The sequence below is a fragment of the Chrysemys picta genome, chromosome 2 (genome assembly GCF_011386835.1).
Source record: "Chrysemys picta bellii isolate R12L10 chromosome 2, ASM1138683v2, whole genome shotgun sequence".
Taxonomy (NCBI): Eukaryota; Metazoa; Chordata; order Testudines; family Emydidae; genus Chrysemys; species Chrysemys picta.
Window position 1 is genome coordinate 172,638,037 of NC_088792.1, and position 144,179 is coordinate 172,782,215.

At 43.9% G+C, this 144,179-nt stretch overlaps 4 protein-coding genes and 2 long non-coding RNA genes across 11 annotated transcripts in view; 3 read left to right on the top strand and 3 right to left on the bottom strand.

The window, feature by feature from the left end:
- The first annotated feature begins 18,949 nt into the window (after positions 1–18,949).
- On the top strand, positions 18,950–89,620 carry RIPK1 (receptor interacting serine/threonine kinase 1). Of its 6 annotated transcripts, XM_005307061.5 has the most exons (14): positions 18,950–19,111; positions 34,290–34,420; positions 34,983–35,096; positions 58,127–58,329; positions 61,998–62,151; positions 63,303–63,440; positions 66,659–66,899; positions 69,684–69,833; positions 73,100–73,176; positions 75,504–75,600; positions 80,114–80,716; positions 83,429–83,509; positions 87,460–87,612; positions 88,524–89,620. In XM_005307061.5, exons 3-14 carry the CDS (start codon positions 35,004–35,006, stop codon positions 88,808–88,810), a joined length of 2,277 nt encoding a protein of 758 aa, XP_005307118.2. In that variant the 5' UTR covers positions 18,950–19,111; positions 34,290–34,420; positions 34,983–35,003; the 3' UTR covers positions 88,811–89,620. The 6 variants fall into 6 exon arrangements, with proteins under 6 accessions (XP_005307118.2, XP_065440958.1, XP_005307119.2 ...); XM_065584886.1 differs by lacking the exons at positions 87,460–87,612; positions 88,524–89,620 and adding an exon at positions 83,660–84,301 and having other exon boundaries at positions 19,013–19,111; XM_005307062.4 differs by lacking the exons at positions 18,950–19,111; positions 34,290–34,420; positions 34,983–35,096 and adding an exon at positions 49,452–49,610.
- Positions 89,621–99,385: 9,765 nt separating this feature from the next.
- Positions 99,386–122,272, top strand: BPHL (biphenyl hydrolase like). The gene is made up of 7 exons (XM_005307060.5): positions 99,386–99,581; positions 106,258–106,361; positions 108,471–108,637; positions 113,130–113,283; positions 115,667–115,798; positions 119,062–119,185; positions 121,701–122,272. The coding sequence occupies exons 1-7, from the start codon at positions 99,454–99,456 to the stop codon at positions 121,786–121,788; spliced, it is 897 nt and encodes a 298-aa protein (XP_005307117.2). The 5' UTR covers positions 99,386–99,453; the 3' UTR covers positions 121,789–122,272.
- Positions 119,023–119,930, bottom strand: LOC135981615 (uncharacterized). The gene is made up of 2 exons (XR_010598716.1): positions 119,710–119,930; positions 119,023–119,221 (listed from the first exon to the last, which is right to left on the bottom strand). It is a non-coding gene; the product is annotated as an uncharacterized LOC135981615 (long non-coding RNA).
- LOC101933828 (tubulin beta-1 chain-like) lies at positions 122,204–126,102 on the bottom strand. The gene is made up of 4 exons (XM_024102820.3): positions 125,461–126,102; positions 124,432–124,540; positions 124,030–124,140; positions 122,204–123,472 (listed from the first exon to the last, which is right to left on the bottom strand). The coding sequence occupies exons 1-4, from the start codon at positions 125,515–125,517 to the stop codon at positions 122,412–122,414; spliced, it is 1,338 nt and encodes a 445-aa protein (XP_023958588.2). The 5' UTR covers positions 125,518–126,102; the 3' UTR covers positions 122,204–122,411.
- LOC122174722 (uncharacterized) lies at positions 125,902–127,233 on the top strand. The gene is made up of 2 exons (XR_006176925.2): positions 125,902–126,040; positions 126,515–127,233. It is a non-coding gene; the product is annotated as an uncharacterized LOC122174722 (long non-coding RNA).
- A 15,815-nt stretch (positions 127,234–143,048) lies between these two features.
- The window catches only part of LOC101933555 (tubulin beta-2 chain), a 4,469-nt gene continuing 3,338 nt past the window's right edge, over positions 143,049–144,179 (bottom strand). Inside the window, exon 4 of the mRNA XM_024102871.3 lies at positions 143,049–144,179. This exon is cut by the window's right edge and continues 160 nt beyond it. Within this exon, the coding sequence (XP_023958639.2) occupies positions 143,279–144,179 (901 nt within the window). The 3' untranslated portion in view covers positions 143,049–143,278.

Genomic DNA, 144,179 nt, shown 5'->3' on the forward strand with positions numbered 1-144,179 from the left:
GGCCCAGAGGAGAGTTAATCTGGCCCTGCCTGTATGGATCAGCTGTGAGCTGCATTGAACATTCCTGTGTGTAGCCTATATACTTAGGTTGTGCTGAGGGACTGAGGTTTGGCCGTACAGGAGACCAATACAGCGTACTCTAGCAACTTGTATTTTTACTCTTTTCTTGCTCATACAGGTTCAGCTGTAACCTTTTTATAACTATTCAATATAGACATACATAACTGTGACTTATATAATGAACAATGTTATGTAAGGACAAAACTGTTCCACCTACCCCTTGAGAGTTCAGGGGGATTGGTAAGGGATTTGGGAGTTTAGGCTGACAACTAAAGTGTTGCTTCAGTGACACAACATTATAACCACCGTGATGTTGCTCACGTGTGCTGTATTTTCAGCCATAAACCATCACTTGGAGATGTTTTCAGAACAGTTAGGAAAATTACTCCAGGCCCTAATGAGACTGTGCATATATATATATTATGTAATTTGCAATTTCTTTATTAAAGATAAACTAAAAATGAAATACCCAGATTTCAGACAGAAAGAGATACCTGCACCATAGATGGTACTTTCATTATTCATAGCATGGTTTCATTATGCATGTGGTCCCCTTCGCTTTCTCTCATCACTGAGATGCTTCCTTTTTCAAGATGGGTGAACTACACATGGCTGAAACATCATGTTATGATTGCTGTGGGGGCACCCTCCACATCACTGCACGACCTTTAAGGATGTCCCCAGTTTCCTACTTCATGCACCACATTTTAGCCACACTCTGTGTCGATGAAATGAAGGAATTTTCTCTTCTGTGTTTCTCAACACCACTCTCTAACTGATTTACAGGGTCACTGTTGAGTAGTGTTGGGCAAATGTAAAGGGGATGAGGGCTTAGCTATAAGGCTGAGCAAACCCAAAACAGACAAGGTGAGAGAGATACTGAGATGCCAGCCCAGCAGAGCCAACACTTCATGGATGGAGTGCAGGGGGCAGGAAATTTAAGCAGTTTATCCTTTCTCCCAGACTTTCAGTGTGAGGGCTTTTTAGGCTGATGACATCATCAGGGTGCAGTATGATGCATAGCTTCATAGATTTTTAAGGCCAGAAGGGACCACCGTGATCATCTAGTCTGGCCTCCTGCGTAGCACAGGCCACAGAACTTCTCCAAAATAATTCCTAGAGCAGATCTCTTAGGAAAACTTCCAATCTTGATTTAAAAATTGGCAGGGATGGAGAATCCACCATGAACCTTGGTGAATTGTTGCATGATTGAAGGACTCTCACATTGTGAAGTCACCACGACTCACAATGTTCAACATCAGTTTTGGGGAACTTGAACAGAGCTGGTTTGAATGTGCTTTTATTTTGTTCTAACATTACATAGTGTACGTAGAGTAACATAGTGTACTACTCACTATGAGCGAAGTACTTCTGCAGGACTCCCAGCAGAAAGATAGACAGACAGACACACACACACACACACACAAAGTGGCTGACAGAAACAGGGAAATGCCACAGTCTTTTGTTTTGCAATCGGGCACACCTTACCAGTAGACCAAATATTATTCTTTATCATTTGCATTGTGGTAGCACCTAGAAGCCCCAGTCATAACTGAGAATTCTATTGTGATAGGTGATATACAACACAGATCAAAAAGATGGTCCCTGTTAAAGCATTCACGTTAGAGTCCCTGGAACCACAGGTTCAAATCCTGCCAAGATCAACTCAGCCCTCTATCCTTCCAAATTAGGAATATTGAGTACCATTCCAATAATTACATATGTAAGATCCTTTTGAATGAGACCTTAGCTTCCAAGAAAGGGGGTTGGAATGTAAATATACAAGTGCAACTTTAATAGAAATTACTCTGGGCTAAAATCTTTTGGCCTGGATTGTGACTAATTTAAGGAAAGTATCTATCCATGTTTTCACTTATACTTGTGAGAGACTCTCTACTGTATGTTAAGATGTCTTGAACATTAATTACCCACACGGTCACGTGGCTGCTTTAGTTAATGGCAATCCAGGATTTCTTAAACCCATCGGATGACTTTCAGAATCAAATAGCCTTTTACCTGAAGTCAGTGATTTAGCAACAAAATGAATGATTATGAGGGTATCTGTGTCACCCACATTGTCTTAATAAACATAGATCACTGTGTAATAAAGAGTGACATTCCATTAGCTCAGTCACTTGGGGCCTACTCCTTGTAAGGTATGTGTGCTTTCCCCTCCCAGTGGCATCAACAGGAACTGAAGGTACCTCCCAGAAGGCACTCAGGCCTTGCAGGATCAGGGCCCTTGGTTGGCCTCCCAGTGACTTCGCTTGTGGAACAGCTATGAACTATACCTACAACTCACTCTCTGGTTTCCTTCATATTATTTGGCTTGGTTCTGGGTCTTGCTGAAGACCCTTCCTTGGTTTTGGTGATTCCAGCTCTTTCCCTGTGGTAAAGCTTTTTTATTATTGCTGGCGGTAGAGATTGAGATTGCTCTAGTCATCAAACACATAAGGAACAAGAAACCCTGTTTCCTTCTTCTTTGTCACACACATAGGCGTGCATACAGAGTGTGCCGGGTGTGCCCAGGCACACCCTAATGTCTCCAAAAAAAGAAGTGGCTTTGCGCTTTAATTTAATCGCATAATACGCTCTTTTAGTTTTAAAGTATGGATTGTTGTATTAGTCAATAAGCGCCGAATTAAGCGCCGAATAAGCGTCAAGGTAATATAGATGTTGTAGAAATGTATGGAAAGCCCGCTTTCGCTCGCAGCATGTGTCCCCACCACTGCGGCGCCGCATTACCATTGGTCCTCCCCTCCCCCTCCGACTACTATTCTAGAAAATTCTTTGACTTATATAAGCAGCTGTGTCAGGCGTGCCCAGCATGGTGGCTACAGTGTTTGTAATCTTTATAATGAATGTGCTGATAGTAGTGCAAATACCTTGGACTCCTCGGTTAAGAACTTACATGAAGATAATGCCACCACCAGTTTCAGTGCGTGCAATAAACTGAGTAATGACCAACAGAAACAGACTTTGTCTCTTAGTTCAGGTCAGTGTAGTTCCTATTCAAAGCCATCAAACATTCCATCTGATGACGTGGTCTGTGATAGTCCAAAAAAATAGATTAGAACGCCAGTCTCGATTATCTAGAGGTCCTTATCAGCCTAGATTGAGCATGTTTACTAGAAGTAAAATAGGAAATAAACAAAAGTTTTCAGTCCAATTGGTATGAAAAGTATAGGTGGTTAGAATATAGCCCATCAAAGGACGCAGCATTTTGCTTTTACTGCCGTTTCTTCTCCTCTAATGATGCAGCAAACAAAGGTCACACTGATCCAGCATTTATTGATAAGGGATTCAGAAACTGGCATAGGGCTAATGAATGTTTTAAAACCCACCAACTGTCAAAATCTCATGTGTTGAGCTGTTCTTCATGGTCAAGTTTTAATGAAGGGAAACCTATTGATGTATTGTTGGATGAGGACAAGCAGGTTTATCTGTCTAAACAAGAAGAACGGTGCCATAACCGAAGTGTAATGGAGTGACTGATTGACATTGTTCTGTGTTTGGCGTAAGGTGGGAGACCATTCAGGGGTCACAATGAAAAAGCTGACAGTTTTGAGAAAGGTTTATTTCTAAATCTTGTCAATATGCTCCAAAAATATGATCCCGTAATGGCAAAGCATGTGCAACAATCTCCTCGAAACGCTACCTATCTGAGTAATCGCATCCAAAATGATTTAATTGTGGTTTTGCACAATGTTGTGCAACAAAAGATTGTGTCTTCACTAAATGGAAAAATGGTCTCAATAATTGCCAACGACACTACCGATGTGGACACTATGAACAGATGTCCATTGTGGTGTGGTATTTTGACAATGAAAAACGTAGTCCAGTTGAACATTTTGTGTTCAGAGACTGTTAACAGTTGTTGCTCAGTCTATTTTTGACCAGTTAAATGACGTCCTTGGCATTCTTAAAATTGACTGGTCATCAGTGATGCCTGTCTGTTTTGATGGCGCATCTACTATGTCTGGATGTATTGAGGGAGTTCAAATGAAATGTAAAGAAAGAAACAGTGAAATACTCTATGTACACTGCTATGTGCATTGTTTGAACCTCGTCCTAGTAGATGTATGCACTTCAAGTAAACAAAACAGAGCTATCTTTGATTTTTTTGGTGTTATTCAGACTCTTTATGCCTTCATAGAGGGGAGTCCTGTGTGACATGCAGTAATGGAGAAGATTTCACAAGAAGTAGGATCCCAGTTGAAGACTTTGAAGTCACTGTCAAACACAAAATGGGCATGCAGAGCAGAAACAGCGGCTGCTGTAAAACAAAACTACTCCATCATTTTACAAGCTTTACAAGAGATTATCGAAACAACTCACCTTGCTGACGCTAAAATAAAAGCCTTATCCATGAACTAAATTCATTCAAGTTCATCTTTGCCTTTCACATGATGCACCCTGTTCTCCAGATGGTGGTAAAAGTGAGTAAGGCTCTTCAAGCTCCAGATCTCAACTTACTTACTGCAATGACAAGGGTGAAAAGCTTGAGTAACTCTTTGGCTGCGATGAGAAGTGGCCCAGAATATTTTCAATCTATTTTCAATGACTGTGAAAATGTGTGTAGAGAATGATATATCGATTCCCCCAGTTAAGAAGAGAAAAACGTCCACTCGTATTGATGATGCATTTGAGTCCCAGCATCACTTTGATACAAAAGAGAAGCAGGAGAGAATAACTTCATTTTACCCACTCCTAGACTCAGTGATTACCGGTATTGACCAGTGATTTGAACAGAAGACTTGTAAAACTATGACTGCAATGGGAAAACTGCAGAGCTTAGACATTGGCAGGGACGATATGAGAATCATTGCCAACAAATTTAAAGTGTCCTTGGATGAGTTGGAAGCTGAAGTCGGATTGCTTCAGGGTTATGACGGATCTGTTCCTAAAGGTAGCACTACGAACACCACCAGAGAGTGGCTTGATTGGCTAAAGGAATCGGATTGGTCTTCCATGTTCCAGGCCTTTTACAAATCTATTCAATGCTTTGCAGTCTTACTTGTTACAATCTGTTGATGTGAAAGAGCCTTTTCGAAACTAGCACATGTAAAAAACAAACTAAAAAAAAACTAAACTAGCACATGTAAAAAACAAACTAACAAACTACAATGTCCCAACAGCGCCTCGACCCACTCATGCTTTTGTACATTGAAAAAGAATTGGCTTCGTCAGTTAAATTCCTCACTCACATCATTGTAATTAAGTCCATAACACCTGGTGAGCGACGTCTCATTCTCAAGGACAGGAAGATGAAGAAACCTTAATCTGTTTTGGTCAATTTGGGTTAGCTCATTATCTGGTTAAAGATAAAGATCATGAAAATTGACTGTATCTTTGTATACGCCTGTTATCACTACAGCAAAAAATTGGTATTTTGTGTCTCATTTTTTGTTCGTATTTTTTAAGTAAAGTTTACTTGTTAATTAAAAAAAAATTAAGTTTAGTTAAGTTTTAGTTTCTTTAGTTTGTTTGATGAATAAAAATAATGTTCTTTATGATTGAGTATTGAATAAATGTTCGCCTTTAAAAAAATAAATTCCCTGGGTGCACACCCTAAGGAAATGTGCTGCGCACGCCTATGGTCACACACATTACCTCCCTCAAACACAACCATTCTTCTTCCTCTCTCCCCTAGTCTTGATTTAAAAACTATTAAAATATTGAGTATGTTCAGTTGTGGGGGCAGCGGGAGCGGGGAGATGTGGGGGCAAACCAAGGCACAGTCCAGGCTTGTAGAGCCCACCCACAAACTCTACAGAGCCTCTTGGTGCTGCACGGGTCCCAGGAAATGAAAGCGAGGCCAGGGCCATCCTCACAAAAGCAACATCCTCATGTGCCTGCTGTCAAGATTTCTACAAGCAGCAGCTGGCCGTGGGGCACCCTATCCCTTTAAAGGGGAATCCCATTGTAGAAAGGGTCAGCGCAGTGTGTCATACAGATAGATAGTGCATGGCAAGCTAGTATGCTGTAGATTTACAGCCCGGCTTACCATGCATCATGTAGACAAGCCCTGTGTCTTTTGTGCTTTGAAAAGTTCCTAATGTACTCTACATTCCATGGAAATAAATTATAACAATACTATTGAAATCACCTAACAGAAATAAAAAGGGAACTGTGGGCTTGAATGTGTCCCCAAGACATACCAGGACCCCTTTGCACACAACTCTCCCTCTTCCATGTAGGAAAAGAGTCAGTTGCATCCATAGCAACATCCTTTCTCTGGAGGCCACAGAGAGTTCTCCTTAGGCCTGGGATATCTGTGTGATGGGAGGCGACTGGCAGTGGTCCAGCCAGATGACAAACATGCAACAGGGCAGAGAAGTAATTCAGCCTGGGGCATAATCCAGGTCATGGCTGCATTGTGCTGGGTACTGTGTAAAGACATATAAAGACATGGCCCCTGCTCTAAAGGCAGTTAGGCATATTATAACAAGCGCTAACAAAGTAAAGGTTGGGAGAACAAGAGTTAAATGAGACACGTCAACATCCTAGTTGTGTGTACATATCTTGCAGGCTAACCCAAGGTTGAGTGAGTGACCTCTGCAGTGAGCTGATCCAGGACGGCAGTCAAATAAGGGGGCTAGTGAGGGGAACTGAGGGTCAGTGGGGTCATCAAGATGGACATCGCTGTCCCTAAGAAAGAGAGAGACTGGGAGGATACATCCTTTAATAATAAATGTAATACTCTTTCCTTTAGAATACTACTTTCCAAAAGCAATGTTGTGAAAAGAAGAAGCTGGTGCTAGCAGGCCAAGTAGCATCTCAGACCAGAAACCCCAAGAAGTGACTTTAGGACTACTGCTTTCCCTGGTATTTGTGGAAGCCATGTGCATGTATTCAAAGCACTGAGTTACCATATCATGAGGTATCAAAGCATGATATTTAGTAAACACTGATGAACTGCACACGTTATTCACACAGCACTCACTAACCTTCAGAAGTCCTTCCCCAGCATGCAATGATCTCAGTGTAAAAACTGGGAAAGATTCCCTGGGTTTAGCTTCATCTTCAGTTATTTAAGTCCTGGTTGAAGAGGGTGTCCACAGGCCATTACAGACTCTGCAGAAGTGTCACTCTTATCTTATTCAGTCAGTTAGCACTGGTTTCACCAGTGGATTTTTTTCAAACGGGGTTGGAGGATTTAGTCACCCACATTTTTATATATATATATATATAAACACACACACACACACACGTCACAAAACTTAACCTAACATCTGACTTTTTTTTTAGCATGAGCTCAGCTTTCCAAAGCCAAAAACTCTACTGTGTCCCTTCCCCCCCCCCAATCCAGATTTAGCAATCAATATGTGGCTTGAGGGTGAAAATTGCCACCCACAGGTACATTCTCAAGATACCAGCAGAGAGAGGAAAGCACCTGTGAAGCAGAAAGCATTGAACACAATGGTGATGGATGAGAAAGTTTCCAGCAATAGTGGAAATAATGCTTCTCTGTGGCTTGTACTGATTATTAGAATGATTGGACCAAATTCATCTCTAGTGCAACCATTGACATCAATAGAGTTTCACCAAGGATTCGTTGTTTGGCCTGTTATTGGTTACTATTTATTATTTGTATTACAGTAGCATCTATAACTGAGATTGGAGCCCCACTGTACTAAGTGATGTATGTACACATAGTAAGACACACTCCCTGACTGCTAGGAGTTTACAATCTAAACAGACAAGACAGACAAAAGATACATTATTGTCACCCCCATTTTACAGATGGAGAACTGAGGCACAGAGAGATTCAGGATCACACAGAAAATCTGCAGCAGAGCTGGGAATTAAAGCCAGATCTTCTAAACCCCAGGCCAGTACCTGAACCCCTTCTGAAAGATGCCACACTAGTCTGCTTCGGTGCTCTTTTCCCACTTCAGGATATGAAGAACTCCTAACGACAGTTAATTATATCCTGGGAAGGAAAAATCAAGACAAGGCCTGATTGCCATTTACCATGGAAGATCAAATGGCAAATCTTGGTCCTCTTCAGAAGATTGGCCTCTTTATGTTATTTGAACACTTTCTAGTATTTGATACTGAAAACATGGAACTTAATAAGCTTTTATGAACTGTAATTTGTATGATTCAAGATGTTCTTAAAGACAAAATTCCATGTGTTTTCACAGTGAAGAACAAGGCAGTGCTGTTAAGGAAATGATGAGCAGAGTGGCAATTGAAAAAAAGATCTGTCAGAGGGGGATCCCTCCCCTAGAGCAGGTGTGACATTTTCCAGCAGTGACAAAAAAGAAAGTCATTTATTGTACCCACCTCATGTATAAGTTACTGAAAGTACCATCTGGGAGGTATTTTTAATGGAATGTATTGGTCTTGAAAGGTCCTGATTCCAAACCCGGGAAGCCACAGTTACGGCATAAGCAAGTGCCGTCTTTCCCAGACTCCCCTGCTAAAGTGCCTCAGTCTTCCGGAGCCAGGGATAAAAGGAAGTTCTCCTCATGACTAAACCCTCAGCCTAACCCTCAGGAGCGGCTGTTTTCGGGTGGTGTTTTTTGTGATGTGGATGCCCACTGGCAACTGGACAAAGGCCACTAGACTTGTGTCATGTGGACCATTGAAGAACTAGGAGAGAATAATTTCTGATCACTGCTAATCTGGGCTGGATTAGAACATGTAAATTGGTGGTGCAGCTCTTTTATCTTATTCTGCACAAGATTTCTCTAAGAATGTAAGCCATCTCAGATACGACCATTCCTAGCGGCTGGAGCTGAAAGGCTCCCGTTGTCATCTGCAGCACCCCCTGACAATGTAGGATTGTTTCCACAGTAGAAGCTACTAAAGATTGACCCAGAGAATATATGGTAAGTGTCCCAAACAATGGGGCTTTGCCACTTCCTTGTGGAGATTCCACGTTCTACTACGAGGTCCTCAAACTAGAGGAAGTTTTTTCTAATACTGAGCCAAAATTTTTCCTTTGCTAATAACATCCCTTTACTTTCATTTGTATCTACTTATATCATCCTCAATATTCCTCTCAAACCTCTGGTGTTTACAGCTGTCAAATACCTGTACAAAGTTTTTACATCCCTCTCTTACTCCAGGATTCTGTTCTTTCCTTGTTCTTCTGTGGCCTCTTTAGAGCTAAATGTGTATCGTTTGGCTAAGAAGGAGCAATTAATCTTTCCCGATAAATCCTCCCCATAAACCACCTGATACTTGTGGCTCTTTTCTTAGTTCTTTTTACTCCATCTGTAATTAAACTGTCAAAATGTAAGGTACAGAGGGCATAGCCTTTTTTTTCAAATCCCAAAATTGTGCAAATTGTGAGTTAGTTGTAAAGCTGGCATTCTTGTAGCATCTCATCCAGTGTTCCAGGAATAAATACTGCCCAGATACAGAAAGGAAGGACATAAAAATGGATTAGAGCATTAGGTGCATCCATACTCGGAACTGAAAGGGGAAACTTTGCACGAGATCATTACTACAATCATTACTAATGCGCAAATGTATGGTTTGAAGTCTTGTTAACTAATGTGCTGGAATGGTAAGAGTGAAAGACTTTTCAATTTCATTCTCAGTCACTTCAGTTTAGTCTGACTGAAAGTATAGAAAATAATGACATGTTAGCAAAAGAAGTGGTTCAGTTGTTTACTGTACGTGTGTGTGCTAGTTACAGAGATCTGAATGGCAGAAGAGAGCCTAAGCACTTTGTCAATTCATAACAGTGAACTGTGCACAGCCTTACAACTCTGCCTGTCCTGCAGGGGATTTCACCTGCTGCTGAGTGAATTCCTTTAAATAACATGGTGTTCCTGTAAACATAAATACTCTTCTCTCACAACAGGAGGCATTTAACGCTGTAGACTGTGCATTATTTCATTTCCAGATACAAGCTTGTTTGTATCACGGACATGATCCACTGTAAAGTCTCACTGTTGGAGTTCACACAGCCTTCTCCTAAGCAGGACCACTGAGAGGAAAAAAAGAAGAGCAGAGTAGAGGTACTTTGGCCAATATTTTTGATAGACAAAGCAAAAGAAAGAAACGTTGGTTACTATTATTCTCAAGCCAAAGGAGACTGCTCAGCTCCTGTTATGCTCCCAAGAAAAAAAGCCTAGCAGATGAAGTAGATGGTCAGCATGGGCTTCCATTATCCTATAATGAATTAACTTCTAAACTTTGGCTCATTCCCATCTAGCTGTGCACATTGCTGGCCTACACAAATGCCTGGTCTTATTACCATTTCTCTCATCCTTCCAGTGATGTTTGTTCCATCCGCTTGTTGCATCTTGTCTTAGATTGTAAGATCTTTGGGGCAGAGGCTTCCTTTTACGATGTGTTTGAGTCGCACCTAGCATACTGAGGCCTTGATCCTCATTGAGGTTTACAGGTGCTATTGTAATATAAGTAGTAATAAAAACAAGCAAAGCTACTCAGTCAATCACCAGCCATATACATGAAGTAATTCCTCCCGCTAATCATGGACTCATCATACTGCATTTCAAGGAGAGTGCAAACACCAATGAAAACACATTTTCATACCACAAGTGCAGTATAGTTTGCTATTGCTTAAGCAGGACAAGAGGAGGAACTTAGCAACATAACAGGCTAGGCTGACTAATTATCCATTCTCTCTTCTTTAACACTAATACAAACATTTATTGGTTGAGTAAAATTCTCGTTTCCATGACAGCAATCACCTAGAAAGACAGTAACTAAACAAACTTACACCTGACTTCCTACCTCAGTTTCCCTCCAGCTTCAAAGGAGACAATACTGGTAGTATTGAGAGATTTATATGATGTGGTGTGAAGATAGGGGTTCACAGCCTTTACTACCAAAACAGGGGACTAGGGATCATCTTTCTGTAATCAGAAGTGCACCCAGGATTCTTTTGACCTCAGATTTGCAACTTATGTAGAAGGTTGGGGGTGGGAGTGTAAGTCATTTTCTTTCACCTTTCCATCCTGGGTTTGTTCATCATCCCTGACTGCTGCACAGTAGGATGTTTCCTAGCTTGATGCCCAGCATTTCAGGTTGAGATTTATAAACCACAGCAATTAATCACAGTACAAATTACTGTAGCTTGCATGATTGAGTTTGACAAGAAGCTACGTGGGGATAGGTCAATGAAAAGGTCAAAAAAGACAAGTAGGGGGAAAAGCCCTCAGCAGGGCGAGGGCTGACAGAGGTGTGCTGGATAATGACGTAGATGAAAAGGGGCTCTGGAGATTTCTCAATGCTGCTCATATGCTCTAGGGGTTTGCAGTACTGTGGGCAGCACAAAGGAAATATGGGGAGGGAAGAAGAACCACGCAGATGTACATTAAGGAAGTAATTCTAAAATGTGCGAGTTCTGTTTAAAGCGGTGGTGGATCTGGGAGACTGGTTAGAGAGTTTCAGGGAAGTTGGTCTTCTGTGTGGGAGGGATGTGTACGGGGGAGGGATACCCCCACACTGGTGTAATAAAAAAATGAAAATGTGTGTGACAGTATGTGATAAATGCAAACAGTCTGTTCCACCTTGCCTTTTGCTGTGAGGCTGGGAGTACCTGTCCCAGATCTGAAGATGAGCTCTGTGTGGCTCAAAAGCTTGTCTCTTTCACCCACAGAAGTTGGTCCAGTAAAAGATATTGCCAAACCTACTTTGTCTCTCTAATATCCTGGGACCAACACAGCTATAACTACGCTGCACACAACTTATCACATGGGCCATGCCTCTTTGACTGCCTCACTTAAGATGTGCCAATTAATCCACACTAGGGTGACCAGAGGGCAAGTGTGAAAAATCGGGATGGGAGTGGGGGGCAGTAGGGGCCTATATCATAAAAAGCCCCCAAAATTGGGACTGTCCCTATAAAATTGGGACATCTGGTCACCCTAATCCACATAGACATATGGCAGGATACTCACTCTGAAGTAGCAGGTAACATTGACCAGACACGGTTTCAGTTCATTTTACACTGACAAGGCTTCCAGATAAGGTATACATTTCTTAAAACCAGAACTCTCAGATGCACAAAACACGATGCCCACACAATAATTCAGTCCACAATGACCTGCATCCATGCCATATCTGATTTTAAATCACCACAGTGTGGCCATAGTCAGTCGCATGCCAAAAATCTAACTATAGTCTTGGATTTAGAAGGTTGTAATACTCTAATCTAATTTCACCAGTAGTCATCCTAGGCTGTGTATTTAGACTGTAGTAATAAGTTATACCTATCAAGAAGAAAACATCCCTTTGTAGGAGGGCTTTCTGGTGGCGGGCAGTTGGAATATTTCTGGTAAATCTACTCTTGAGAAGGCTCTGACTGCTCCTTTGTAGGGGGTTGGTGGGCACATGGCAGGTCAAGCTAAAGCCCCAATCCTGCAAAAGATTTACACACATGCTTAATGTTAGGCACTGTGAATAGACTTCAAATGGGACTACTCAGGTTGTACAATTAATAATATGTGTTTAACTTTCACAGGATCGTGGCCTAAATCTCTCTATCTCACTTTCCCCACCTATAAAATGAAGATAATCATACTTCCCTACCTCACAGGGTGTTTTAAGGATAAATCCATAAATAATAGGGAAGTGATCAGATACTAGGGTAATGTTGGCTGTGTAAGTATATAAATAATAGCTTATCTATATAGGTATTTCTATGCTCAGCACCACAGTAGCTGGGTGCTTTTCATACATTAGTGGATTTACCCATAGTGCAAACTATCTATATTACAGATAATAGTAGCTCTGTCCTTCAAAAAAGGACCACTGAAGTGACTGCAGTTAGAGGAGGGTGACATTTTTTTGTCCAAAACTTGAGAGTGGGAGTGGGGGTGGGAAATGTTTTGTAAATTTGTATCAGTTTTGCCAAACTGTACACCTCGGGGGGAAAAACCTGAAAAAGTCTAAAGGAATTTTCTAAAGGAAATGTTTCCATTTTGTAGATCTAAGTGATTTTGCATTTCAGAATTACCTTCTGTTTGCTTAAAAAATGCAAAACTATGTTAAAAAGCTTGAAATTGAAACGAGACATGTTGTTCAACCCAGAACGATTTTTCTTTTTTAATTTTTTGGATGTGACAGGGAACTGAAAACTCCATTATTCACCCCAGGGGAAGCAGGGAACGAAAGCACTAAAATGAACCACATCATACATTTGAAAAGATAGCGCTCAGATTTGTAGAAAGATTTATAAGGTGTTGGGCTAACACAAGAAAAGCTTTGGATAATTGTTTATTTATCCAGTTACTGCTGTAGGAGAAAATAAGTGAGAATAGATTGGTATGTTCTATAAATACCCATTTTTTTAAATGGTGTTCTTAGCTCTCTTCCTCCCTCTAGTGGATTTTCTTCAAGTAAGCAGAGCCCTGTTTTCACTAGAACAAGAGTACTTTTATTTCAGTTGTTCAGAGCGGGGTCAAGTGCTAATGTTTGATTGTTGAAGACATAGTGGTTTGTTTGTCCCTACTAAAGTCTCTGAAATGAAATTGTCCGTGTTACCTATTATTCCTGAGGGCAATACAAAGGGTTTTGTGTCTGTCTTGAAACTATCTGAATTTCATAGCTGCATGCTGTCCCAGATGCCAAGTTTTAATCTGTATGGCATAGGAAAAAGATTGTACTCCAAGTCATTTGTAACCATGGCCAGCCTTATGGGGCGGTGACAGGGGCGACCACCCAGGGCACAGTGGTCAGGGGGGTGCCATCCGAGTGCCGCAAGCTGGTGGGCCTGGGCTGCCAGAGCAGAGGTGAGTGACGGCAAGGCCAGGGCTGGAGCCCCTGACCAGCCAAGTGGGGGTGGGAAATGCCACCCAGAGCTGCCAGCCTGACGGGGAGGTGCAGGCAGCAGGGCTCACCCCTGCAGAGCCAGCAGGCCAGCCTCTTTCCCTGGGCAGTGGCCACGCACCCGCTCTCCTCCTGCTAGGTGGTCAGGGGGTGTATGGTTAGAGGAGCCCTTGGGCTCAGAAACTCCTCCCTGTGAAGCCCGACCAGGAGCTGGGGCCAGGAGCTGGTCCTCACTCCCTAAGGCCAATGTTGCTGTTCTCAGACTCAAAGAAAGGGCACCACAATTTAAGTTTGCCCAGGGTATCATTTTCCCTAAGGCCGGCCCTGCTTGTGACTTTCTAGGCAAATTCCCGCATTCAGGTTATTAGTTGGTGTGTAAGACATTGGGCTTGATCCTGCATCATTGACATAAATGGGAGCTTCAACATTGCCTGCTTTGGGAGCACGATTACCATATACACTCGTTCATAAGCCGAATATTTTTGGTAAAAAAGTGACGCATCAAAGAGCAGGGGTCGGCTTATAAATGGGTCTACACCAAAATTTGATTATTTTAAACTCTATGGAATCATCCAGGGCCGCTCAGAGGGGGGAGCAAGTGGGGCAATTTGCCCACAGGGGCCCCCACGAGAATATAGTATTCTATAGCATTGCAACTTTTTTTATAGAAGGGGCCCCCAAAATTGCTTTGCCCCAGGCCCCCTGAATCCTCTGGGCAGTCCTGGAATCATTGAATTGAATATCTAATACATTGTTGTTTTGTTTACCTGGAGCAACTGCAGGCATGGAGCCCCTCAGCTCCCTGTGGCTGCGGTTTGCCATTCCCAGCCAATCCTTCCCGCAGCTCCGATTGGCTGGGAACGGTGAACTGTGGCCACTGGGAGCTGAGGGGCTCCATGCCTGCAGACGTTCCAGGTAAACAGAACGTCCCGACCCACCAGCGGCTTACCCTGACGGGCCAGGAGCCAAAGTTTGCCGACTCCTGAAATATAGGGTCGGCTTATGAAAGGGTCAGACAGTTTTTGCTATTTTTACCTAACCATCTTGGGGGGTCAGCTTATAAATGAACGGGCTAATGGATGAGTATATACAGTAGATCATAACTAGGTTTCCATAATGAAATGTGCAAGGGTGAAATCATGGAACACTATTCTAGTGAGGGCTCTCTTGTTTTTTGGTTCCTCCCCTGCTGGCTTGCAGCTGGATGGATGTAGTATGAGCAGGTGTTGCTCACCAACTAGTAGTAAACTGTTCAGTCCCCTAACTCCTTTCAACACAAAACCCACTAGAACACAATTAGAGAATCAGAACCCCCCCCCCCTCCTATAAACTACTGTGTAAGAGGAACCCGTGAAAAGCAATCTGGAAAGAATAACTAAAATTAGTTGTTTCTTAAGCACTTTTTGTCACACATGATTGGCTCAGCAGGGGCAGCACCTTATGCACCTGGGGAGGTTTACTTAGAGTTCATTATTTTAGATGATGAAATTATAGTCCTCCTCAGCCTAATAGTTTTCTAGAGCTCCCTCTTAAAGCTTTATTTACCCTTCATATGTGTATTTATTTTGCCGAGAAAGTTAAAAGTCCCAACTTGATCCACAATTTTTACTCCTCACCAGACAGATGAGAACCTGACATCTAGGACAGCGAGTAACTATGAAGTTCAGTAGTTTAAAAACAGACACCCTGCCCCCCCCCCAGCCCTTTATTTTGTTCAAAAGAATGTGGAAAAAATCAAAGATCCTTAATACTAAAATCTATCTAGCCGGTTTGGGACCGGCTCTGTTCAATATCTTCATTAACGACTTAGATATTGGCATAGAAAGTACGCTTATTAATTTGCGGATGATACCAAACTGGGAGGGATTGCAACTGCTTTGGAGGACAGGGTCATCATTCAAAATGATCTGGACAAATTGGAGAAATGGTCTGAGTTAAACAGGATGAAGTTTAACAAAGACAAATGCAAAGTGCTCCACTTAGGAAAAAAAAATCAGTTTCACACATACAGAATGGGAAGAGACTGTCTAGGAAGGAGTACGGCAGAAAGGGATCTAGGGGTTATAGTGGACCACAAGCTAAATATGAGTCAATAGTGTGATGCTGTTGCAAAAAAAGCAAACATGATTCTGGTATGTATTAACAGGTGTGTTGTGAGCAAGACACAAGAAGTCATTCTTCCGCTCTACTCTGCTCTGGTTAGGCCTCAGCTGGAGTATTGTGTCCAGTTCTGGGCACCGCATTTCAAGAAAGATGTGGAGAAATTGGAAAGGGTCCAGAGAAGAGCAACAAGAATGATTAAAGGTCTAGAGAACATGACCTATGAAGGAAGGCTGAAAGAATTGGGTTTGTTTAGTTTGGAAAAGAGAAGACCGAGAGGGGACATGATAGCAGTTTTCAGGTATCTAAAAGGATGTCATAAGGAGGAGGGAGAAAACTTGTTCACCTTAGCCTCTAAGGATAGAACAAGAAGCAATGGGCTTAAACTGCAGCAAGGGAGGTCTAGGTTGGACATTAGGAAAAAGTTCCTAACTGTCAGGGTGGTTAAACACTGGAATAAATTGCCTAGGGAGGTTGTGGAATCTCCATCTCTGGAGCTATTTAAGAGTAGGTTAGATAAATGTCTATCAGGGATGGTCTAGACAGTATTTGGTCCTGCCATGCGGGCAGGGGACTGGACTCGATGACCTCTCGAGGTCCCTTCCAGTCCTAGAATCTAATCTATGAATCACAGGGCTAGGGTTTAAAACCAAATTTGTAAAGCCCTGGAAGTTATACAGGTGAAAAAAATCGTTCTGAAAACAACTGCTTGGTCAGATACACATGGATTTTTTTCAAATGTCATAAGGTTAACTTTTTGCATTCTGGGATTTAAAATTCATACAAAGTGGCTGCCATTAAAGTCAGTTTTACAGCCATTACCACAATTTTTAGATGGAAGACACCCGTGGTAAGTAGGTGGTAATAGCTTCATTTGTTGACTTGTCAAGGGTTCCTGCTGTAGGAGAATTCTTCATTGGGGAGAAGGGAACCAAATTAGCTTTAGGATCTGGCTATCTTTTTTTTTTTTTTTTTTTTGCAATGAAAAGTGTGTTTTTACATTGAAATGGATATCTCAATGTAAAATCCTTATGGAGACAAGGCACTGTAGTTTTTCCCTTGATGTAGCTAGTTGAAGTAAGCCCCAAATGGGAGTATAGGGTTCACTTCAGTTTAGGGCTTGTCTACATGGGAAGTTAAACCAAATGCAATAAAGGTGTGAATTTAAGGTGCACTGAACCCTTGTGTGAGTGCTCTCATTCAGAAGAAAGGTGACCAGATAGCAAGTATGAAAAAATCGAGACACTTTTGTTTTTGGGATGAGGGCATCCTTGCTTATAGAAGACAAAGCCTCTAATATCATGATGGTCCTGATATTATCAGGACATCTGGTTACTCTATTCAGAAGCAAAGACCATGTCTACCAGATGGGAACTAGAGAGGCATAATTATGGTGCTATAGCTATGCTAACATAACTCCGTAGCGTAGTTGCAGCCCACACCAGTGTAAGGGGTTTTTTCCACGGATGTAGGAACACCTCCTCCCCAAGTGACAGTAGCTACGGCAATGGAATCATTCTTCCATTGACCTAGCTGCATCTACATCGAGGGTGGTGTTCCCACACCATGGAAAAAATGCTTCTGTCCCCTGCCTATACACTGCAGGGTTATCCACAGTCTGAGTGCTATAACTATGCAGACCTAAGTTTTAAGCGTAGACCAGGCCTTAGTATTCCTTCAAAGGGAATTAAGCTAAAGTGAACTAAGGCCACTTTACCTCTGGATGACCATCCAAATAGGAGTTCAATGCACTTTCAATTCACACCTTTAGCTGATTCGTCTTAACTTTCCTCAGTGTCCTCAAGAGATATGCCCTAACTCCACAGAGGTGAAAACTACTTGCTGTGTCTGGGTCTCCACTAAGATTTTATGTTGGGATAGCTAATCCAATGTAAAAACATACCTTTTTGTAATGAAGCCAAAGCCTGCATTGTCACAGATAAAAAGGTATGTCTTCTACAATGAGCCAGCTACGTCATTGTAAACTCTTAGTGAAGCCAAGGGAAGTAGTAATTTTACCTAAATGCAGCTGGTGGAGGCAAACCCCAGCCCCCTGCCCTCCGACTGCTCCCAATTACCTCGACTAGCTGCATCAAGATAAAACTATCAGTACATCAAGGTTGCCTTTTCTACACTAGGATTTTACAACAAGATAGCTAACTAGCTCTCTTAAAAAACAACAACACCCCTTTCTTTTAGTGAACACACTCTCAGTTGTGTCTGGTTTAACTTGACCCATGAAACTAACAACTAGGTAACGTGGAGGTTCTTGGAGATATCACATCTTTATATGGATGAAGATGCCAGCTGTCCCCAACCTTTTTGTGGCCAGTAGCACATTCATGTTTTCAGAAGAGTGTGGCAGGCGCCAACAATTTTTCAAGGCTTATTTTGTATTTGTACATTAAATAATACAAAAAACATCATATTTAATATTACATAATATATGAATCCAAGGAGAAGAGAGAAGCCGGAGAGTAGCCGCAAGGATAGAGAACACCAGCGCCCGGAGTACTCTGTCTACAGCAGGCGCGGGGCCCCGGCTTCTCTCCCCTCCTGGGCACTAGGCGGGCTCCACACCTGCCTGGGACCGAGAACACCGATGCCCACAGTCTGCAGCCCTGGAGTTGTCTGTCCCCAGCAGGCGCGGTGACACGGCTTCTCTCCGGCATAAGCCGCTGCCCCACACCTGCAAGGGACCGAGAACACCGCGCCCGCAGCCTGAGTTCTCTGTTCCCATCAGGCGCGGGACCACAGCTTCTCTCCCCTGCTGGGCACTAGGCGGGCGCACATAAATGCCCTGGTGCGCGCCATGGCGCCCGTGGGCACCGCATTGGGGACCACTGCCTTACTGCTGGGGATTTCTTACTCTTACTGAAAAACTTTGTGGCCACTCCCCTCTCTTCTTTGTAAAGTTTTAGCAGCAGAGGCTGTGAGAAGTTTCATATTATTAAGGCTTTTTAAAATGTGTAAAGAAATATACTACATCATATTTATTAGTCTGCTACAAAATATGACCGTAATTACAACTAAGCAGTTAAATAGGTGATTGTGTGTTCCAAGGTGCATTATCCTTGTATTGTGTTTTTTCACTTAGAGCTAGGGTGAAGATTTCTCAACCTTAGTTGTTGCCTTTGTTGTTCCTATTACTCGCTGCTGACCTCAGAGACAGAGGGGAAAAAAGCCACATGTAAGTAGCTCTCTCTGTTACACACTCTTCCTGCTTCCTTTTCCTGTGTTACCCAGCCCTGCCATCACCTCTGCTGCTCTAAAGATTGGTATCACTGAATGACTATGCCTCACCATTGCTACCTGAGAGGAAAATGTCAGGTACTGCCCAACATACCATGTGGTGATACCAAAAGCTTCTTCTGTAGTGTCCTGATCCTCAATTGCTCCCTCAAGCCCCAGTAGCCCCTTTTAGAGAATTCACTAGAATAGTCACAGAAAAGAAACATGGCAGGGGGGGATAGACAGAGTGAAATTGTTTTTAAAAGTAAAAGATGTTCACCCTCCCCTCAGGATTCACTCAACTCTAATTAATAGGATTTGCCTTATCCATTCTTGTGGTGATGGGAATTATGTTTGTTGAAATGTGTCCTGCCAGGGCCCATTGGCTACTTAAAATGTTTTCTTGTACATTTACTTTGGGTCAGGATGTTTGTTCTGTTAAAAATTTAAACTCCACATTCCTGTCAAGTAGGACTTTGCAGCTTACGTTCTCAGGACAATTCCTCACATTAGCCACTAGGTGGCACTACATGGACACTCTGAATAGGGTATGCAGTTTTGAAAGCCCAAAAGATCAGAAGATTTCAGCCCAGAGAGTGAACAATGGTTACAAAGACTGCTGGTCTTGTACTGCTGGTTAAAGTGACACGGGTAAGAGAAGGAGTTGCTTTTGAGGGATATGAGAGAATCAAGTTGGGTTTCTCTTTGGCAGAAGCTTGCTATCCCAATGCTGTAGACTCAAACATAACTTCAAACAAAAAGAATCTTCTGCATAATAATCCTATGCCGAATGGGACAGAGATGGTGTTTACTACTTACTGGTGACCATAGGTCTGATCCAAAGCCTGTTGAAGCCAACAGGAATTACTCCCAAAAGACTCCAGCGTGTGTAATAGGAGAATCAGGTCCACTGTATTGATGACGGTTAGGTTGTGTCTACACTAGCCTTTTTCCCCCCTGAAATCTTCCACCAATAGAAGATTTGGAGGGAGTAATAGAGCCAAGCTGCCAGGAGTCTTCAGTTTTTTTAACCATTGTGTTGTCTAAACCTTGGGCTAGACAACATGGTTGTTCAAATCCCAACTTGTCTTACTTCTGGGGTACAAACCTAGATCCAAGAGGGAGGTACTCTATTTTCATAGTTACACTTTTCATTCAGAGATCTCAAAGCACTGCACAGAGGAAACCAGATGGGGAAGCTGAGTCAGAGAGGGGAAGTAACGTATTCAGGGTCACACAGCAGGCCTGTGATATTGGACTTCAGGAAGATTTCGTTACTAGCTACTTATATTCCAAATTGGTCATTAGTTTGTATCACACATGGGGTTGGAACAATGATTAGACCACCTGGATCCCAGACAGTTTTCTGAGTCAACTTCACATACCAGCTTGGCCTTGTTTTGTATTATTCCCAGGAACAGGCATAGTGCCCTTGGGAGCAGGCATCAGCCCAAAGGTAATAGGAGCCAAACTGCCTCAGACTCACCCTGTCCAGCAAACAGGCTAGATGCACTAAATGGGGCATACCTGTGGAGTCTCTAGGCCCAGTGAAGGAGGGATAAATACAATCTGGTCCCTGGTATCATCAAACTTGCACCAGTATTACATCTTTAAAATGGATTCCTCTCTGTCTCACAGCTCCTAATGCAGCCACACAGTTCTAGCTGTTCCACGGGTGATCAAGGGCAAGTTTTATAAACTCTGGCAGTTCAATCCACTAAGAGTACATCCAGTGGAGAATTTTCTCAGGTCTCTCCAAGCAGCTCACCCCAGCTCCTGCCTGGATTAGACAGACCTTTTGGGACTGGGCTTTTATCATTAATCTCAACCCTGTCTCACTCAAGAAAAAAAAGCCAGAGCTAAAGTTCAAATTTATTAATAAAGTCAGTGGAAGAGATTCTTGGTAGGAAGAGAGAGGATCTTCAAAAGGACCTTGAACAAAACAGAGCTTGTTTAGATAGTGTGGGGAATGCTCTTGAGTGGCTTAAAATCAATAAATGCTCATGAGACCAGACTGGAAGCAGTACAGGAGGTTGTTAACACACACATTAAGGAGCACAGCCCCTTGTGAAGATGCATGGAATTCTTGGGACTAATCCAACTATGCCCTCTTGGGATACCACTTGACACCTCCAGTCAATCAGTGACTCATTTGCCAGTCTCGTCTGCGAGCTATTGGAGGAAGAGCAGGGAGAGATTCCACAGAGTCCTCTCAAACCAAGGGACCCTATGCCCAACCAGCGGATCAGAGTAATTTCCATTGAAGTCAGTGGAAGTTATTTCTAACCTGGGGAAAAGAATCAGGCCCAAGGCTTATATGAAAGACTGTCTCCCTCACGCATTACATGGGCCTTGGCATTTTGCATACAGCTTATTTTTGACAGTGGGTAGCCAAACTTTCTTCCCCACTTTACACTGCTTGTTCTAACTACTTTCCTTGTCCAGTTCAGGTTTGTTCTAGCTTTCTTCTTTCCCTATCAGACTCTGCAAGCTTCTGTCTCATGGTCACACTATATCCCAAGTCATCTTTTCAAAAGACAGAGTTGTCTAGGGACTAAAATCAGTTTGCCTTTATTTCTCTAGATCAAAGGCAACATTCTAGGCAAGACAGACAATTCTTTGCCCCCTTTTTAGAAGTGTGGGGCCAGCATAACAGCTTTAACATTTCCAGTGTTCTCCATTTGCCCATGCAGCCAACTAGAGGAATTCGGTGAGCTACAGTTGTGATAGGATCCCCCATGTGCAGCCTGGGACTGTGGGACCGCTGTGCCCCCTGAACTCTCTCCAGCCTGGACTGGCTCTCACAATGCCTTGCTAGTGACCAGCAGCAAACCCCTCCAGGCGCTGTGATCACTCAGCACAACCGCATGTGGAGCCCCACACCCAGCTAGATTGAATGAAAGCTCCCAGAGCCACTCATGGATCACACAGAGAAAGGCACCAGAGCCAAATCCCCCCGGCTCCCAGCACTGTACCTCAGGAATATACCGTCTTGCACTGCTCAAGATGAGCAGTGCAGATTTATTAATTGGTTCACCACTTCATCAATGGAAAGTGGATATACACTAGCCTTTGTAAACCTGAGCAGATTTACCGCACACTTCAGACAAACTCATTGGTAAAGATAAAGCGTTAAACAAATTTATTGACTACAAAAGATACATTGTAAGTGATTATAGTGATAGGCAAAAAGTCAGTTAGTTACCAAAAGAAAAGAAAATATAAGCACACAGTCTAAACTCTCAACCCTATTAGACTGGGCAGTATGTAGATTAAGCAGTTTTTCTCACCCCATTGGATATTGCAGTTCATAGTATGCAGATTTCACCCTTGAAACCTGTGCCGTCTCCTCTCTTGGAGTCTTAAGTCTCCTCGGTGTCCTTGGTGCTTGCAGCATAGTGGGGGCAGGAGAAAGGCCAAGCATGGGGCCCCTGTGTTCTGTTTTATACCCTCAGTCCCATGTGCTTGGAGAGCACCAGTCCAGGCATGTCTGGGGGCACTGCTGCGTCCCCAAGCAAGGTTGAGCAATTCCCTTGGTGTGGCCTCGTGCAGGTGAGTCACTGCATTGTAGCTCCCTTGCTGGACAAATGGCTAGTGATCTCTGTTCAACTGCACTCACATGTCTCTGTATAGCTAGTATCTGGGTGCCTCACAAATCCACAGCATATTTTATTGAAAACCATGCTTTATATGCAAGATCATGATTATATAAAAATGAGGAATATGGGGGTTAGAGGATGCTCCCCCAAGGTATAGAATGTCACAACTGTCCTTCAGGATGTCTTGCCTGAAATGTTTCAGTACTAACAGTGATCCCTTTCTTTTGTCCATCCATAAATGCCCCATTTTACCTATTCCTTAATCTTAATTTGAAGGTCTCCCACGTGCGTGCTCTAACCACCAGGCAGCAGAGTCATTCTCATTCTCTCTCTCTCTGCCCCAGTGACTCTCTAATTATTTATCCACAGTGGGACAGCTCCAACAGGAGGCATGAGAGAGCCCTTGTAGTAGGTTTGGGCCGAGGTTCGGCCCTCAGCGGGGCTGTGGGGTGTCCCACCGCCCCGCTGTGGTCCGACGGTAGTCCGGGATAACAGGCACACAGTTAGGGGCTCAGGCCCATAAGCAGGGGCTGAGTCCAGAGGTCCGAAACCCAGGCCCTTAAGCAAGGACTGAGGCAAAGTCTATAGTGGCCCAGGCCCTAAGTCAGGGCGGGGCAGTAATCAAATAGTCAGTCAGAGGCCCAGGCCCTTAAGCAGGGGCTGGGTCGGGGTTTGTAGCAGCCCCCAGCCTCTCTAGGCCAGGGGAAACGGGGAGTCTGCCACCCAAGGAGTGGGTGGCAGGGGGGATGCAGGCCCTCCCACTCCACTGCGTCCCAGCCCGGGGCCCTAGCAGCGACGGAAACTCGCTGCTGTCAGTGGGGATCCTGGCCGCAACACAATGACATCGACTCTGGCAGTGCAGCAGCCAGACTGGGGTCGGCTGCCCCCGGGCTACTTCCACACTCCCCCTCGCACGGTACCTGGGCCGTCTTAGTGTCGTCGGTGCTATCCACCAGCATTGGCTCCTCTGGGTAGGTGGCCAAGGGCAGGCTCGGCTCCTCCTCGGGGTACCTGGCACGGGGCAGGCTCGACCGGCCTGGTGACTCAGCAGGCCGGTCACGGCCTGCGGCTGTTTCCCAAGCGGCAGCTCGGCCACGGACGTCTGCTCTCTCCACTGGCCTGGGCTCCACTGAGCTCTGCAGGCGGGCTTTTATACTTCCGGGTCGGGGCCGTGACCTCGGGGGGGGGGGGGGGGCGGGCGCCGGACCCGGCGGCTCCACCCACGTTGGGATTAGGGGAGGTTCGGCCCTCATCAGGGCTGTGGAGTGTCCCACCGCCTCGCTACAGCCCTACCTCAAAATATCCCACCAGGATTACACATACCGCCTCCGCTCATGCTGATTTGCTGTGAGTCCTTACAGCAGCACAGTTGGGTTATCAGGGGTAATTGTGAGGAAATAGCTAACAGAGCCAGCCTGTGTCCCAAGTGGAAGAGAACAGCTGCTACTATCACCCCAAAGCAGGGGAAACCCTAGACAGATAATCCTCCCTTTACACAAGTATGTCTCCACTGAGTTCAGTCCTCCCGATTTAGGGTGGGATGAGAGGAGACTCCTCCCAGCTCTAGCTAAGCTGCATCACTCAGCAATTAACTCATTAGGGAGAGCAATAAATAATGGGAAGTTAATGCCTTTTCTGCTCTGAGGGAAGGTTGGAGAGATGAATGCTGTAGAGAGAAAAGAAGATGAAGAAGGCAGCCAGCTAATTACCTTATTGGCCCTGGATACGCAAATTCTCAGTGCAGCGAAGGGGAAATACCCGGGGAGAGGTTGGGAGGGGAAGTCCCATTCAAGAGATGCACATTCAGGGATCCTTTAACATAAAAAATAGGGAGGTGAGCAAGCAACTGTATTCTCTGCCATACAATTACATAAAAGGGGAGGGATAAATCAGTTCCTAAAACCGATTAGGCCACTCTGTCACAGAATTCTGTTGAGAGCCTTGAAGATATGTTGATAGCTCTACCCAGAATACATGGATGGTGCTGCTTTAAAAAAATATGAAATGGTTAACAATGCTGACATTTAAGTCGCCACAATTAATAGCCCAGAGAGCTGAATGGGGGCAGTTAATAATCTGTGAGGTCCCAGTCCGGCAAATATTTATGCGTGTGCTTAATTTTACGCGTGTGACTAGTTCCATGGAGTTCAATGGGAATACGCACATGTGTAAAGTTAAACACACATTTATTGACTTATATATTTGCAAGATTGGGGCCTTTCAGCTCTTGTTTTGGGCTGTCTGTTTGCAGACTTGAGAAGTAAGCACTGCAAGGGATGGAAGAAGTTAGCAAATATGTATTTAACTGTCTTACCTTGCCTCCCGCATGAGGGTTAATGATGTAATGCTTGTAATGGTTTTGTAAAGACCGTGTAGTAGAAATTCTTATTCTTAGTATTATTTACATAGTTCCAACTGTGCTGCGTGTACTAGGGGCAAATATAAAGACAAAGGCCCAGATTTTCAAAGGCACTTGGGGAGTGCTCTGCCCAGCATACCGACTTCTGATCTCTAAGGGTACATTTATACTGCAAATATATAAATTAAATAAAATCTGCAGCAGCAAGTCTCAGACTGTGGGTGTGTAGGTTCGGGCTCGTGCTACAGAGCTAAAAATAGCAGTGTAGAGGTTCCCGCTCGGGCTGGAGCTTGAGCTCTGACTGAAACCCAGCAATGGAGGCAGGAGTGTCTCTGAGAGTGAGCTCCAACCTGAGTAGGAACATCTGCACTGCTATTTTTACCACCGTAGTGCAAGCCAGAGTCTAGACCAATGCCCTTAGACTCGCTGCTGCAGGTTGGGGTTTTTTTGAGGGGGGGGAGGAGGGAATGTTGAATTGTAGACATACCGTAGCTGGCTTGACACCTAGTGGAATCATTTGCAGTAGCTTTGTTGGTTCCAGTATATTAGGCCTGGTCTACACTCTGAGTTTAATTCTAATTTAGCAGCATTAAATCGAATTAACCCTGCACCCGTCCACACAACAAAGCCCTTTCTTTCGACATAAAGGGCTCTTAATATCGATATCTGTACTCTTCCCCGACGAGGGGAGTAGCGCTGAAATCGGTATTGCCATTTCGAATTAGGGTTAGTGTGGCCACAATTCGAAGGTATTGGCATCCGGGAGCTATCCCACAGTGCACCATTGTGACCGCTCTGGACAGCAATCTGAACTCGGATGCACTGGCCAGGTAGACAGGAAAAGCCCCACGAACTTTTGAATTTCATTTCCTGTTTGCCCAGGGTGGAGAGCACAGGTAATCACGCAGAGCTCATCAGCACAGGTAACCATGCAGTCCGAGAATCGAAAAAGAGCACCAGCATGGATGGTACGGGAGGTACTGGATCTGATCGCTATATGGGGAGAGGATTCAGAACTAGCTACCAGAACTACGTTCCAAAAGACGACATGCCAAAACTTTTGAAAAAATTTCCAAGGGCATGATGGAGAGAGGCCACAACAGGGACTCATATCAGTGCCGCATGAAAGTTAAGGAGCTCAGACAAGCCTATCAAAAAACCAAGGAGGCAAACGGTCGCTCCTGGTCAGAGCCACAGACATGCCGCTTCTACGCTGAGCTGCATGCAGTTCTAGTGAGGGCCACCGCTACTACCCCACCTCTGACCGTGGATTCTGAGGCGGGGGTAATCTCAGCCATGCCTGAGGATTCTGCGGACGGGGGAAGAGGAGGAGGAGGACGACGAGCTTGCGGAGAGCACACAGCACTCCGTTCTCCCCAACAGCCAGTATCTTTTTCTCAGCCTGACTGAAGTACCCTCCCAAGGCAATATCCAAGACCATGACCCCATGGAAGGGACCTCAGGTGAGTTTACCTTTTAAAATATAAAACATGGTTTAAAAGCAAGCGTTTTTTAATGATTAATTTGCCCTGAGGACTTGGGATGCATTCGCGGCCAGTACAGCTACTGGAAAAGTCTGTTAACGTGTCTGGGGATGGAGCGGAAATCCTCCAGGGACATCTCCATGAAGCTCTCCTGGAGGTACTCCAAAAGCCTTTGCAGAAGGTTTCTGGGCAGTGCAGCCTTATTCCGTTGTCCATGGTAGGACACTTGACCACGCCATGCTAGTAGCAAGTAATCTGGTATCATTGCATGACAAAGCCTGGCATCATATGGTCCCAGTGTTTGCTGGCATTCAAGCAACATCCATTCTTTATCTCGCTGTGTAATCCTCAGGAGAGTGATATCGCTCATGGTAACCTGATTGAAATACCGGAATTTAATTAAGGGGACAGAGGTGGCCATTCCTACTGGGCTGTTTGCCTGTGGCTGAAAATAAATCCTTCCCTGTAGTTAGCCAAGCCGGGGGGAGGGGGTGGAGTGGTTATTGGCACTGAGCTTTTCGCATTTGGCTAGCAGGGATCTTCCGTGATACCAGCCATGCAGTAGGGGGAGGGGTAAAGTGATCATCCCAGAGAATTGGATGGGGGCGGTTAGTTTGTTTTCTGCTGCTGCAGGTTAACAGGAAAACCGCAGCACTCAATGGGCTTTGCTTGGTATGTGGGAAAGGAGGGCGCAGAAGCCGAAAGACAATGACTTACCATGGCCGCATGCAAGCCGAATTCTGTTGCCCGGACCTGCGTCTGTGATCTCTAACACCAAAGCCACAGGCACTCAATATTAAGATGCAAAATGTGACCTTGCACTGAAATAACATGTGCTATGTAATGTGAATAGTGTTGTTCACTGTGAAAGAGTATAAGCATTTTTCTGTAAAATGTATCTTTTTAAATACTTCTCTCTCTTTTTTTCCCTCCCTCCAGCAGCTGCGAATTTTTCAAGCCTCCCTCCTCCGTCCCGAAGGCTATCTCAGATAAGGCGCAGGGGAAAAAAAAGGACGCAAGACGTCATGTTCTCGGAAATCATGGAATCGACCCGCAATGAAAGAGCTCATCTGAATGAGTGGAAGGACACGGTATCAAAGTACAGAAAAGATGCCAGTGAACGTGAGGACATGAGGGACCAACGTGAGGAGAGGAGAGACGCTCGAGATGAGAGATGGCAGCAGGAAGATCAGAGGAGGCAGGATGCAACGCTGGGGCTGCTGCGTGAGCAAACAGACATGCTCCGGCATCTGGTGGAGCTTCAGGAACAGCAGCAGGATCACAAAGTGCCGCTACAGCCCCTATATAACCACCCTCCCCCCTCACCATGTTCCATAGCCTCCTCACCCAGACATGTAAGAACGCGGGGGGGGAGGCTCCATGCACCCTCCCATTCCACCCCAGTGGACAGCCCAAGCAAAAGGCTGTCATTACTGTAACCTTTTTTTAGTGGCCTTTTCCTTCCCTCCGATCCTCCTCCCAAACCCCACCCGGGCTACTTGTCAGTTCTTTCCCTCTTTTTATAATCAATTAATAAAGAATAAATGATTTTTAAACGATAGTGACTTTATTTCCTTTGAAAGCAAGCTGTGATCGAAGGGGGAGGGTGGGTTGCTTACAGAGAATGAGTCAATAAAGGGGGCGGGTTTTCATCAAGGAGAAACAAACAGAACTTTCACATGGTAGCCTGGCCAGTCATGAAACTGGTTTTCAAAGCTTCTCTGATGCACAGCGCTTCCTGGTGTGCTCTTCTAATCGCCCTGGTGTCTGGCTGCGCGTAATCAGCAGCCAGGCGATTTGCCTCAGCCTCCCACCCTGCCATAAAGGTCTCCCCTTTACTTTCACAGAGATTGTGGAGCACACAGCAAGCAGCAATAACAATGGGAATATTGGTTTGGCTGAGGTCTGAGTGAGTCAATAACATGCGCCAGCGACCTTTTAAATGGCCAAATGCACATTCTACCACCATTCTGCACTTGCTCAGCCTGTAGCTGAACAGCTCCTGACTCCTATCCAGGCTGCTTGTGTATGGCTTCATGAGCCATGGCATTAAGGGGTAGGCTGGGTCCCCAAGGATAACTATAGGCATCTCAACATCCCCAACAATTATTTTCTGGTCCGGGAAGTAAGTCCCTTGCTGCAGCCATTTAAACAGAGTAGTGTTCCTGAAGACGCAAGCGTCATGAACCCTTCCCGGCCAGCCCACGTTGATGTTGGTGAACCGTCCCTTGTGATCCACCAGTGCTTGCAGCACCATTGAAAAGTACCCCTTGCAGTTTATGTACTGGGTACCCTGGTGCTCCGGTGCCAAGATAGGGATATGGGTTCCATCTATCGCCCCACCACAGTTAAGGAATCCCATTGCAGCAAAGCCATCCACTATAACCTGCACATTTCCCAGAGTCACTACCTTTGGTAGCAGCAGCTCAGTGATTGCTTTGGCTACTTGCATCACAGCAGCCCCCACAGTAGATTTGCCCACTCCAAATTGATTCCCGACTGACCAGTAGCTGTCTGGCGTTGCAAGCTTCCGCAGGGCTATCGCCACTCGCTTCTCAACTGTGAGGGCTGTTCTCATCTTGGTATTCTGGCGCGTCAGGGTAGAGGAAAGCAAGTCACAAAGTTCAATGGAAGTGCCTTTATGCATGCGAAAGTTTCGCAGCCACTGGGAATCATCCCAGACCTGCAACGCTATGCGGTCCCACCAGTCTGCTTGTTTCCCAGGTTCAGAATCGGCGTTCCATGGCTAGAACCCGCCCCATTAAAAACATGATCTCCAAAGCGACGGGGCCTGCGGTTTGAGAGAATTCTGTATCCATGTCCATGTCCTCATCACTCTCGTTGCCGCGCTGCCGTCGCCGCCTCCTCCTCGCCTTGTTTTTCTGGTCCTGGTTCAGCATAAACTGCACGAGAATGCGTGAGGTGTTTACAATGTTCATGACTGCTGTCTTGAGTTGAGCGGGCTTCATGCCTGCCGTGGTATGGAGTCTGCAGTGTTCACCCAGGAAAAAAGACGCAAAACGGTTGTCTACCGGTGCTTTCATGGAGGGAGGGGTGAGGCTATATCCAGAATCACCTGCAACAAGGTTTTTTGCCCCATCAGGCACTGGGATCGCAACTCAGAATTCCAATGGGCGGGGGAGACTGCGGGAACTATGGGATAGCTATGGGATAACTACCCACAGTTCAACGCTCCGGAAATCGACGCTAGCCCCGGTACATGGACACACACCGCCGAATTAATGTGCTTACTGTGGCCGCATACATTCGACTTCATACAATCTGTTTCCAAAATTCAAATTCTGTAAATTCAGATTAATCCCGTAGTGTAGACCTAGCCTTTGAGAGACAAGGTGGGTTAGGTTACACTGTAGCTTTTACTGGAGCAACTTCTGTTGGTGCAGAAGAGTTCTGTGTGGCTCAAAAGCTTGTCTCTGGCCTTGGCTACACTTACCCGCTAGTTCAGCGGCTGGCAATCGAACTTCTGGGTTCGACTTATCGCGTCTAGTCTGGACGCGATAAGTCGAACCCGGAAGTGCTCGCCGTCGACTGCGGTACTCCAGCTCGGCGAGAGGAGTACCACGGAGTCGACGGGGGAGCCTGCCTGCCGAGTGTGGACCAAGGTAAGTTCGAACTAAGGTACTTCGACTTCAGCTACGTTATTCACGTAGCTGAAGTTGCGTACCTTAGTTCGAATTAGGGGGGTAGTGTAGACCAAGCCTCTCTCTCACCAACAGAAGCTGGTCCAATAAAAGACATCACCTCCCCCACTTTGTCTCTCTAATCCTAGTGGAATCCTCAGCCCCAAGTTAGCTGCCCAGACCTCCCAAAGATCATAGATTCCAAGAGAGACCATTGTGACCATCCAGTCTGACCTCCTGTGTAACACAGGCCAGAGAACTTCCCCAAAATAAATCCTAGAGCAGATCTTAGTTTAAAAATTGTCAGTGATGGAGAATTTGTAATGAGCTTGGTAAATTGGTCCAACCATTATTTACTTTCACTGGTAAATATTTATGCCTTATTTCCAGTCAGAATTTGTCTAGCTTCAGCTTCCAGTCATTGGCTCATGTTATAGCCTTCGCTGCTAGATTGAAGAGCCCATTATGATGATGATGATGCTAGAATGCATGGGGAGAGTTAGATGCCTAAGAAAGGGATCATCAGAAACCAGCAAGCTGCATGGGGAGCTGCCAAAGCTAGCCAGGAGTGAAATGCCAAGCAGAAGGGAAGGGAGAGAAGAGGGTCTTAGGCACCTAACCAGCTGACCTAATGCACCTGGCTGGTGGAAGAGAGATAGGCACCTCTCACCACTCAGGATCTTCAGCCATGAACTCTCTCCTGGAGTTGGGCACTTAAGCCAAGTCAGCCGCTGAAGTAGCCCTGCCAGTGTCTGCAGGAAGCAGTTCACTATGGAGCCTGAGTAGTAAATAGCACACATGCAGTTCAGCCTCTCCCTAAGGCCCCCTTTGTCTGTGGAATTGGGAGGATGGTGTGACCTAGCCCTAATGAAAAGTTGTGTGTTAGGGACCTCCCTGTATCCCAGAGATCCTTTGAGGGGATGTGAGATCAGAGAGCAATGTGGAAATTCACATCCTTGCCTTAAAAGTTGTGTCACGGCTGTTGAAGATCGTGCATCAGTGCAGAAGGCTGTCTGCAGAGTGAATCAACCGCACTCCCAAGGTCTTGAGTGTGGGAACTGTAACACAAGAGGGTTGGGAGGGCCTCTTCTGGCTAGCTGCCAGGGGGCAGAGAGAAACAAGCTAGCAATCAGCAGAATCATTAGGGAACCAATCATGTGGGTCCCCGGCACTCTTGAAGGTGGGGAGGGTGCTTCCAACGCTCTCCTATTGGTCTGATTCTGCAGCTGTAACAATGAAAGGAGGGAGGAGGTGGAGGGTGTCCAGTAGGTGCAAGTTTCATTTGCAGGCAGGGCTAGCTGCACTCACCTCTCTCTCTCCTCACACTGTCCTTTCCAACCCTGTAAAGAGCAGCAGCTTCACTTTCAGCCAGGAGCAAACAACAGGTAAAAAGAGCCCAGTCTGCAAAACACTGGGGGCATATCTACACTGCAGTGCTAAGTTGCCGTAAGTTAGGCCGACTTACAACCACTGCAGTAGTTACTGTGGTGTGTCTGATGTCCATACTACCCTCCTACTGTCAGTGGTGTTCGTCCTCACCGGGAGCGCTTCCACCAACTGAAGCCAGGGCTCTCAGCTCTGCGCAGCTCCCTGCTGGGAGCCCAGCTGACCCCCAGGGCTTTTTGCCTCCCTGAGAGGGCAGTTGGCTGTGGGGAGCCAGGGCAGCAGCCCAGCTGAGAGTGGGGAGCTGCAATGGGGGGCAGCTAGGCTCTGGCTGGAGCCTACCACTGGCCCAGGCATGGAGCCACGGGCAGCACATGACACTGCATTTGGGGAAGCTGGTCCTGAGTGCCGGAACCTCCTCAGAAGGGTTGGCCACCCGTGCCCGGACCATGACCCTGCCCTCTGCCCCACCCCAAGACCCACCCCCGCTCAGCCTCCTCCTCCCCAGTCCCACCCACATTCCATCCCCACTCTGCCCCAACCCCTGAGGCCCTCGCCCCGCCTGCTGCTCTCTACCTCTTCCAAGAGGCCGCCCCACCTGTGCCCGCTCTTCTCTGCCTCTCAGGGGGTGAAGAGGTGTGAGCACTGGGGCCGTGGGGGAAGAGGCAGAGCGAGGGTGGGGCTGGGGGGGAAGGCTAGACCAGGGACGGGAAGAGGAGCAGTGTGAGTTGAGCCATGGGGGAAGAGCAGGGAGTGGGGCCTCAGGGCAGAGTGTGGGCCTAACTAGACTGACATAAGCCCCACGCCTCTTGTGGAAGTGGCACTATTATGTCAGGGTAGTAGGGCACTTATATCAGCAGGAGCAAGGCTGTAGTATAGACACTGACATAACATTAACATAAACTGCCTTATCTCTGCCTAATTCTGTAGTGTAGACCAAGTCTGGGATGCATGCAGCTTTCCTTGTGATGTGGGCATTTACTAGAGCAGTGGTTTTCAACCTTTTTTTCATTTGCGGACCCTTAAAAAAATTCCAAATGGAGGTGCAGACCCCTTTGGAAATTCATCCTGTGGTCTGTGGACCCCTACCATAAAAGTCTTAGACTGAAAACTCACTGAACAGCATTCAGCTATAAATGTTGCACATGCTCAGCCTGACATTTGATGCAGCTGGAGAAAGGGTGCTAAAGTGGGCTTCTATGATAACACCACCATTTCCAGGTTTTGACCTGTAGATGGGGGTATTCACATGCTTTTGATTGATCAGAAAAACAAAATGCCTTGTCTCAGCGCTGAAACTTTATTTTACCTTTTCCAGATCCCTTAGACATAGGGCAAGTCTACACTACAGCGCTACATCAGAGCGGATGCACTGATGCAGCTATGCCGCTGTAGCGTATCTGGTGAAAACGCGCTATGCCAATGGGAGACAGCTCTTCAGTCAGCATAATTACTCCACCTTGACAAGAAGCAGAAACTATATTGGTGAGAAACGTCTCCCACTGACATAGTGCTGGTGTGGACAGCGTGAAACTTGCGTCACTTGCGAGGGGTAGGGCTTTTTCATACCCCTGAGCAAGATAAGTTAGATCAACTTAATCCGTAGTATAGACCTGCCCATAGTTTGCAGACCCTCCAATGAAAACCACTGTACTAGAAGATATCACTTTAGGAATCCATCCTACACACTTGAGTTTGACAGTTTTGCCATTGACTACAACAGTAGCAGGACTGGGCCCTTACGAATAAGACGGTAGGTTTTTAAATAGCCCTATGTCTTTGGGCCCAAATATTTGTGTATTATAACTTAAAAGTGTTTGTGTGTCTTCTTAAAGAGGCATCATTACAAAACACCTCCTCTCAAGGACCAGTCTGGTTACAGCTGTTTTCTGCAAATAATTCCCAAGTGTTCATTCGTGTATGTTTGGGGTTTGTCTCATCTATTAAGTATGATTCACACTGACGGAATATGGTGATGCCATTGTCCATTTATTAGTTTAGTAAAAACTTGAGAGAAACCCAGTGGAGATCATATTAAATTTAAAACTGGTTTCCAAGGGTTTATCATAGTTAAGAAAGCCATTCACCAAGAGGTAGGTTTTTAATCCTGGTGCTGTTCTAATTTAGGAAGTGAAAGCACAAAGCCGTAACACAATTTGGCAGAGCTGGCAGTGTCTGTTAGAACCGAACCAGAAAGAGTGATGTTGCAAAAGCACTGGCAGAAGTGGGCAAGGAAGGTTGCAAACTGTCTGATTCAAATCTGTGCTCCGCGTCAGGTCTTGAAAAGTCCTAACCCACTCTGGTCACATGGACTTCAGGAAGAGGTGAAGCTCCTTAGCAGATGCTCAGGATCAGACCCTAAACTCTGATGGCCTGATTTTCATTTACATTAAGGCCCTTTTACACCACTCTGGTAGCATAAAGGGGGACAGAGGGGCCTTAATGTAAATGAGTACTTTTACAGGTACTAGATTCACCTACACTTTTTTAAAAAATCAAAAAAAAAATCAACAGTTCATCTATCACTCCTTACAATATGGTGTGGCTCATGATAAATCAATGGGATGAAATATTCCAATCGAGGACAGTAGATTGTGACTTGTATTTAATTATTTTATGTGGATTTAGTGCTAGAAGTGGGATAAACAATGTTTATATGTTTCTGCCACAGGTTGCCTGCACAACTCAGAACATGTTGATTATGGAGTGGCATCATGGGAAGCTTACAAAAGAAGATGCTTGACCAGTGATTTGATTGAGGAACAGAGGAAGGTTCAAGAAGCTGAGTTAGTGATTTTTCAGGTCATGATTTTTCTTAATAATAATCTTATAGTCTTAATATGGTGTTAAAACAAATACAGTAATAAGGAGATTATAAAAAGCCAGAAAGTTTAGACACCTAACTCCCACTGTCATTTTCTTTCAACGCACTGCCCATTCTGATAATGCAGATAAGGCTTGGACTGTGATCTCACAGGGTAAGTGGTAAGGTCTAGTCAATAGCAGAAATGAAAAAAAGCCAGCTGCTACAGAAAATTATTGACCACTCCTCTTCCCCATGAATCAGGAAACCAGTGTCTGCCAGAAGGCTCATCTTTTGGTTGAGGTGTAAGAGATTCTGAAAACTCGCCATCATTTGGAGATCTCATGGCATTTTTCAAAAGAATATTACAAAAAACCCCACAACCTTAAACAAATATAGTTCTGCATCCTCTGAATGATAGGCTTTATTTACTGTGCTTGATCTGTGAATGGCTTGACTGATTAAGGTGATAAGATGTTCTTAGCACAGAAACAAGGCCAAAGGAAATGGTGTACCTCTGCCAATTATGTCTCACTATTAACAGGATCCTTTGCTTTTCAGTTTCCCTTTTATTGGTTCAGCATGCCTGCCATCATGAAGGGCTGGATGGACAGAGTCTTGGTCCAAGGATTTGCTCACAACTTCCCACAGGGTTATGATGATGGCTTGCTCAAGGTATGTTCCCCGGACTGTTACATTAGGCCAGGGATCAGCAAGCTTTGGCACACAGCTCACCAGGGTAAGCACCTTGGCGGGCCGGGCCAATTTGTTTACCTGCCGCGTCCGCAGGTTCAGCCGATTGCAGCTCCTACTGGCCATGGTTCACTATCCCAGGCCAATGAGGGCGGCGCGGGCCCAGGGATGTGCTGGCCGCCGCTTCCCATCGCCCCCATTGGCCTGGGGCGGCGAACCGCGGCCAGTGGGAGCTGCGATCGGCCGAACCTGTGGACGCGGCAGGTAAAAAAACCGGCCCAGCCCCTAGCGGGCTGTGTGCCAAAGGTTGCCGATCCCTGCATTAGGCTAAACCAGTGGTCCCCAACCTTTTCGTGGCCAGTAGCACATTCATGTTTTCAGAAGAGTATGGCAGGCGCCAACAATTTTTCAAGGTTTATTTTGCATTTGTACATTAAATAATACGAAAATCATATTTAATATTACATAGTATATGAATCCAGAGAGAAGAGAGAAGCCGGGAGGACAGAGAACACCGGCGCCCGCAGCCCCGGAGTACTCTGTCCCCAGCAGGCGCAGGGCCCCGGCTTCTCTCCCCTGCTGGGCACTAGGCGGGCCCTGCGCCTGCTGGGGACAGAGAACACCGGCACCCGCAGCCTGCAGCCCTGGAGTTCTCTGTCCCCGGCAGGCGCAGGGTCGCAGCTTCTCTCCCCTGCTGGGCACTAGGCGGGCGCACATAAATGCCCCGGTGGGTGCCATGGCGCCGGCGGGTACCACATTGGGGACCACTGAGCTAAACAATATTTTTTGTATAATTCTTGTCTGTTCCTATGCTGTAATTTTATTTTTTAATCTAAATGGATAAATGAGATTTAGCAAATTTAGGCTTTTTAGTGGCACTCAGTGATCATTCAAAATCCTTCCTAAAAACGTATTTCTTCTCTGTATCTTAGAGTTTTATACTGTCCTATAGTATCTGCCTTCCATGTTAAAGCCAACAGCAAAGTCCCTGGAGGACATCATGGAATCTCGGGCACTTCTGCCTTTTCAGAATCAAAACTCTGCGTAGGGTAGGGGGTTTTGTTTAATTTTGGGTAGGGATTGGGGGCTGGTAGTGGTCTGGGAATAGAAAGGCGTGTCTGTATAGCGAAAGGCTTTGTCAAAGGGGAAAGTTTTGCACCATTTCATATAGATGGTCAGACTCTCTATTCACCAAATATCCTCCGGCAGATCCTTCCATCTTGCCTAGGAGAAGTGTGCAAGGGGGAAAGATAATACAAATAGGACTATCAAGATGTGTGCAAGCCTCAACCATATGCTATTATCACCCTTGTCCTCCTCCTGCCTTGGTTGGGACCCTCATGTTAGGTTTTTCTGAAAGTGGATTGCAGAATCTGCAGGGGAGGGATGATGTATTTGTTTTCTGGGGTGTGTAGTATATTCTTGGGCACTCGATTTATTTAAAATAACTAAAAATCCTCCTGTACTAGGTTTTAGGTGCCCTAACACACACATTAAGAAGCAATTCAAAATTTCAGCAGCATTACATAATCACTCCAGCAAGAGCTTAGCCAGCCTGCCACCCAGAAAAACTCCATTCCACCACTCCATCGTCTAGGAAGCACGCCCTTTCCTTCTCCAAAAACACACAAACGTATCTTTTGCAGCATGCTTGAATGATCATCAAATGCTGTCAATATCAGAGCAAGTAGGAGGGGGAAGCAAGTTCCAGAGACTTGAAGATCTCATGGAGAATGCCTTGCGAGCTGTCCCTCTCTTTTATAACGATAGGATCCAACTTGAGCCCTCCTACTAAGCACAGTTGTGGCAGTATGGCATAGAGAGAGAGGCAGTGCCTTAGGTAGGCTTCCCCAACCCATTCTATAAAGCCCTGGTGCTTTATAGGTCATAACTAACATCTTAATCTCCACCTAGAAACCAATAGGCAGCCAGCACAGATCCTGCAGGACCCCTTAATGCTTAGTAAGCTATTTGGAAGATACAATAAGCAGCTATAGCGGTTTCTGCCTTTTAAAATAGATGTATTTTAGAGCATTAGAAAGTTCTGGTGCAACAGGAAGAAATGTTTGACATAGTTACTGGTGACAGATTATTCATTTTAATCAGCTCTTGCATATTAAGCACAGAGGTGAAGCACTAACATTTGTGTCAGCCCTAATGCATGTGTCTTTTCATTTACCTTTCCCCGCTATTCTATGAAAATAAATTGTTTAATGGGCAAGAGAGTCAGAAATACAAAAGAATAAAGAGTACAATAATTAGTTACAAGTAAGAAAAAAACTGGTACCCATTGCAAACCTAGAAGAAACAGTTTTTCATAGTAGAAAATACTATTTAGGGTTGTTGTTTTTAATCCAGTAATGCGCACACACAGCTGAAGGAAGGTGGGATGAGGAAATGAACAAGGATCTGGCATTTCAAGAAGACTAGTGCAGTGGGGTATGGGGCCAGATTGTATGGTCAGTCTGTTGTAAGTGGATCATTTCTGGGTCCCAGACCCAGCTGGCTTGGACCGGGTGGGTCACGATTAGTCACTGTTTCTAGCTCTGGATCCCTAGGACACTCCCAGGCTCAGATTTCTTGTCTGAGGCCCTTCCTTGGAATATGGGATGCTTCTATCCAGCTGCCCTAGATCCCAAAACCTGTGTCAGGAACCTCCCAAGCTCTCCAGTCAGTTTACAAATGCTTCCCCAGAGCCTCACCTGGACTGTGGGCACTCTGGGCTTCTAGTTTAACCTCTGTAGGAACCATGTGGGCAAGCAAGAAACACAGGCTGAGCAAAGGAATTTCTTAACCACAATCACTTTTCTCTTAAAACATTGGCAGAGGCCCTGGAGGTTTTTCGCCTTCCTCTGCAGCGTGGGGCACGGGTCACTTGCTGGAGGATTCTCTGCACCTTGAGGTCTTTAAACCACGATTTGAGGACTTCAGTAACTCAGACATAGGTTAGGGGTTTGTTACAGGAGTGGGTGGGTGAGATTCTGTGGCCTGCGTTGTGCAGGAGGTCAAACTAGATGATCAGAATGGTCCCTTCTGACCTTAAAGTCTATGAGTCTATTAGAGAGTTACTGATCTTTGAAAAGAACACAAGTCCTGAGACACAGCCTCCCCATGTCTGATCTCAGCCCTTCTGTGAGTCTAAAGTATGTCACTGTTCAGGCTGGACAGTCATACTTGCCCCACCTGCATAGAGAGTGCATTGTTCTATAGGAGTAGGCAACTAGTTGAGTGACAAAGCTGATGGCCGTAGATTGTAGTCTTGATGGTCCTTTGAGGATTCAGTTAGCTTCCCTACCTGGGAAAGGTGTCTGGAATGCAGTACAATAGGCTCCCGTCTGGCAAGCTTAGACAGGTGTTCAACACCCAATATATCTTTGTATCTTTTCTCTTTCCCTTATGCTGTACCTTACCATGTATGGGGGAAAGAGTCACAATGCATAATATCCGTGTCATAACTTGCTGAATTGTATTAGACTAAAGACAGCCCATTGGTAATAGCTCAGTTAGCAATATGGTATCTATCTTCCTGTCTCCTTAGGAGTACAGTCTAATGATGGGTGGTACAGCCACTTGCTCTGTGTGGGACATGGCCCCCTAACTACCGGTAGTAAATATTAGTTCCTAGTCTACAACCAGGTTTTGTTTTTAGAGTAGTGCCTGTTCATACAAGGATACTATTGAATCGCAGATAATGGCTATTGCCTTAAGATGCAGGTGACCTACAAAACACTGAAAGATATTGCCAGATTTACTTCAACACTTTTGTGTACCAGCTGTCATTTTTGTTAAATTGACTTGGAAATATCCTGTGATAAATATTTGTCACAGCCAGTTATCAGTCAACTCTGTTCTCTTAAGCAAGTTTTGTCTGTATTTGAATTATTGTACAGTTTGAATATATAGGATATGCAGTAATTTAGGTTACATGAGAATTTGTTCGGTGTTTGCAAAAGGCAGCCTATAGCCAGCCTTAACCTTCAATACCAAAACAGATCTATGAGTCGGTTCCTAAATTCCTAAGCTTATTTACAACTGAACTATAGTAAAGCAGCTTTAAGCCAAGTTTCAGACGCCAATAAAGGAAGCAAATTCAAAGTGAAGTATGAATATACAACATTGGTGCCTTCACCATTGCATTGTTCTGTGTGTACACAAGGAAGGGTACATGAAGCCCCCTGCCATTTTTGCCTCCTCTACAATTTTAATATATGCTTTTTTCTGAGTTCAAGGAGTGGTCCCCACTTACGCTGCCACTAGCTACCCCATTAGGAATAGGGAGGAATCAAGGGCAATTGCTTTGGCTCCTCACACTAATTAACAGAGCTATTCAGCCCTGGAGTTGAATGCCTGATGCACCTCCCCCTAAATACTGTAGCAGCAAATGTGCTTCCCCTGGGGACTCTGGCACTGTAATTGGCTTGGTGAGGCACATTGCCTCCTACATCTGCCGTGGCCACTGTCCAAGTGTGGGTCAATGCCTAATAGGGATACACCAATAGGCAGGGCCGGCTCCAGGCACCAGCAGAGGAAGCAGATGCCTGGGGCGGCACATGCTAAGGGGCAGCATTCCGTCCACTGCTTCGGCAGTTCGGGCGGCTTTTTTTTTTTTTTTTTTTGCTAGGGGCGGCAAAAATGGTAGAGCCGGCCCTGCCAATAGGTGTGGGTTGGCTCTTAATGTTTGGGAATTTTGCCATGGACTTCAGTGGGATAATTTGGCTCTGGAAAGTAACTGATGAATTTTTTTGTTGTAGGATATATGGTATGTTTCATGCTTAATTGTGTAGTTCCTAGCTTTAATCAGTCGCTGCCACAACCTTAACATACTGTTAAACATACTATTATACTTCCTTGTGAATGTTTACCTGTTTTTTGTGTGCAAGATGTAGAGACCAGATTTAAATGTTTCCAGTCACCTAAATTAGTGTTCAGACTGAAGAAGGCGGACATAGTGAGATACAAATGTAGTTGTTGTCCACGCATATTATTTACTTTTCAAAATTAAAGTCATCATTGTTTGTTTCCAGACTGATCAAAGATGTTATTCAGAAGACAAATGAGTATTCTGCAAAAAAATTAAAAGGATGCATACAGAGAAGTCTTGCTCCTATAATCACTGACGTCAACAGGAATTTATAGACTGCAGTCAGGATAAAATTAGGCACATCTCTTAAATTCTATAGCAGCACAATACAGATGCTTGGAAGTTCTAGCTAAGAGTATTTGTGAGGAAGTCACGTGGTATTAATTCCCCAAAACTGCTAATCGGTCTCCTATGATGCTTATTGTGAGGATACACATACTTTTTTAAAAAAGTGTGTCAGGATGCCAGGCATAAGGGGGTCCTGAAGGTTCTAGAAGGAACTGTGCAGGGAAGAGAGAGCAATGTAGAGCCATATCAGCAAGTGTTGGGGACAGATTATCAGGAGAGCTCAGCTCCACACGAGGTACCAAAATGAAGTGGCCAGATATTTTTTTTAAAAACTCAACATGTTAGGTACTGAGCTCTTTTGAAAGGCTCTCCCCAGTTATGGCTGTTGAGCTCTTCTGAAAATTCTGGCTATAAGGGATACTGTTTTTACTTATTTGACTAAAATTTCTGGTTCAGTTACATAAAAAAAAAATTACTGAGTCTTTGCCACAGTTGTATGACACTTATGACTTCACATGCAGGGAATACATTTGCCACTTTTTTTTTTTTTTTTTTTAAACAACAACTTGTTGCCTGCAACCAAAGGGGTTACATCCTATCCAAGAGGGAAACCCCATTGACTCCAAACAGACTAGTGTGGAACATTAAAGAGCATAAAACTTTGTTGCTCTGCTTTTCCCCCACAAAAGTGAGTCATGCAAGTGGATTCCTCCCCATCAGCTGAGTTTGCAGCTGAATGCATATGGCAGGAGGGGGAATAAAACCCCTAAACAGAAGGAAGTGAGGATCTCTATGCTACTTGGACTCAGAGGGTAAGGTTTTCTTGGTATAAACAAGAAGTCCCCAGCTGTTTAGCCTGGGTTAGCACAAAGAGACAAAGAGCTTACTTATTATAGAAGCTTCTCTTACCTTTTGTAACAAAATTGTAATTCATTTGTGTATCTATGTTTACATGCTTATATCTTATAAATAACTGTTTCCTTTTTCCTATTAATAAATCTGTATATAGTTTATTGTAGGACTGGCTACAAGCATTGTCTCTGGTGTGAGATCTAAGGTGTGATTGACCTGGGGTAAATGACTGGTCCTTTGTGATTAGGAGTAACCTGAATATTGCTGTGATACTTGGTATAAGGGACCACCTATTAAAAAGGCAAGCTTACCTGGGTGGTGAGTCAGATCGGAGTATCCAAGGGGGCTGTCTGTGACTCCATGTTAAGGCTGTTATAGTGCCTCAGGAGTTTACACCTGATAATTAGTTGGTGAAATCTAAATTTAGAGCTCACAGCCAATTAGGGGTTTGTCTTAGTTCTTAACAGTCACACGAGTCACTGCAGTCAGCTTGACAATCCTCTTTACTGATATGTTGTTAGTAATTTCTCTCTTGGTTGTCTAACATATCCTGTATCCGTTAATCCAATTACCTCTCTAAAGGTGTGGGCCTATAAATATTACAAATCGACTGTGAAATGTGTTCAAGACATGGAGGAAAATAGAAATGTAAGTTGTCTGATCATAAATCCAAGGACCACTGATGTGTGTGCGAGGGGTAAGCATACAATATCCTCTACAATACATTCCTTTCTTGGTTTTTATATTACTGATCTCTCAGGACAGCCCCTAAGGACATTGAAGTGATAGTTACTATTTTTAGCAGAAATTGCCCTATTTATTTTATCTTTATTGGTTCAACTCCGTAGGTTTAAATTTCTGTATTAGATGAAGAAATCATCCATCATGTTTCTGGTCCTTCTCATTCCTATTTTAAAGATTAAACACATTAGCCTTCCTACACCCAGCTTCGCTCTAGTGTTTATATTTGGTAGCCTGTGTGTGTGTTGTGCATAATATGTATTATATGCACGACATTAATATTGTACACCTTATCAGGTATAAATCCATGGTAGGCCCACATCTTGAATACTGTGTGCAGTTGTGGTCGCCCCATCTCAAAACAAGATTTATTGGAATTGGAAAAGGTTCAGAAAAGGGCAACAAAAATGGTAAGGGGGTATGGAACAGCTTCTGTATGAGGAGAGATTAATAAGACTGAGACTTTCCAGCTTGGAAAAGAGATGACTAAGGGGGGGGATATGATAGAGGTGTATAAAATCATGACTGGTGTGGAGAAAATAAACAAGAAAATGCTATTTAATCCTTCTCATAACACAAGAACTAGGGGTCACCAAATGAAATTAATAGGCAGCAGGTTTGAAACAAACAAAAGGAAGTATTTCTTCACAAAATGCACAGTCAACCAGTTATGGAACTCTTTGTCAGAGGATGTTGTGAAGGCCAAGACGACCAGGGTTCAAAAAAAGAACTAGATAAGTTTCATGAAGGATAGGTCCATCAATGGCTATTAGCCAGGATGGGCAGGGATGGTGTCCCTAGCCTCTGTTTGCCAGAAGCTGGGAATGGGCGATAGGGGATGGATCACTTGATGATTACTTGTTCTATTCATTCCCTCTGGGGCACTTGGCATTGGCCACTGTCGGAAGACAGGATACTAGGCTGGATGGACCTTGTGTCTGACACAGTATGGCCCTTCTTATGTATGATTGCTGGGTAGTTATGCTAAGTCGCACACCTGTACTCTGTATTTTGTTTTCCCCAGAATACTCTTCACACTTGTTCACTCACGCTAAGGTATATCCCATAACACTTTGCAAGCTGAACTCTGCTCTTGGCTCATACAAATACATAACCTGACAGAAACAAGATGTATGACTAATAAGTCCTGGTACAATTAAGAATTGCCTTCATGGACACCTGGAATGAGGTATCCAAAACAAAAATAAGAAAAAGTACAGGACAGTGCAGAAAAATCAGTATAAGAAACTGGTAGAGACTATTGGGGTTATGTATAGAGTGCTTTTAGCTTGTAAACAGCCACAATATAAATACAGATAATCTTGAGTGCATACTTTGGAATTAGACCTATGCAAAGTGAATGCTATGAGTGGCATGTATGTCTCCTTTTTATTTTGTACTGCTTTCCCTTTGACTAATAATCTGACTATGCACAGCTATTTGCACTCAAATATTTTTGAATCACAAGTGTAGTCAGGTAATTGGCTATATCTAGTCAAATTGCAAAATGGTGTAGAATTAGATCAATTAGGTACTTTTTGGACATAGATAATCTAGCTATAATAATAAAAGTACAGACACTTTTTTTATATAAACAGATTACAGTACATGCACCAATATATTTTATTACCCTGCATTATTTTGAAAGTTATTTGATTGGAGAGAACTCCAGACTAAACCTTTTCCTGGTGATATACAGGATAGATCAATAGAAAATAAATTATTACAGTTAGGAGATTGAAATTCTCTCTCCCCCCACATGATGTCAGCCTTTTCCTTCACATTGCTGTGTAAAGTAGCAACTATGGATGAACTCCTGGCCTACTGAAGTCTAGGATTTTTGCTACTGAAATCAGTGGAGTCAGGATTTCATCCAACCTTTTTAAAAGCAATCTAAACCAAGCTACTGTACTCTGAATCAGAATTTGGTAACTATATCCATGATGTCTCACAATTTGCTAAAATGGATACCAATAATTAGCTTGTATTAATAATGGTCTATTCCATCTGAGGATGCTTAGACCTACCAATCAGTTGAACTGCGAGTCTGCTCTAGAAATTATTTTGGAGATGTTTGATGGTCTGTTATACATGCGATCAGGCTAGATGATCACAATGTTCCCTTCTGGCCTTAGAATCTATGAAAGCAAGACTTCTATTAACTCTAAAGATTAGAGAAATAATCAAATTTCAGTTTAACAGTGCAATTCTCTCAAAAATATTGTTAAAATACAGTACTAGTTCTCTCCTTAAGAAAAGGAGTTCAGAACTGTCAGCTTTTGGGGGGGAGCGGGTGTCTACTTGCAAACAGAGCTGTCCTTAGGATTTATGGGGCCCTACACAGTATTATTAAACTGGTGCCCCTATGCCCCTTGCTCTTATCAACACAAACATAAGCTTACAGTATTCTACAGAGGTGTGTAACTATTATCTCCCTAACACACACACACACCCTTTATACAGCTGGACACACCCCTTTATACAGCTGATTTGTGGCGTTCAAGCTCCGGGAGGGAGGGGGAGGAGCGGGGACCAGGCGTGCTCGGGGAGGAGGCGGGAAAGAGGTGGATGGAGGCTTGGGGGAAGGGGTCGGGGGAGGGTGTCAAGCACCCCCCTGGCAAGATGAAAAGTTGACGTCTATGGTCCCAGTGCTGCCCCAAATTTTCAGGTGCCCTACATAGTCACATATGCCTAAGGACGGCCTTGCTTGCAAAGTAAGTTAAGTCAGCCACAATAAACAGAGGCAGAGAGAGCCATTCCATTCCCCCATGCCAAATCCTGGCCAGGCAAACAAAGTAGAAAAGTTTTGCCTACAGATATTTCAAGGGCATTGGGGGAACCAGAACCCTTGTATTCATCCTCGAGAAAGCCCAGGGCATCTGTGCAGCCTTGTCATTCCCATGTCTGGGAATTTCCTCTTTAAGATGGTGATGATGTTTCTTAAGTCATGAGAATGGGTATCTAATCTATACTGTAGTTTAGTGCAACACCACCTGAAGATGGAAATTCAGATGCTTCAGTGAATGTTCTTTGGTACTTAATATTTTTGTTCTTCAGAGAAAATTAACAGCTCACTACAGAATTTCTGTGTCACAGTATTCTTTAGAGATGCTGATGCATACATAGCTATTGTACAAGGACTGGGTAAACTGTAAATTTCCTTGAACAGGAACTAAATAGCTCCTGAAATTTAGTAGTTCTGCTTTCATTATGAAAACTGTGTGCCAACTTTTATTAGTTACCAACTATTTCTCCTACAAGGAACTGATAAACTCTACCAGATTCGCCAGCAGAACCTTGAAGCTTCTTGAAGTACAGCTATGATAGGGGGTTGTTCACAGACCTTCCTCTCTCCTTGTGCCCCACACTACTTACCTGGTCCCAATTACCATAGCATTGGAATGCCTGACAATCTTGAGTGACTTTATCCTCGCAGGCATCCCTGTGATGCAGTGTTCCCTCTAATTTTCCCCACATATGTGCAGAATGAATTTTGTTATGTGACACATCACCTACATACTGGTGCACATAAAATTCATGTGGTGGAGGTGGGGCCGAGGGGTTCAGAGTGTGGCTCAGGACTGGAGCAGAGGGTTGGGTTGCGGGAGAGGGGAGGGTTCTGGCTGGAGGTGCAGACCCTGGGGTGGGGCCAGGGATGAGGGGTTTGGGGTACAGGCTGCCCAGGGGCTACAGCAGGGAGAGATTTCAGAGTAACAGCCGTGTTAGTCTGTATCCGCAAAAAGAAGAACAGGAATACTTGTGGCACCTTCGAGACTAACAAATTTATTAGAGCATAAGCTTTCGTGGACTACAGCCCACTTCTTCGGATGCATATAGAATGGAACATATATTGAGGGGAGATATATACACACATACAGAGAGCATAAACAGGTGGGAGTTGTCTTACCAACTCTGAGAGGCCAATTAATTAAGAGGAAAAAAACTTTTGAAGTGGTAATCAAGCTAGCCCAGTACAGACAGTTTGATAATAAGTGTGAGAGTACTTACAAGGGGAGATAGAGTCAATGTTTGTAATGGCTCAGCCATTCCCAGTCCTTATTCAAACCGGAGTTGATTGTGTCTAGTTTGCATATCAATTCTAGCTCAGCAAACCTGGATATCCTGGACGCCCCATCATCTCAGGCATTGGCACCCTAACATCAGGCTTGTCTGGTTATGTAGACTCTGTCCTCAGACCCTACGCTACCAGCACTCTCAGCTATCTTCGAGACACCACTGACTTCCTGAGGAAACTACAATCCATCGGTGATCTTCCAGAAAACACCATCCTGGCCACTATGGACGTAGAAGCCCTCTACACCAATATTCCACACAAAGATGGACTACAAGCTATCAGGAACAGTATCCCTGATAATGTCACAGCTAACCTGGTGGCTGAACTTTGTGATTTTGTACTCACCCACAACTATTTCACATTTGGGGACAATATATACCTTCAAGTCAGCGGCACTGCTATGGGTACCCGCATGGCCCCACAATATGCCAACATTTTTAAGGCTGACTTAGAACAACGCTTCCTTAACTCTCGTCCCCTAACGCCCCTACTCTACTTGCGCTACATTGATGACATCTTCATCATCTGGACCCATGGAAAAGAAGCCCTTGAGGAATTTCACCATGATTTCAATAATTTCCATCCCACCATCAACCTCAGCCTAGATCAATCCACACAAGCGGTCCATTTCCTGGACACTACTGTGGTAATAAGCGATGGTCACATCAATACCACCCTATACCGGAAACCTACTGACCGCTACACTTACCTACACGCCTCCAGCTTCCATCCAGGACACACCACACGATCCATTGTCTACAGCCAAGCTCTAAGATATAACCGCATTTGCTCCAATCCCTCGGATAGAGACAAGCACCTACAAGATCTCTATCAAGCATTCTTAAAACTACAATACCCACCTGCTGAAGTGAAAAAACAGATTGACAGAGCCAGACGAGTACCCAGAAGTCACCTCCTACAAGACAGGCCCAACAAAGAAAATAACAGAACACCACTAGCTGTCACCTTCAGCCCCCAACTAAAACCTCTCCAGCGCATCATCAGAGATCTACAACCTATCCTGAAAGATGATCCTTTACTCTCACAGATCTTGGGAGACAGACCTGTCCTCGCTTACAGACAACCCCCCAACCTAAAGCAAATACTCACCAGCAACCACACATCACTGAACAAAACCACTAACCCAGGAACCTATCCTTGTAACAAACCCCGATGCCAACTCTGTCCACATATCTATTCAAGTGACATCATCATAGGACCTAATCACATCAGCCATACCATCAGGGGCTCGTTCACCTGCACATCTACCAATGTGATATATGCCATCATGTGCCAGCAATGCCCCTCTGCCATGTACATTGGCCAAACCGGACAGTCTCTACGCAAAAGAATTAATGGACACAAATCTGACATCAGGAATCAAAATACTCAAAAACCAGTGGGAGAACACTTTAACCTGTCTGGTCATTCAGTGACAGACCTGCGGGTGGCTATATTACAACAGAAAAACTTCAAAAACAGACTCCAAAGAGAGACTGCTGAGCTAGAATTGATATGCAAACTAGACACAATCAACTCCGGTTTGAATAAGGACTGGGAATGGCTGAGCCATTACAAACATTGACTCTATCTCCCCTTGTAAGTACTCTCACACTTATTATCAAACTGTCTGTACTGGGCTAGCTTGATTACCACTTCAAAAGTTTTTTTTCTCTTAATTAATTGGCCTCTCAGAGTTGGTAAGACAACTCCCACCTGTTTATGCTCTCTGTATGTGTGTATATATATATCTCCTCAATATATGTTCCATTCTATATGCATCCGAAGAAGTGGGCTGTAGTCCGCGAAAGCTTATGCTCTAATAAATTTGTTAGTCTCTAAGGTGCCACAAGTATTCCTGTTCTTCTTTTAGCAGGGAGAGAGGACTCCCCCAGCTCTCTCTCCCTGCAGCAGCCCCGGGGGGGGAGGGGGAGGGGAAGGAAGAGGTGCCTCTACCCCGGCTGCCGAACTGAGCCCCTGTGTGGGGCTTAATAGGCAGCTGCATAGCCGCACAGTTTAGAGGGAAACTTAGTTTGTGAGGTAGGAAAGAATTCTGTGCACGTTGCACATGGAGACTGAGCCACAGAGATTAACTGACTTGCCAAGGACAACACAATAGGTTGCAACATGTACACCTCTACCCCGATAGAACACGACCCGATAGAATATGAATTCGGATATAACGTGGTAAAGCAACGGGGAGCCCTGGGCCCTTTAAAGCACTACCTGAGCCCTGCTGCTTTATCGCATTATATCTGAAGTCATGTGGGGGCCCGGGCCCTTTAAATCACCGCCCGAGCCTGGCTGCCGGAGCCCCGGCGGTGATTTAAAGGGCCCGGGGCTCTCTCCACAGCAGCTGGAGCACCAGGTCCTTTAAATCCCCGCCGGGGCTCTGGCAGCCAGGCTTGGGAGGTGATTTAAAGGGCCAGAGGCTCGAGCCGCTGTGTGGAGCCCCGGGCCCTTTAAATCCCTGCCCGAGCCCTGCTGCCAGAGCTCCAGTGGTGATTTAAAGGGCCCGGGGCTCCCCACAGCGGCCGGAGCCCTGGGCCCTTTAAATCACTGCCGAGAAAGCCGGTCCAGTCCGGCACGGCATACCGGCTCTTGCCAGTACGCCGTACCGGACCGAACCCGATATAATGCGGTCTCACCTATAAGGCGGTGAGATTTTTTGGCTCCCGAGGACCGCATTATATCGGGGTAGAGGTGTACCTCACTACAGGATGAAGCTCTCTACAGCAAAACGTGCAAAACTAAGGTTTTATCTTCACTGGAGATTTAATCCAGGTTCAATCATGAATTTTCCCCTTAACATGTTCTATGTTCACACATCAATGCGCCTCTATTGCTTCTAGACAGTGAGGTGGCCACCTCCCTATGAGGTGGACCCCCAGTTAATTTATCTTGTTTGCATTGTAGCTAACCTTATGTTAGCAATACACAAGGGCCATAGCAAATCAACAAACATCTATGAACCCTTTTTAAAAAAAAAAATTCACGTGGAGGGGAGGGAGACAAGGTGGGTGAGGTAATATCTTTTATTAGACCAACTTCTGCTGAGGAGAGAGACAAGCTTTTGAGTTACCCACAGCTCTTCACATCTGGGCAAGGCAGTCTTATGATTTTTGATCTTTTGAAAAAAGAAGAACAGGAGTACTTGTGGCACCTTAGAGACTAACAAATTTATTAGAGCATAAGCTTTCGTGGATTACAGCCCACTTCTTCGGATGAGTGGGCTGTAGTCCACGAAAGCTTATGCTCTAATAAATTTGTTAGTCTCTAAGGTGCCACAAGTACTCCTGTTCTTCTTTTTGCGGATACAGACTAACACGGCTGCTACTCTGAAACTTGATCTTTTGAGGCTGTCAGTATGGCATTTACCCACTGAGTTCAATGTGGCTACGCAATATGTAAATCAGGGAAGAATTTAATCTTTGAAACTAGAGCAACCTTTAAGAAGGGTACAGTTCTCCATTAGTCTTCCCTCCTCTTCCCCGGCCTGCTGGCACTTATGTAGCTAGTGATCCGGTTTTGTTGGTGTGGTTTCTCATGACTCCTCCCACAGCGGGGAGGAGGGGGGAGAAGCGGGCGTCAGAGGAAAGGAATCAGCCCTGGCTTAGTAAAAGAGCTGAAGCCAGACAGCAGTGGCTCGATCTTCCTGGAGCTAGCGTTCTGTGAGGAGGTAGGTAAGAGCACTTTCACTGTGTGTGTCTTTAACCGGAGGCCAGATTTTTGTTTGTAAAGGTTCATTGAGTTACACCTAGGTCTGCCTGGAATCCGATTCTCTTTATTTTTCCTGGACTTTGGGGTATACATACTGGATGTGTTAGTGTGTAATAATATTAATATCAAGGACTTTGGGGGTGATGAAATGGGAGAGGAGGGGGAATATGTGACTCTTCGATTGTCTTCTTTCAGAAGACTTCCTTTGCTATTGCCGAAAAGGAAAAGTTAGTTTCATTTTCTCACCCTCTTGTTGTAGAGGCCGATATTTTTTGCAATCTCTTACAAAATGCTAATGGTGGAACAAGCCTTCTATATCCCCTCCCCCTGCTCCAGCTCCCAGGGCATTTCAGCCTCCTAGACTATGGTAATATCTTGTATAATATTTAGACAAAGTTTCGCTCTTGCATACGCATCCGCTCCTGCCACAGGAGGTTTTCAGACTCGATTGTTGTGTCCTGATCCCTCGATTCAGTTGCTTTTTCTGGTGTGCTGCCAGGGCTTGAAAAACTGGCCCACCGACTCCCAGCCGAAGGAGTAAGGCGGATTCCCCCCCGTCAGACACGCCTTAACCCCGGACAGCTGCCTGTCATTCCCTGGGACTCCTTTAAAGCGGGTAGGTTAAGTGCGGAAGCGGGTGTGCAGGAGAGGACACGGTCTCTTTAACAGCCACCTCGCCCAGGAGTGGCTCCGAACTGTGTTTCTCTGCTGGGCGGAACTGAAGGGGAGCGTGCGCACGGGGTGAGTCCCCCAGTTTGTACCCTTGTCCCGGACCAGAGCTGGGGCTTTCTATGCAAATGACGGTGTGATGCGATTAAAGAGTTCTCGACGCCTTGCCCGGGGGTTGTTTGCCCGAACAGTGACGAGTATATTTCATAAATAAGTTCATCCACTGGGCTGCCTCCTTCACTACTTCCTTTCGGTGTCGGTCTCTGTCTACACAAGGCAGTAGTAGAGGAAGAGGATTTTTAATCTCCTCTCCTCCCACTACCGGCCAGAGGTGGGGAGCACCCCGGCCCACTGCCAGCACAGGGTTCTGCTCATTCTTCCTGACTGGGAGAGTAGTGGGGATTTCCATATCCCATTCCCATGCCGAGGATGGGAGGGGGAAGTAGGGAGAATTTTCACCTCTGCCCCCACACTCCTGGCACTTGCTATGTGTACACCCTATCTGGGTTTTGGTATTTTAAAAAAACTCCTCATTTATAGGGTTGCCAGGTGTCGGGTTTTCAACAGAATGCCTGGTTGAAAAGGGACCCTGGTGTCTCTTTCAGCACCACGGACCAGGCCATTAAAAGTCCAGTCAGCAGTGCAGGCAGGCTCCCTACCCGGCTCCACACAGCTCCCAGGAAGTTGCCAATCTCCCTCTGGCCTCTAGGCAGAGGGATGGCCCAGTGCCAGCTCAGCTGCTCCCATTGGCTGGGAACCCCGGCCAATGGGAGGTGAAGGGGCAGTGCCTACAGGCACAGGCAGCACTGAGAGCCATGTGCTCGCACCTCCGCTTAGGACCCAGGGAGATGCCAGCAGCTTCCCGGGAGCCACCTGAGGTAAGCACCACCTGGAGTCCACACCCCCTCCTGCACTCCAAACCCCTCATCCCTGGCCCCACCCCAGAGCCTGCACCCAAAGCCGGAGCCCTCACCCCCCTGCAACCCAGCCTGGATCCATCTCCTGAACCCCTCATTTCTGGCCCCACCCCGGAGCCCGCATCCTCCAGCCCAGAGCCTGTACCGCATCCCAACCCCCTGCCCAGTGAAAATGAACGAGTGAGCAAGGGTGGGGGAGAGTGAGCAGGGGCGTGGCCTTGAAAAAGGGGCAGGGGAGGGGGCAAGGGTGTTTGGTTTTCTGTAAATAGAAAGTTGGCAACCCCACTTATTCAACATTTCAAGAAATGGGTGCAGGACACTAATGAAGCATAAAACATGATTACTCCCCTGAAGGATTGGGGCAAAACACAGTGACGGGGTGTGGCCTCAGGATAAGATACACCTCCCTTTGAATAAGAGGCACTGATTTGTGGGTGAAGTTAAGGCCACATGAAGGCACCCCTACCATTCCACCCACATGATCCAAGCAAGACTGGAGGACCTTCAATTTATGAAATAGGGAAGTCACTAGTGCTCCCCAAGAAACAGAGAATTACTGTTTTTCTACATGGTTATTCACTTCTGGTCACTTCAGTAGAAAGTAGAATAATTGACATACCCCAAGAAACCACAAGTTCTTCAACATAATGAGCTCTAATCTACGTCTAGTACAGGGGTCGGCAACGTTCGGCACGTGGCTCACCTGGGTAAGCACCCTGGCAGGCCGGGCCAGTTTATTTACCTGCTGACGTGGCAGGTTCGGCCGATCGCGGCCCCCACTGGCCGCAGTTCGCTGTCCTGGGCCAATGGGGGCGGCGGGAAGCCGCGGCCAGCATATCCCTCAGCCCGCGCCACTTCCCGTCGCCCCCATTGGCCCAGGACGGCAAACTGCAGTGAGTGTGGGCCGCGATCGGCCGAACCTGCCGCGTCAGCAGGTAAATAAACTGGCCCGGCCCGCTAGGGTGCTTACCCAGGCGAGCCGAACGTTGCCAACCCCTGGAGTAGATCCTTTATGAGGTTTCAGATTAGTTATATGAAAACTGCCATTAAAAAAAAAAAAAATCTCAGAACTGAAGCTTAAGTAATGTCTTGAACACTCAAATAATTGCTTTGGTGACAAGAAATTTTAGCTTTGGATCTTATGTTTTAACAGACTCAATATACTGTTGTCCTAGTAAAAAGAGATCACTCACCACTGACCATAGCACCAGTGAGAATCTCTCTGAGGAGGACATTGTGCATGTCATCTGAGGTGGGGAGGAGATAAGAAGTAAAGTTCAGACTGCGAGAGGAGGACAACTATACTGAGTTGTAAAACAAGGAACTGGGTTTACAGAAAAATAATCTTAGAGTTATGCAACATTACTCCTTGTGCAGCAACACCTAAATGTATAACTTGCATGTCCACCTTATGAAGTGTTGTAGCATTGGGGCTTTTAATGTAACTCATTTGTTCCTCATGGAATTTTGCTTCCTTGGGCTGAAATTCATTCACATCTAGATGCTGGCAAAAGAGGCAAAAGTCTAATTTAAATCCACATCCTCAAAAAGGCATTTAGGTGTCTAACTCCTATTGACATCAATGGGAATTAGGTGTCCATATACCTTTTAGGATCGGAGCATGTGCGTATAATCCCAAAAGGTGCTAAGTATCTTCCACGAGACACTGAGTACCCTGGACTCCCATTGCAAGAAGTCCTCAGCACTTTACAGAATTTGGTCCCTAGTTGGTGTTGGCCCTCAACCAACGTGTATTTCACTCTTACAATTTCATACAAGTCCTGTTTCAACATTTAGGATTGTTAATATTGAAACAGTTACATATTAGAAAATATATGCCCAGTGTTCTATTTTATCAAAAAGTGACTATTTGCTGACCTGCAATTACTTACATTCATAAGTGATTTGGGACAGGATCAGGGCCTTAGATTGTAAGCAATTTGGAGTAAAAACTGTCTTCACTCAAAAAGAACGAGGAGTACTTGTGAGTACACCTTAGAGACAAGTACTCCTCGTTCTTTTTGCTGATACAGACCAACGCGGCTACCACTCTGAAACCTGTCTTCACTCAGGAAGTTTTACATTACTTAATAGAACAGTAATTCCAAATTTCAACAGAATTGGTGTAGTTTTAAAGGCCTGATTTTCTAAAATGTACATGCAGTTCTTGCATGTGCATACTGGTTATGTAGATGAGAAATTACTAGTTAGATATATTCTTGACCAATTGCATGTGCAAATGCCTGATTTAGAGAGGTAAGTTACAGTAGGTGTGCAGTTGTGTACATACATTTTGAAAGTCAGGCTATGAAATAGCACAGGGAACTGCATTCCCTGCATCATATTAAGTATTAATTGTTCTGCTGTAGAAGGGAAAAAAAGGACCCTGAAGGCATGAATTCATTTCTTGGTAATACAAGACCGTGAATAGGGTTTGTGTTTAAAACTATATTTTTAGGTCTACCCATATATTGTCACTGAGTTAGGATCTTAATGTTATGGGTTCATAGATTTTAAACTGCATTTAGTCACATGTTTACATTACATGGCATTTCTTGCATTTCAGTGAAAGGATTCCAGTTTTCTCGGGGTGGTGATGTTGTTTTTCTAAACTACACACTTTGCTATTTTCCTCCCATTGCATTCTTTGAAGTAAAACTTTAAAATGATATTACATCTGACTTCCAAAAGTTTGCCTTCCAACACCTGAATGTGGTAGGGCAGTAATGTTCTCTCCATTTCATACATGGGGAACTGAGGCAGAGACGCAATATTGCCAACATTAAATGTTCAAAAGGCATGAGTCAGGGCTAGCCTCCCGTTCCCTGCCCCCCAAAAGAAATGATTTTAGAAAATTAACATTGGATTCTTTTTATTTGCCTTAGGTTGCCTACCCCTGAGCTAGAGTATGAAAAGATGGATCATTTGATAGTTTTAGGTGTCAGAAATATACAATACAAATACTTTGTCTTCATATAGCAGGACCTTTTATTTAAGGATTTTAAAGTGTTTTTACAAGTTTAGTTAAGCCTCACAGCTCCCTTATGAGATCAATGACATGCATACCATATAGCAGGTGTTCTCAAACTGGGGGTCAGGACTCCTTGGGGGTGACAAGGTTATTACATAGGGGATCATGAGCTGTCAGCCTCCACCCCAAACCCCATTTTGCCTTGAGCATTTATTGTGGTGTTATAAATTAAAAACACTTTTTTATATATTTTGGGGGGGGCATGCAGAGGATTGCTATGTGAAAGGGGTCACCGGTACAGAAGTTTGAGAACCACTGCCATATAGCCTGGCCCATATACCAAAACTGATGGCCATGACAGGGGCTTACCTTCCGTCCATGTGAATGCAGCCATTGCCCAAGTTTCCTTGCTTGTAAGATAGCTCTCCAACTAACTGGAACTATATTCCTTCAAAGTAGTGACAATTGATAAGAGAAGAATCTGATGTAGATATGTTCTATCTTCTCTTCTTGGGCCATAGGCTCTCCCTCAGGATTCCATGTCAATCCTGCAGCACCCCGCTGATGGGCCCTCAGGGAATGATGAGTTCAAGCATAGGTCCTTTGACAGAAGAGCAGGCATTAGGTGTAGCAACACACTCTCCCTTCTTCTCTTTCCCCAAGTTTAAAGGCCAGACAACCACAGGCCAGCATTGTCAGCATTCACAGTTTGTTTAGCCACGTTCTAGACACCCACTCACTTCTCCCACTCCTTAATGCAGTTAGTTTCCTGCTGCCTTAAAGGGCTAATCTGCTGCAGCTGCTAGCAGCCAACCCTTGACAACAATACCCTGTTCCCAGGTCTGTGTACTTGGGCTATTATAATCATCCAAACCTATTAATTAAGCCCCTGGCCAGGGTTTGAGGGAGAAGAAAGCAACCTAGCACAAACCCAGGTGGTCTCTTAAGTCTTGTCTTCATTACAAAAAAGAAAAATAGGTGTGTTCCTAACTCAAGTTAGTTAAATGCAAGGTAAAATCCTAGTGAAGACAAGACAGTTTGTAGTTTCCACACAAGTTAGCAGGTGGAGTTAAAGTTTAATGTGAAAATTGTAAACTGCCTTGTCTTCACTAGGATTTTACCTCTTCTTAGTTAACTCAAGTTAGCTAGCACAAATAAGAGCACGCACTTTTTTTTTCCCCATAGTGAAAATGAGGTCATAAGGTACACTTTTACTCAGCTGCCTTTTCAGGCCTTTTCATCAGCTCTTAACTGGCTTTTTCAGGCTTTTCTCAGACTGTTAGACTGAAGAGACTAACAACTCTGTGACTTTCTTTATGGTGTATGCAGGATCCTCACAAGAAGTCTTGCTCCTGTCGTACTCTCCCTTTGTTCTCAGGGAAAGGGGCTACTTCTATTCCCTAGCACCCTCTGACAGCCTCTAACTCCTATCAACCTGAGACTACATTTCTCAGAATTCCAGCCATTCTAGATTGAAACTGGGGTAGGACTGACTCTTAGCATGTCTTAGGGTACGTCTACACTTACCGGAGGGTCCGGCGGCAGGCAATCGATGTTCTGGGATCGATTTATCGCGTCTGGTTTAGACGCGATAAATCGATCCCAGATCGATCCCGGAAGTGCTCGCCGTCGACACCGGTACTCCAGCTCGGCGAGAGGAGGAGCCTGCCTGCCGCGTCTGGACCCGCGGTAAGTTCGGACTAAGGTATTTTGAATTCAGCTACGTTATTAACGTAGCTGAATTTGCGTACCTTAGTCCGAAGTGGGGCATTAGTGGGGACCAGGCCTTAGAGAGCCAGCACACCTTGTTATACTGTGAAAAGAGAAACTTTCTTCTGCGCTTAACAAACCACAATCTCTGTTGAAGGTTTGCACTGTTTACAGAATGTTAGTTCATAATTCATGAGTGTGTTAGGGCAGGATCCTGAGGCTCTGGGACTGGTGATCTGAGGGGGTGTGACAGAGCAATAAGAAACAGTGCAATTCTGCCACCTTTACTCACATTGAGTAGTACCTTATTCCACAAGTAGTCCCATTGATTAGGCGCTAGGCATTTTTGAAAATCACACTGTGTCTATCTGTATCTTTAGGTACCTAAATACCTTTGAAAAGCTGGTCCTTAACTTCTCTGCTCTTCAATATTCTCATCTATAAATAGGGGTAATAATACTAAACTGCTGTACATTACAAGCTGAGAACTAATTAATCAATGTTTGTACAGTGCATTGAGATCCTCCAGTAGAAGAACAAAATACTATTATGATCTAAATGTTAGAGTGATAGTAACTCACCATAAACTACCAATTGTGATTTTTTGGACCTGATTCTATGAGATGCTGCTTGGTTGCCAACTTTCTAATCAGACAAAACCGAACACCCTTGCCCCACTCCTTCAAGGGCCCACCCTGCTCTCTCCACCCTCCATCGCTCGCTCTCCTTCCCTCCCCCCTCCCCCGGCACTCGCTCATTTTCACTGGGCTGGGAGGGTCCCTTTTTGACCAGGTGTTCCGGTTGAAAACCGGACACCAGCAACCTGAATCAGCTCTGAGTTGGGCCCACTTACCTATCATTTTGTGATGCTGATAAATAAACAAGATACCATGTTCCTGTGACAGGGTTCCCAGGGTGCAGCCTGAACTATGGGACAGCTGAGCCCTCTTGTCCCACCAACTTGGGGTATCTCTCTCACAATGTGATGCTTTTGACAAGTACCTGTTCTTATACAGGTTCTGACAGGTTCTTATACAGACATCCACAGGCAGGGACATACCCAACTGAGTTACATGAATGCTTCTCCCAGCCACTCATGAATATAACAATAGAGAGGCTCCAGCCAATTCCCCCCAGCTTGGCACCCAAAAACTGTACCGTCTTGCCCTAGTCAGAAGCCTGACTAGTGTAAATTCATTACCCAGTCCACCCCTCCTTCAATATGGAGAGGACACAAACTAGTCTTTGTAAACTGAGGTGAGATTTCCCAAGCACTTCAACCAAAACACACTGTTTTAGGTAAAATATAAAACAGATTTATTAACTACAGAAAGAGAGATTTTAAATGATTATAAGTAGTAAGTGTAGTGATCAAAGTTGCTTACCTAAGAAATAAAAGGAAATTCGCAATCAGTTCTATAAAGTAAACAGGATTTGAATCGAGCAGTATCTCACCCTGATAGATGGTACAAACAGGTCACAGATCTTCAATACACAGGCTGGAACTCTCCTCCAGCCTGGGGCCCCTGTCCCCTTTTTCAAAGTTTTTGTCCTCTTGACACGTTTCCAGGTGTTGAGTTGTGGAAGGGTGAGACCGAGTCATGATGTCACTTCCCCTCTTTATAGTTTCTTCCAGCTTGCTTGTGACATGGGTGTCCGCCTCCATTAGTCAAGGATTCTACATTGTCTTAAATGCTACCTCTGAGAAGTCTCCATTGTGTACAGTTCCTGGGATAGTGGATTCTCTTTAATGGACCATCAGCATGTCTGGCTACTCCACTGTTGTATCTGAAAGGCCGGTTGTAGCTGTTCCCAGCCTCACAATGTATTTGGGTATGACACACATAGCAAAAATTCATAACTTCCCATACAATGATAGCACATACGATCCAACAGGATATTAATGTCCAACAGATCAAGGCTTTTAAAATGATACCTCACAGGCATACTTTGTACAAAACATATCATAATTATATGACAATGCTAAGTACGGGGGTTCCAGGGTGTTTCTTTGAGGTACACAGTGCCCCAGGGCCGAGATCCTCAAAGGTATTTAGGCACTTAACTCCCATTTATTTCAGGGGAAGATAGGCATCGAAATGCTGTACCTTTGAGGATCTGAGCCTACCTGCATAACTAGATCTTCATTTACTGTGACATGAATGTTGGATGATGACACTTTCTTTGTCTTCTCTCTTCATGTTACAGATCCAGGAGTATTGTATTTTTGTAAACCCTAAGCTCTTGGAGGCTACAAAGATGTCGCTGGAAGATATTCACATGAACACGCAGGACTTGCTGCAGAAGGAAGAACTAGATGCTGGAGGATTTGGAATGGTTTCTTTATGTTATCACAAGAAATATGGGCTTGTGGTATTAAAAACAGTATATACGGGACCCCAGCGCACAGAGTAAGTTGGAGAGAGGGGGTTGATTCTCATTTACGCTAAGGCCCCTTTACATCACTGTGACAGTGTAAAGGGGCCTTACACGTACACCCATTTTGAGGCCCTTTTACACTGCCAAAGTAGTGTGAAGAGATCTTAGGATAAATGGCAATTCGGTGCAGAGAATATTTTCAGGATGGATATAACGTGTGCAGCACATTGCATAGTGTATACTTAAGCTTCAGTTCTGATTTTTTTTTTTATTATTTTTATTAAATGCAGATGATGGAGAATGTGTTCTACATTAGGACTAAGTGTGATTTATGGTGATTATGTGGGTGGAATCTGTTGTTAGCAAATTGCATTTCATTACATATTACATGGACTGTGCAGCGAATTCATCTTCACTAGCTGTCCTGAACTATTATGTACTATCTCTATGTGCAGCATTGCTGTGTTCCACCCCAGTGGCAGTTGCTGTGATCCCTGCATTGCACTTCTTGCCTCGTTGAGTGTTGTAAAGCATTTTTACTTTATTTTAAAGGGAGGCAGTGTTGCCTAATAGATAGAGCACTGAACTTGGACTTGGATTCAAATCCCTGCTTTGCCATAGCTATCCTGTGTGACGGTGGGTGAATCATTTCCCTGCTCAGTGCCTCAGTTTCCCCATTTGTAAAATGGGGATGATGATACTGATCTCCTTTGTGAAGCAATTTGCTACAGATGAAGGGAGAGATTATATAGCATTTAAAATCTTTGGAAGAAAGATGTTGTATGTGGATATTGCAGGCACCAGTAGAACTTTCCACTAAGGTTTTTATTTTTTTCTCCAAAGCTAACCTTTCTAAAGCATTGCCTCATCTTTATAATGAAGTTCTCCATTACCTGGGAATTTAACAGTTTCCACATGGAGTCCTTAAAAGCAAATAAATTCTTGTGTGCTTAAATGAAAGCAAAAACTCAACTGGGTGGCACTTTTTTTAAATATGTAAGTGAAAAACACAATCAGGCACTTAACTGGGAATGTCCAGTTAGGTGTAGCAGGAAAACAATTTCTGTTATTTTAACTAATGCTGCCCGGGCCAACAGCCAGGTTTGAACCCCAGCACTACACCATGACGAGCGGGAGCCTCTGTCCTTTGAACTGAAGGACTAACAGCTTGGGGTCAAGTCCACTGCATTTAATGCAAAGACTCCATTAACTTTGGGTCAGGCCCTAAGTCCATTAGCTGGGAGCAGTAGTAGAGTTGTAAACGTCTTATGTGGACCAACCACTAGAAAGACACAAATACCCACATTCTTCTAATTCGGTATAAAAACTGAACTGAGACTATGGAACAGTTCCCAGTTTAGTTTTAAGAGCGTGAAGTGAATGAAGAGACTCTGATAGTCCACAGACTGCTGCCCGCAACGCTTTTCTCCCCAACCTTCTGGCTGCCTTTACTGTTTTTCTCTCCTCCTCTATCTCAAATCCTTAAGTTTATTTTTACTTAAAATGTTGATCAGAAGCCTTTAAAAAGCTCCTAATTGAGCCTACAGCAGCTGAAAGCAGCCCAGCCTCTTCTGTATTGCTGTAGAGTGACACTCAAGACTGGGAAGGGGCAGTTTCACTTTGAATCACAGCCTGGGAGAGTGCTAGCACACAACATACTACAGGGAAGCTGCTACTTCCTCTTGCACTATGGCCACAATTCTTTTTCTTCTCACTAACTTTACTCTTCCCCATTTAACACAATGCTTACAGGGTTGTTGTTGTTGTTTTTTTTAACAATCCTCAATGAGCTCCTAGCTGTGCGCTCTTGAGTGATGATGCAGATCACCAGCTGACCAAGCAGAATGTGGCTTTCGACAATCAGTGTTGCAAGCCATTAATCCATAATAACAAGGGTTATGAACATCCAGTATCCACAGTCAGTGCTTAATTTGTGCCTGGGCTTGCCGGGCTAAGTCCTGGCACCTCTAGGCATGGCAGTTCATAGTCCTGGCACCTCTGGGTTCCCGGGCAGAAGCCACTGCTCTCTGGCCACCCAGCTTTGAAGGCTGTGCTGGCACCAGCAGCAGCGCAGAAGTAAGGGTGGCAATATCCATACCCTGCCACCCTTACTTCTGTGCTGCTGCTGCGACAGTGCTGCCTTCAGAGCTGGGAGGCCAGCCAGCAGCCACCGCCGCTCTCCGGCCACCCAACTACTGCTTAATTTGTGCAGCTCTTTCATGACAAATTAAACACTGTCCACAGCCATGGTTGGATGATCCCTCTGTAATAAATCCTGTCTGAAATTAGCTTTTAAGTCAGTCCTGGAATACTAGCAGTTTACTAAAGAGTCCTAGGCCTTGTCTACACTTACAGCACTAGCGCTTACTCCCATCAGCATAGGTACTCCACCTCCCTGAGGCACGGTAGCTAGGTTGACAGGAGAAGCCCTCCTGTTGGCATAGCACTGTCTACATTGGGGTTTAGGTCAGTGTACAGTAATTGTGTCACTCAGGGGTGTGGCGCGACATAGTTATACTGACACCAGTTGGTGACCAAGCCCTACGTCTCTCCATTCAAGTTCCTGCACTAACTATCCAAAACCCTTCTCTTTCTTTTTCTCTCTGTCTCCCTCTTTCCCTGTGGGTTTTAGGCATCTCACTTATGGATCCTTCAACCAACAGGACAGTGTTTCACAAACTTTTGAAAACTGAGCCCCCTGTGGGAATATGAAACTAATTGTGCCTCCGTCAGCTCCACCATCTATTGCTAAAAGCCTACCCCAATTTTATAATGTTATGAAGTTAGATTGTATTTCTAACTGCCCCTTCTTAATTTTTTATATTAAGCAATGACTTACAAAGTATATTCATTGGCATCTGAGTTAGTGCCCACTGAGATGTTCATACCTTTCAGATTTATTGTTTCAGACTGTCTGCAAACTCCGGCAGATATAACTGCATCAGTTACACTTGGGTCATGGTTTGAAAGTTTTGTTCAAACCCACAACAGCTAGAGGCTAATGTTTTTTTAAATGAAAGTAGAGATTCTATAGAACAATTGTTAGGTCTGTCTGTGTCTCCCCTTCCCCTGGCTAGTTCTTCATCCCCACAGGCGAGTGCATAGAGCACTTTGGAAAAAGCAATTTTAAAAGATTAACTTGCTTTGAAATTCTAACTACATTATTATATTTTTAGCTATAGAGAAGGCAGCTATAGAGAAGTAGTCTGTGTTTGGTATCTTACTGTGTCTGTAATAAATTAAGCCAATTAATAGCCATGTCCTCAAATATAATGTAAACCATTTTCCAAAATTAAAAAAAAAAAAAAACGTTATTGAAGGCCTAATTTTCATCAAGTTTGTAAGCAGGCTAGATACATGCAAGTCAGGGACCTGCATACACCCATCCAGCACTGCATATACAAAGCATGTATACCTGCACACTTACTAAAAATCAGGCCCTAAATTAAGAGTATGTGAACAGACTAGTTAAGTTGGGAACAGATATAAAAGTTACTAGGCTAGAGGCTCAGATAGTATAAACAGAATTCAGTGGATTTAAACCAGCTGAAGACCTGGCCCACCTTAAAGAGGTCATGAAGATGGACTTACTTTTCTGGCCATCACTTTCACTATGAGTCAACAGGATATTTATGCCTTACTATGCTCTTACCAGTCTGATACCTGTACACAGTGTAATCCTGTAGTTTCCATTTCACAGATATAATGCTTCCCTTCTTGAAGAAGGCAAGATTATGCGCAAACTAAGTCACGATCGGGTGGTGAAATTACTAGGCATCATTCTGGAAGATGGGAACTACTCTCTGGTGATGGAGTATGTGCACAAGGGAAACTTGATGAAAGTACTAAAAACAGTGAGTAGTGAAGTAAATAATCTCTCATACATGCATTCATCAGTTATTATTGCAGGAAGCTGATACTGCTGTATATCTTAAAAATCACTTAGTGGTTTTTCTGGTCTTTTAAGAGATTTTACTTTATGCTTTTATTTGGCAGAAAAAAATAATCAGTGATTTGCTTCGTGTAAGCTTTGGTTTAGGAAGGTTACGGGTGAAATGTTGTTTATACCTTATTCATAAGGGGAAGTGAAAGCAAACTTTCCAATCAGGGTTGATAAGAAGTGTGAAAAGGACAGGTTGTGGTTTTTATTGCCAAAGGAAATAACTATGCATAGAATCTTCAATTTCTGATCCCCTTTTTCCTGCTGTAGGGCCAAATGCAGCCTCTGCCTCTACAGGTACAGCAGATTCTAAAAGCAGCAGAAGGGACAGGAGATTGAAAGGTTATTTATACCCTGTGCACTCTAGGATGTCTTTCTCCATGGCAGGTGGAAGGGGTTGGAAAGATGCCTGGGAGTGGCTAATGAATCTGCCATTCTGTGCATCCAAAGGCCTACTATTCCTCTGGCTTATCCATATAGTGGTGCACAAAGTCCTAGTTGTTACTAGTAGTGGGCTTGAGTACTGGCAGCAGAGTACCCGAAATGTTGCTCTGGTACCATGCTGCTGGGTAAAATAGTCTTTCCCACAACCACTCTCAGACCCCCTGCTGTATATCCCCTTTAATTTACACTGTGTGTAAGTAGGGCAGCCTTTAACCCCAGTGAGTTAGATCTTGGATCTAACGTAGCAGTAGCCTTTGACAGACTCATTCGAGGCTTTTAATCATTGGGCCAAATTCTGCCCTCAGGTACATGTGTTCATTTCCCACTGAAATCTATGAGAGTTGTGCGGATGCATCTATTGAGACCCACTGAAGAGTAATCATAGAGGGCCTGTGTCTGATCTCAGTTCCACCAGTGTAAATATGGAGTTACTCCAGATTTACTCTGGTGCAAGTGAGTGGAATCTAGGTCCAAGAAGGACTTCAGTGATTTTTAATTCCCACTTTGAGCAAAGATACTGTGGGAGGCTGAGAGGGGGAGCCTTTTAAAGGCCATTTGTTTCATTTTATGATGTTCTATGCAATAGTTTTGATAATTTGTATTTCCTGTTCTTTATTTTAGTCCACTATTCCCTTGTCTGTGAAAGGGCGGTTCATCTTGGAGATCATTGAAGGAATGCTTTATTTAAATGAGCAGAGTTTGGTACACAAAGACTTGAAACCTGAAAACATCCTTGTAGACGATGACTTTCACATTAAGGTACTATTAGAATTTAAACCGAGAACACTTGTGATTTGGGCCATAGAGTGCGGTTCCTGCTATATAGGCTGGAGTTTATCAAGGATTAATAACCTAGTAGTCCAGTGGGCTGTCAAAAATCAAATTTTAGTAGCCCATCTTTAAAATGTGGTGGCCCACCTACAAGCTGATCCTGAAATGTTCATTATCTGTCTCTGCCAAAAGTATATGGGATGGAAAGTAGAGAGAAAATACTGGCTTTGCTCACTTGGTTATTTTAGTCATTAATTTATTTACAAGTTATTAATTTTAGACAAACCTCAACAAACACAACTTGAGAAAAAAATAGAAATACCAGAACAGCACATCAAACTGCTTTATGGCAAATATCACACCTTTGTTCCTGTCTCATCTGTGTTTTCTCTTCCTGCGCTTTCCCTCTTCCTGCGTTTTCCTTTTTTAACCTTTTATTTTTTTGTGTGCTTCTTTCCCTCTCTTCCTTACTTTTAGATGTCAGCCAGCAGCTACAGAAGAAAAGCAGTGACACAGACCTTCACAGAAGTGTTTTGTGGGCCTGATCCAAAGCCCATTGAAGTCAACTGAAGTTTTTGTACTGACTTCAGGTGCTTTGAATCAAATCCCCTATTCACAGTGTCTGCTGCTGAGTAAATCTGAGTAGGATCTGCAGCAGCCCATGTCTTTTGTCCTGTGGACATATGTCCTGTGAAGATGAACTACTGAAACAGTCTCCCCTGTCATTACTTGCAGTTATTTAATGAGCCCCTTGTAAGGAAAGCTCTGTTGCTTGATATATGTCACTTGTCATTAGCTCATGTGACATGACAAGTCTGAGCTAACAGCAAATGAAAAACAACAACAACTTTGGAGCATCCTGCAGAGAGGAGAAGAGAAGCTAACTGCAGAGACACCAAATGATTAAGTCCCCATCAATACTGCATATGTAATTGGATAACTAATCTTAATATTTGGTCTTGTTTACATGGATGGAACCAAACCAAGTGCTCATAACCATGTTACAGAACCCCATTAAAGCTCTGAGGCCAAATTTAGAGATGAGTCAGATTTGCTCTGAGCAAGTTGGGTTAACATGGTGGTTAAAGCAACAGCTGGTGACCAGTCTGCACAAGGTCCCCCAACACTGCTAACATCTGTAAGGACAAACCAGTGTTCTAGAGAAGATTGGGCCTAAGGGAGTTAGATAGTCTGGTTTGGTATAAGTCTCCCACAACATGCATGCACCTCCTTACCAACATGTAACTTATACTCACCCATACATGTTATACATCACTTCTGAATTTGGCCTACTAGGGAGCTACAGGAAGTCTAGGGGACACAACGTTTATTAATAGCTACTTATCCGTGATGAATTTATTCACTTAGGGCTAACAAAAATCCCCAAAGTATTACAATGAAACTGAAAATCTAAAATTATAAAACGTTAAAATACTTATACATAAAAATTAAAAAGGACATACACCATTAAACCATATATGATCACCGTATAACTTGCCTTTTCCTTATTTTAGTAGCTGCTCATGCAAATAGAGCAACTGCTCGGATCATAGTACATTGTCAGTTCTTAACAGTTCCTAATCTGAGAGGGCATAAAAAAAGGCATCTGGGACAAAAACACGGAGAGCCATTTTGACCTCAAGTGGCAATACAGGTTATAATGTAATAAATAATGCCCGAAGCCTCATGGACAGAGGTGGTTACATTTCTCGGTGCCAGTATATCGGCTTTCTAAGTAAGTGGTCTTCATTGATTGAAAATGGAGAACTCTCATGGCCCTCCTTAGCAAGTTATTACACAAACTCTCTCAATATCTGGCATACCCAAGAGTCTTTTTAACATGGAGAACCAAGGTGACCTATTTGAAATAGAAATCACTACCATATATATTTGCTTATTAATATCTTCTGTTCTCGACCAGATTATGGATTTCACATTTTAAAACTTAAATCTAATTATTTCCAATTCCGAGAAACCTAGAGAACGCAAATTTATGTGAAAAAGTCCTACTGAGCCGTTCTGCTAAGTCTAACCTTGACAAATGCTATGGGTGCATGCTATGAATGCAAAGCCAAAAATTAATATTCCTATATTGCAATTTGGACAGAATAGAGTTCATACCTGTCACAGCTCTAAGAGCAGCTGGGGTATTATTTGGGAGACCAAGAATCTTCCTGAGAAATTTGTTCTGAATCACTTCCAGTCCCGGGGGCAGTGGGGATCATTCCATCCCCATATTTCTGTGCCATATAAAATCCAAGCGCCATACAAAATCCAAGTCTCAAAATACTCTTAAAGACTGGTGCAATTAAGTGGCCCCCAGGAGTCCAGGAAATATGTAACACAGCTTGCATTGAATTTGAGGCCTTCTTTTGTTACCGGAATATGTTTATCCCACAAACAATTTTGTGTGAATCAGATACCCAGATAGGAGAAAGAGCTAACTTGTTCACTACACTGCCCATTGATCTTCCATTTATGAAACCTCTGTCTCTGACTAAAGACTGTTACTTTAGTTTTCAAATAATCTATCAAGAGGCCCTCCCGTTGACAGTATAAACCAAATGAATTTAATAAACGCTTCAGTCCCAATGGTGTTTGAGATAGAACCATGTTGTCGTCATAGAATAAGACAAAGTGATTCATAATTGCGGGAGCTTGAATACTGATGCCCTTTTAATGCTAAAGCATCATTGATTTAAAAAGAAAAGGGGCTAAGAGACAGCGTTGTCGAAACCCCTTTATAATTGGGATGGAATTGGTTAATTCCCCATCCGGGCCTATCCTAATCTTACCACTGTGTATCTGTGTTGACCGCCTCCACTGGGATGAATTTCACCCTGAACTTCCATTCTCTAACATGATTTTAACCCAGTTTGGTCTCATCCATATAAGCAAAGCCACATTGTGTTATAACATGGTTGGGCTATAACAGTGTCTCAATATGTTAAAATTCAATGTGTCTCAGTTGGCAACAATATTTGATTCAGGCAACAAATTCACTGAGATCTTTAAAATATGATTTAATTGGCCCTCTTTGGTTATACTTATTGAAGAGTTTGAGTTTTCAGATAAGTCGTCATTTCAATAAATATTCCCTCATATTTAACAAACCTTGAGTAATATGTGAAACAATTTGCTCCACCTCTCCCCTTTATTAGCCACATCCTCCATTTTCAGTAGCTCTGATTTGACCTGTTTTACAGATTGCAGATCTTGGCGTCGCCTGCTTTAAAAACTGGAGTAGACTGACCAAAGAAGAGACCAGCCGGCAGAGGAAAATCAAGAGCAATTCCAAGAGCGCATCCAGGAGCGCCGCTGGCACTCTTTTCTATATGGCCCCGGAGCACTTACGCTCAGTTAACACAAAACCTGTGGAGAAGTCAGATGTTTACAGTTTTGGCATAGTGCTCTGGGCAATTTTTGCCAACAAAGAGCCATATGAAAGTAGGTCACTTGGAGAGACTTGTATTGCTAAATGAGTTTCCTTTAAGGAAGCTATAAAACTAAGACTTATAATACTTAGTACATAACATTTTCAAAATGTCCTATAAGCATTAAACAAGTTATTGTCTCTACTCAAGAATAGCTCTTATTCCTCAACTGGTGACCAATAATTGGTACAGCTGCACCAATACTGCCCTTTAAGGGTGGACAAAGACATGTAGAGGTTTGTATTGGTGGGGCTAATTGAAGTTTATCCCTACTTGAAGAAGCAGTAAACCCCAATTAGCTCAGTTGGTACAAACCCTGGCTTGCCTTTGTCTACACTTAAGGATCAGCGTTGATGCAGCTACAGCAATTGTTGGCTACTGATTGCTAAATTAGGGCTATTTCCAAGTACAGACAAGGCCTAATTAATCCTCACAGTGCACCTATGTTGTTGTCATTATCCTGGGGGAAATCTAAAGCAGATGGATTAAGTGACTTGTCCAAGGCCATAGAAGGAGTCACTGTCCAAGGCTGGGATTAGAATTTAGAAATTCCTAACTTCCAGTCCTATGCTTTGACCACTAGACCATTTCTCTTATCAGTCTTAAGATATATCAAAGATTTGGTGGAATCCCAGTTTGTAACATCCATAACACACTTAAAATCAGTTCAGTTACAATATAGCAGATATAGGCACATTTTACTTTTCCATACTGTATTTGTTTCCTTTGATGAATTTCCTGTGAATGTTAGTGAGTGTTGGAAACTCAGAGCATTGCTTGGAGCAGGTTAGGACTGGCCACCAAAGTACAAGCTTCCCCACATAACTCACCCAGTGGCACTCACATCTGACCTGCATCATCCCTGCTATTGCAATTCTGGATCTCATCTGAGCAGAAACTGACATTTCTGACAAACTGTGTGGTGGTTCTACATGATGTAGACAAATAACCGCTAAACTCATATTACTTGGAGGTTTAGTCACACTTTAATTCTGGCTTCCAGAACTGAAAGCAGTACCTCTCGTTAGGAGTGCTTCTCTTAACTGACCACGTATGATAAAGCTGGTGTTAGTTTCTGAAATACCTCACTCCCAGGCATTGGTGGTGATGCTCTGTCATCCTCCTGAAATCCAAACAGACTGATTCCAAGTTTGGAGAACCATTTCCATTTTAAACCCTTGTTGTTTTCCATTTTACTTAGGCCTTGCTAGATTAGTAAAACTCTAGAATCTGAATGAATGCCCTAGTTGGGGATGTTTACTAGTAAAATGACTGGTTTCTGTTGGATCCCCATGTGTCATAGATGCTACTAAACTTATCAACCATTAATTCCTGTTCTCTATAACTCCCTTCCCCACTCCACACCCACCAACACCACCTTTGTTTTTCTCTCTCTCCTCCCCTTCTATATACTTCTGTTGCACTAATCACATTTCACCTGGGGGATTATAACCTTCTCCTCTTGCCATGTTGATACTACACTCCACTTGACTGTACTACACTACACACTGCATTAACTGCCTGTTACAAACCCGTTTGTGCTGAAACTTATACCAGATACTAAAATACTAAATACTGGCTGGGCCAGATTTTCAAAAGGCAGACACAAGTTTTACCTGCAGCATTTGCACTTAGACCTGGACTGCACTTACAAGCTAGGTCAATACAGCTACTTCATTTAGGGGTGTGAAAACTCTATGTCCCTGACTGACGTAGTTAGGCCAATCTAATCTTGGGTGTAGACTCAGCTATGTTGACGGAAGAATTCTTCCATTGATGTAACGATTGTTGTTCAGGGAGTTGGCCAGAAAAAACTTCCATCAAGATAGGCTACACCCACACTATAGGGTTATGTTGCTACAGCTATGCAGACATAGTTATGCCGGTATAGTCTCTGAAATGTAAACATACTCAGAGTGTTATGTGCACTAATCTTGCGTTTGCTCACTGGTCACCTACTTCTTAGTTATGCTAAGTTCTGCCACTGAGTCTGGAAGGGGCCAGAGAAACCCCCAGGAGAATCCTTCCAGTGCAGTGGGCCTGCTTCGCTGGTGGAGAGCCAGGACTGGCTCCAGGGTTTTTGCCACCCCAAGCATCTGGGGAAAAAAAAAGAAGAAGAAGCCACGATCGCAATTGCGATCGGTGGCACTCCGGTGGCAGCTCCACCACGCCACTTTCTTCTTCGGCAGGAATTTGGTGGCAGGTGCTTCCCTCCGAGAGGGACCTGCCGCCGAATAGCCCGACGTGCCACCCCTTCCCCTTGGCTGCCCCAAGCACCTGCTTGCTGGGCTGGTGCCTGGAGCCGGCCCTATGGAGAGCTGGCTTAAGGGATACTTGCCAGACTTGCTCCCAGCCCCGGCACAGACGGCCATGGGAAGCAGAGCAGAAGTTGGAGCAGGCTAAGGGCTGCTCTCACTTATATTGGTCACCAACTAGGCCCCTGAACAGCCCTGGAATACAGGAACAGTAAGATGGCTTAAAACTGCCTTTGAGGCCACATCCCTGTTTTTACTCCAATCACTAGAACAGAGCAACTGAAATTCAGGCCCTAGGGGGTTCAGTTCCGTAACTCTAACTCCTATTGAGTAGGAGATACTCATGCAAGTAACTGAACTCACAGTAAGTACTACTCATCACGAGTGAGGGTTTCAGAGTCAGGTCCATAAAGTAGGCATTTTCATGTGCCAGCAGATCTGTGGGTCTAAATGAGACACTTTCTTTGCTGTTTCTAGGAGATGACCTTTCATGGTAGCAAAACCCTGTGATTAGGAGTCTGATCTGAGATTTTGTTTTTCAGATGCTATAAATGAAACACACATTTGCTTTGGCATCATGAATGGGAACAGGCCAAATACAGAAGATATTAAAGACAGTTGTCCAAAGGAAATTATCGACTTAATGAAGTACTGTTGGCAACAAGAGCCAGAAAATCGGCCGACCTTTTCAGGTAAAATACTGCTTCAGGATTATTTTTGTTTTGACATATCCAGTGTTTTAAAAAATAAGGAAGAATTAAGCTCATTTTGCCATTCAGAAAGGTTATGATTTTTGTTTGTAACAGGCTTGTGTGTTTTAGATTTCTTTTCAAAATAAAAATTAATCTCCTCATACACACAAGTCAAGTCCGTGAACATAAGAACGGCCATACTGGGTCAGACCAAAGGTCCATCAAGCCCAGTATCCTGTCCTCTGACAGTGGCCAATGGCAGGTGCCCCAAAGGGAATGAACAGACAGGTTATCATCAAGTGATACATCCCCTGTCACTCAATCCCAGTTTCTGGCAAACAGAGGCTAGGGACACCATTCCTGCCCATCCTGGCTAATAGCCATTGATGGACTTATCTTCCATGAATCTATCTAGCTCCCTTTTGAACCCCGTTATAGTATTGGCCTTCCCAACACCCTCTGGCAAGGCGGTTGATAGTCCGGAGGTTGATAGTCCGTTGCGTGAAAAAATACTTTCTTGTGTTTGTTTTAAACCTACTACCTATTAATTTCATTTAGTGGCCCCTTGTTCTTGTATTATGAGAAGGAGTAAATAACACTTCCTTATTTACTTTCTCTATACCACTCATGATTTTATAGACCTCTGTCATATCCCCCCTTACTCGCCTCTTTTCCAAGCTGAAAAGTCCCAGTCTTATTAATCTCTCCTCATACGGAAGCCATTCTATACCCCTAATCATTTTTGTTGCCCTTTTCTGAACCTTTTCCAATTCCAATATATCTTTTTTGAGATGGGGTGACCATATCTGCATGCAGTACTCAAGGTGTGGGCATACCATAAATTTATATAGAGGCAATATGATATTTTCTGTCTTATTATCTATCCCTTTCTTGAGGATTGCCAACATTCTGTTTGCTTTTTTGACTGCCGCTGCACATTGAGTGGATGATTTCAGAGAACTATCCACAGTGATTCCAAGATCTCTTTCTTGAGTGGTAACAGCTAATTTAGACCCCATCATATATGTATAGTTAGGATTATGTTTTCCAATGTGCATTACTTTGCATTTATCAACATTAAATTTCATCTGCCATTTTGTTACCCAGTCACCCCGTCTTGTGAGATCCTTTTGTAGCTCTTCGCAGTCTGCCTGGGACTTATCTTGAGTAGTTTTGGATCATCTGCAAATGTTGCCACCTCACTGTTTACCCCTTTTTCCAAATCATTTATGAATATGTTAAATAGGACTGGGACCAATACAGATTCCTGGGGGACACCACTATTTACCTTTCTCCATTCTGAAAACTGACCATTTATTCCTACCCTTTGTTTCCTATCTTTTAACCAGTTACCAATCCATGAGAGAACCTTCCCTCTTATCCCATGACTGCTTATTTTGCTTAAGAGCCTTTGGTGAGGGACCTTGTCAAAGGCTTTCTGAAAATTTAAATACACTATATCCACTGGATCTCCTTTGTCCGCATGCTTGTTGACCCCCTCAAAGAATTCTAGTAGATTGGTGAGGCGTGATTTCCCTTTACTAAAACCATGTTGACTCTTCCTCAACAAATTATGTTCATCTGTATGTCTGACAATATTGTTCTTTACGATAGTTTGCCCAGTACTGAAGTCAGGCTTACAGGCCTATAATTGCCGGGATCACTTCTGGAGCCCTTTTTAAAAATTGGCATCACATTAGCTATCCTCCAATCATCTGACCTGAATTCTGAATAAACTCTGGACCACATTCTCTGTAGATATACATTGGCATAGCTTCATTGACTTCAGTGGAGCTTTGCCAACTTACCCCAGCTGAAAATCGATCACCTTGTTTTCATCATAGGGTAACCCTCCTCTTTAATGTCACAAAAAGCCTGATATTGGGAGACACTCACCACTTCATAGGACTGGCCCTAAGTAATTCAGCCTTCCAAGATTTGGCTTAAAAAACTGTCTCAGACATAACTTTCGCTAAGCTACTATCTTGAGCTATGTAATAGCCATTGGCTATAACTAGCTAATTCTCTTCCAATAAGACCAGTCAATGGGAGTCTTTCCATTGGCTTGAGTGGATTTGGGATGATGCTTCTAGCTTTTCAGCAGGTAAAAACTGCTGCTCTTGCTCTGTCTTCCTGGCTCTCAGTACACTGGTGACTAAAACAAAAAAGAAAAGCTACTGCATGAAAAGCGTTGGTTCTAGGCAGTAGCACTGATACTGCAGGCAGCTGTTTGGTATGCAGTGTGTATAAGTTTAAAAGTTCACCACAGAAATATGCACACCTGCATTTTTTTTTTTAGCTCTTTAATACCCTGTTAGGGGCCTACTTGCTATCCCATTCTCAAACCTGCATATTCCGCTGCTAGTACATCATGTCTATACGAGTACTGTGCCTCAGTTTCTCCTCATCAGTAAAATGGGATTAGTGATAATAAAACACTTCTCAGAGAAGGTAAGTAGTATTATAAAGCTGTTATGAGCAGACCCAGTCAATGGGACCACTCATGGAGCAAGGCACTCCATTTGGGATATAGTTTGTATATGAGGTGCTTTGCAGATTTTGACTGCCCATGGCACATGAAGGTGAGATGAAGGGGATGGATGAGGATGAGGGAGAAGGCCTCTCCCTCTTTTTGCATGTCCTGCAAAAGGGCCAGTCCCAAATTGCAGTCCTTGTGCTTGGGGGAGCACAGAAACCTGCTCCCTCCATGCACCCTAGAGGGGGTATCTCAAAGAATAGGGGTCCATTACACAGCTGATTGCATGGAAAGGGCATATGCTGTGGGTGCCACCTGGTATCCAAAGCTCCCTGGCTCAGGCCAGTGATTATATACCAGAGTTTGGCCCTAAAGCTGGATAGAATTGTATCTTTGTCTTGCTAAGACACTACAGGAGCTTAGAACATAGGAAGCAAAGCATAATACTGTTGGAAGACCCTGGCTGTCACTCACTGTCTTTGTAGTCACCTGTCGTAAAGTTACAGCCTGTGCGGGCTTTGCAGTTGTGTAGGTAGGTGTTTATTAAATAGCCCAATGCAACTGAATGTATGCAATACTTAAAAGTGAACAAGAATTCAAGAATGTTCTCATTACATTCCTTTTTAAGACTAAATCAGCCCCGCTAACATTGCTCTAATTTTTATGAGCCAACTCCTGTTATAAACTTATGTAACTAACTGGTTAATGTTTTGGTGGAAGTGAGCTAAGCAGCACAGTCATTTATATTTGCCATTTAAAACTACTTTCTCCTAATCTTCCTTTCCTGCAGAAATTAGTCAGAAATATAAGCCATTTTACTGTGAGCAACTAGAAAAAGATGTTGAAGATGACTTGAGAAAGATAAAGGTAAGTAGCATCCCAGATGCTTCCTAGCGTAACTTGTAAGTAAAAAACACACACATACATACAGGGCCAGATTCTAACACCCTTACTCACACTAAGTAATACTATATTCAATAAGCACTCCCAGTGATTCCAATAGGTCTGCTTGTGGAGTAAAGGGCTACTTAGTGCAAGTATGGGTGGCAGGTAAAAAAGCCCTGTGAGCTAGATTCTGATTGCCAGTGAGTAGAACTTTCCTCCATTAGAAATTCTGCTGAAATCACATTTACGTTAGTTTTGTACTGGTGTTACTGCATTGACATTAATGGAAATCAAAAGAGACTATTTGTTGAGCAAGCTACTTTTCAGTATGAGTTAAGGTGACAGAATCTGGTTCATAGTTTATGAAGTGTTATTGCTGAGGTTTTTAAATACATACAGTTTACATAATACCTAGCACAGAGAGGCCTGAACCTGGTTGAGACCTCTAAGCATTACTGTAATCTAAATTAAAAAAAGAGTCAGGAAATTCAAAGTTTTGAGTCCTCTCTCAGCTGTAACTTGGTTCCCTGTTCCTCCTATAGGATGTAGCTTGCAAACTATTGTGCAGAAGGATGCTTTCCTGATTTGAAATAATAATGAAAAGGCAAGTTACTTCCTGGCAAATGCTTTGGGCCAGATTGTGGAGCCCTGAGTCACACTGGAAAACATTTACTCATTGGAGTAGTCCTACTGACATTAAGGGCCTGATGCTGTGGCTGAACCCTGAAATGAAAGTACCACTTATATGGAGGTGACAAGGACTGCATCCCCAATATTTTAAACTAATAATTGACAGTGTCCCCATGGTGCCACTGTTCTGCCACACAGCCATGTTTTGTCAGGTGCTTTCCCCTCTCCCTGAAATTGCAGGATGGGGAATTAAAACATTTCTGATTTGGGAAATCCAGGCAGTGACTTTGAAGATGTGTCCAGTATTCTTTGGCAAGATAGCAAAGCTTTGCAAAATAAAGTTGACAAAACAGACAAATATTCTTCTGGAACTGATTCTACCACTCATACTAATTCTGAGTAGTAAATATTTTATATTATGTGGCTTTTGGGTGCTACCAATCAGGATCGTGCTGGGCTCTGCACAAGCACAAAAGAGACAATCCCTCAATGGCTGAGAGTCTAAAGGCAGAAACAAATCAGGGGTAGGAGATATGGATACAACATACAAGCAAATGAATATGGTTAAGTAACAAAGCTGTACCAATATGTTTTGTAGCTTTTTACGGTTTGATTTTTGAGTAGCACTTTTCTCTGCAAATAGTCTCTTTGAAATAAGACAAGGGTGGAGTATGCTGCACTCTTTACCAATGGGACTTTTCCTGGAGCAGGGTAATACACAGTTGCATAAGCAGGGTGTCAGAATCAGGCCCTAACAGAAGGCCAAAATGAAGTTTTGAACTTTGAACACCTGGGATCAAGATATGTTTCCTGGAAGAGATTGTTGTTGGTATTTAATTTGTGAAAAGACTTCCTGGTAAGACAGTGACTAATGACTTTCTGAGAAGTGCAAGTAAGAGCAACAGGTCAAATCCAGAAGTCCTTAATCTGGTAAAACTGCACTTGACTTCAAGTTTTACTTGACTAAGGACATCAAAAAGGCATGAATGACTGGAACATCAAAATGCCAGGGTAAAGATGATTATTCCTTGGGCCTTGCAAAATGAAGACAAGGGTTTGCAAAGGTGAAAGTGCAGTGAAACACTAAAACATTCCTTCCAAGGATCTTCACCAAGCTCCCTGTCCCCATATCCCACATATAAACTGTTGTCAGAACAAGGCCATAGCTGTGGATTATTTTTTTCCAGTTAAGCTCTACATGTAAAAACATAAAATAGGGCATGATTCTGGTACCTTTACCTTAAGCAGCATCTTACTCTGCAAGCAATCCTATAGATTGCAATGTGATAAGACTGTGACTTGTAGGTACAGACCTGAGTTGGGAGCAGTGCAGTGAGTCACTGTCTAGTCCAATGGGATTAGCTCATGGACTAAGGCAGTAGTCAGTGTGAGTAAGGGCACAGTTTGGCCAGATCAGAGACTCATGCCCTATATTTACATAGTAATCAGTCCTGCCTTCCTTGAAAGCAGACACTGCTTGTCTGTAAACTTAGCCTGACTAGTAAGCAAGCCCTGCAAAGCAATGATCGTGGTCCACCAGCGTTCTACCAACAAAGAACATGAGATGCACGCAAGCTGTTCACTTGGGCCACTCGCTATGGGGATGCATTTGGTTTCTACAGTAAAGATGCTTCCTTTGCTTAAACTTTCATGTGCTGCATATTTTTTCCTGTGTACAGAAAGTGTACCCTGGGCCAACTGAACTTGTGAAAAGGATGCAGTCCCTTCAGATAGACTCTGTCGCAGAATCTCCAAATAACGGACATGCACAAACAGGTGATTATTACATCACTTCATAACACTATTTCATATTGCCTGCTTAGGGAAAATTGGGGACAAATAAAATTGATTCCATTATTATATTATTATTATTATTATTCAAAGCTGCAACTAACAGACCCAGTTGTTCAGAACTCGGGAGTGAATCTAGAGCACTGAATAAAAAGATCAGATTTATCTGCTGTTCTAAAATGCAAGTCACAAAGACACTATCTCTTGATCACTATTTCCAGGCTCTACAGTTTGGAAAAAAAAAAAAAAAACAGGTTATTTTTAAACTCTTGTGCTTTTGTCTCTGTGCAGAAAATATTTTCTCTTTCCATCTGTACTTCATTTGTTCAATACTTGATTTGTCCATCGCCACATTACATTATATATTCACTTTAATAACATCCTTTAGCTTTCCCTCTGTTGATTCACACCAACAAACTTTTGCTTGGTCTTTAGGCTTCAGTTCCGCGCTATATCAGTCTTTGGAGTTATCTTGTCTTCCCAGTCCAACCTTAGTGCCCTGAGAACAACTAGAGTGAAAAACTAGAACGTCACTTGTTTTAAGATCTTGCGCCCTATTGATTCTGCCTTGGACACCATGGGATTGGTCGTGGGTTACTCCATTCATCTGTTCCTTCCTTTGTCACATATCAGCTCAAATCCTGGTTTGTTTCACAGCTTTGAGGAAATATATAGTTGTAGATAATTATATGTGGCCATAGTGGAAAGTGTGTGTCTGTACTTCTTTCTCCCAAGTGCCCTGTTAGCAAGAGTTCAAATCTGTAGCACTGTGTAACAGATCCACCATCCTAGAGTTCCCCCTTATGGCCTTTAGGTGGTCTCTTGTGTTGTGACCTTGCCAGGTTCCCCTAGTGTCCCCCTCCTTCCATGGTCACCACTGTCCTTAAAGTCCCAAATAATGTCCACTACAACTGGTAAATAACATAATCAACTCAAATGTCTTCTGTTCCTCCTGGGGTCTTTCTATAGTCCTGGACTCTCTGCCAAGCAGTGACAAACCAAAATAATACCATTAAACCACTCCCAGCAGTGTGATGCATGTGATTGATTATAGGCTCTCTGTCTAGTTCTCAGAATCCTTCATCCTGTTCTCAGGACACTGGCTGGTAGAGCTAATCCTTCCTCTGCATTTTCCAGGTTTACCTCTCTTCCTAGCTCTTGCCAGCCAGCCCTCTCTCACTCAGAGAGCATATTAGATATCATCTCTCCTGGGCCTCCTCCCAGCTGCCCTGACCTCCTTCCTTCAAGGCCTCCTTGAGCTTGACTCACCCTTTCCAGGTGTTCCCAGGCAGTACTAATAGAGCTTTCAGGCTCCAGTTAATCCCTTTTCACCTGTGGCAGTGTGACAGGGTGCTCTACTCACCACAGGTCTGGCACCTCCTCCTGGCCATTCTGGGGAACAGTTCAACACCTCTCCCCAAAGCTGCAAACCGTCCCTCCATCTCTGTGTGCAGCCGCTCTCTCACTCTAGGAGTTGCTGTGGCCACATCATGACTCACTCCCCCAGCTAGGTCACTACTGTGGTTTCCCCTTTTGAGGGGGGAGGGGAAAGGAAGACATCTCTTCTGCCAAACAGACTCAGGCAGTCTTCCTATGCACTTCCCCAGTGGCTGGTTGGGAAACCTGGGCCCATTCTCTACTCCATGTTCTGGCTCAGGCACCTTCTAATCAGCAGTCAAGGTCTGTTCCATCCCATACCTTGCTGCATTTTCCTTAGCCCTGTCCTAACCTTTGGCTCTCCTTTCCTTCTCTGTCAGCTTCACCACTCCCTTCTCCCAGTGAGCAACTACAGGCTACACATCTCTGCTACCTCCAAACCCTCTTCCCAGGCAGTGACTGCAGATTTTCCCAGGAGTCCCCCTGTTTCCATTTTCCTTTATTTTATATAGCCCCTCCCTCCCCATTCCTGCACAGGTGAGATATTCTCCAGTTAGCTGCCTCCAGCCCAAATACTCCAGTTTGCAGCCTAATTAATAGATTGGGCCCATCTGGCCTAATTCAGCTTTTGCAGGGCCAGTGTGGGGTGCACACCCCATCACAGGCAGGTTTACATATCCCATCACACACTCACATATAAGCAATGTTAGAAAATCCAGTAAAAACTCCTGCAAAGTTTTCTTTTGCTCAGACCATTTTGAAGAGGGATAGCTCAGTGGTTTGAGCATTGGCCTGCTAAGCCCACAGTTGTGAGTTCAATCCTTGAGGGGGCCATTTAGGGGTCTGGGGCAAAAATCTGTCTGAGGATTGGTCCTGCTTTGAGCAGGGGGTTGGACTAGATGACCTCCTGAGGTCCCTTCCAACCCTGATATTCTATGATTTCTATGAACTAGATTATGTGATCCGTCTTATCATCTGCCTGACAAACCTCATCCCAAAGACAGGTTAGCAACAACTCATACCATTCTTCAGCAGAGGTAATGGATTTCAGTAGGGCTACATTTTTAATGTGCAAGTTACGTTTTCTTAGGAAAAATATTAAAACGTAGCAGCACCATGTTACAAACTCTCTCATCCTTTAAAAAAAACTTGGTGTGAATGTGGTGTTTGTAAAAGGTGATACCCTGACAACCTTGCAGATTAAAGTCCTCTCTTTATCCAGTAAATAGACACAGTGCAGCCAGTGGTAGTGTAAGGGCATGTATATGCTTGTGTTTTAAAAACCCAGGCTCCGAGACTCCTTGCCACGGGTGTACAGACCTGGGTTCATGCTGTAGCATTAAGAACAGTGTAGACATTGCAGCCTCCCTAGGCTTCAGAGCCCAGACTCCAGCCTGAGCCTCAGATTCATTGCCATGGGTTTTAAAACTCAGTGTAGACATACTCTGAGGCTATGTTTACACTAGAGAGCTTACAGTGGCACAGCTGTACTGATGCAGCTGTGCCACTGTCAGATCTCTCATGTAGCCGCACTGTGCCAATGGGAGAGAGCTCTCCTATCAACATAATTAAACCACCCCCAATGAGTGGCAGTAGCTGTGCACACTACCACTTATGCTGGCATAACTTATATCACTCAGAGGTGTGTTTTTTCACATCCCTGACCGACGTAAGTTTTGCCGACGTAAGTGGTAGTGTAGACATGCCTAAGAGGCTCCACCAATAGTCCTCAAGCCTGCCCTGGAGGATCATTTGTAGAGACGGTAGGGTAGTTCAGAGTCCATGACATTCAATCTAGTACCTGTCTGTTGAGTGCTGACAGTTGCCAACTATAGTGGGGTTGTTTTTTTCCTCTTGCAATGGTGATATTTATCCACTTGAAACCAGAGTAAGTCAACCAAGTCACATTTACCATGTAGCAGCCATCAGATAGTAAGTTTTCATTCACCACCAACCTGGATTGGATTCAAATGTATTCTAGAGATAGAAAGGTCAACATTCCATATATCATTACCAATCCCCTGATTATCCAGTCCCACATAAGCTTTGTTCTAAGGCTACAGTGGCTTTTTTGAGCCCCATTATTTTCAGTGGTGCCCAACATCTACAAGACCATTTCAAAGCTCCATGTTGATGCTGTAATCCTTTTAAATCTCAATAGGAGATCCTCTTCAGCCCCATGCTACAAATAAACAAATAACATGATAAAAAATCAGGTTTTGACATATTTGTTCAGTCTTGCGATGCTATAGAATGCTTAGCATTAGAATTCAAATAATCCATTTCAGACCACAAGCAAACCTTTCGTTGTCTCTAAGGGAAGCTGTGTGCACCCATCCAAGGACAGAATTTATCTGTAAGGTTTAGGTGAAAATCATGGGTTACGTCCTTCTTTGCCCATAGACATGAAATGGATCTTTATTAAAATGTATTCTCTGAACTCTAGAAGAACAAGCTAGACAGAGATTGAAAATCAAAGTTCATTAAAAATACAGAATGATGCATTCATAAAGGCTAATTTGAGATTTGCTGGGATAGGACCATTGAAAGAAATGTGACTTTTAGTGCTGTATAAAGTAGCACCTACAGTGAAATTCTGTGAGTCTGATTTTCCACTATCTCTCTCCAATTTTGTGCAGTATAACTCCATTGGAGGTAAATTAGTGAACCAGGCCCTCTAAAGTCCAAGACCTTTCATTCTTCCCTTCTTGGCCTGATGTGTTGTGTTGTATTTCTGTGCCATGTTCTGCTTAGAGGTGGCTGCAGTTCAGTGGTGCTTGAAACATTTACTATCCCTATACATACCGTACTGTCTATAAGATCCGGTCTTGTAGCAATGAAGTCACTGAGCTTTTGCCATTGATTTCAGTATGGTCAGATCCACAGTTTATAAAGTGGTCTGTGATCATTTCAGATGAAAAGGTCTTAAGTAAAATGTAAAATACAGTATTATCTTTTCTAGAAAAAATTACCTTTGGTTACATGTTATGAATTATTTAGCTGTTTTTAATATAAAAATGCTAGTCTCTTCCATGGTGGTGTTGAGATGTAATTGAAAACTACAGTTGTACCTTTGGATTATGGGATAATTCAAATATTTAATTTCCCTTCCTTACTGCAGATCAGCCCAATTCCCTACATAGCTCTCAGGGTCTCATGACTGGCAATGTGGATGAAGCCATGTTTGCTCCCTTTCCGGCAAACCAGCCTGTCGAGAGCTGTGAGACCTCCTTTGAGGCCTCTATGGGCCTAGAAAGAAAACTGCAGGATGAATTAAATTATCATAAGTATGGCAGTCGGATGGATAATTCAGAAAGCCAACCTGTGATATACAGTGCTGAAAAGAGAGAGGAGGAAAGAAGACGAAGGGTGTCCTTTGATCCATTTGCAACTCCACCTGCTGCTCCACAGATGTCTGAATCGTATCTGAAAGCTGAAAGCACAAGGTCAAAAGCCTATAGTAACATGACCAATTACAGTCATTTACAACAACCACCACCACCAGCTGCAGCAACTCCAATATGGGAAAATGTACCATACAATCCAAATATTATGCATGGGACGAGGCCTCTAGATCCGATAATAGGATGTCCAGAGGATCTCTATGGATCAAATTCAGCCAATACATTTAGTCTGAATAAACCCCCTGTGCCTGAATCTGGCCTAGACCAGCATCCACAAGCATCCACACCTTTGTTTCCAAAGAGCCCGAATACAGAGACAGGTAGGTGAGATATTTGTCTTATTACTTTTTTATCTAAAACACAAACAGTACTCCTTTTGTCGTCTTCCAGAAGTAAGATGGCCACTGATCATTTTGTAGCTCATATACCAGCAAGCAGCTGATTTTTTACTCTCAGGCAGTGGTGCTGGTAGCAATGTTCCGTTAGACATATTATGGTCCACTGCTCTTTGTTTTCCTGACACTTTGATATCACTTCAGTTCACTAAAATGCTGTGGGCTTGATTCTCCTCACATGCTTGTTTAACTCCATTGACTTCAATTGAGTTACTCCTGATTTACATCAGTGTAGGAGAGAGAAGAATCAAGCCACTGACTGCATGCTATTATCCAGTTGGTACTCCTGGGGGAGTTATGCGCCACTCCGCAATGCAGAATTTTGCAGAAATTAACTTTGTGCATGCAGAATTTCCTTTCCCCCACAGAAATGGGCTGCAGTTCTGCTAGCCACCACTAGGGGCCACTGGACTCAGCAGAGCCCAGCTTGCACATAGAAGACACTGCTGGGGGGAGGAGGAGGGAGCTAGAGGATTCCTGGCAGCTGCAGTTCCCAGCATGCTCTGAGGGAAGGAGAGGGCGACGCGCAGGAAACTCTGTGCAAGCCTGGGACCAAGCATCAGACTGTTTCTCCCTCTGGATCCCTGGGCTCTGGGGGAGGAGGGGAACAGGTGTCTGGGCAAGGGGGTGCCCTGTAGCTGGGCTCTGGGGAGGGACAGAGTGTGGGTATCTGGACTGAGGGGGCCCACCAGGAGGCTCTGGGGAGGAGGGGGTTGAGGTGTATTAGCTGGAGGGCCCCACAGCTGGGCTTTGTGGCGGGGGGAGGGGGAAGGGGTTGTGAGTGTCTGGCCCCCTGGCTGGGCTCTGGGGTGGGGTGGGGTGGGCAGAGAAACAGGAACTGGGTTGTTATAGAGGTTTCTTTAACTCTCTACTCCTGGGGGAATTTTTGTGTGTGTCTGTATTGTTACAGACATACTTGCTGACCGGTATTTTGAAATAAATTACCAAAATAATTGAAACTGGCATGATTATGTAGTGTTATTTTGACAAATACAATTTGCAGAATTTTAAAATATTGTGTGCAGAATTTTTATTTTTTTTGGCGCAGAATGCCCCCAGGAGTAAATTGGCAGTTGAATAACTGATAAACTCTCCCAACCCATCTAGGGTGAAAGAACCGTAAACAAGAACAATCACCAAATTGTGCTAGAAGCAAATGGTAGTTGTTTTTAGACTCACAAAGGTGTGTAAAATGAGTCAGAATCTTACTGCAGGTCAGTTGCAGCACAGAAACAGTGTTAGAGTGAGGATTTTTGGTACCTTTCAGAAAATGAATCTTTGCCGGCTCTGGTGGCTTGATTGGGTAAATGCTGTAGCAGATGAAGATCCATGTTCATAAGTGACCCTAAATTCAAGCCAACAGGAAGCTGACACTCTTAGCTGTACAGAGAGCACGTTATATCTAATGCTGCTATGGCAATGCCTCTCAGCAATTGCAGGTGAGGTATGTATCCTCAGGAACAGAAGGCTATGGAGGCAGAGAAAGGAGAGAATATTGAGAGTTTAGCAAAAATAAACATAAACAAACAGGTCAATAACCATGTGTTCAGTGGAGTTTGTCCCATACCATTTAGGAAAAGGACAAGGTATTATACAGATTAATCATCTTACCCTAGATGCTGGATTTTCCGGGTATGGTATTCCTTTTCAGCACTTTACACTAAGAAACCACAAGGTGCCACAGAGTTGACAGAGAGAATGCAAAAAAATGCTGTATGGAGAGTCTGCGATTGCTGTCTATATCAATATATTGATTGAGAGGAGTTTGTGAGAGCTGTGACTGTCACATCTGCAGGTGGAAATTGTAACTCTCAAAATCACTAATAAAGTTAAATATTTGGATAGAAAGAAAAGAAATGCAGAAGGGATTATTGGGAAGCAGCATGATATAGTGGAGAAGATACCAGACTACGAGCATGGCCACCCAGAGATTTGGTGGATGGTAAGCCAGGATGTGAATGTATAGCACACTAGCCTGCTGTGGGATAAGTTGCCCTATGGACGCTGCTGCCATGTATTAAAAATGCCATGCTTAGTGTTTCAAACAGCAGTAAGTCAAAGTGCACTACAGAAGTTGTGCATGGCAGCAGGGTTCACAGGGTGACTTAAGGCATGGCATGCTAGTGTGCTGTACTTTCATACCCTGGCTTGCTGCCAACTAAGGTTCCATATAGGCAAGCCCTGAGAATCAGATGACCTGCCAGCTCTTCTGTTTACTTGTTGTGTTACCTTAGGCTGGAATTTTCAAATTTGTGTACCTAAAATTAGGTACCTAAATCCATATCTAGACTCTAATCCTGCACTGGAATCTGCTAGCAAAGGAACTCTTACATCTGTGTGGAATCCCATTGGTCACACTGGCACTTTGCCAGTGTCTATGCTAGAGGAACTTGACACAGAATAAGGTTGTTACGCACTTCACTAAGCTATAAGGTGTTTAATTAAATATACTTTTATTGGATTTGTTAAAAAGCTTCTTAACTTTTTGGGTAACAGCACCTTTTCCCCCCTCTGTATAAGGAGCATTAACTGTGTTCTTATACTATTATAAATATTACAACAGTTTTGAAGTACTTGTGCCTTTAGGTTTTTGATTACCAAATACGTTTGGCATTTGTGTGTTTTGTAATTATTCAGGCAAAATGGAATCCAATCCTTTTAAGAAGGGGAATTTTGCATATACGCCTACTACACCTGTACAATACAAAATGAGCACAGGTAAATGCTGTAGCATTGATATTTCCTAACAACTAACACCATATGCATGCTAACCTGATTTCAAAACTTTTTGACCAGCTTTACTAAAAAGTGAAACTGAAATCTCTACCTCTAAAAACTGTTAATGAGATACGTCTCTTTGTTTTACAGGGTATCTTTAAGCACCATGTAGATGTGTTATAAAGTACAGAGATATGAAGTGTCATGGCTCTGAGAGACAAACTGCATGATTTTCCAGGGCTTTACAGAATTGTGAAATCATGACTTCATGCCTGGATTCACTTCTTTGAGAAGTGAAACTATAAGCCAAATCTGAGTCTTCAAAAGCTTCATTTTTCACTTGTATTTAGGCCTTGTTCAAAAAAGCATTTTTGACTAAAAATGAAGCTGTTGAAGTAGTTAACCAACCACAAATGTGTTTATTGCTACTAGGGATGTAAAAGATTAATCGGTTAACCGGTAAGAATTAGCCTTACTGGTTAACCCGCCTTAACCATTAACCCCGGGCTGGCCTACCATAGGGTTACCATCCGTCCGGGTTTCCCCGCACATGTCTGACTTTTTCAGTGTTAAATGGCTGTCCAGGGGGAGATTTCTAATCAAGTAGAAATGTCCGGGATTTTCCCCTTCCCCTCCTGCGGAGTGCGGCGCGGCTGATTGGACGCCTGGCCTGATTGAAAGCCGCTCGCAGCCACTAGGGCCTCTAGCAGTCAGAGTCCCTCCCCCTCCCCCGCTCCCTCCTCCACCACAGAGCAGCGGCAGTGTTTGATTCCAAGTGGAGCCTGCATTTCTCCCTCTGCCGGGTGAGCGGGGGGGGAGCAGGGCAGGCGGCGGGGGGGGGAGGGGTGTAGAGGCTACAGGGGCAGGGCAGGCAGGGGGCACAGAGGCTGCAGGGTGAGTGGGGAGCAGGGGGCACAGAGGCTGCAGGGGCGGGGGCATGCAGAGGCTGCAGGGGCAGGGCAGGCAGGGGGTGCAGAGGTAGGGTGACCAGATCACCCAAGACAAATATTGGGACGCAGGGGGAGAGGGGGGCGACGCGGGGGGCGGGGCCAAAAAAAAACAAAAAACCCTTCCTCCGCAAGCGCTGGAGGGAGGCCCGGGAGACTCAGGGGAAGCGCGGGGCCGGGGTGAGTAACAGTCCGGCCTGGCCCCGAGCAGGCAGGACTCAGTTGGGTGGTTGGGAGAGGAGGGGGGCGGCCCCGCGGGGCCAGGCGGGCTGTTCTCACCCCCGGCCAGCGGGACTCGGGAGCAGCTGCTGCTGCAGCTCCCACTGCCGCAGGGGGGAGGAAGCGGCCATGGCGCTCCGCGGCTGCAGCTCTGGCGCCCCCCGAACCCCCCGAGCCAGGGCCTGCTGCGGGGACCCAGCAGCGTGCACGCTGCGCCCAGCCCCTGGCCAGGCGCGTCTGGGCTGCTGCCCAGCTGGTGCTATCCCGCGGCGGCCCCGGAGTGGGGGCAGCAGGCCCCAGCCCCCCCGTCCCGCTCGGGTCCCGCTCGGGTCCCGCAGGGGAACGAACGGGGCTTGGCTGCCGATGCCTCCGCCGCGGGATAGCACCAGCTGGGCAGCAGCCCAGACGCGACTGGCCAGGGGCTGGGCCCAGCGTGCGCGCTGCTGGGTCCCTGCAGCAGGCCCCGGCTCGGGGGGTTCGGAGGCGCCGCAGCCGCGGAGCGCCATGGCCGCTTCCTCCCCCGCGGCAGTGGGAGCTGCAGCAGCGGCTGCTCCCGAGTCCCGCTGCCCGGGGGGACAACAACAGCCGCCGCCTGGCCCGCGGGCCGCCCCCCTCCTCTCCCAACCACCCAACTGAGTCCTGCCTGCTCGGGGCCAGGCCGGACTGTTACTCACCCCGGCCCCGCGCTTCCCCTGAGTCTCCCGGGCCTCCCTCCAGCGCTTGCGGAGGGAGGAGGAATGGTGAGCCCGGGGAAGAGGCGGGGATTCGGGGAGGGAGCCAATCGGGGGAGGAGGGGGCGGGGGCGGGGGGGGGGGGGGGTGCGAGCACTTCCGGGCTCTAGGCTCCGGGGCATTTCCTTGTTTGTCCAGTGTCCCGACCGCATGTCGGTCGGGACGCGGGACAAACAAGGAAATATCGGGACAGTCCCGATAAAATCGGGACGTCTGGTCACCCTATGCAGAGGCTGCAGGGCGAGGAGGAGCAGGGCAGGCAGGGGGTGCAGAGGCTGCAGGGCGAGTGGGGAGCAGGGGGCGCAGAGGCTGCACGGGCAGGGGGGCGTAGAGGCTGCAGGGGCAGGGCGGGCAGGGGGCACAGAGGCTGCAGGGCGAGTGGGGAGCAGGGGGCACAGAGGCTGCAGGGGCGGGGGGGTGCAGAAGCTGCAGGGTGAGGAGGAGCAGGGCAGGCAAGGGCATAGAGGCTGCAGGGGCTGCGGGGCGAGTGGGGAGCAGGGAAGCACTTAGCAACCCCCAACCAAGATCAGAGCGGGAGGGAGGAGGGGGAATGCAGGGTGCTCAGAGGAGGGGGCAGAGTTGGGGCAGGGACTTTGGGGAAGGGGTTGGGATGGGGGCGGAGAAGGGGTGGGGTTTGGGGCGGGGGCGGGAAGGGGCGGAGTTGGGGCAGGGCCGAGGGCGGGACCGGGACCCCGTGGAGTGTCCTCTTTTTTAAATGTTTGAATATGGTAACCCTAGCCAACCAGTCACAGCGGCCCCATGCCAGTTGGCTGACCCAGCCATTTAATCGATTAACCATTTAAACGACATATTTTTAATCATTTAAATGGTTAACTTTTTAAACAGTATTTACATCCCTAATTGCTACATATTCACCAATGGCAGGGACATTATTCTTTAATTTTATATTTATCACTGTTAGTTGTTACTGATATTGATTAAAAATCATGTATATGGAAATGGAAATGTATGTGGCACTTTACAAACTGAATATGACTGTGTTGTTTTCAATAAAGTATGCAGATGTTACTCTGGACACACACAGGAAGCAGATCTGAAGAGGCCATTTATACATAGCTATTTTAATACATTTAGCTAAGTATCTTCCAGGAACTATTGTCATGATATAAAATGAACTAATATGGTCTCCTCTTCATCTCTTATCTTGATTACCCGTAAGCATCTCTATTACAGTAGTAAGGGACTGTGCCATTTTGAACTTCCTGATTTTTATGCACTTAGAATCTCAGCCATGCCTATTCAAAAATTTAGTAATCTACTGTGCCTCCAAGGTACAGCCCCTCAGAGAGGACAGTACAGAGACACACTAACCATGGGGGAGCACCCAGAAGCTTTCTGCCCAGGACTTTTGTAGCGCGCAAGGGTTGTACATCTGCAGATTCACAGAGCACAACATGTTTCTCCCCAAGAGCCAGTCCTGCTGTAATGGCCAGTGCATAGGTGGAAGTGAAGCCATATAAAGATAAGGGTCTGTATATATTAAATCTGATACATGTAATATTAAATCCAGTAAATATTTCACAAAAGATTTGGGGCCTGATCCTCAACTGACGTAAATCAGTGTAGCACCATTGAAGTCACGAACTCAGAACTCCCCATTTCTCTTAACCTTTCTTCCCCCGCCCCCCCATCTCCTGCATGCACTTTTTTTTTTTAAAGGAACATCGCCACCACTTTGAAATTTTGAGATTGACTTTCATCTTTCACCCAGTGAATTATGTCTCTGAACTGTATTGCCTATTCAATTCAGAATGCAAATTCCTAGGGGCAGGGATTGTGACTTCTTCTGTTTGTACAACCCAAAGCACACCGAGAGCACCCGGTACAGAAGTATCATAAATTAATAATGAAAAAGTTCTTGCAGTGGCCAAAGTAAGGCCGTTTCTAGTTTAAATACAAAATAATCATCATGGCTGTATTTGGTTTAAATATAAAATAAATCATTCTTCCTTGCCCTTGCCATCATCGTATCTCTTGAATTCTAAACTGCATGTACTTGATTATATATCAGTCTTAAACTGCCTTTACATAGATGAACCTGCAAAATACACCATATATAACAGTACCGGAATTCAAATTGGAGCCTACAATCACATGGAGATTGAAGAACAGAATCTATATGTAAGCAGTGTTCCGGTCAACACGCAAAACACTTATGCACATTATGAAAACATCGGTATATTTGGTAAGAGCAATCTCTCTCCGTTCTTTTATAATGTTCCTCTTTACAATCAGCTCTCTGTTCCTTGTGCACCCCACCCCTTAGTCTCTGCTTGTCTCACTCTTTGGGCACAATCTGAAGGCTGAGAGTCTCTTTCTGAGAACCATCTTTAGTGAATGTACAGTGCATCTTGCTCCCTGTTGTATTCAGAAGTTAGCCATTTTGGGTCCTCCTTTATTACATAGCATTATAGTTATGCAATACCTATGGTTGTCATGATGAGTGGTTGTTTGTACTAACATTGCTTTGTATTACTAAACCATTCCCTCCCCCCCCCCCGCCCTCTTTCATCACCTCTTATATGATATTCTCCCCCACCTGCCTCTACCAAACCTGAAGCTGACATTAAGCATGTCAACACAATGTACTGTTTCATTCATGTACCAAGCCCCAGCACGTGTGGATGGGTACATAAAGACAAAGCAGTGGAAGCAAAACTAGGATCAGTGGTCCTGACTAAGAGTTGAAACATTTCAGTACAGGAGGGGCAGGACTATTTTAAAAGGCCATAGTATTTGTATTTGTCGATACTGGCTTAAACCACTACTGCATATTTTTAATTTAATTAATCGAGAAGTCATAACAGTATCTTTCATCCAAGGATATCAAAGCATTTTATAAATATTAATTAAACATTAATTAAGCCTCATATCACCACTGTGAGGTAGACATGTCCCAGGTCAAAAAAGCAAAACAGTAGCAGATACAGGAGTGTTGTGACATCCAGTCCTCTTCTTTAATCACTAGACCAACTGCTTACATGAAAGCCACCTACAATCCTGTCATTACTAGTGACCATATTTTGGGGAGAGACATTCAAAGAGAAGGGGAGTTTAAACAATGCTGTCTTCTTATACTCATCTTTCTTTTTGCAGATAGCACTTCTATCCTCTCTGAAAAACAGCTGAATCTAGTGAGAGAGAACTTGGCTAAACAGTGGAAACACTGTGCTCGTAAACTGGGCTTTAGTGAACCACAGATTGATGAAATTGACCATGACTATGAACGAGATGGACTCAAAGAAAAAGTTTACCAAATGCTGCAGAAATGGGTTATGAGTGAAGGCTACAAAGGGCCTACAGTAGGAAAGCTGGCCAGAGCCCTCTATGACTGCAAGAGAATAGATCTCCTTAATGATTTGATAAAAATGAACCAGGAGTAGGCGAACTGGAAACTTGGTGGAAATGGCTGTGATATTTTCTCTGAAGATCCTCCTACTGACAACATGAAACAATCTTGTAAAAGTGCTGCATGAGACGCCTGTCTAGAATATGCACATATTTCTGTCAAGCAGTATACAGTATCCTGTAGCTCAAAGCATTTAATTTTTGAAAAGACAGGACAACTATTAAAAGCCTGTCCTCGGGGGGGGGGGGGGAAAGAAGCTCTTCCTTTTACAGTGAAGATAATAGGTTATCTAATAAACTTTGTCCAAGGACAAAAAAAGCTAAAACAAAATCTGAATTATGTATGATATGAGACATAACATGGAAGGGAAGGGATTGACGGGGGGGGGGGGGCGGATTTGGATCTAATTTTTCCACAGAACTTTTGGACGGCTATCTCGAAGCATGCACGAAGCTGTTTTTAAAGTGCCTTCATTTCTGCCTAAAAGAAGCATGGCATTTACGCAAAACTCACATCAATGAGAGTGTATCATGGATTTTGTCACACCACATTTAAGCCCTGGATTGAAAACAAAACCAAACGCCTCAACTCTTCTAAGCACAGCCAATATCCACAGGAGATCGTCATAACTCAGACTGCCTTATATAGATTCATCACCTTATTTTTTTAAATGCCCTTTTTATAACTTTAATAAAATATAAATTGTATAATAAAAATACAGAAGTATAAAAAGATACAAAGTATTGGTGTAAGAGCAATAATGATTATCAAGTATAGAAACCACTGTGTAAATTGACATTAGAAGAACTGTCTTCTCACAGGATTATGATAATGTGTTTATTATTATTTATGTAGTTTTCATTCTGTGATGGGAGTAAATTCAAGAATGTATGCTTTTGAAAAGGGAAAGGAAAACTAATATATACCTAAGCCAAAGCAAAGACTTTGAAACTTGGAAAGTTTGGAAAATCAGTCAGGCATTTCATTTCAGACTAATTAACCAGAAATGGAGGCATGAACTTTCTAGTCACACTGGAGATAGAGCATACAAATTACAGACTTTCTTGGAGTATGGAACCCACAAGGAAAAATTATTGGCCCACAAATTTGCATGCACTAACTAAATAATTAGACCAAACTACTCCTTCTTTGAAGGGCAGTGGCTGTGACCTCAACCAAAACCACAAATATATGAACTTCCATCAAACTTTTTGGATCGGATAATTCTCCTTTTGGCTGTTGAAATGTGACAAAAATAATTATCCTATCATGATAAAAAAGCTAATACGAATTCTAATAAGTCATAACAGGCTTTATACCCCACTACCTTTGAAATAAGAAATGGACATACTCTGCAATTGGAGGTGTGATTGCAGCGTGGCTAGGCCTACCCATGCTAGTTTTAATCTAGCCTAACTAAAAATAGCAGTGCAAATGTGGTGGCAGACTAGCAATGTGAGCATGTACCCAAGTTCCCTGGGGTGCTCGTACAGCCCATGCTGAAGCCAGTGCATCTTCACTACTGTTTTTAGTCATGTTAGTGAAATTAACTTGTGGTGCAATCATACCTGATTGCAAGTTAGACATATCCTTCGCTACACAACCTTTGAGTAGTAGCCCTGGAAAGGTATTGTGTTAATTTATGGTTTTCAATTGGCAATGTGCTGACTGTTCTATCGTTTCTGAATAGAGCTCCATTCTTGGGTAAATGAGAATAACTCGTAGGAAACTCTCAAGAATTTCAACTTGTGGTATTTCCTACCATTGTATTTGCTGGGTGTCGTTGTCTAACTCCTATCCGTGCTAAAAAGGAGCAGTCTTCTACCCACTTAACCTTTAGCTTCCCTAGGGTCCACATGGATCTCCCTGGACTCTGTTCTGCTGTCCAACCCCACCCATGCCAGCCGCCCTCCAACTCCCAGGAGCAGGATCCCTCCTAAGAACACAGGCAAGCCAAGCCAACACAAGAGCGAATTTATGCACTGTATCAAAACCAGGACAAAACTTTGGTTTCAGACAAATTATGTAGAGCCCAAAGGCTGACACACAAAACAGGGACAACCCAGTAAAACCAGCATCTCCACTCAAGGAATCATATTGGGGAAAATAAATAAAAATGATGGTACACTTCTACGTTCTGCCCACAAGCCAGACTCCTGTCACCCAAAGGAAAACCACAGCAGTAGTTGTGCATAACAAGGTAATTCCTTCTTTCTTGCACACAGTGACCAATGCCAAAATAATTCTCTGTGTTTACATGTAAATGTCATTGTGAGGCTTCAGCGGTAACACCTTGCACTGAATGGGGCAGTTCACTCCTCTGAGAGCTACTGTTGCAGTATCTCTGCAGGCTTGAGCAGATATCACTGCATTGTTTACACTTGGTGTCAAGTATCAGGGGGTAGCCGTGTTAGTCTGTATCTACAAAAACAACAAGGAGTCTGGTGGCACCTTAAAGACTAACAGATTTATTTGGACATGAGCTTTCGTGAGTAAAAACCTCACTTCTTCAGATGCATAGAGTGAAAGTTACAGATGCAGGCATTATATACTGACACATGGAGAGCAGGGAGTTACTTCGCAAGTGGAGAACCAGTGTTGACAGGGCCAATTCAATCAGGGTGGATGTAGTCCACTCCCATTAATAGATGAGGAGATGTCAATTCCAGGAGAGGAAAAGCTGCTTCTGTAATGAGCCAGCCACTCCCACTCCCTATTCAAGCCCAGATTAATGGTGTTAAATTTGCAAATGAATTTTAGTTCTGCTGTTTCTCTTTGAAGTCTGTTTCTGACGTTTTTTTGTTCAATGATAGTGACTTTTAAATCTGTAATAGAATGACCAGGGAGATTGTTCACTTACTGGTTTATGTATGCATACCGGAAACCTACTGACCACTATACGTACCTATATGCCTCCAGCTTCCATCCAAGACACGTCACACGATCCATTGTCTACAGCCAAGCCCTAAGATACAACCGAATTTGCTCCAACCCCTCAGACAGAGACAAACACCTACAAGATCTTTATCAAGCATTCGTAAAACTACAATACCCACCTGGGGAAGTGAGGAAACAGATTGACAGAGCAAGATGGGTACCCAGAAATCACCTACTACAGGACAGGCCCAATAAGGACAATAACAGAACACCACTGGCCATCACATACAGCCCCCAGCTAAAACCTCTCCAGCGCATTATCCACGATCTACAACCTATCCTGGAAAATGGTCCCTCACTCTCACAGACCTTGGGAGGCAGGCCAGTCCTCGCTTACAGACAACTCCCCCAACCTGAAGCAAATACTCACCAGCAACACACCACACCACAGAAACACCAACCCAGGAACCAATCCCTGTAGCAAACCTCGTTGCCTACTCTGTCCCCGTATCTACTCTGGTGACACCATCAGAGGACCCAAACACATCAGCCACACCATCAAGGGCTCATTCACTAATGTTATATATACCATCATGTGCCAGCAATGCCCCTCTGCCATGTACATTGGCCAAACCGGACAGTCCCTCCGCAAAAGAATAAATGGACACAAATCGGACATCAGGAATGGTAACATACATAAGCAAGTAAGTGAACAATCTCCCTGGTCATTCTATTACAGATTTAAAAGTCACTATCATTGAACAAAAAAACTTCAGAAACAGACTTCAAAGAGAAACAGCAGAACTAAAATTCATTTGCAAATTTAACACCATTAATCTGGGCTTGAATAGGGAGTGGGAGTGGCTGGCTCATTACAGAAGCAGCTTTTCCTTTCCTGGAATTGACACCTCCTCATCTATTATTGGGAGTGGACCACATCCACCCTGATTGAATTGGCCCTGTCAACACTGGTTCTCCACTTGCGAAGTAACTCTCTGCTCTCCATGTGTTAGTATATAATGCCTGCATCTGTAACTTTCACTCTATGCACCTGAAGAAGTGAGGTTTTTACTCACGAAAGCTTATGCCCAAATAAATCTGTTAATCTTTAAGGTGCCACCAGACTCCTTGTTGTTTTGGTTACACTTGTTTTCAATCTTTGACTTTGCAACCATAAAGGCTAGTCGCCAAATTTTCTGGGGTGCTGAACATGAGATCTGGTTAAAAAAAACCTGACTTTTTTCATGAAAATTGTTCAAAGTTTTTTGTGGAAAAATTTAAGAGAAATTTTTAAAAAAATTAAATTAGCTCTTTGAGGCCTTGCTGCTTCTATTGAAGCCAATAGGAGTCAGAGGGTGTGCAGAACCTCTGAAAATGTGGTCCTCAAGGCCTCATTCTGCATTGGAAGATAATGTGAGACTTAGGGCTTGTCTAAACACAGAAGTTGCAGATATAACTTAAATCAGTTTTAAAAAATGGGTTCATTAACCCCAGGCGAGCGCCTGTGCGGACACTCATAAGACTAGCTTGTGCCTGTAAATTTAGGGCTTTTCTACACAGAGCTCTGCACCATTTAATTAAAAGCGTAGGTTTTTAAATTATTTAGTTACACTGATGCAAAAGGCTGTGTGGAGATGTTTATTTCAGTTGACTTCAACTTATTTTGGTTTATCTACAGCCTGGTCTGCACAGAGGTTTTGTACCCGTATAACTATATCAACTAGAGATGTGAATTTTTACCAAAATAGTTATACCACTAGTGTGGATGCAGCTATACTGATATAACCTATTCCTCTTGCCATATACGGAATAATCTATATGTGGAAGCACATTTATACCAGTGTAGCTGTGTCCTCACAACGGGGTACAACCCTCACAAACTCTACTGATATAATTAAAGAGGTACAAACTTTTGGGGATAGACAAGGCCTAAGGGCTTGTCTTTATGGGTGTGATACGGTCTTCTGTGGCTGGGCAGTCCAGTGGCTATATTGCTGGTCTTTTAGTCTGTAAGGCCAGAGAGAGTGGTGGGGGGACCCAGACCCTACCTCTCTACCAGGTTTCACAGGGCCCTGTGTAAATCAACCTCTGAACAGCGGAGACGGGCAGGGAATCAAGATCTGCTTCCCTGAGCTACTTCCTACATGTCTCTTCAGTTTAGGGCATGACCTCACTAGTTCAGTTGCCCCAAGTGCTGGGGCTTACTTGCAGCCTCTCCTTACTTGCCTCAAGTGGCTGTGCTGGCTGGCAAGTTATTGCTCTGTCCCTGCAGGCAGGCAGAGAACTACCTCATCACCAGGCAGCTCCCTTCTTTTCGCTCCCCTCCAGGTCTGGCATTGGCTGCAGGTATAGTGAGGTGGGGCTAGCTGAACCCAAAGGTTTTCTTTAACTCCCACTATGCTGGACCTGGGGAGAGGCGACTAGTGGGAGGGACACAAAGGGGGCACCAGCTAAAGGGGGCACGTGACCTCCCCACGTGACTCATCCCCGTCCCCCCCACATGATCCCTTCATGTGACTCGTCCCCTCCCCATTCTCCATGTGACCCCCAGGTGACTCATTCCCACCCCACTCCTAGCCCGGGGGCCCTGCGCTCTCCCCAGCCCCTCCCCATCCCATGTTACCTGGTGGAGGGGAAGGGGGGGGCTCTGCTCCAGTCCCCTTGGCATGTGTGGAGCCACTAATGCACTCTCCTAGGCAGCCTCCGGCCACACTGCCTGCCTGGGCTGTCCCAGGCAAGCAGTGTGGCCAGAGACTGCCTGGAAGAGTGCAGCCGCTGCATGCCGCACCAGGCAGCGTGGCCAGAAGAGGAGGCTGGAATAGGAGAGGCTCTGACCCTGTCTCTTCCCTTCTGGTTCTGACCCTGCCCCTTTATCTCCCCAGCTGCGGGCCTTGCCCCACTCCTCCGGCATTTTGGGGAGGGTTATGTGACCCTTTGGGCCCCCCTCCCCAGGGTCCCCATTGCTGGACAGCAATTTCTCTATACCCTCACAATAGGAAAGGTATAGACTTGATTTTAACAAATAGGGAGGAACTCGTTGAGAATTTGAAAGTAGAAGGCAGCTTGGGTGAAAGTGATCATGAAATCATAGAGTTCACAATTCTAAGGAAGGGTAGAAGGGAGTAACAGCAAAATAGAGACAAGGGATTTCAGGAAGGTGGATTTTGGCAAGCTCAGAGAGCTGATAGGTAAGGTCCCATGGGAATCAAGACTGAGGGGAAAAACAACTGAGGAGAGTTGGCAGTTTTTCAAAGGGACACTATTAAGGGCCCAAAAGCAAGCTATTACGCAGGGTAGGAAAGATAGAAAATGTGGCAAAAGATCACCTTGGCTTAACCATGAGATGTTGCATGATCTAAAAAATAAAAAGGAGTCATATAAAAAATGGAAACTAGGACAGATTACAAAGGATGAATACAGGCAAACAACACAGGAATGCAGGGGCAAGTTTAGAAAGGCAAAGGCACAAAATAAGCTCAAACTAGCTACAGGAATAAAGGGAAACAAAAAGACTTTTTATCAATACATTAGAAGCAAGAGGAAGACCAAGGACAGGGTAGGCCCACTGCTCAGTGAGGAGGGAGAAACAGTAACAGGAAACTTGGAAATGGCAGAGATGCTTAATGACTTCTTTGTTTCGGTCTTCACCAAGAAGTCTGAAGGAGTGCCTAACATACTGAATGCTAATGGGAAGGGGGTAAGTTTAGAAGATAAAATAAAAAAAAGAACAAGTTAAAAATCACTTAGAAATGATCAGAGGAATGGAAAACCTGTCGTATGAACGGAGACTCGAGGAGCTCGGTTTGTTTACCCTAAACAAAAGAAGGCTGAGGGGGGATATGATTGCTCTCTTTAAATATATCAGAGGGATAAATACCTGGGAGGGAGAGGAATTATTTCAGCTCAGTACTAATGTGGACACGAGAACGAATGGATATAAACTGGCCGTGGGGAAGTTTAGGCTTGAAATTAGACGAAGGTTTCTAACCATCAGAGGGGTGAAATTTTGGAACAGCCTTCCGAGGGAAACAGTGGGGGCGAAAGACCTCTCTGGCTTTAAGATTAAGCTAGATAAGTTTATGGAGGGAATGGTTTGATGGGATAATGTGATTTTAGTCAATTAATCAACAGCGTGCCATCGCTGGTAAATAGTATCAATGGTCAATGAGGGTCTGGCTAGAGAATCTTGCCTGCATGCTCGGGGTTCAACTGATCGCCATATTTGGGGTCGGGAAGGAATTTTCCTCCAGGGTAGATTGGCAGAGGCCCTGGAGGTTTTTCACCTTCCTCCGCAGGATGGGGCGGGAGTCGCTAGCTGGAGGATTCTCTGCAACTTGAAGTCTTTAAATCACAGGATTTGGGGACTTCAACAGCTGAGTCAAGGGAAAGGGGGTGGGTCAGCTTTTGTGGCCTGCATCATGCGGGAGGTCAGACTAGATGATCATAATGGTCCCTTCTGACCTTAAAGTCTATGAGTCTATGAGAAAAGTTAGATGCCTGCAAGTCACCAGGGCCTGATGAAATGCATCCTAGAATACAGCTAATAGACAAGGTATCTGAGCCTCTAGCTATTATCTTTGGAAAATAATGGGAGACAGGAGAGATTCCAGAAGACTGGAAAAGGGCAAATATAGTATGCATCTATAAAAAGGGAAATAAAAACAACCCAGGAAACTACAGACCGGTTAGTTTAACTTCTGTGCCAGGGAAGATAATGGAGCAAGTAATTAAGGAAATCAACTGCAAACTCTTGGAAGGTGGTAAGATGATAGGGAATAGCCAGCATGGATTTGTAAAGAACAAGTCAAGTCAAACCAATCTGATAGCTTTCTTTGATAGGATAACGAGTCTTGTGGATAAGGGAGAAGCAGTGGATGTGGTATACCTAGACTTTAGTAAGGCATTTGATACGGTCTCACATGATATTCTTATCAATAAACTAGGCAAATACAATGTAGAGGGGGCTACTATAAGGTGGGTGCATAACTGGCTGGATAACCGTACTCAGAGAGTAGTTATTAATGGTTCCCAATCCTGCTGGAAAGGTATAACAAGTGGGGTTCCGCAGGGCTCTGTTCAGGGACCGGCTCTGTTCAATATCTTCATCAACGACTTAGATATTGGCATAGAAAGTACACTTATTAAGTTTGCAGATGATACCAAACTGGGAGGGATTGCAACTGCTTTGGAGGATAGGGTCATAATTCAAATTGATCTGGACAAATTGGAGAAATGGTCTGAGGTAAACAGGATGAAGTTTAACAAAGACAAATGCAAAGTGCTCCACTTAGGAAGGAACAATCAGTTTCACACATACAGAATGGGAAGAGACTGTCTAGGAAGGAGTACGGCAGAAAGGAATCTAGGGGTTATAGTGGACCACAAGCTAAATATGAGTCAACAGTGTGATGCTGTTGCAAAAAAAGCATACATGATTCTGGGATGCATTAGCAGGTGTGTTGTGAGCAAGACACTAGAAGTCATTCTTCCGCTCTACTCTGCGTTGGTTAGGCCTCAACTGGAGTATTGTGTCCAGTTCTGGGCACTGCATTTCAAGAAAGGTGGAGAAATTGGACAGGGTCCAGAGAAGAGCAACAAGAATGATTAAAGGTCTTGAGACATGACCTATGAAGGAAGGCTGAAAGAATTGGGTTTATTTAGTTTGGAAAAGAGAAGACTGAGAGGGGACATGATAGCAGTTTTCAGGTATCTAAAAGGGTGTCATAAGGAGGAGGGAGAAAACTTATTCACCTTAGCCTCTAAGGATAGAACAAGAAGCAATGGGCTTAAACTTCAGCAAGGGAGGTTTAGGTTGGACATTAGGAAAAAGTTCCTAACTGTCAGGGTGGTTAAACACTGGAATAAATTGCCTAGGGAGATTGTGGAATCTCCATCTCTGGAGCTATTTAAGAGTAGGTTAGATAAATGTCTATCAGGGATGGTCTAGACAGTATTTGGTCCTGCCATGAGGGCAGGGGACTGGACTCAACGACCTCTCGAGGTCCCTTCCAGTCCTAGAATCTATGAGTACCAGTATAAGTGCAGATGTGAATGTAAATTGCTATAGTTATACTGATATAACCCACATAGACACTCTTATTCCTGTATAAGGCCTGGGCTATACTACAAAGTTCTGCCAGCATAGCTATGTCAGGTCGGAATGTGCAAAATTCACACCTCCAGACAACATAGCTATGTCAGCAGGACCCCAGTGAAGCATGCTGTTAGAGGTGCAGTTACTAAGTAGATAGAACTCTAGAAACGTAGGTCAACCTAGCTACATTGCTCGGGGACACGTAGGGAAGCCAACCTAAGTCCCAGTGTGGACAGTGCTAGGCTGATGGAAGAATTCTTCCATCAACCTAGCTACTGCCTCTCAGAGAAGTGGATGTACTGCAACAACGGAAGAACCTCTTCCCGCTCTGTAGTAAGCACTACACTACAGTGGTGCAGCTACAGCACTGGAGCTGTGACTCTGTAGTGATTGTAGTGTAGACATACCTGCAGTGTCTACACTAAAGGACTGTGGTGCAATAGCTATGCCGGCATGGGCTCTATAGTGTAGACATAGCTCTACAGTGAGAATTTACATCAGCATAGCACCGTCTCTCATGGGTGTGAAACATCCACATCTCTGAGATTTAGCTATGCCGACCACCTAACCCCCGTAGCCAGTGATAGGTCGATGGACTTTCTTCTGTTGACCTAGCTATCACCTCGCAGAGAGGTGGATTACCTGTGCTGATGGGAGAACCCCACCCATTTGCATAGGTAGTGTCTACACTGAGGCACAGTGGCTGTACCCTAAGTATCCCCATGCACAGACGGCTCAAATTAACTAAATTGGTTTAAAAATCACATCTCAAGGTAAACCACCGCAACGTTGTGTGTGGCACAGGCTTAGGGAGGAACACTTTGGTGTAGAGTGACCAGATGTTCTGATTTTGTAGGGACAGTCCCAATATTCAATATTTGTGGCTTTTTCTTATATAGACGCCTATTACTCCCCACCCCGTCCCGATTTTTCACACTTTCTGGTCACCCTACCTTGGTGTGGCTGTCTGGTGGCACAGACCATCCATCCCCGTGGTGTAGGGTGACCAGATGTCCCGATTTTATAGGGACAGTCCTGATTTTGGGGTCTTTTTCTTATATAGGCACCTATTACCCCCCACCCCCTGTCCCAATTTTTCACACTTGCCCTCTGGTCACCCTACCGTGGTGTGAGCGACATGGGCACAGCACTGTGCAATGGGGCCCAAAGCCATCACCAGCCGTTAGGTGTGTGTGAGGCAGTGGTCCCCAGGGCTGTACACTCATTCTGCCAATGGGCAGGGGTGCCAAGTCACCAGCATTGGGCCTTCCCAAGGGCAGCAATGAGGAGGAGCATGCAGGGGTCCCTCAGGCAAAGCCCCGCGGCCCCTCCGGAAGCACATGGGTGGCACTGCACCAGGTCGCAATGCCACTCACTCAGCTTTGGGGCCTCCGTTCTGCAGGAGGAGCGGGCACACGGGGCAACGGGGGACGGGGGTGGACGCTGCTCCCCTGGGACCAGCTCCTGCACCAGCGCTCCCCCTGGGGGCCTGCCCAGCCTCGCCCCACTGCCAAGCAGCCCGAGTCCCCTGCGTTCCCGCAGGCCTCGCTCAGCCACCGCCCCGAAGAGCGGCGCGGCGCTGGGGGCAACATGATCTGGCGGGTGGCCCGTGTGGGGCGACGCGGGAGCCAGGGGGTGGGGTCTTCGCAACACCGCGGCCCGCCCTGCGCCCGAGGCGGGGCGGCTGGCAGCTGCGGGGAGCGGGAATGGCTCGGCCGGGCGCTGGCGGGGCGCTGCTGCGGGTTCTCCTCTCCCAGCTCCCGCCGGCCGCGCGCGGGCCGCCGCCGCTCGGGCTCCGGGGACCTGCTGCTGCTGCTGCTGCTGCCTCCTACGGGTAAAGTCAGCCCCGGCTCTGCCCGGCCAGGCCGCGGCGCAGCCCGCGCGGAGCCGCCCCCGCCTCCCAGGGCGTCTCAGCCCCGTGCTGCTGCTGGGGAGCCTCGGGGGGGGGGGTGTTTTGAGGAAGGGGTGGTGTAGTGCTTTGGGGAAAGCTGGGGGCGTTGGGGGGATCGGGCTGTGGGGTATTTGGGGGTTGGGCTTTGGCAGTAGGCTCTGTAGGGACATTGGGGGGAGGGCGCTTTATTTCCTTAGCTTCCTTCTTCTGATATAAGGACCCGTCACTAGTCTCCACCCCCTACCCCCATTCTCCTCTTTTTGAGCTCTGGACTGAGTCCCTGTTCCCCCTCCCTTCTCCTCTGCCCCCCCCCCCCCCCCCAGGTACCAGGCTGCACCCCTAGCTCCTCTACTAGGGGCCAGCGGCCTCCTGGAAGCAGCCAGGCTTGCTAAGGGATGTGGTAGGGAAGAAAGACTGAGGAGGGAAAAGGGAAAGTTGACAGCTGAATTTTAAAGCTGCCCCTGCAAATCCATTCTTCACGCCACAATCCTTTGCCCCCAGCCAAAGCCCAGCTTGAATTTGTGGCGTAGCTGAAACTGAAGTGGCGTTCCCTTGTCCTTCACAAATTGCACCCCATTTCTGCAAAGCACAATGCTGTAGCATGATTTGTGGATACAATACAAATGTGGTTTCAGCCTATGGAGGGTGCAAGGCTGAGCCAGGCTTTAGGGGGCAGAGAACCACAGTGCTGTGCTAGAAGTAGATGCACCAGCACAGGCTTGTTGGGCACTAAAGTTCGGGGCTATGGGCCTGTCGGCCTTGGCCCTCTCTACATTACAGGTAGGAAAAGTTTTTAAACATTGTTTTAAAAACAAGTTTTCTGTGTACATATATAGTTGTGTTGGGTGGTGTGAAATGAGGCATACCTTCTTTAAAACAGGTTTCAGACACTGTTCACATCTGGTTCCGATGCCCTGTATATGCTGGCCAACATAACCAGGCAGAAAACTAGCTTCTCAGCCTCCGCAAGTTAGGGTGGCTGCGGTCAAGGGGATCAAATCTGTATTAGCATGATTCTAGCATAATTTCTGACCAGCGTGGATTGAAATTGTATTTTTTTGAGAATTAGGTTGTACAGACTTACCCTCTCTAGAGTATAGTCATAAAACATACTTTGCAGACCACACATTGCTGATCGCAGTTTCTCCATCCAATGTGCTGGAACCCTTCTAGTGACATCTTTAAGAACATAAGAACAGCCATACTGGGTCAGACCAAAGGTCCATCCAGCCCAATATCCTGTCTACTGAAAGTGGCCAATGCCAGGTGCCCCAGAGGGAGTGAACCTAACAAGTAATGATCAAGTGATCTCTCTCCTGCCATCCATCTCCACCCTCTGACAAACAGAGGCTAGGGACACCATTCCTTACCCATCCTGGCTAATAGCCATTAATGGACTTAACCTCCATGAATTTATCTAGTTCTCTTTTAAACCCTGTTACAGTTCTCACCTTCACAACCTCCTCAGGCAAGGAGTTCCGCAGGTTGACTGTGTGCTGTGTGAAGAACTTCCTTTTATTTGTTTTAAACCTGCTGCCCATTAATTTCATTTGGTGGCCCCTAGTTCTTATATTATGGGAACAAGTAAATAACTATTCCTTATTCACTTTTTCCACACCATTCATGATTTTATATACCTTTATCATATCCCCCCTTAGTCTCCTCTTTTCCAAGATGAAAAGTCCTAGCTTCTTTAATCTCTCCTCATATGGGACCCATTCCAAACCCCTAATCATTTTAGTTGCCCTTTTCTGAACTTTTTCTAATGCCAGTATATCTTTTTTGAGATGAGGAGACCACATCTGTATGCAGTATTCAAGATGTGGGTGTACCATGGATTTATATAAGGGCAATAAATATTCTCCGTCTTATTCTCTATCCCTTTTTTAATGATTCCTAACATCCTGTTTGCTTTTTTGACTGCCGCTGCATACTGCGTGGACGTCTTCAGAGAACTATCCACGATGACTCCAAGATCTTGTTCCTGATTAGTTGTAGCTAAATTAGCCCCCATCATATTGTATGTTTAGTTGGGGTTATTTTTTTCCAATGTTAATTACTTTGTCCCATTTAACACACAAACACAACACTACCACTGAGGCAAATAATTTCCATTTCATTATCAAGCTACCATGCCTTTAGGGGGCACTGATCTATCTGATCCTGTGCATACAGTCAGTTCTTCCAAAACAGAAGACCTTTGTTCCTGTCAAAATCAAGGAGGAAGATACAAGGAGCAGAGAATCTCTTAGATGCATAGATGGGACAAACAAAACTGCAAATTTTATCTTGGAAGTCATAAAAGACATGCATGGGCTTGTTGTTTGGCAAAGGCAATAAAATTGCTCTTATTTTTACATGCTTCAATAACATTTTTCTACTATGCCTAATGTTTTTTGACAAACCAGTAGCACTCTGAGTGTTGCCTATTCTAAGTAGGGAGTGAAATGGACTACCTCAAGCCTGTTGAAAAAAATAGAGTGGTTAATTTTTTGAGATTAGCATTCTGATTTGCTGATTCTGCCTTTTCCCTGACTGATTACATATTAACTTCACAGTAATGTGATGATTTGCTGAGTTTGTGGTGCAGCCCCTCACTTAGTCTTCATCCAGATAAAAAGGTCTGTATATATTGACACTTGACATTCACACAATGACTATGTTAAAATTGCCCTTTGTTCAAATTTTACTGGTTGAATGAATGGTTGAAGTGATGTCCTTGCTTTTGGTGGTGGTCATCCTTTTATGGACACGGCTCGAAACATTGTAGATTACATCCTTGAGGCTCATAAAATACTTCTGAAAAGCAGATTTTTTACAGGAATTGGCTTTTGGAATGCCCCAGATTGCACCAAATGGCAGGTATTTTCAAAAAACATTTCCTGATGAAGGTCCACCTCAAAGTTTACAACAATGTTATGCAAAAAGAACAGGAGTACTTGTGGCACCTTAGAGACTAACAAATTTATTAGAGCATAAGCTTTCGTGGACTACAGCCCACTTCTTGGTGTAAATATGCACAGTATCCTGTTTAAATAACAAAGTGCAAATGTACTAATAGAAGTTTGTTTGTCCAATGGTATTATCTCCCTCCTTGATTATGGCTTAGAAAAAACATTTTTGCTTAAATGGGAAAATGAATAAATATCTCAATCTGTCACCCCATCTCTTTGCAAACACGCTGTGCCCTCTCCTCACCTTCCAGTACACAGTATTAATGCCAGGTTAAAGTGCAGACTTTTTGTGGGATTATTGGCAGCCTGCCCTTGGATCCAAATATTCCTGTGTGCAATACAGATCTGGTGCTATCATACCATAACATACAATTCCAACTTTACATGTGTTAACTAATAGAAGTACAATTAGGTAAATCTCATGGGCTATGGAGCACTAGGAAGCTTGTGGAGAAAAAGCAAGAAGGAGGGTAGAGCATCTATGTATTTCATACATGTCACTGAGGAAGCTGTCCTTTGTAGTTTGGGGTGACTGTTTCTTTGGCCTGGAAAAGGAAATTACACAGGGGTGGAAAGAGGGCTCAGAAGTCCAGGGCCAACACTCACACTAGTCAGAAAAGTACTTAAACAAATATTTAAGCCCCTGGAGTCAATGGGATTTATGCACATGCTTAAAGTTACACATGTGTGTAAGTGCTTTCCTGAGTAGGGATGGATTTATGCACATGCTTGAATGCTTTCCTAAAAACACTTTTGCCAGTAGTGAGTGCTCCCTTGACTGGCCAGGACTGTCTGGTCTATACTACCCGCCTGAATCGGCGGGTAGAAATCGACCTCTCGGGGATCAATTTATGGGACGCGACAATCGATCCCCGAATCGGCGCTCTAACTCCACCAGCGGAGGTGGTAGTAAGCGCCGCCGACAAAAAGCCGCAGAAGTCGATTTTGCCGCCGTCCTCACAACGGGGTAAGTCGGCTGTGATACGTCGAATTCAGCTACGCTATTCACGTAGCTGAATTTGCGTATCTTAAATCGACTCCCCCCTGTAGTGTAGATGTACCCTGAGTAGTAGCGTAGAGTGGAGAGTAGGACTGTGTCTTCACTGCAAAATAATAGATGTGATATTACATGGAGCTAGCTAACTTGAATTAGCTTTCTAGATGTAAAATCCTAGTAGAGACATGGCACAGGTAAGTGTTACCTTGAGGTAGCTAGTTGAGATAAAAGACTACCTGTGCCTTGTCTCCACTAGATTTTAAATTCACATAGCTAATCTGGGTTGGCTCTCTCAATGTAAAAACACACCTCTTTCTGCAGTGAAGATATAACCTGGAAGGTTAAAGCTCATCTGTGCAGCGCTTTCTCAGGGACTGGTCCGATACTGTGGAAAGAACTCCCAGAGGAACTAAGCACCATCGTAAACCTCATTACCTTCCACTCCAAATGCAAGGTGCACCTCTTTGGTCTTGCCTTCTCCAAATACAACATATAGTGATACAATAAAGAAAAAGAAAATCCACTACTCTGCACACACAATTCTCCCCCTGAGGAGAGGATGGGAGAGAGAGAAAAAAACAAGTGACCAATGTTACTCATGCCACTTAATGCACTACTATAAGGTGCTCATATACTACAGTGATGAGAGCTGCATAAGAACCTACAGAGAGTAGAACAGAAGAAAACTCCCACATTTGCATATTTGAGTTCTCGTGTGGCTGGAATAGAAGTTAACACAAAAGTAAAAGTAATCAAGTTATCTTGCCTCTTCAATGGGAAATGGGTTTGTACTTTATTTCCTCAATATCCAGCAAGATTTTTGCTATTCAGAGCAGAAAAAGAGGTCATTACTCAAAATGGCGCTAATACCTCCTTTCTCTGCTCCAGCCACTTGAAACGGACAGGCTTCAACAGTCAGTTGAAAGAGACTCGAGGTGAAAAAAATAATCACTTTTCTGGATAAGTCAAATTCTACTGCACCATGTTCCTGCATTTATGGATTACACTTTGGAAACATTTAGGGTCTAAAACCATCTAATATTCCAAGTAGAAATACATATTAAAAATCAAATTAATTTACATTTCCATAAATATGTAGCGGGTTAGCAAAGGCCTAACAGTCAATGTAACAATGATCTCTCTAAGAATTATCTGATGATGGTATCAGAATTCCAAACTATGTAAATACAAGTATCTTCATCCTTTAGAATTTTTCTGTACTGTTAATTTTCCTACGCTTGTGACTGACTTTTGTAATCTTGAAGGTTTACTTTGCTACTTCTTCCTGTTGGAACATTTTACACAGTAATGTATTTTCTAATTGAACAATACCCTCTGCTCACATTACATTGAATTGAATTGTATGATGAGATTCCACCCGCTCCGCCCCCAGTTGTAGGTTTTTTCATTACACAACTGGATCATAAGTAACCATAAACCACATTCAGTTATGTAGCAACAGAGGATGAGATTCAGAGCAACAACAGAAGCCATTTGGAAGCAGTTCAGTAATACAGTGATATTTCCTTTTAACGTTTGTTTGTTTTTAACACACTTCTGTAGGCACTTAAAGCTGTAGTTACACTGATTGTTTCTTAAAATCTCCCATTATTGTGCTACCATCAGTATCACATGACATACCGAAGCCACCATAGTTTAACATGATTATGATACAGTAGTTAAAAAAATACCAGCAGCAAGGGCTACACAGGAACCATACAAGTGGAGGTGTTACCTCCTTGCACTTAGGGGAAATAATGTATTCCTATCCCTAGGATGCTACCTTACCTATACCGGCCAGTTCGTAGGAGGTGCAAAGCCAAGGCTCTCTGCCTAGTCTCCAGATACACCTACTCAAGGGGCAAGGCAGGGTACTAAACAGGAATGCAGTGCCCCTTTAACCTGCATGCCTGGACTCAGGTACTTTGCTTAGGGCAGCAAGGGGAGTGCCTTATTCCCCATTTGCTTCCCTATGTGGATGCACAGTCCATCTCACAAACTAGACCTAATCCTTTTTGCTTTTATTCCTACTGTATCTGTCACTTCATTTGGGTACTGTATAGAAAGAAGTGCTGAAAAGTGATATACCAAGGATTTTAACAACATTCCAATAACTTTAGTAATGTGCTGCACACCTCCAATAGCCAGGCTAAGAGAGTCATTCAGAACTTAGAACTAACCTCTTTTCCTTTTTGGATCTCTCAATGTTCCATCTTGCCACAGAGCACTGGCTCCTGCTCCAAGCAATGTCCTGTCATCCTCTGTGCTGGGGAGGGTAGGCAGTATTACTTCTGAGGGTTTTGGGGGGGGGTGAGGGTGGGAGGAGGTATTCAGTAAGAGGTTTATTTTTATAACGTTATTCAGATTTGAAACGTTTTGGTTTTTTCCAAAAGATACAAATTATTTTAAAAGACACTTTGCAGAACTGCACAGTATTATAAAGTAAAAATGTCACATGCCTGACTTCCCATGTAGTCTGCCTCTATTTTCCAGTAGCAATCTGTTTGATTCTTTCTCTCTCACATTCCCTCACCCCCACAAAGGCAAACAGAACCCTTTAAATATGGCTGTGTTGTCAGTGTCTAGCATTAGTAATTACTGCATAGTCCACTGAATGACTGCACTGTAATGAGATATTAGCTTGTTGAATAATTTTCTTTTCTTCTAGTACTTCAATAACATCTGCTAAAATCAAAGTGAATGGAGTGCCGCTGCATTATAAACAGACAGGACAAGGGGATCATGCAGTTCTGCTTCTTCCTGGGATGTTAGGTCAGGAACTTTTGTCATATTAGGACTTGATATCAGTACTTTTTTCTTGATTTTTCTAAAGCTATTTTGTACTCTTTTTGTAAGATCTTTTTCAGCAACTTTTTACCTTTTTATGCATTACCTTTTAAAAACTAGAATTTGGTACATGTAATAGAGTTAGGAAAAATCAAAGTTATTTTAAACAGTTACCAGTTTTACAAAGTTATTCTTATCTAGAACACCAGAGACCTTCTAAATGCAAACATTCTAGGCCTGAATTTCCATTACCTTGCACCTTCTGTAGTCACTCACACCAGCACAAAGTGGGTGTAAAATGCTACCATTCTGATTTAGTAATGTTGTACATTCACTTTGCACAGGTGCAAATGACTACACAAGGTACAAACAATGGAGAGTCAGGTCCATTGTGTTGTATATTTTAGTATATAAGGACTGAATGAATGATCATCTCTAAAAAGAGTGTAAGTGCCTTCCAATTCCAGCTATAATAATGAACAATACGATGGCAGCGTTTACATCTTGTTTAAACAAGAGCTTTCTCATGAAGGGGAAAAATAGGAGAGGTGATATTGTTGTTTTTTTTTAACAAGAATGTATGTTCACCTTTTGGTTATTCAGTTTCATAATGCATCAGTTATATTTGATTCTCAGCTGCTTTTGGAGACCCAGAGTGCACCAGTGGCCAGGAATGTCTATCTAGTGGTTGCAACCTCTCCCTTTGGAGACATTTCTGGAGAGATGGTGTCAAAAAAATAGGAAGAAAAGGGACTGTCTAATTCTAATGGTGTAGGGGAAATAATTCTTAAATTGTTCATTACTGATATTGATCCTGTTTCTGAGAGAAGTCAAGAAAGGCATATGCATGAATTAAAAATTGATTTTTTGCAATGTATACATAGTTTTATTTTGAAATGTACATGCTATAGTTTAATTATTACCACTAAAACACTAGTTGCCAGATTTTGTTGTCTTACCTATTTTAAATGTCTTTGGGCTGAAGCTTGGTGTATAATGTGTTAGTGCAGGTATGTTTTAATATTTAGTAAAAAAATAAATGACGTACTTTTTGGTGTCATTTTATAAAATGTTAAATGATTAATAGCATATTAGAGACATGAGACTTTGTGTTATAGATGGTTATAAGCAACCTATTGACCCACAGAGTCAATTGATTAATAGTTGTTTTAATGAGTGGTTAATCATTTATCCTTTATAGACTATTCATAAGGTGCCCTTAAAAAGTAACCCACTTCTTAATGGTATCAAGCACTTGGATCACAGCACTATCTACTAATAAAATTGGTAGTTGATTTATAATACCAGGGCAGTCCAATTCTTCTCCATCTAGCCTGGTATTCTGCTTCTGGCTGTGGCCTTTAAATGTTATTGCAAGGGAAGAAAACTCATCCATTAATATAATCAGCTAATTGCACCATGCTGTAGATGGTGGAGGTAATGGGATTCTTTTTTACAGCCCATGTGCTCCCATAAACTTCCACTGGTTTTGTCATGTTTCCAGTTACTCTTACTGATGTAAAAGAGCTATTTGGGGTATTCTGATCGGAATTTTAAAAGTATTTTAACAGCCACTTTTAAATTCTAGAAGTGTAGAGCCGTTTAGGATGAGATTTTGATTTACATTCTTTCAATACATTATACTAGGGCTAAATAAGTTTGATCACAAAACGGCTATCTCAACCCTTGTGTTCATAGAGATTATAGTCCAACAGAATCCTCTACACTCAGACAGCCCAACTGATTTCCTGACACCCCACCAATTTAAAAAATGTCTGAAAATATGTGTGTGAAAAATATTGCCAAATCAAGGCCTTAGATCCTACAGTAGTGGGCGCTACAGAAAACTCTTGAAATGGGTATATTACCTGGTTAACCAATACTTACCCATTGATACTACTAGAAGAAAACATGTTCATTCAGCAAAATTTTTATTCATACTGTTGTGATTAAGCAGTGGTCATGGTCCATACTATTTATCTAAATCTCTTCACTGGTAGGTGTCCCAACTAAGTGAATTTATGAAGTTCATTTGTAGCATGTATAGGGTAGTTGTAATGTGGTGATTAATTTATCAGGACATAATGTTTTTAGGGAGTAGTCAAAGTGATTTTGGACCACAGCTCAAATCTATGAACAAGCAGCTGTTCACAATAGTTGCCTGGGATCCTCGGGGCTATGGACATTCCATCCCTCCAGCTCGAGATTTTCCTCCAGATTTCTTTGACAGAGATGCAAGAGATGCTGTTGATCTGATGCAGGTAAATCCGTTCTGAGATAAAGTCTGGTTTTCCTTAATGGTGGTGGGGAGGGGCGAAGTCAAGGATTATATGTTTTACAGTAGTAATTGCTGATATTAAATTATGCAAAAGTGCTTAAAATGGATGGAAATATGTTCTGCTTGGGAAGCTTGTTTTTTTCTTCCATCTCTCTTTTATCACACAGAAGATTTAGCCATGGAATTAATTATGTAAGTAAGCAGCACAATCTTATTCCAGAATATTTTGCCCCAGAATGTTTGTGACTTTATAGTTGCATGAAGTCCAGGAAAACTATATATGAAAAACAAGACCTACGATTAATAATTGTAGCTGACAAGTTCTTTAGTGGGTGATAATTAAGACATTTTGCAAGAACCTAACATGTTTAACATCTAATCCTGCAAACTAAACTGACATATTTCCATTGTAAGGTCTATTCCTGAAATAGTTAGAATGGGGAGTCAGAGGCTTCCTAAATCCACACAGAATATAATGTACACACTTATTCTGAGTACAAAGAACATGACTCATGTCTGTCATTGATCCTCCTGCTTTTTAAACCTGATTTATAGAATCAAAGTGAAAAATATGTCGTGCTGTTGTTTTGTTCTGTTTTTATAAGAACTGTGCCAAATTAATGCTAAAGGAAATCCTGACAATAAAACGTTAACTACGATATTGGCAACTTGTGAGTGGAATTCCTTATGTTAAACTACACAGTATCTTTGGCCATGTTAAGAATCCTGACAATGTAATATGTTCCAAAAATATCAGATAGGGTTTGGACAGTGAAGCCAGTTATTTCTTTTCACAGCAGCAACTTTGCAGAACCATGGGAAATTGAAAATGCAGCCTTCCTAAAGTACACTGCATAAGGAGATTAGTTGAACCAAAATAAGTCTGACAGGAAACATAGGAGAAGTGTTTTTCCCTAGTCATGAAATCCAGCTGCCCCTTGCTTTACAGTATACCCAGACTAACGTACAAAGCCAGTACCACTCTGGCCAACCAGAACAAAAATGTTATCATGAGCAGGTGACAGGCTTCCAAATATGAAAGCTTGGAACTCCTCTTTTACCTGCTTCTTTCCAAACACTTAATGAATGCATGACAGAAAAAAGATGCTGTCCTCAAAAGGAGTACATAATCAGATGCTTTGTACTCAATCTGGTAGAAAGCAGGGAAGCATCCCATCCACATTTATTCAGTGCTAAAGTTGAGAGTATAACTGACTAGATTTTTTGGCAACAGAAAACAGTGTAGCATATCTTTCACTTTTGAAGATTTGTATGTTTATAAGTACATATATTAAAGGATTATTGAAATCTCACTTATGAATAGGCTTGGAAGTATTTTTTTTTATTAAATGTCAAACTTTGGTTTCACTTTATACAAACTGATGAAAAAAATTATTTTCATCAATAGAAACTTACATATAGGCAAAGAAAGAAAAAATGCTGGTTGAGAACTTATTAGAGTTTGAAAAAAGGCTATTTACTTTGTATATTTTGACATGTGATGTTGACAATTTGTGTTTTAATGGCTATAAAGCTTTATCTTTTTGAATATCAACATCCATTGTCATTAAATAATTGTCTGACACCCCCCCCCATAATTTCCCGGAACTGAACATTTAAATTGATAAAAATTAAAAATGCTTAAAAATTATCCATTGAAATTATTTAAAAAAAAATAAATTCTGCCAAGCCTCTTTATGAAGCATGGATTAACTTGTTTATACATTCTCACAAATACTGTATAATAGCACAGTAGCTAAAGCAGGGGTCAGCAACCTCTGGCATGCAGCTCACCACGGTAAGCACCCTGGCGGGCTGGGCCAGTTTGTTTACCTGCCGCGTCCGCAGGTTTGGCCGATCACGGTTCCCACTGGCCACAGTTCGCCGCTCCAGGCCAATGGGGGCTGCGGGAAGCAGCGCGGGCCGAGGGATGTGCTGGCCGTGGCTTCCCGCCACCCCCGTTGGCCTGGAGCGGTGAACTGCGGCCAGTGGGAGCCGCGATCAGCCGAACCTGCGGAGGCGGCAGGTAAACAAACTGGACTGGCCCACCAGGGTGCTTACCCTGGCGAGCCGTGTGCCAGAGGTTGCTGACCCCTGAGCTAAAGAATCAGCCCTACTAATGAAGAGTAGGATTTCCAGAATAAGTGTGTCCACATGGAGAGTTAGGTATAGCAGTTTAAATTCTCATCTTAGCTTATACCAATATAACTTTCCTATGTGGACAAGCCCTCAGAACTATTGGCTTTCTACAGACTCGGGTATCGACTACACTACAAATCCTTTGCCATATAGTGATTTAGCTATTCTGACAGAGCCCCCTTGTGGAGATGCAGTGTAAACCAAAAGACAGATTGTGCTGGCAAAGCTACACCATCTCCCCAAATGACATTAGCTATACCAACAGAAGCACTCTTCTGCCAGCATAGTTGTGTCCAGCCTGGAGGTTTTGCAGGCATAGCTTTGTTAGCTAGGGGGTGTGATATTTGTCCACACTCCTAGCTGTTATAGCGAGGCTGGCAAAACTTTGTAGTATAGACTAAACCTCTAGTATCTGTCTCTGTTAGACTTGGTTCATATTTTTTGAAATTTTCTTCCCAACTCACTGCTATAAGTTTTTCTTCATAAAATGAAAGCTGAGACTCTGAAGAACAATATAACAGCTTAAGACAGGTGTCAGTACTTTATATTACCATCTACCAATGAATTAGATCCCTTTTTGAAATAAAAACCTCTTTATAACATTACTAGCAGAATTTAATATGGGAAAAGAACAGTTTAAGCCTGCTTCACTGCACCCCGCTCCAATGCCTACCACTACATCCAACAAAGACCAATAAGCACATTAGCATTGCTTCTAACATTTTCAGCAATGAGATTGTTAATATTGATATTTAAAACCTTCTGATACTTCAGTTTTAACATCCCATTGAGCCAAATGGGATTAGTTCATACGTCTCTGAATTATTGTTTCAGGCTGACTGCAGACTCAGGTAGACATCGCTTGTGTTGATTTACATTTCACTCAAATGAAAGCTTATGTTATACAGCAACTTTAAAACAATCTGCAATTATGTCATACCGTACATGGCCACACTACATATGGGGCCCTGGACGGAGGTAATTTCAAGTGAAATGCAGTCATACTACAGGACCGGAGCCAGCACAAGATAGCCCACAGAAACAGGGAGCCGTAACTGTTTCCCTGATTGTCCCCACCACCCTCTCACCCTCCTCCTGCTGTTAGTGGATCTTGGTGCAGCAGAGAATGTGACCTAGAATCTCCCAAGCCCTAGGGGGGAGTACACAGGCTGAATTAAGGTCTTTGTGGGCTACAATCTTGCTCCCTTAGGAGAAGGCAGTCATTTCAACATAAACATTTTTAATTGAAACTCATCATGAAGCAGTATTTAAAGTATACCGCTATAACCAAGAACAGTTCAAATTTCAGATCAAGTTTTCCAAGTGGCTTCAATCCAGCTTCACATTTAACACATGCCAAAACCATGGTTCTAAGCACACAAAAAGGTGGATTTGTACCAAACTGCTTAGATATTGAAGTACTCAGATTTTGGGTGCACACAATTGCAGGAGCTAATTTAGTGGTTACTTTTTAAAACTTGGACCCTCTAAGCCTAGTTTTCAGTGGTGAAATGCACCCATAGCTACTTACATTGACTCTAGCTGGTATTCTGAGTGCTCAGCACCTCATAAAATCAGACCCTAGCTGTTTCAAGTTGGACACCCAAAATTCAAAGCACTCTAAATTAGTGGATGCTTTTAAAAAGTTTGGCCAGTATAGGTAGCTCGCACAGACATACACTCTCTAAAACCCACAACAGATATTTAACAACAAGTGGCAGCAAGCCGGCTCTTGTTTTCCAGATTTTATTAACCTTTATATTTTCTAAGACTGGTTAGTAACTGCTTCTCAGGGCTTGTCTACACTTAAAATGCTACAGTGTAGACACTACCTATGCTAACAGGAGGGGTTCTGCCATTGGTATTGGTAATCCACCTCCCCAAGAGACAGTAGCTAAGTTGTTCTTCCCTCTGTCTACTGCTGTCTAAACTGGGGGCTAGGTCGGTACAGCTACATCTCTCAGGCGTGTGGATTTTTCACACCCGAGAGATTATACTATTCGGATGTAAAATCCTAGTGTAAACCAGGGCAGTCTCATCTAAGATGCAGTCACCCACTGCCATACAGGTTCTTCAAATCTACAGGAAGGCAATCCAAGAATCTCTAGCAGCATCACACTCACTTTTACTTTAAATAGGGTTTTTTTAAATTGCTGCCTGTTTTAATGTAAAGGAGTCTCTATTTGCATTTTAGTTGTGTGTTAATTGTAATTTAACTAAATTTGAGATTTTGGTTGAAGTTGTTAGTTTTCAAGAAACATTTGACTGCAGGTAGATACAGCTGTTTAGTAGTGAAGGCCAGTGATTTTTACTGTAATTTTCTCACACCAATCAAGGCACTGAAGTTTAAGAAGTTCTCTTTGCTGGGATGGAGTGATGGTGGGATTACAGCTCTCATAGCAGCTGCAAAACATCCAACCCTTATCCACAAGTTAGTTGTTTGGGGAGCAAACGCCACTGTCACTCAGGAGGATCTGAAGCTTTACAATGGTAAGTATTAATTGCATGAATGGAGAAATGTCTGATAACAAATAACTTAGTCTTTTCTTGTTTCATACTAAGGTCTCTTCAGTTATCTTTGTATTGATCCTTTAAAATACCCCCCCCACCCCCGCAAAAAAAAACCCACCTTAGGTGCAATAAAACAGAATAAGGAAAAACTTTCCTTAGGAACAACAACAAATTTTTTTTTTTAAGTGTGTAATATCTAGTATTCTAGCATATAATGAACAAGAACTTTTCCCCTCCTGAGGTCAGAATACACAATCAGAAAATAAAAAAAGTTCATTTGTGTGCAGGAAAAAATGAATCACCCATGTTTCCTTTCCCCCTTTAATTCCCTTGAAATTCTTTGCTCTATTGACAAAAAAAAAAAAAAAAAGGCTTTGTAAAGTAAAGAGACCCTGGATTTTGGATTTCTGGCTAACTGCAATTTTTCCAGCAAAACGAAGGCTGAAAAACAAAGAAAGAAACTTAGCATGCAGAAAAAAAAATCTGATTTCAGTGACCTGAGAAATGTCTGGGAAAATTATTTCTTCTAGAAATTGCATATTGCTATTTATTGTAAATTATTCATAATTTGCTTTGTATCCAAATGTGATGCTGTTCTGGTTACGAAAGTCCAATGGGCAGACGGAGCCATTTCTTAGTTTAGAATCAAGGGCATATTTCTCCAGGTATATAGAAAAATCTGTCCCTACTAAGACAGCTATTTTTTATTTTTTTATTTTTATGTTTTTTTTTTAAAAAGAGGAGTTAGGTTGGTCAAAAAAGATTTGAAGAGAGGAGGCTGTACACACTTTGTTTGCCTTAAGCAAAGAGCTCACATGAATAAGTACTTCTGAGATAATATATGTTCTACATTTCATTTGAAAGTCAAATACTTAGTTACAATTACTGTTAATGAAGCTACTGCCATTTTGTTGAAAAGGGACATCATTTGTGATGGTGGTAAGAGAGCATCCAGTGAAGGGACTATACCAGAACAAAAGCGTTTGTGCACAAATGTGAAGCCTTGTGTTTCCAGTATGAAACATAGTTCTGATTAGCCACTATTACAACTGCATAAATACTATTTCACTTTTACATGGTCTCTTATATTGTTGATCTCAAATCTGTGGGCTCAGTCGTGCACCACTGAATTCAATGGTAATTTTATTATGGATTTAACTGGTGCAGGATGAGACTATTTGGCACTCCTCTGCAAAATAGCTAATGGCACCAGTGAGCTCAGAAATGCCATTTAAAAAAAAAAAAGGTGAGAAGCATGAAGGGGTGGAAGAGGGTTATCTGGTCTCCAGGCCCTCTCAAGTTTTGGCTTCTTTACTAAGACTGCCAACCACAGCAGCAAATAAAATGGTAGATTTTGTGAAGGAGACATCTGTTCAGTAACAACTGGACTGGGATGACCGCTCTCATTTCCCATATATATCAGTGAAGAGCTATTATAGAACATCTTTTAGTCACTACTGCCTTGTGATTGGTCAAACAGGTTGTATTTCATATTATTATTTATTGAACTCTTTAGTCCTTCCCACGCTATCAGAAGCCATTTTAAGAGCTCTGTTAGCAACTGTCATTGCAGTCTGGTGACTCAGGAGCTTTCAGTTCTCTCTCCTTTTCTGTTGTGATAGCATTCGTCTGCTTCTCTGTAAGGTAGTTGTCACTCTTGGGGACATGTGCTTTATGGGCATTATTGACAGCTGGAGATATACAAAATTTCTAAACCTGTCAAACAGGTGAGTAAAGTAGAATTTCAGAATATTTGTACAGCTTTGCGTAACATGCAGTGAGTCAGCAGGACTCCGCTGAGTAGGCAGGTCTTGGTTTTCCTCTAAGAATGTGGCAAATGTACCATGATGTCAGCTTGCTGGAATGCCTTAGTAAAGACTTCCTGACATTGAACACTGGTGAATAACCATGTGCCAGCTTCAATCCAGAGGCCAGAGCAAAAAGCTGTCCTAGAGCGGGGCATCTATACCCTATCCTTTTTCTATAAAAATAGATATGATTTGAACTTTGACTGCAGATAAACACTCTTCTCCCCCACTCCACCCAAGAGACTGTACATGCTTTGGTGTCTCATCCTGCAAGCTCTCCTCCCTCCCTCCCCCTGCAGGCAGCCTTTGTCCACCCCTTGCAAACACAGTAGCAACAATTAATTTGCAACTTGAACTCAGAAAGGACTCTGATGCAGACATTGAAATTAATTTATTTTTTCCCCTTCCACAGATGGTTTAAAAAAAAAATTAAAAGAATTTTGCATGTGAAATGTACATTTATAATTGGCTCTTAAAATGCACACTCACATAGTTATGTGGATGCTATTTGTTTATTGAAAAGGGTCTAATGTATTCAATGCCATTTTACATAGCTATCCGAGATGTTTCAAAATGGAGTGAAAAGATCAGGAAACAAATGGAAGAAATGTACGGACATGAATATTTTGCAAAAACATGTGAGGCCTGGGTGGATGGAATATCTCAGTTTGCTGACAAGCCAGATGGTAAGATTCCTGCAATTGCAGCAGCAGAAAAGCTGCAGCTAAAAATCTCTCAACATTGCTCAGTAGCCAATAAAGGAAGAAATAGATGCACACACCGCACAGTATTATGAACCAGCTGACTCGCGTTCATGAATACAGCAGACACTTCACAGAATTTAAGTGATGAACAGGAGGAAAGAGCTTTTGGAAATCATTATCTGACCATTGTCTTTGCCTTTGCTTTGCCACAAGCCTAGGTTGACTAAAATATCATTTTTAAATAGATGTAGTTGGATAGTTTCTTAGATTCATTTTCAATTCTCTTATAACGAGGGAATATTTTCTACTCTAGAGATTGAGATAGAAACCATAAAATGAATGTTTTTTGGGCTACGGGTAGCAGTAGGTATTGAAAGCAGGGAAAGGAAGTTTGGTTTTCAAAGATTTGTAGTTCAGATTTAACAAAGCATAGTTAAAATAATACAGCCAAAGGTAAAGCATCTAAAATAGATCAGTTATAATTCAGTACCAACCATGTTATTTTTAAGCTTGACTCTTAAAAATCTTTGGGAATAAACTCTTGCTAGAGAGAAGTTTGCAAACAAGATGGGGCCCTAAATGCTAAACAGCAATTTTCTGTTTTATTTCATAGCAAATTTGCTTTTAAATTACAGAATACAAATATATACACTACATATGGTGCACAAAAGGCAAAGAGCCCAAGATTCCCTTTTGGGCATTTTCCTTTAGTCCTTATAACCAAAATAGTAAATATCTGACAATGGTTCTGAATAGACAGTAGGCATCAAATGACTGCAAGGAAAGTGTTTCCTTACATTTTACTTCTTCAAATCCAGACAGACTTGTAAGAGAGATGCCAGTCAGCTGATACCATAATTTCTCCCAGTAGGGAGGCATCTTAAGTTGTATTCCAGTCCTTTTGTCATTTTTTAAAAAAATAACACCCCCTTAGATAGGGGTAAGCATAAGTCTGGGGCATATATGCAGTGAAACCTTGGCTGACAGCCACAGTCACATCCTTTAGTGGCCACAATTTTCAGCACCTATGAAATTAAGTGTCCCTGGAAAAAGAGACCACCTGGAAACATTTAACAGCTAGCTGACTTTCCCAGGTGCTGTAAGTGGACCGAGCATTGGAAGGTGCTGAGCATTCTCAGCTCCCTCCGAAGTCAGCAATAGGTGGCAGCACTCAGCCGTCAACACCCTGCATGATCAGATCCAATGTACACTAGGTCATCTGTGAAAGGCAGTTAGCTACTTTTGTACTGAGAGCCAGTTATGCATCAAGGTACCAGTGGATGAAATCAAGAAAAGGGACAAATAAAAGCACTAGATTAACTCGTTTGAATGAAAGAAAATCATGCATGAACATGACTTAAGTAGAATAGCAAAAACTTGTGCTCAAACACAGCCTGTTTCTTAAAAATTCTCAAGACTATTTGCTATGAATAGGCAGGAAAGCTGATGGCGCAAGCAACTCTAAAAATAAATTATAAACTCACTGAGGATGGTGACATTTAAGGAGACACTGCATGAGTGGCTTAAAGCTGCAAAACTGAAGAATGTTCCTGCAAAGCGTACAACTGTGCTAAGGGAGGAAGTACAATCTGGTGATTAAAGCAGAGGACGGTTGGGTCTATTTCCTGACTGTGTAACCTTGGGCAAGCGACTTCACCGTTCTATACTTGCTGTTCTGAAGCTTAAACAACATTGAAAAGGTGCTTTAAAGATCCTTGGATGAAAAGCACCAAGTGAAAATGATTACTGGGCAATAATTGAAAAAAATAAGGCAATGGGGGGGGGGGGGGAGTCAGCATTATTTAAACTAGCAACGAGTGACTTGAGAGCTGGGCCAGCATGAGTATAGACACTTGAACTGGGTTCTAAGGCTGCTGCTATCTGTGAGGAAAGCCTTGCAAATTGAAAGTAGATTGTTTGAGAATGTCTAGAATATCAAATGAAAAAGTTTCTCCCCTCCTTGATTTACCCACAAACTCACTCATGAAAGCAGGAGACAAAGCCAAGAATGGAAAGCTGGCCCAAGAGTGCATAAACTGTATTGCTGTGTAGTAGTATAATGGGGGTGGGTGGAAAGGGGTAGCAGAATGCACATTATTTTATTGTTTACATGAAATTAAGTACAGAAAAAAACCTTTGACAGGTTTGGTTAATTCTATCTTAGGTGGACACCTATTACAAAGAGAAATGTCCATTATGAGCAGATATTACTGTATATTTATATACTTAATTTTTTTTAAACCTACAGTATAAAAATTGTCAGGTAACCTGCAGCTTGATAACCTAGAACAGTAGCATAAACATGAGATAGCATAGACCTCAGAGACTGAAGAGATAAATTATAGCTAAGCAATCCATGCATTGTCTAATTACATGCAGTTAGAACAGGGGTCTCAAATTCAAATGACCATGAGGGCCACATGAGGACTAGTACATTGGTCTGAGGGCCGCATTACTGACACCTCCCCCACCCCGCTGGCCTTGGCCCCACCTCCACTCCACCCCTTCCATGAAGCCCCACCCCTGTCCCACCTCTTCCCACCCCTTCTCTGCCCCCATTCCAACCCCTTCCCTGAAATCCCCATCCCAACTCTGCCCCCAGGGGGTGCAGGAGAGGTGTGGTGGGGGCTCAGGGCAGGGAGTTGGGGTGTGGGGTGCAGGAGGAGTGAGGGGTACAACAGGGGGATCAGGGCAGTGGGTTGGGGTGCAAGAGGAGTGTGGGTTCCCTGCAGTTCCCCATTCCCAGCCATTTGGAGCTGCTGGGGGTGATACCTGAAGCAAAAGCAACACATAGCCCCTCCGCCCCCCCTTCCCCACATTCCAGCCTCTCCCGGAGCGGCTCTAGATAAACACTAGGGGAGCTGCAAGGGGCTCACGGACTGCAGAAAATAGCCCTGTGGGCCACGTGGGTGAAACCCCTGAGTTAGAATGTTTAGAAAAGTGGGTGCCATAAATATTTCATGCACTGGCTTTGCTATGTATTGATGGTTCATTAGTCAACAGCTCATCACACAGCAGTAGAAGTATATTATGTATTTCATCTTTGGGAAAAGATGTTTTTGTACTGATGCTAGGCAGCACCCATTTGGCACTTGCTTATACCTCTGTGGTAAGGTGACCACATTGTACATACCCATGGGTGCTAGTGGTAAGAGCTACAATAGAAGTTCCTAGTTTAACAATTTTTTCCATTTTAATCTTTCATATTTTAAAAGAAGAACATAACCTTAACCTATGTTTTTCAGGTAATATTTGTCAACATTTACTGCCTCACATAAAGTGTCCAACATTTATAATACATGGTGGGAAAGACCCTTTGGTACCACAGTTTCACGCTGAATATCTTCACAAGCACATCAAAGGGTCACGGTGAGTCATACCTTCAGCTGCACAGTTTTGAAGCACCTTTTGGGAAGGGAGGAAGTGAACACAATATGGAAATGGAAAATCTTTAGGCAGAATTTCTCAGACACTGATGGGAGTTGATTCTAAGCATCCCCAGAATGGTACATTGAGAGCAGTGCAGACTACCCTTTTTACATCATAGTACTGTTTTTAAAAAAGGAGGAAGGAGCTAAAAGGATTAAAAGCTGGCTAACTGATAGGTCTCAAAATGTCTGAGAATGGGGAATTATCAATCGAGCAAATTTATTTCTAGTGCATCCCACAGGGATTGGTTCTCAGCCCTATGCTATGAACATTTTTATCAATAACCTGGAAGAGAACAAAATCACTACTGATAAAGTTTGCAATGACAAGGATTTGGGGGAGTGGTAAATAATGAAAAGGACAGGTCACTGATATAGAGCAATCTGGGAACAAATAATACCTATTTTAATGTGGCTAAATGTAAAGGTGTACATCTAGGAACAAAGGCGGCAGGTCATACTTACAAGATGGGGACTCTATCCTGGGAAGCAGTCACTTTGAAAGAGAGTTGGGAGTGGGGGTGGATAATCAACTGATAATGAGCTCACAGTGTAACACTATGGTCAAAAGGACTAGTGCTGTCCTTGGATGCATAAATAGGCGAATCTTGAATAGGAGTAGAGTATTTTACTTCTGTATTTGGCACTGGTGCAACTGCTCTGGAATACTGTGTCCAGTTCTAGTACTGATAGTTCAAGGAGAATGTTGATAAATTGGAGAGGGTCTAAAGAACCACAAGAATGATTAAAGGATTAGAAAACATGCCTTATAGTGAAATTGTTTAAGATAAATAGACTCAAGGACCACAAAGAGAAGGTTAAGGGGTGACTTCATTACAGTCTAAGTACATATATGGGGAACAATATTTAATAATGGGCTGTTCAGTCTAGCAGAGAAAGGTATAACATGATCCAGTGGCTGGACATTGAAACAAGACAAATTTAGACTGGAAATAAAAGGTGTAAATTTTTAACCGTGAGGGTACTTAACCATTGGAATAGTGTTCCAGGGTTAGTGTGTTCTCCATCACTAGCAATTTTAAATCAGTACTAGATTTTATTATTTTTTTAATAAAAGAATATGCTCTAGGAATTAATTTTAGGGAATGTCTGTGGCCTGTGAACTATACACCATGGTGCCTTCTCACCTTGGAATCTATTAATCTAAAAGTGAAACTGTGTAGTTAAGACCACTTCCACCCATCTGAATTACTGCCACTGCACTTCTTGTGCCATATGATATTTAATAGCTATCCCCTTCAGCAGAGCTAACAAAGCACTGAAATACTAGGGCTAGAGCAGAAAGCCTAGTTATATCAAGTAGCACTGAATGCTAATGTCATAGCTGCTCTATCTACACATTTACTGAGATTTTACTACTGGGCACTGGTCTCATAATAAACATGAAGTGACAGTCAACTATTTTGCTCAAGTGCATCAGTGTTTTTGGCATAATAAACTGTATAGACTACAAATATGTCCAGAGATGTTACTCTCAACCCCTTTACCCAAAATCTTGAAGTAGTGCTCTCCTCATCCAGAAACTGTGGCAATGCATCCTCTTAGCATGTGGAGTACAGCTTTCCATTCTCTTCCTAGCTGCGAATAGTCAGTCAGCTAGAGCTTCATTTTATTACTATTTTTAACACAGTACAGACTAGCAGTAGAGTAGGATTAGGAAAACGGAAGCCATTTTTATGAAGGCAAAACAGGCAAGTTCTGTTTAGTTAGCTGGTTTAACCTCTGTCAAAATGAAAATTAAGAGTTTACTTTACATGCTTCCCTATTCATACAGAATGTATACAGGTTTGCTTAGTTAGCAAAATTGAAGAAATACCCAGCCCAACCCATTAGTTACTTAACTGGTACACTTCGTGTCATGCTGTCCTCATGAGTCTCCTCCATCCACTCCAGCATTGCTGCTCGCTCCTCTGAAAAAGGGGATCACTTCAACTCATGACCATCACCCTACTCTTTTCCCTGAAGGCAAGTACTGTAGAGACTATTCCAGTGTTGTCTCATAGGAGGCATCAGTGAGATGTTGTAACATCTCATGCTACCTCTGGAATGTTAACCCTCTACATCTGCTAGTGGAAACCAAGTATCTGGCTTCTGGCAAGTAACTGACTTAGAGAGTTTCCCAGAGATTTACAATTATAGCTCATCTAACATTTTACCCTGATCCAACACCAATTTGTTTTCCCCAGAGATGACATTTAGATTTGTAGGCACTAGTGGTAGACTGTCAAGGAGTCAATTTTAAGAATAACTCAGCTAATTATTTAAATTGAGCCAGATTCTGACTTTATACCCAAGGAAATCTGGAGTGTGTTTAAAAAGAAAAAACGTCTCAGGAGTTGCTTCAAATTTTGCACTTGGTTACCATGGTTATGCAGTGGCCCTATGTGTTGTATATACTAGTATATGTTTAGAGTTTACATTATTATCTTTTTTAGGTTGTTTCTGATGCCAGAAGGAAAGCACAATCTACATTTACGCTTTGCAGAAGAATTCAACAAATTAGCAGAAGATTTCCTACAATAATAGAGTTTAACAAATTAAGTGTATGTAAGGTTATCTTAGTATATTTAATGATTATATTCCCCCTCTTTGGCCCATCCAAGTCATGTCACTGATTTTATTAGCAGTTTGATTCTCCATTATAAGAAACTGTAAAAGGAAATTGTTTGCATTTATGCCAGTTAGAGGTAGATTAAGATCCTTACTGTATCTTGCTTGGTAAACAAGTAGTGCATGGCAGAGATTAATTTGTCTGTAAAAAAGTAACTAGTGAAGCAGCATTAATCTGTCTTTGACTGGATCAAGATTGTTATGTAGCAACTATTTAACTCCATATCAAGAAGCACTGAATGTGAAGTTAACAAGACTATATATAAAAAAAAGATATGCTGGATGAGAAGAGGAGACCTATTTTAAAGAAACAAACCAGGAGACATTATTTTGAACACAGGCCTTTATGTGTCTTAAACTAAGATCAAAGCGGTCAATAAACTTGACTTGACAATTATTACATAGATATCTTTAAGGTTACATAATGCTGACAGAGGATAATCAAGTACACGGCAAAGAACATGCTTTATCACCATTATCAGAATTCATTCTGACCACATGCCTGCTTTAGTAGAGTTCCTCTGGTACCAACTGCCTTAAGCCTCATCCTCCTCTCCTTCCTCTTCAAATTCCCCCTGCTCATCAGCAGTGGCATCTTGGTATTGCTGATATTCTGAGACCAGGTCATTCATGTTGCTCTCGGCTTCAGTGAACTCCATCTCATCCATGCCCTCACCAGTGTACCAGTGCAAGAAAGCCTTACGCCGGAACATGGCCGTGAACTGCTCAGAGATTCTCTTGAACAGCTCCTGAATGGCTGTGCTGTTCCCAATGAAAGTGGCAGACATTTTGAGGCCGCGGGGGGGAATGTCACAGACAGCCGTCTTGACGTTATTGGGGATCCATTCGACAAAGTAGCTGCTGTTTTTGTTCTGGACATTGAGCATCTGCTCATCCACCTCCTTCATGGACATCCGGCCACGGAATATTGCTGCCACAGTCAGGTAGCGGCCATGGCGGGGATCACAGGCTGCCATCATGTTTTTAGAATCAAACATCTGCTGCGTTAGCTCTGGCACCGTCAGAGCCCGGTACTGCTGGCTGCCACGGCTAGTTAGCGGGGCAAACCCTGGCATGAAGAAGTGCAGACGGGGGAAAGGCACCATGTTGACTGCCAGCTTGCGGAGATCAGCATTCAGCTGTCCGGGAAACCGGAGGCAGGTTGTCACGCCGCTCATAGTGATGGAGACCAGGTGGTTGAGGTCCCCATAGGTAGGGGTTGTGAGTTTCAGCGTGCGGAAGCAAATGTCATACAAGGCTTCGTTATCAATACAGTAGGTTTCATCCGTATTCTCCACCAACTGGTGGACAGAAAGGGTGGCGTTGTAGGGTTCAACCACTGTGTCTGACACCTTTGGAGATGGCATTACACTGAAGGTGTTCATGATACGATCTGGGTACTCCTCCCTAATTTTGCTGATGAGGAGGGTTCCCATCCCAGACCCTGTGCCACCACCTAGAGAATGGGTCAGCTGGAAACCCTGTAGACAGTCACAGCTTTCCGATTCCTTCCTTACCACATCCAGGACAGAGTCCACTAGCTCAGCTCCCTCTGTATAGTGGCCTTTTGCCCAGTTGTTTCCAGCACCACTTTGACCTGGAAGGTGGAGTGGAAAGATGCTGATTTAGTCACCAGAATATGAAGGAGCAACTCTGTTTAGGATATGGTGTACAAGACTCAGTGGTTTGAGCATTGGCCTTCTAAACCCAGGGTTGAGAGTTCAATCCTTGAGGGGGCCATTTAGGGATCTGGGGCAAAAATCTGTCTGGGGATTGGTCCTGCTTTGTGCAGGGGGTTGGACTAGATGACCCCCTGAGGTCCCTTCCCACCCTGATATTCTAAGATTCTATGAACACTATTAAACCCTAATTTATGGACAAAGGGGAATAGTTTTACCGAGCTATATCGATTTACTACAATTAATTATTGTTTATACTGTGATTCCATTTGTGTTTGGACTGTAAGTCCGCAAGTTAAGAGCTAAATTATTCCATTTAAGTTTCATGCAAGCAACCCAAAAACATGGAGGGCACACTGAATGTATGCAGTAAGAAACATTAATGTAAGCAGTTCTACAGGGATGTTTCAAATTCATTGTCTCAACACAGGAGCCAAAGGCTACAGTAGCTGCAGCTATACATAATGTTACATACCAAAGACAAAGTTGTCAGGTCTGAAGATTTGGCCAAATGGTCCAGATCTGACAGAGTCCATTGTACCAGGCTCCAAATCGACAAGGATTGCACGGGGTACATACTTATTACCTGCAAAAGGAACAAAAACCAGTATAACAGACTTGCAGTCAGCAGGCTGCTTTGCTCTGAGCCGCCGCAACACAGCTCACTGGAAAGACTGCTGCAGTGACAGAAGGGAAGGAGTATTAAGTAGAGCCATCTTGGAAAGACTCAGAGTCCTCTAACAAAGGGTCAGTGGCCAATAGCAAATTCCTTTACAGTAGCTGTCCCAAATATAATTAACTGTATATCTATACACCTGACTTTTGGTTTACTTAGCGAAATTATAACCATCTGAAGAAATAAGTGGTGTATAATTACCTGCAGCTTCATTGTAGTAAACATTGATCCTTTCTAGCTGCAAAGGACTGTCGCCATGGTAGCTGCCAGTGGGGTCAATGCCATGCTCATCACTGATGACCTCCCAGAACTGAAATAGGGTTTTGAAAAGCGCACTTAATAATTGCATTAGGCTGCCAGGAGCAATCCGACATGCCTGTTGTAGTTCCATGGACCTAGCCCCTGCCGAGGGCCCTAACCAATAACTGCATCTTTTTGAGACAAACACCGACAAGGCATTTACCCCCTGTCCCTGAAGCAGTTGAGAACTGGTCGAGTTACAATTATGATGATTAAGTGAGAAGGAATAGAAGAGAAACTGCAACATCAGACAGCAAACACATGGCTAGATACATTAACCTAATTGTAACACTTCCAGAACTGCTACCATAGGCTTAAAGAATTACAGTATCTCTAACCAGTTGTAGTCTTCTAAGTGATTTAGGTTGCTAGACTCTATAAAGGAAATTTCCCCCATTGGGAATCTAGTTAGACACTACAGGAAAGAGCCTACATAGATGTGACACCCTTGAAGCATCTCTGACGCTGCTCAAAGCACGGTTACCTCCCCGTGTAAAGGGGCGAGGCATCTGGCCTGCAGGGAGTAGTCTGCTGCATCAGCGAGGAAATGAGCGCCATTGTGAATTCAGAGCACGGCAGCCAGGCTGTCGTAATACGCTTCCCCCCCGCCCGGCCAAGACAATGCCCAGTCTCCCCTTTAGTGCCATTATCTTGCATGGAATGGAGGTGGCGTCTCAACGGGGAACTGAAACAAGTGCTTTGATGCGCTGATTCAAAGGGGCCAGCTGAAAATTATTTTAGGTAAATATGTAATTGTTCCCAAACCTCCAGCAGCACCCCCACTTAGTGACCTCGCCTTTACACCGCAGCAGCATCTGTCCAGCCCCCGCGTGCTGGTGCTGCCCGCTGCCCCCTCCCAGCCACAGGGTGAGGGACACAACACGCGGAGGCCCGGGTCTCGCCCCGCCCCGCCCGGGTCCCGCTCTTTACCTTGGCTCCGATCTGGTTCCCGCACTGGCCAGCCTGGATGTGCACGATCTCACGCATGGCGCCCGAGTCACACGGCAACAAACACCCTCTGCCTCCGGCTGGTTGCTGCTCCCTGGCTCCTTCTAGCACTTGCAGCAATAAGCTCTGGGCCGCGCGGCTCCCAGCTCCTCCTTTTATAGAGGGGGCTGCTAGCCCCGCCCCTCGCGCCACGGAGCACCGCCCCCTCCAGTCACAATCCCGCTCCCCGCAGCCCTTCTCAAGCGGGTGATGTAATGTCGGGGCGGGGCCTAGCAGTGCGCGCGGGGGCGGGGGTGCTGCTGCTGCATTGTCTCCTGCGCAAGGGGACTAGGCGGGAGCCATCGCGGGGGGGGCAGGGTGGGGAGCTGCAGTCTCAGCAGCAGGGAGGGGGCTTGTCACAGCCTGAGGGCAGCGAGCGTCTCCTGCTCCCCCAGCCCCGCAGGGCCCCTTGTGCAGAGCAAGGCTAGCGCTGTACGAGCGGGGTGAGGAGCAGCGCCCTGCTCTTCCCCAGCCCTGGCTAAGTGCAGCGAGCGAGACAGCCCCAGCCTCTGCACCCTCCACGGTGAGTCCTGGGCATAACAGTCAAGAAGGATCCAGCTATATTCAAAAATTAGAACTGAAGGAGGAAAGATTTGCTTTCTGTAACGAGCTGTGTCAGCTAAGTGACATGCCTTATATGAGCTGAGTACCTGTATGTGTGTGGAGACAAGGTGGGAGGGATGTAACATCGTTTACTGGACCAACTTCTGTTGGTGAAAGAGACAAGCTTTCTGGCGCCACAGGGCTCTTAAGTATAATGTGTTAAAGGTAGAGGGGAGTGTGACTCTGCAACCCATATTCTTCGTGGTGTTATTATGATATAATCATAATGCATATTATGCAAGATACGTCATAGGAGATGTCATTGGAAAGGTTATGATTTACTGAATATGATTATCCTATTTGTATGCATGTATCATTTTTGTATCTGAAGTTAGGAATATTGACTATATATCTGTATTACAAATGTGTTTACACCTTTGCGTATGACCACTAGGCAAAAGGATCTCAGTCTGGGGTGGGCAAGCCCCCAACCCCACTCCCCAGCGGGAATGCTGGACAGGCAGAGCGGCGCAAGCCCCTGACCCCGGTCCCTGGCAGGAGCTCGAGGGCCAGATACATACATCTGATGGGCCAGAAGCGGACCGCAGGCCGTAGTTTGCCCACCCCTGGTCTAGATGGCTGGCAGGAAGGGCCCATTCAGGTTGTGACACTACAGGGACATGTGACCAGGTCACCTGGTACTGGTCTCCATCTTGGGATATCAGGTTTTTTCCACTGACTGGTGTGGGAACCAAGCTTTGAAACAAAGGGTTCCCGCCCTATGCAAAAGCTATGTAAGGCAGGGGAGTGACATCAATGTGCTTCTTCACTGACTCCACACCCAAAGAGACTCCTGGAAACACCTGAGAAACAAAGACTGAACTGGGGGAAGTGCTGGACCCAGGCTAAAGGGATTTTTAGCCTGTGAATGGAACATCTGGGGATTCTAAGCTGTAAGCAAGTGCAGCTTGCCCCTTAAGAATCTGCAGCCTGCTTGTCTCATCACTTAGGGTGAGGATTTGCTATTCATATCCTATCTATGTAGTAAATTAAGCTTAGTTTGCATATTTTGTTTATTTGCTAGGTAATCTGCTTTGATCTGTTTGCTATCACTTATAATCACTTAAAATCTGTCTTTTGCAGTAATAAACTTGTTTTTGCTTTTGTCTAAAACCAGTGTATGGGAGTCATAACTTGGGACAGAAAGCTGTTGTATATTTCTCTCCACATTGAGAGAGAGGGTGAATTTCATGAGCTGAAGCTGTACAGTTCCCTGTGCAGCGCAAGACAGTATAACTTTGGGTTTACACTCTGGGGGGTGGGGGGAAGGAGGGTTGCCTGAGTAGCTGGGAAGTTCCTTAGCTGGAGCTCTCCCATGCAGAGCTGATCACCGCGTCCGCATGTAACTGCAGTTGGGTGTGTCCCTACCTGTATGTGTGCTGGTGAAAGTGTAAGCTGGTTCCAGCAGAACAGTGTAAAGGGAGCCCAGACTAGTGGGTCGGGGGTCTCAGTGGTACCGCAGTTCCAGGTGGCACCCCGTGGGGAATACATCACAGAGATTATTAGGTAAATAAGAGTAATGCCCTTTGTTTCTTATTTTGTATCACGACTAAACACTGCAGGATAGTGGGGGAGGGGGACTGGGACTGGAAAGTCTTTATATCACCAGATTCCTCTATCCACTACAATCTCCTAATTCAGAGGCAGGATAATGCCTTTGAATCACCCAATTGTTTGTCCTAAATTTTATTTTCAACTTTTCTTTTTCTTGTGCTTTTTATTAAGGAAGAGACTCTAAAAGCAGGTTGGGTGAGCAGGGTGGGGGGGAGGTTGTTTGTGTGGTTTTGGACCAGAAAAATCAACCAGAACATTGATACCTTTTGATCACTTGGGAAACATTTTTTAAGAAACAGAAAACCTCCAACTTGCTGCATACTACTAAATTCAGTCTAAAAATATTGAATTTAAGAACATAACGTAAGAACATAAGAAAGGCCGTACAGGGTCAGACCAAAGGTCCATCTAGCCCAGTATCCGGTCTGCTGACAGTGACCAATGCCAGGTGCCCCAGAGGGAGTGAACCTAACAGGCAATGATCAAGTGATCTCTCTCCTGCCATCCATCTCCACCCTCTGACAGACAGAGGCTAGGGACACCATTCCTTACCCGTCCTGGCTAATAGCCATTAATGGACTTAACCTCCATGAATTTATCCAGTTCTCTTTTAAACTCTGTTATAGTCCTAGCCTTCACAATGTCCTCAGGTAAGGAGTTCCACAAGTTGACTGTGCGCTGCGTGAAGAAGAATATGTAATGATTGACAGATTTTTCATTGATACAGCACTTTTCATACAAAAATGGACATGTTTTTATCCCCATTTTATAGATGGGGAAATTGAAATCATGCAATGAACTTGCCCAATACCACACAGTGAGCAAGTACTAGACTCAGAACTAGAACCCAGGTATCCTGACTTCCCCGTCCTGTACTCTAACCAGTAGTTCCCATGCCCTCAAAGATATTTAGGTGCCCATCTTCATTTGAAATCACTGAAATCATGTAAATAACCTTTGAGGCTCTGGATTTAGACCTCTCTTGATCTTAATTAATTGAAGATATGTTGCAGCTAGGCCTTCGGTACTGGAATAGGTTTCTCACAATTTAAACTCACAGATCCATTGTCATCTGGAATTCTGCAGTGAGGCTCCCATTTCACATCCAATATATAATTTGTACCCAGCATTGGGAACCACTGAACGTGGGTGATATGCTTAGCACTTGCAGCAACTGATCACAATTTTTTATATATGCATATATTTTAAAAGGAAAATTCAGGCATTATGTGAACTCACAAGACAGCTATCACATCTCCCAGAGTGGATGGCAGAGACCGGTAGGTTGAAAACGTCAGACTTAGGAAACTCAAGTGCACACTGCTTTCCTGAATAAATTACTTAATCTATTATAGTTTATGCAAAATATAATCTTTCCAATTGTGAAATTGTGCTTTTTAGTGATTTATTATTTCCTGCCTTAGCAAATTAATGATAATACTAAAGGCTTACATTGCTTTGAAAATAAAAAAAAAAGCTATTACAAGAACAGGTAATTCGTTTAACGTAGAAATAATATAAATAGTTCAAGTTGCACTTAAAAAACAAACAAACAATGTTGTTGATATGGAGTTGTGTAGAAATGACCTCATTTTGCATGGCCAGGTGATTGGGGAGGGATCAAGTGACCTAGATGTGGAGAAAACCTTACATCTGTTTGCTTCTTTTAGAGCAGTGCTCAAATTGGGGGGAAGAGGGGAAAGGTGTTAGATGGGAATATGTCATACTGCCACTGCTACTGCTGAAAACTGCAGCATAGCAGTAGAGCATGTATTGCCTTTTTTTTTGTTCCACCCACATCTGTTTCCAGTTCTTACATGATTAATGTTGGTTGATGCTTGCTTAGGTGAAAAGACCAGTTTTTCCTATTTCAACCACAAGTAGGATGAATCTGCTTCTTGTTAATGGCAACACCAATAGCTGCCCAAGCCTGCAGACATGAGGCCCTTGCATCATGGAGACTGACCACACATAGGAAAAGTAGAAATGCTAGCATGAGATTTGCTACCTGTGATGTGGGATATAGGGGTGTAGAACTGATTTGTGCTCAGAGAGGTCTCTGTGATGATGATACTTTAGCCCCCTGGGATATCAGGATTTCTTTCTTTGTATTTTAGCACTAGTTGGGGCACAACACAGATTCTATCCACAGTTAGCCCCCACCCAGCCAAGCATGTGCTCCTGTTCTAACCATATCACAGATCCTCCCCTACCTATCCCCTCACTCCTTGTGGAACTAAACCCACCAGAAGACATGGCTCAAGATTTGGGGGCAATTTAAAGACTTGATAGGGAGCCTCAGATTTGTTTCAACCACCCCCAGAGATACTGACCCAATATTTCCTCCAACTGCTCTATTCATCATGTAAGAAACATGAAATGATTTTCAGTTTGATAAGTCTAAAATGAATTGTGCAGAAACCATCTAGTCCACTTATAAAATTGATGACAGATTCACAGTGCTGAAAGTAGGACTTGGGGGAAAGGAAATGGGAATCTGGAGCTATATGTGCTTGTAACTGTATCATCAGATTGATGGCCTGTTGGTCACAGTATCACATTATCAAGAGTAATGATCAAGTTACAAATGTAATAATTACAGAGCTGTCAGATGGGGCCAGTGAAGCAAAGGACTCAATCATTAACAGTAATGTGTTTTGTTTGTTTAAAACAATAATACAAAATGTGTTTTAAAGGAGCTGACTTCACCTCAAATCTTGTTTTGGTGTTTACACCTAAAGGAGGGAGCATTGGCTACTTGTTGGAGAATAAAACTGTGACTTCTGAGTTTTGTCCTTGTCTCTGACCTTGGGTATATCACTTAGGCACAAATTTTCAAAAGTGGCCACTAATTTTGAGTCTCTCAATTTGCTCCAGTGGAGCTTCCTCCTTGCAAGTTGGGAATCTTCTAGGAGGCTCCTGGGCAGATTCTCAGCTGGTGTAAATTATCATGGATCTGCCCCGCCATCTTTGCCATGCTATTATTATTACAACATTTGCAGTAGCAAAACATAGTCAGATTATTATCAAGGGATTGCTCAGAGATCTTTGCATCAGCTTGAGAACAGACTTTTTGAATGCTGTTTTTGAATGCTGAAGCCTTTATACATTCAAGTTTGTATTATTAATTTTTCCTGATAATGTTCAATATATTTCTATGGTACTTAAAAATACTGTGGTATTTAACAATATTTGCTTAACGATAAGCAACCTCCATGATAGCTAATTTAATACCTGTGAATTCAGCATATTCTAATTGCGTGGTTACACCTACAGCTAGAGTGTTTGCTTTATGTTGCCAAGATAATGATCTCGGTCCTGTGAGGACTGGATGTTTATAAAAAAATCTCTTTAAGGAGATATGATGCTGCAATAGTTAGAGCACAGAACTGAGTCAAGAAATCTTCATTATTATATTTCCAAATTTGCTAGACACAGGCTTTCATAATCTTGAGCAGTCTTCTCATTTTAACCTTTTTTCACTTGTTCCTTCATATATATAAACTGAGGATAGTAGCCAGGCGTTTTAAAAACTTATTTAGATGCCTGAAAATGTGGCCTGATTTTCAAAAGTGTTTAGCCCCCAGCAGCATCCATAGTGGAACACTTTTAAAAATCGTTTAGGCATCTAAATATGGCTATAGGAGCCTAATTTTAAGCACCCACTTTTTTAAATCTTGGCCATAGACCGTGTTTAGAAATAAAAATATAATAGGGAATTACCACAGCTAACATAACATCATGAATATTCAGGATTCTTTGATATTACAAAAAAAAAAAAAAAAAAATCAGACCCAGATCCGCAAAACCTTGAAATCAGTGGAAGTTAGGAGCCTAAATACCTTTGTGGATCTGGGCCAAAGCATCCAGTGTATACATTTTGTGGGTGTGCACACACATACACATCTGTCGATTGACACTCTGCCCACAATGCTGATGTTCAGTCTGGGAATACATTCAATCGAATTCCTCCTTCAGCAGTTTCCTAGGCAACCAACACAACCTCAGAAACAGCCTGAGTATGGAAATTGCTGCAGCATAAACAAGGACCAAATATCTGGCCATGGTTTTAATCTCACTGAGGTACACATAGAGGACAGACTACATAACTCACTTGAGACTTTTCCTATTGGAATCCTCATGATTAGGGCCATACCAAGTTCACGGTCCATTTTGGTCACTTTCATGGTCATAGGATTTTTAAAATAGTACATTTCATTATTGCAGATATTTAAATCTGAAATTTCCCAGTGTTGTAATTTTAGGGGTCCTGACCCATAAAGGAGTTGTGGGGGAGGAGCGTTGCAAGGTTATTATAGGGAGGTTGCAGTAATGCTACCCTTACTTCTGCGCTGCTGCTGGCTACAGCGCTGCCTTCAAAGCTGGGCAGCTGGAGAGTGGTGGCTGCTGGCCGGGAGCCCAGCTCTGAAGGCAGAACTGCCACCACCAGAAGCACCAAAGTAAGGATGGCATGGTATGGTATTACCACCCTTACTTCTCTGCTGCTGCTGGCGGGGCGCTCCCTTCAGAGCTGGGTGCCCACCTAACAGCCGCCACTCTCCAGACACCCAGATCTGAAGGCAATACTGCGCCCCCCAAAAAATAACCTTGTGACCCTCCTGCAACTCCCTTTTGGTTGGGACTCCTAATTTGAGAAATGTTATCCCCTGTGAAATCTGTATGGTATAGGGTAAGAGCACACAAAAGACCAGATTTCATGGTCCGTGACATGTTTTTCATGGCCATGAATTTGGTAGGGCCCTACTCATGATCAATCTATTTTTATTCACTTTGTCTTTCACCCTTTACCCCATGGCTACCATTCTTCCAGCTGATGAAGGCTGTCTAAGATCACCTTTTGGACCTGCTGCAATTGAAGTACTGTATGCACTGTTAAGAAACACAAGACTGTTCCTCTCAGCAGGGAGCTGGGAAACTTGTGAAGGTGCTTTTACATCATGTAATAAAAGTTCATAAGAAGAATCAATATTCCTACTTCCTAATTACCTATCTAGGCACACAGTGGGCTGTGATCAGACACGACAGTGATGAGCAATGTATAGATGGATTAAATAAACTTCTTTGTTCATAACACCTTTGTGCTGAGACAGAGTTCAGGATCTATCAAACCTGTGTACTACCTGTATTTCTATGAGTTAGAAACCTGGACCATCTTACAGGCAGACTTGGAGCAGCTAGAGGCATTCCATGTGCACAGTCAGTGCCAAATCCCGAGTACAAAATGGTTTCACTCTGTGCGAAATGTCATAGTCTTACAGCGATCTGGCCTTCCTCCTGTCACTCATTATCTAAAAACTGTGTTGCATGCTCTTTGGCCATGTCACCAGGATAGACAAAAACACCCCAGCACACTGTGCTCTTTCCATTGACTCACAAAGGGGTGCATGCCCTAACCCTACCTGGTGTCAGCCCTGGGGCTGCCCCATGGATTTGTGGATTAACAGGATTGAGCCAGCTCTGAGAACTTCGCTACACAATGCCTGCTGTGACGCCATCACTTGTGGTCACTCCGGCTAGGGCATCGATCTTTCATACACTTGGTGTGTTTGATGCTGATTTGTTCATAAGTAAAAAGGTCTGTGTGTGTGTGTGCGCGCACGCATGCCATGCAGCACAACAATTTGTGGGGCGATGTTATTTCTACAAAGCTCCACTTTCCTTCAATGGGAACAGCTGTCTTTGAATGAAACTCTTGTTTTTCCCAGACCCTGTGTCTCTCTATCTATTTAGATTGTAAGCTCTTTGGGCAGGGACTGTTTTTCTTATTCGATATTTGTACAGTGCCTAGCACAATGGGGCTTCATTCTCATTTGGCCTCTAGGCACTACCGCAATAAACATCATAAACAGGAGCATCATTTCAGAAAAATTGAGGGTGGGGGCGGGGGGGCGGAGTTATGTCAGCATCCCTGCGTCCATGTCCCTGCTGAAGCCATGGCTGCTCATAGGTGTCCCATCCCGGAGGAAGGTGGGAAGGTGGTGTGCCAGTCCTATCCCAGGGAGTGAGGGGGGCAATCTGGGGGTCATGTGTCTCAGGCCACTGCTGCTGCTTCCTGTCCAACCAGCAGGGAGAGGAGAGCAGCGCCAAAGGCTGCTCAAGAAAATCTGCCACTTAGGCAAAACTTCAGTGTGCTGACTACTTCTTCCTCATAGGCCTAGGATGGCAGGTTTGGCCCAGCTGCCCCTCTGTCATGATAGAGAAGCAGCCGGGCCACGTCTGCCACACTAGGCAGCTGTGCAGAAATCTACTGCCCTAGGCAGCTGCCCAGGGCCGACAAGAGGGGGGAAAGCCGGTACAAATTACCGGGGTCCGGCTCCCCCCCCCCCCGTCAGCCCTGTTTAGCTGGTCCGCCCTTGCTGGGGGGCCCAAAAAAATTCCGGAAGGGGGCCTGCCCTTGCTGGGGGGCCCAAAAATTTTTTCACCGGCGCCCGAACCCACTCTTGGCGGCCCTGCAGCTGCCTAAAAGTCTGGGGGATCAAATCCAAGGCTAGGGGGAGCAAGTGCCCCATAGCAAATGATGCCCTGATCATAAATGTACATTATGCCATGAATATTGGACTCAGCAAATAACAATACTGATGGGGTGCTATCCAATAGATGAAAATGTATATGTTTTTCCTGTGAGCAGTGCTCTTTTAGTATAAATATTAATAAGGTTCCAATATCAATATACATGAGATGCTGATACAGCTATTTCTAGCAGAACAAATGTGCTGTATGTCAGCAACAGCAAGGTATGAATTGTAACTCACCTGCCAGTCAGAGTTGCTCTTGTTCCTTAGTCTCAGTGCTTTAGATAGTTACTTGCAATTTAACTATAGATTGGGCAAACCCAAAGCCTTATCTGTTGGCTTGAGAAGTTGGTTCTAACTTGTAGTATCAGAACACAGCTATAAAAGTACCATTTTGACTGTGTGACAAATTTATTTTTTCCAAATAAACTTTCAGACATTGCTAATTATAATGGGTTTACAAGTAGAAATTACTGTTACACCCTGAGTTCAGAACCAAAGTAATGCCTTGGGGCAAAATTTCTCTGGAGTTCATCTAGTATTCCTCTCAATTAAAACATTTTTGTGTTCTTGCCAGTAGAATCTTACATGAGTTCCCATTTTTCTCACTGTCCTGCAGTTGCTTAATCCAAGCCTGCTTTACTGAGCATCATAAATACTCTACTGATATATTTTTGCTATAAGATTTAGTTTCTTGAACATTTATGCTCAATCTGGATAAGACTGGATGAGAGGATGTAGATAGGATGCTGGACTGAGACTCAGGAGAAATGGGTATTTTCTTGGCTCGATCATTAATTTGCTGTGTGACCCGGCAAGTCATTTCACCTTTCAGTGCCTTGTTTCCCATAAACCTTTTGTCTGTCTTGTCTATTTAGTTTGAAGCTCGTAGGGCAGGGATTGGCTCTTACTATATGCATGTACAGTACCTAATACAAGGGACATCTAGATGCCACTGCAATGCAGATAATAAGTATAATAAGACAGAGATTATGCATTTAGCAAAGAAGCAAAACTTAACAGATCAATAAGCCAGAATTCCATTCTACATATGTAGGTCTTAGTTTGACCTTATTAACTCCACTTGGATCTTTTCATTATTAATTATTAATTTTAGAGATAGGCAGTATATTGCGATTGCATAAATGTGAAATGTGAGAAGCTGCTTGAATCCAAAACAACACACATCCATGGGCACTCAGCAAAGATGGCATAGCTTGGTGGCTAAAACTGTCTCAGCTTTCAAAATAAGTGTGTTCATAGTCCATTTGGGATGGAGTATTGTTAACACTTCCATCACTTCAATTATAGATGAATTATGGCCAAAAAAAAAATGCCTTTGACTAATCCAGGAAGCCAAGTGCAAAAAAAAACACCAGTCTGGCCATAAAAAGATGGAATACTGATAAATTGAGGTAAATTAGGAAAGGGTTAGCTACTGTACAAAAGTCAAACATTAAATAAGAAACTAGTAGGGCTAACTCAGTTCTCCTTTCCTTGAATTCAGAATCCCACTGTAACGATGCTGGCTTTGGTGGGACCCAACTGAGAGTACCAATTCAGGACAAATTGCTTAAAGCAGGGCAGTTACAGCCGCAGGCAAACCAAACCAGCCAGACAGAGAGGACTTTGGTTTTACCCCACTGGCTAACCATAAGTCACACAAGCAATTCCCTTAGACACTCCAGTTTCCCAGTATCACCACCAGTGCCACTCATTATGGGGACAAATGGTTATGAAAAACCAATACCCCAGTAAAAGAAAAAAGGTTCTCCCGATCCCAAAGGACCAAGCCCCAGATCAATATACAAGTTAGATCTTACCCACAAATCACGCTGTTGCCAATCATTTAGAATCTAAAATCTAAAGGTTTATTCATAAAAGGAAAAAGATATAGATGAGAGCTAGAATTGGTTAAATGGAATCAATTACATACAATAATGGCAAAGTTCTTGGTTCAAGCTTGTAGCAGTGATGGAATAAACTGCGGGTTCAAATTAAGTCTCTGGTGTACATCCACAGCTGGGATGGGTCATTCATCATTTGTGTAGAGCTTCAGTTTGTAGCAAAGTTCCTCCAGAGGCAAGAAGCAGGATTGAAGACAAAATGGAGGAGATGCAGCAGCCTTTTATATCCTCTGCCCTGTGGATGATCACAGCAGCAAGATGGAGCCTGGAGTCACATGGGCAAGCCACATGTTGATGCATGACTCAGTTCTTTACAGGCCGACACTATTTTTTACATGTTAGTTTGAACGTTCCCAGGAAAGCTCAGATGTGGATTGGCGTCTCCCAAACTCCATTGTCAGTTAAGTGTTTCTTGATTGGGCACTTACTGAGAATATTCCCTTCTCAAGAAGCTGACCAAATGCTTCACTGAGGCTACTTAGAATCAAAACACACCGATATACAAGTACATAGCCAATATTCATAACTTCAACTACAAAAATGATACACCCACACAGATAGCATAATAATAACCAGCAAATCATAACCTTTCCATAGACACCTTACACGACCACCTTTGTACAATATTTGCTGCAAATATATAACAGTGGTTGCAACAATGATCTATACGGTCACAGGTTATGTCAGTAATGTCACACCCACATTTAAAGGTTTTGAGGAGGGAAGGGTGAGGAGAATAGGCTAACCCAGGGATCAGCAACCTTTGGCACGCGGCCCACCAGGGTAAGCACCCTGGCGGGCTGGGCCAGTTTGTTTACCTGCCGCCTCCGCAAGTTGGGCCGATCGCGGCTCCCAATGGCCGCAGTTCAGCGCTCCAGGCCAATGGGGGTGGCGGGAAGCAGCGCAGGCCAAGGGATGTGCTGGCCACCGCTTCCCGACGCCCCCATTGGCCTGGAGCGGCGAACCGTGGCCAGTGGGAGCCACCATTGGCCGAACCTGCGGACGCGGCAGGTAAACAAAATGGCCCAGCCCTCCAGGGTGCTTACCCTGGCGGGCCGTGTGTCAAATGTTGCCGATCCCTGGGCTAATCTTAAACTGTGTCTTGCTTGCTTGGAGAATGTAAACTGGTAACCTTTTGACATGTGTTTTAATAGCTATCACTTCTCTTTCAACTAGCATGGCTTTATGGAGAATGAAATAGTTTGCATCAGACTGAAACTAATGGTGAGAAACCAATTTCCTTGTTAAACTGCTTGAGGATACAGAAAGGTTATCACCTGCACTATTTCTCTTGATTGCCTAGTCCCTGGGAGGTAGTCCTTTCAGAACTCTCCCAGGACCCCCACCCCCACTGGCTTGTATTCAAATTAGCATTCCAGGGGCTCCACTTGCAGTAGTGTCCAATGGGGTAGGGGTCTAATCAGTCTCCTTCTTTCCCCAAAATGCATTGGGTCCTGTAGCACCTTCTTAGCCCCATGCTTCAGCCCAGGTGCCTCTATTTTGAATTTTCATACAGTTGAGCATGCTGTGCACTTGGACTGTGCTAGAAAGAGTCGAAAATGGAGGTGTCTGAGCCTTAACACAGAAGCAGCTAGGTCCAGGTGCTGCCACTCCCACTTGTACAAGGAGAACGCATAGGACAGGTTGTGATGGATGGATGGATTGCCACCCACTCAGCTTAGGCAGCCACCCACTCAGCTTGCTGGCTTCTTTGAATCCCGTTCTTAGGTGCCTAACTCTCCCCAGGCATTGTATAGGGAGCCTAGGCACCTAATACATGGCTATGGATTCCACTATGTGACAGGGCACTTAAGAGTTAGACACTGTAACACCAAAGTCCCTTTGTGGATTTAGCCCAGAAAGACTTGGGCCCAGAACCTCAAAGGTCTATAGGCACATAACTAGGCTCCTAAATACCTCTGAGGATCTATTATTATTTTATTAGATGCTCTCATGCCTTGTGACATCAGGTAACCCGGTCTTTCCACCTCTGTCTATCTAATGCCACATTTCTTGGTCCATTGTAGTCTGTTTGCATAACAGCAACATCTTTTTCAATGGTTTTCTTATATGTTGTCCTCTTCTTTTCCATCTTCCCCCAGGTCATATCCGGTGAAGAGCTTGGCTAGAAATATTGTTTTTTGATATTGCCATATAACATGTCCAAACCACATCAGCCTTCTTTCTCAAATCATTGTCTCTACAGTCTGCTGGCCAGACCTTTGTAACACATCAGCATTGGTTACTTGGTTCCACTAGTGGACACCAACTACTCTTTGCAAGCATCTCTGCTGGAATGCTTTAAGTTTCCTGTTGTGGGTTTCTAGCATTTGCCAAGTTTCAGAAGCATACACAATGCAGGAATCACAATGACATTGGATAACTTTGCCTTGGTTCTTGTGTAAATCTCCTTATTTTTCTGGATACATTGCTTTGAGGATCTGGGCCTTACTAACTTCCCCAAGGTCACACAGAAAGTCGATGGTAGAACAGGGAACTGAACCTGGTTCTCCCAAGAATGCAGCTAGCATTGTAACCACTGACCTATCCTTTCTCAGCTAGTCCAGCTTTCCCCAGGCATAGTTTCAGCACAAGGAAAGGCTAGAGACACGGAGGTAATTAGCAAAAGGAAAAATGAGGGGGCAATCTCACCGATACCAGACCCTCACCTCAGGGTTTTTTTAAATAAATCAACCCTACATCACTATATAGGGATTATCCAGCCCTGTCACAGTAGTGTAGTACCTACACACCATCAACGGTGAGTTTTCTTGTCAGAACTGTTTGCATGAATTATGAAGCATATTCTGTACATATTCATATCCTCTAGGTACATTCTGCAGATATCCACCTGACACAATTACATGATAGGAGCTCATCCCATTATTTTTGACTGCATTGGTTCTAACTATTAATGATGTGTGAGGGCTTACTTGAAACCACCAATAAGGGTTGGCACTAAGTCTCAGTTGTATATTTCTTGCTGAAATCTTTTCTATTGCACCCATAAATATTGCTAAAAAGAGACTATCTGAGGTATATAGAATGCATAAGCCTTTTACACCTATCACAGTCGAATCCGAAAGAGAGGCCCCATTTGATACACAAGATAATAGAGGAGATACACTCCAACTGGACATTTATGATGCCTCTGCCAAATGATTGTTTACAGCAGTGAGGGGTTGTCAGATTCTATTCTGGAACCCTGCTCAGAAGCACAAATTTTCTTTGTGAGGGAGAAGTGTAACCATGGTAAGGGAGTGAAGGGCACATCTGCTTATTATCTGCTCATTATATACGTGGAAGCTGTCATCCTTAGATTTGTGTAATTGGCAGTCTCCAGGGTATTAAAGGTTCAGTTAGGGTCTAGTGTTCTAGGTATAAAATGATATTGAATCTTCCTATCCCAGCAGTTCTCAAACTATGGGTCAGGACTCCAAAGTGGGTCGTGACCCCATTTTAATGAGGTCACCAGGGCTGAAGTTAGACTTGCTGGGGCCTGGGGCAGAAGCCAAAGGCTGAGCCCCACCACCAAGGGCCGAAGTGGAAGCCCAAACCCCACCACCCAGGGTCAAAGCCAAAGCCCAAGGGCTTCAGCCCTGGACAGCAGAGCTCAAGCTTTGGCTTCAGTCCTAGCCCTGTGCAGTGGGGCTCAGGTTACAAGCTCCCTAACCTGGGGCTGAAGCCTAGGGGCTTTGGCCCCACCACCTGGGGCAGCAGAGCTTGGGTAGGCTCAGACTTCAGTGCCCACTCCTGGGGTCAGGTGGTAATTTTTATTGTCAGAAAGTGTTCACAGTGCAATGAAGTTTGAGAACCCCTCTACTTATTCCCCATGTGAGACCCATCTTCTCTCCAGAGCTTATAATTTATTTTTCCTGCACCCCCACAAATCTAATTTTTCTCCCACCTCATGCCCAGAGATAATTTTTCATAGACTGTAACCTTCTATTTGCATGGCTTGATTGACAGGTTACTAAGCTTTGTAGAAGATACTTTACCCAAAAATATCCTATTATATATCTTAATGCTTCTCTTTTTTTGGGAGGTCTGACAAAACCTGAACAGGACAGCTAACCGTCAAAGGGGTAGGAAGGCATCCTGCTTTCCAGCAAATGAGCAGTACTGAAAGCATCAGTACTTAGTAAGCTAATTCTCCATAAGCCTTATCTCATGGACATATTGATGATGCTAAAATAGAGTGGGAGACTAAACACGCTGAGGGTGAATGGGAAATGTAACAGTCATTATGCGGTTATGTAGTAGTACTATACTACCACCAATGTTTAGCTATATATTATTTGAGTGACAGGGATGTTTGAGATTACAGACTGCATGATTGGAGGAACAGTCTGCCCCCATTGCATACTTATCCTCTCTCTAACTTCCACAAGGCAACCAGGCCTAAAAAGGACATTGGTGGGCCTTCTACACCACCCCCAATTTCCAGGCAACGCAGGCAGCAGCATACACCAACACGGTTAGAATAGGCATGAAAGCAGACAAGATTTCAAGTGCAGCCCCATCAGGCAATTCAAAAGGACGGTTACTTTGACAACCACAGCAGCCTACTTTTTTTATGTGATTAGAACTTTAATTTAAAAAAAAAAAAAAAAAAAAGAGCACAAGGGTGGGTGTGTAGTGTAATGAGTTACTAGAACCACCTTAACTATAACCTTGCTGTGGTATAAGAGGTACAAGTGGTTTTGCTTGAAGGCACGATCTAACAGCTGTACAGGGACCTCCCCTGCTGAAAGATGCATCCCCCTTCCTGTGGTTTAGAATAAGAAGCTGAACTCTAAGGCAGGGGATGGTGAAGTAAATAAATCTTCTACCTTTAAAACTAAGCCTAAGACTCTCTCATGAGGCCAAAGGTAAATTTGAGGTTCTGGAGGAGGCACTATAACTTAGGGTATAAATCATCACAACACACTAGAGCTGTGTGTGCAGACAAGCTGGGGTAAAATACAATGTTAAATACACATGGCGGGCTCACTCTTAGTCAAGCACTATTAGCTTGACCAAGCATTTCACCTAAAGGCCAGAGAGCAGGCCTTTTTGTACGTGCTCTAAGCTCAGCAGAGGTTGAGCTCAACCTTATTAAGCAACAGTTAGTGGGAGTGTTTCTGTTATTGCCCATTTTTTTACCACTGTTATTTTGACTTTCTCCCTGAGGAGAACGGCTGGGTCAAGTTAAGTTTGAATAAAGAGAAACAATGAAACAAAACATGAGTGCACTGGTGTACTTGCCACATTAATGAGACTTATTGACGTGAAAAGTTTTAATGTGTAAAAGAGCTGCTCCCTGCAGTAATGTCAGATAGGCCAGGGCATCACAGATGACGTCAGAACCTGCCCAGAGTGGCTATTTCTCTCCACCATCCTACAGTGCTAGGTTGGATTTACTCTCCTTTAGGAAACCTCCCAAAGGCCCTCTATAACTGGAGACCCTTAGGATGTGTTAAAGGTCACTGGTCCCCTTGCAAGGCAGGGGCGACTCCAGGCACCAAGCACGTGCCTGGGGCTGCAAGCCGCAGGGGGCGGCAGTCAGGGAGCCTTCAGTGCATGCCTGCGGGAGGTCTGCTGGTCCCGCGACTTCGGCGGCAAGTACACCGAAGGCGCGGGACTGGTGGACCTCCTGCAGGCGCGCCGCCGAAAGCCACCTGACTGCTGTGCTTGGGTCAGCAAAATACATAGAGCCACCCCTGTTGCAAGGGAATAAAACTTTCACCCTCAGGTTACCTATGGACTTTGGGAGCAAATGCCTTTTAACTTCCTCCCTATACACATCCCCAACTGAAGGAGAATAATTTAGAAGGCTCCTGGCTCCTCTGACCTTCCTGCGAGAGTCAAGCTGCATTTCTTTTGGCATTTACTATTAAAGTTACAGCCAGCAGGAATTCTGCAGAGGCCTAGATCTAGCCTGGGAGACGGTCATTTGTAGGGTTCTTTAAAATTAAAGTCTGCTGCAAGAGGATAGTTAAGTTCTCGGTTTTGATCATGTTGCGTGTAACCTTTAAGCAAGTGGTACTAGATTGATCCAGTTTGGCCAGAAGCATAGCATGTTGGTGAGTTGGCTTAGCTGCTATTTTGGAAAGTGTTCACCTTTGAGAATAAGAATTAATTGCCTGAACAGCTCTTTGGGCATGAACATACCCTCTCAACCATGACTACAATATTGCTAATGCAATTCTAACCTCCTGCCTCTCTGCATACACTTTTCCCATTTCATGAATAGGAACTGGGTTGCTCAGGATCATTCAAGTCATGGGGAGGTGAAGCTGCCCAGCATGCTGGAAGCCCTGTAACAAGTGCATTAAGAAGAGCTCTTGAATGACAAGGGAAGGCTGCAGTCACACTGTGAAATCAGTTTTGACAAGTTAATACTGTCTAGCTGACCTCACTATCATGTATTCCCGTAAATAGAAGTTACAGATCCTTGAGGGAAGTGTCTTGTTTCGACTAGTCAAAGCAACTTTTCCAACAATAGACTGGTTGTTTGACTTCTATACCAGGGCACTGCATTTTTTATTAACATGATCTCCAAAAATGATTAACTAGCTTAATTACTAGAATGTGAATGAAAGTGATTTGATCCCTTGTTTACTGGTACATAGCTTCTCAGGCTATTTGCCAATCACACCCATAATTTAATTAAAATTAAATTAAATTAATGGAGATATCCCATCTCCTAGAACTGGAAGGGACCTTGAAAAGTCATCGAGTCCAGCCCCCTGCCTTCACTAGCAGGACCAAGTACTGATTTTGCCCCAGATCCCCAAGTGGTCCCCTCAAGGATTGAAATCACAACCCTGGGTTTAGCAGGCCAATGCTCAAACCACTGAGCTATCCCTCCCCCCGTGAAACTGCAAGTAGGGAGCTAGTTCCAGCTCTGATTTTCTTGGTCTGAGAGGAGAGAAATAAGTCTAAGACACCATTTAGAACACAGATGCCTTTTATATTTGAGAAGTTAGCCATTTAAACAGAAGATTTTTAGTGTTATTTTTGCAACTACTGTTACATTGTCAAGGTTACAGAACTGCTGACAGAGGCAACAGTGGAGGGCACCAAAGGACATAATAAAGCATGCTTCACCACAACTGTGAACAGACTTCATTCAGAACACTTGCCTGACTTTACTAAAGATTTTCCTAAACCTTTTTAATCTTAAGCCTCATCCTCCTCTCCTTCCTCTTCAAATTCCCCCTGCTCATCAGCAGTGGCATCTTGGTATTGCTGATATTCTGAGACCAGGTCATTCATGTTGCTCTCTGCCTCAGTGAACTCCATCTCATCCATGCCCTCACCAGTGTACCAGTGCAAGAAAGCCTTACGCCGGAACATGGCCGTGAACTGCTCAGAGATTCTCTTGAACAGCTCCTGAATGGCTGTGCTGTTCCCAATGAAAGTGGCAGACATTTTGAGGCCGCGGGGGGGAATGTCACAGACAGCCGTCTTGACGTTATTGGGGATCCATTCGACAAAGTAGCTGCTGTTTTTGTTCTGGACATTGAGCATCTGCTCATCCACCTCCTTCATGGACATCCGGCCACGGAATATTGCTGCCACAGTCAGGTAGCGGCCATGGCGGGGATCACAGGCTGCCATCATGTTTTTAGAATCAAACATCTGCTGCGTTAGCTCTGGCACCGTCAGAGCCCGGTACTGCTGGCTGCCACGGCTAGTTAGTGGGGCAAACCCTGGCATGAAGAAGTGCAGACGGGGGAAAGGCACCATGTTGACTGCCAGCTTGCGAAGATCAGCATTCAGCTGTCCGGGAAACCGGAGGCAGGTCGTCACACCACTCATGGTGGCGGAGACCAGGTGGTTGAGGTCCCCATAAGTAGGGGTTGTGAGTTTCAGCGTGCGGAAGCAAATGTCATACAAGGCTTCATTGTCAATACAGTAGGTTTCATCCGTATTCTCCACCAACTGGTGGACAGAAAGGGTGGCGTTGTAGGGTTCAACCACTGTGTCTGACACCTTTGGAGATGGCATTACACTGAAGGTGTTCATGATACGGTCTGGGTACTCCTCCCTAATTTTGCTGATGAGGAGGGTTCCCATC

Excerpts from the sequence above, each read along its gene's own strand:
- RIPK1 (XM_005307061.5), top strand. The coding sequence starts at position 35,004 with ATGCCTGCCATCATGAAGGGCTGGATGGACAGAGTCTTGGTCCAAGGA. Across the intron at positions 75,601-80,113 it reads TAACGGACATGCACAAACAG|ATCAGCCCAATTCCCTACAT; the intron begins GTGATTATTACA and ends TCCTTACTGCAG. Across the intron at positions 83,510-87,459 it reads ACAATACAAAATGAGCACAG|ATGAACCTGCAAAATACACC; the intron begins GTAAATGCTGTA and ends GCCTTTACATAG.
- BPHL (XM_005307060.5), top strand. The coding sequence starts at position 99,454 with ATGGCTCGGCCGGGCGCTGGCGGGGCGCTGCTGCGGGTTCTCCTCTCC. Across the intron at positions 99,582-106,257 it reads GCTGCTGCTGCCTCCTACGG|TACTTCAATAACATCTGCTA; the intron begins GTAAAGTCAGCC and ends CTTTTCTTCTAG. Across the intron at positions 119,186-121,700 it reads AAGCACATCAAAGGGTCACG|GTTGTTTCTGATGCCAGAAG; the intron begins GTGAGTCATACC and ends TATCTTTTTTAG.
- LOC101933828 (XM_024102820.3), bottom strand. The coding sequence starts at position 125,517 with ATGCGTGAGATCGTGCACATCCAGGCTGGCCAGTGCGGGAACCAGATC. Across the intron at positions 124,541-125,460 it reads GGAACCAGATCGGAGCCAAG|TTCTGGGAGGTCATCAGTGA; the intron begins GTAAAGAGCGGG and ends ACCCTATTTCAG. Across the intron at positions 124,141-124,431 it reads TTACTACAATGAAGCTGCAG|GTAATAAGTATGTACCCCGT; the intron begins GTAATTATACAC and ends TTCCTTTTGCAG.